The sequence below is a fragment of the Tenrec ecaudatus genome, chromosome 6 (genome assembly GCF_050624435.1).
Source record: "Tenrec ecaudatus isolate mTenEca1 chromosome 6, mTenEca1.hap1, whole genome shotgun sequence".
In the NCBI taxonomy this organism is placed as follows: Eukaryota; Metazoa; Chordata; class Mammalia; order Afrosoricida; family Tenrecidae; genus Tenrec; species Tenrec ecaudatus.
Window position 1 is genome coordinate 112,764,837 of NC_134535.1, and position 115,094 is coordinate 112,879,930.

Sequence of the window (115,094 nt, forward strand, 5' to 3'; positions counted from 1 at the left end):
GCTTTAACATAATGCTTTCTGAACATGCAGATGGATGAGCAGGAAGGTGACGCACTTGAGGCTTTAATTCACTAACAATCCAAGAAGGAATAATACATACTTCAAATATGCTGGGCTTTTCATATCTTCTCACTAATGAAAATTTAATTAACTATAGAACCAATTATAAGATTTTGTATAAACGCTTCAAGATTAATTTCTTAAAATGGAAATTAAAGCACTCAAGCAGGTTTTCTAGTGGGTTTTAGGTTTTCTTTGGAAAGAATTAAAAAAAAAAGTTTCTTCACATTTTCATCATTAGAAATATACCAGATACATAAGTATTTAGAAAGCCAAGTTCCTTTATTTTTATTTATATATTTCATATACATATAATATAAAGAGAGAGATAAATATATATTATCTGCAGGAAATTCTCACAGGAAGAGATACTTTGAAGTCTCATAAAGATTAACAGTCATTGAATCCCCACAGGGGCAATTCTACTCTGTCTCACAGGGTCACTGGGTTGGAATTACCTCGGTGGCAGTAAGGTAATATATACACTCTATATGTATATACAATATATACACACTATATATGCACACTGTATACTGTACAGTGACACACATGCACGTATAGTGCAGTTGGGGGTTATGCCAATTTGACCGGGCCAGAATTCTCAGTGGTTTGCCAGTTGAGTGATTGTAGTCCCCCATACTGCTGAACATAATACAGCCCATGCTGTGGTGGGATCTGGTGTAAGCAGCCAAGCAGATACAAGAAGAGCAGGACGGAGTTTAAACCCCTTACATGGGTCACAATGCAGGTGAATTGAAAGAATGGTTCCTGGGGGGTGTGGTCTCCTTACCTAAGTAGAGTGTGGAAAAGCCTGCTAACTTTTGCCTGGGTCCTGATCCTGCTTCAGGGTTGTGGACATCTGCTTCTTTGGACTTGAGTCAAAGGCCTGCCATAGTGTCTGCCTGTCCTGGTAACCAAGCTTGATTTATTCATCTCCTCAGTCACAAGTCTGACTTGAAGGCCTCAAACTAATTTCCCTGCGGGACTGACGACAGGACGTGTCTGCTTCTACAACTGTGGGAGTCATTTTCTCAACAGAGTGCTTTCTTCCTTCTTTCCTTTCTATATGTATCTGATTTTGCTTCTCTAGAGAACCCAGAATAACACACTTGCATACACACACATACACACACTTTACTGTAAGTATAAAGTATTATTACCAAATCAGAAAATTGATATTGAACAGAAGTATCAAAACAGGAAACTCTTGCTCCTCCACAGATTCCTTATCTCTTGTTGGCAATGCTCTGAACCTTCCCCAGGGAATGATGCCCTCTTCAATTTACACCATATCTAAAATGTAGGCTGGGCATCCTTGTAGGACTCACATCATGTTCATTTTAAATGTCCTTTGAGTATTGGGGAACAAAGAAAAGTCTAAAGAAGCAAGATTAGGGTTGTAGAGTGGGGAAAAGTTTCCCAATTTTTTTTCAAAGGGAAACTACCATTGATTAATGAATGAGCAGGTTTGCTGTAATTGGGAGGGTGCGGGATTCTTACATTTTTCCTGGACTTTTCCTCACCTATGAAATTTTAAATTTTCTGAAAACTTCTTCATAATAGTCCCCATGACCATTCTTTATCCTTTTAAAAAATGTTATCAGGATTACTCCCCCAAAACGTTACCAGCCAACCTTCTCCAAAGCACTATTTTGATAGGTCCTTGCACTCTGAAGTGCATGGGTAAGTTGACTTGTCCTCAGTTAGATTCATTCCATAAAGTACATTCATTAGCTATGATCTTGCTTAAAATATTGAAGGGAAGACCAATTCTTTGAGCTGGGTGATCTTCATGTAACCTTTCAGCATCCAGCAAGTGGAAAACTTGCTTAGGCAAAAATGTTTGCCTAAAATTGAAAATGCCAAACAAATTGAGATTCCTAACTGAAATAGCAATCACATCAGTGGCTCTTCTGCTGTACTCTGCCACTGGCACCTTCCCTCCCTTTGTTAATCTTTGAAATCTTCTCGACTTTCTCAACATGCTTCAACTATCGAAACACTGGCTTCATGTGTGGCAGCAGCCCCATCAAACTGTGGGGAATTTCTAGTAGTTTGGGGAGATACCCACTTGAGTTTTGTTAAAATTTTATGAAACCTCATATCAAAATCATTTTTTACTTTGGCACAAAAGAATACTTTTTTAAGGCACTCAACAGGTGTATTACTTTGCTTCCAACCATCCACTAATCACATCTGTGATTTTAATACATCTGTGCATGTATGAACAGAACTCTAGTAGAAACACTTTTGACTTACCCTTGTGTGTATATGCACATGTGTGTGTGTGTGTGTGTGTTTATGGGTGTGATGAGGCTTCAAAAGATTATGGAAACATTCCATTATTTTTCAATTACATTTTCCCATGATATTTTTGAAACATCCATTTGTCTGTGTGTATATAAGCAAACCTATTGCCATTAAGTCTATGTTGACTCATAGCAACCAGGAGAGAACAGGACTGATCCTACGCCGGGTTCCCAAGGTGCTAAATATTTATGGGATTTTTATGCAGAGTGACTGGTGGGTTTGAACCACCGACCACGTGTTTAGCAGGCCATGTGCTTATCCCTCTCTATCACCAGAGATCAACATAGATATACTTAGTTACTAGTGCTGCTATCATGCAAATAGCACAGGTGGATGACTTTAGCAATCCAGTTTCTGTTCTCACAGGTTAGGCAGCTAGAAGTCTGATGTCAGGGGGCTGCCTCTACCGGAAGCCTCTCTCTGTTGGCTTTAGAACAAGGTCCTCATTTCTATTGCTTCTGTTTCTTGCTTCCTTGGGTATTTCCATGTGTCTTAATAGCTACCTCAATTTATTTCTTTTCCGCTCAATTATTTAACCTCATATCTCAAAAGGAATTATCGCAAGACACGTCCTACACGATCCTATACAAGTTTTATTTTCAAGCTATGAAACGTTATGTTTTTAGTTCCCTATGAGTGTTTTCTCATTAAATGTGAAAGCACAGCAACTCTTCCTCACTAACATAATAAAGATACCCCATTCCTAAATGGAATTAAGACCACAGCCCAGGAGGTCTGGATTTACAAAACATTTTGGAAGTGTATAATGTGAGCTATAACGTCTGTGTGTGTGGTGTGTACGGGAGGTGGGGAGTTTTTTAAACATAGAATTAATTTTTAATTTAGATAAATTGTTAGTCAAAGAAAAACTCTCTTGCATTTCATAGGCTTTAAATATATAATGGGCCTGTTTATATGGTCATCACCTTCCTGTCAGTTTGTCTTACTGGGGACACCTAGGGTAGTCAGGTAGTCAGGGTTTCTCAGTTCTTGCAGACTGAAGAAAAAGCCTGGAGACCATGTCTGAGTTCCTGTGGTCATGTAAGGGGGAAGAAAAATCCCAAGGCAAAGATCAGACGTGTCTCAATCCTCCATCCTTAGTTCTCCTTGCTCTGGCACCAATTGCTCCTCTTACACCACTCCTCTTCTCTGCTGGGTTTGATATTTATCACAGTGGCCATGCAGGGAAACAAAAAAGCTCACATGGAAGAAGCTCACCAACCCATGTGATCACAAGGTGTCAACTGGATCAGGCATCAGAAGATCAAAACCAAACCATTCTGTAAATCTGAAGGAGAGTGGTCAGAGTGAAGGCCCAAAGCCCATCTCTAGATAATTGATATCCCCTCACTGAAGGGCCACACAGAAGGGATAATTCAGCCAGGGTGCAGTATAGCACCGATGAAACACACAACATTCCTCTGGTTCTTTAATGCTCCTCCAGCCCCCACTATCACGACCCCAGTTTTACCTCACAGATCCTGCTAGACCAGAGTATATACATCAGTACAGATAGGAGCTTTCGACACATGAAAGTCAGGACAGATGAATCCCTCAGGAATAGTAATGGGAATATCAATACCCTGAGGGGGTGGGGGGGAGGGAGAAAGAGGGAACCAAATACAATGACGGATGTATAACCGCCCCCCCCCACTCCCCCAGGGAGACTTACAGCACATGGGTGAAGGTCTTCAGTGGACAGTGTAGGATTTGAAGAAATATATATAATTTATGAAGTATTTATGAGGGGGGGGAGGGTAGAGGAGGGAGGGGAAAACAGGAGCTCATTAATAAGGGCTCAAGTAGAAAGACAATGCTTTGAAATCAACAATGGCTACATATGTACAAATTTTCTTGATATAATTGATTTATGAATTGCTACAATATCTGTACGAACCCCCAATAAAAGGATTAAAAAAGACTGTACAACTCCTTTTGATATGATTGAACTATTGTATTGTCTGATATGTGGATGAAGTGCTAATAAAACTGCTTTTTTAATATAAAACACTTGGAGTGGGATCTAGCATATCATTTAAAAAATGAAAAGGACATTTCACTTCACCACACAGACCAAGACAGAATAGGAAGAAAAGCTCATTGATGCTTAATAAAGATCATCTAGGGAACACGTATGGACCACAGCAATGCATGATCTCACCTCTTGCTGTGGATGCGTCTTCAGGGAAGTCCATCATTCAAGAAGGATGTTCTGTTTGCTAAAGTAGAGGGCCAGCAAAGGGGAAGGAGAGCCTCAGTGAGAGGGGCTGCCACAATTGTAGCTCAGCTGACAACGATAGGATGACTTAAGAATTGGAAATGTTTCATCCTGTTTTATAGAAGGTTGTCATTAATCCAAGTCAACTTTACGGTATCTATCTATCATCTATCTTAAAATAGCATTCAGTGTAATAATCAGAAATCTCAGAAAGCAGATATCAACCCAAAGAGTTGTTCATTACAATTCTTTTTATTTTCTTGTGAACATATAAAGTAATTAAAAAATGTACCTGTATGTTTTCTCAGCTGAAGGATAGATACATTTTCTCTCTTTGAGTCATTTTAAAGGATCAAAGAGTAAAAATGTTCCTGTGACTGGACCTCAGAAGTGGTCTCCCATCCCGCCCATGCCTACGGAGACCAGCTTCATGCACCACATTGTCAGTGCTGACCTGAGGGTGAGGTGACCTTCTTACTTTTTACACTTGCCGTGATTGGGAGGAATGCCCCTCTTACAATAGTTCCCTTTTGTTTGCGACATAAGTGGATTAATCCTATCATGATATAATCCACTAATAATAAGTGGATTAATCCTATCCTTCAGTAGAACAGCCTACTTTGCAAGTGTGAAAAATCTTGTGATACAGAGTAAATTTTTCCAGCTAGCTCATGTTTTTGTTTGTTTCCTTGTTAGTTTTCTTTTGAGAATTAACGCGGCGCCCTGGTGCTGGGTGGTTTGGAGCGGGGCTGTGATAGACATAGTGGGTGCTGGAAACCAGCAGCAGCTCTGTGGGGTACAGACGGGCTTGCTGCTCCTTTAAACAGTGTCAGTCTCAGAAACCCTGAGGGGCAGGAAGGGTCACCACCAGTCAGCATTGGTTCCACGGCAGTGAGTTTGGTTTTGGCTTTGTTGGGAGTCAGTAGACTTCTCAAGCCTTATGGTACAATCGTCAAACTGGACTATGAGTACCTTTGGAAAATTGCAAAGAAATTAAGTGGATTATTTCATACACCCTCTGCTTCTGTATACACTTAAAAATGGATCTGCCTAAATAAGGCCTCTCCTACAGAGGCCTTAAGCATGCTGTGATCCTTTGAACCCCCAGCGGATCCGTGGGAGAAAGACCGGGCTTTCTACTCCTGGAGAGAGCTCCAGTCTCAGAAACCCAGAGGCGCTTCTTCTCTGTCATGTAGGGTCACTGAGTGGGCACCACTTGATGGACGTGAATTTGGTTTGGAAGAACTCTCCTGCACATTTAAACAGATTCTCTTTGATCACGTCCCTGTTCATAATTGCTTTCTTTCCACTCTGAAAGAAAGGTACACCCCGACTTACTCAAACAGTATATTACTATTGAGGATTTCCCCAATCTGTAAAAACCCCAGTCTGCTTAATTCACAAGGTGTTTAACTAACAAACTGGTTGAGTGTTGTCAAGTCCTGAGCATCTTGTAGCGTGCAGTAATGGCATCGACTTTGACTGGCTATTGTCTTGAATGCTGTTGATAGATACGTCATTCTTAACACATCTTAGAGTGTTTTCAGAACAAGATTTTCCTTTCACAGAGCCATAAAAATTGCTATTTAAAGATAACCGTCCTTTTGACTGTTTCCAATTGTCACACTCAAATTGTGTTAGCCGTCTGAAAGAAAAGCATCTTTGAGGAGCCAACAAAGAAAAATTAAGCTGCATTTACATATACCTGAAAAGTATTTTGAGACTATCACATTTTAAAAGTATTAGATGAAAATAGTAAATGAACATTTTACATGATTGCTTTCAGAAGAGTTAAACATTTGCTTAATCAACTAGATTTTTCCTCAAATAATTTAATAAAATATTTATTACAATACTGGTTAAGCTAACTTTTTGTCTCTAAAATATTTAAAATTTTCTACTATCTATTAACAACTCAGGAATTGGGAGGATGGAGCAGGACTGGGCAGTGTTACCTTCTACTGTACTTCAGAGTTACTATGAACTGGAGCCAACTATATAGCACCTAACAACATTAATAAAATATACACTTATATGCTATATACCTGCTAGCCTAAGTAATTTTTAGTAGCACATACAATATCTTTCATAAAATAAATAGGATGTTTTGACCATGTATTTTTATTATATTTTATACATAATTTTTAAAAGTCCCAAAGTTGAAAAAAATGTTTAATATATGTATGCACACACATTTACCAAAGGAATATTCTGTCTGATTTTACATTCCTCATTTCACGAATAACTCATAATTTTAGTTCCATATAGCATTTTATCTATTAAGAAATAGAACAATTTCATCATATTTTTAACTTGTTAGAAAATGATGATGTTATATTATATTATATATACAATATTTTAGTCTTAATGATTTCTGTTAGTATAATATCTGATTACTAACTTAATTCACAATGATTTACTTATATATTTCTAATAACATACATTAATACTTTTATTAGAAGTGAAAACTTGAAGTCTAATTTTTTTTTAAACCTAGTCTGGATGATTGGTTTGAGAATGAAGATTGGTTTTACTTATTAGGTATATGATGAAATTTTTTACTAATTGGATGAGTTAATTTTTAAGTTCCATGATTTTGTTAAGGAAAATATATATTGTCTTAGTTATTTTCATTACTGTCTTAGGTGAGGTTCTCCAGAGAAGCAAAAATAGTGATATCTATCTATCTATCTATCTATCTATCTATCTATCTATCTATCTATCTATCATCTCTCTAAGAACTTTATCTCAAAGACATGACTAACACATTTGTGTAAGTGAGCAAGTTCCAAGTCCATTGGTCAGTTGATTTCAGGGACTATAAACCAAAGATTAAGAAGGTAGACAAGAGGCATTTGGCTGCAGAGGCGAATGAATCCAAAATCACTGGACTGCTGACAACTTCCAGGAGCGTCAACAATTCAACAGGCTTCTGGCTTAATTCCAAAGAACTGGAGATTCACAAGCAAGAGGCAAGATCCAGATCCAGAAAATGAAAAGAAGCATTTCCACAACCTCCACTTCTATAGGAAGCAGGCTGCCTGCTCCAGGGGATTTCATCATATGGGATTACTAGGTCATCACTGCCAAGCCACTGAGAGTCCTGGCCAAGATGGCACTCTAAACTCCACACTATCACAATCACCTAGTGTTCCCATAACAGAAGTCCTCCTGCAGGTGAGTGGCTGAAAAGAAGGTAAATTTGTTTTCTCGTAGTTCTGGAGGCTGAAAGTCCAAATCAGGGTCTTGGCTGTGAGAATTCACTTTGTGAGCTCAGCTCCTACATTCTGGTGTTGCCTGTGAACCCTGGTGTTGCTTAGTGTTCTTTGATTTTTTCCCTTTTTTTGTGTATTAATTTCTATTTTGATCTTTCTGTAACGAAGATGTGATTAACTTTAGGATCTACCCTATGCTGATAATATCAAAAATAAAGTGCCTATTTCCAAACAGGATCATATTTGCAGATATAAGGGCTATAATTTCAATATCTGGTTTTGGGGGAATGACATTTTTCAATCCATAACACAATCAAAATATTATTGCATTAAGAAGTGTATTGAATTCAATATTTTAATTTGCCTCAGCCTGTTTGAGCACATTCTATTAACTAAAATGCCTCCTGGTGCAAGAGTCATAAGCATAAAATGGATGATAAACTGTGCTCTTCCTCTCAGAAACAGACAATGTTAATGAATTTAATGATAGGATAGTAAAGCCCTTTGAAAATTAGTTTACTTATAATTATTTACTTTCAATGCAATAAAATTTGGAGGATAAGTTACTGTGTGATTTTTGTCATAAAATTCAGGAAGACTTAAGGAACTGAGAGTTACACTTTTAAGAATTTCACTCAGATTATTTTAATTATTTGATAAAGGTTGTTCAGTGCACATGTCTATAATTAAAAGAGAAGAAATGGAAATAGATTTGAAGCTGAATTCTATTTCTAGCAAAATGTTATATTCACTTATTGATACATATACTAATTGGAAAAAAGTGACATTAGGAGGTATAGTTTCAATAAATTTTATTATATGCATGCTGATTGGAATAATTATATATAGATGTTTAGGTCCTACTTACTACTTTTAAAAAAATCATTTTATTGGGGGTGCATACAACTCATCACAATCCATACATTTGTTACCCTCATCATTGTTACCCTCATCATTGTCAAAACATTTGCTCTCCACTTAAGACCCTGGCATCAGCTCCTCATTTTTACCTCCTCCCTCCCTGCTTCCTCCTCCCTTATGAACCCTTGATAATTTATAAATTATTATTTTGTCATATCTTACGCTGTCTGATGTCTCCCTTCACCTACTTTTCTGTTGTTCGTTCCCCGGGGAGGAGGTTATATGTAGATCCCTGTGATCAGCTTCCCCTTTCCACCCCACCTTCCCTCCACCCTCCCTGTAACGCCACTGGTCAAGAGCTTGATATAAATATTTTGTTTTAAAAGGCCAATATTTATAATATGTCTGAAATTATATGAAATGACTTAAACTCCTCATAGAAGCAACAGTCATCTCTAAGAAATTATGCTTGCTTTCTTGGCAACAACTTTTATAGTCCTTTCTCCAATTCAGAAACTCTTCTCCACTGGCAAGCGGTCACACCTTTGCCTCCAAGAGGGGACTAGTCGTGTAAGGGCCTTCAGGAATACCATCATCATATGAAGATCACTTTGTTTAATATACAAGGCCCCTTAATCTGCCCCACCTATGGCTCCATATTTGTCTACTGCTGCATACCCTGATTTCCAAGTAGACTATCTTCTCATCATTTTTTTCACAATACCAGAAGTTTTATGCTTGGTTGTTTTTGTAAAATAGGTCTTAATTAGCTAGTGATGCTGTAACAGAAATACTCAGTTATTAGGAGTCACAAAGTGGGCTCCGCACTCTAGTTACCCGTGCACAGCAGAATGAAACTACACTCAGGCCGCCACCATCCTCACCATTGTTCTTGGGCTTGTGCCCACCTTTGCTGCCCCTGTCACTAGGTGACTTTAACAAATAAAGTCATCTTCTCATAGTGTGGAAGGCAGACGCTTGAATTAAGGCCACTGGCTCTCAAGGGAGGCTTTCTCTCCCTGTCTGCCTTGGCAGAAGTCCTCACTTCTTCTCAACTTGAGAATACTCATGTCGAACTGAATCTAACTCCCCCCAGTGCTACTCCCTTGTTTCTCTGCCTAATCAGTTTCTTTGTATGTGAAAAGTGACTACTTTAAACATTTCCTACATGGATATGGCCTCATCAATATAAAAGAGAAAATTCTATTTGTAATCGGATTACATCCACCAGCAAAAGACAAACTCATTGCTCTATTCTGATTCAAAGCAATCCTATAAGATAGAGTAGAACTACGCCTGTTCTCCACAGGAGGAGAAAACCTCTTCTTTTGGCCTCTCGTGGTTCAAACTGCTGACTCTGTGGGTAGCAGCTCAATGTGTAACCCATGAAATCCCTGTGTTAGTTACATCGACTGTTGTCAATTTAAGAGGATTAAGGGTGAAGGGGTGTAACAAACAAACAAACAAAAAGAGTGAAGGGGTGGAGTTTAGCCTGTCAATCAGGTCACAGATTGATGACCTCATTTGGAGGTGCTAAAGAAATAAATAGCTCACTGGAAGAGGGACACACTCTCACTCCCTCAGAGACATTGCAGATGGCAAGACACATGGAGCTTTGCCAGTGCCCTGAACTGGAGGAGCCACATGGAGACCCCTGCCAGTGCTGAGATGCTTATACCACCGCTGGATCCACAAGACTTTCCACCCTCTGGCCCATGATCTTCCTGCATTAGGGTGTCATTGCATGTGTTTCATGAGTCTGATGAGGAATTTGTAGATTGGTATTGGACCCATGGGCTAATATCAGACTTATGGACTTGATCTGGACTGGGCTGGGATGTTTTCTTAATGTAGAATTATTCTTTGATATAAAACTCTCTCTTATATACATATGGATGTTTATGAATTTGTTTCTCTAGTCTACCTGGACTAACACAATCCCTAACTCCTTCTATCTACAGGTATAGGGGTTAGGATTTATAATATAGATTTTGGGTACATACAGTTCATGTAGAACTGTGTTTCTTGTGCCAGCAATCATCTTATTATGGTTGAAGGCAAAAGATAAAACAATTAATTCAAATGTAAAAAACATAAATGTAAGGGGATTGATTTTATATAGGTCATTACAATAGTGGCAGCGCTACAGAGCCAAAGGTCAGATTGTCTCACCATTGCGGTTCTGCCTGAGATTTTTTAGGGAAAAGTACACAAGTTATAGGTGATGTGATTTACATGTGGGATTCTATATAACCAGGCGAAATCTCAATAACTCAGCTGAATGAGAAATGCTTGTCTGTGTTCTAGTTGGTTTTGGGGTGGAAAATTTAGCTAATAATCCTTTTAAGAGTCTTATCAGCTCTTGTCACAGGTAAGTATGGGAGTCATTGCTGAGATTGATGAGAGTCTAGAAAAAGAGTGGACAGTAAGTCTTAATGAAATCTAGTGTTCATAGAGTTGATTCCAAGTCCAGCTGTGTACCAGAGTGCTTCAGATGGTCTTCCAGGGCTGATCTGGGGTTGTGGAGCCACAGGCTTTCCACCCCCAAGTCATCTCTAGGTAGACTGGAACTGCCTACCTTTGGTTTATCAGTCAGCACATTTACTGCGTTCATCTCCCAGAGACTCCTTTAAGAGTACAGATTTAAGATACATTTCAACATCACCACCATACTCCTCTGTGTGTATGTGTGTAGGCAACTGTGGAAGTTACATGATCAGTCAACTTGAGTGAAGAGGTGGAGTCTAGCTTGTCAATCAGGCCATAGCCAATGATGTTTCTGTGTGGGCATGGCCTTCACCTGAGGATTCTGGTAACTCCCGTCTTCCTCCTTGGAGGCAGGCCACACACTCTGAGTTTCACATTCCTATTGACAAGTAACATGGAGCTATGCTGGTGGCAGTCAGAACCTTAAAGCTAAGGAGCCATGTGGAGACCCTGCCTGCCCTGAGATGCTGCCACACTACTGGATCCACAGACTTTCCACCCACTGGCATGTGATCTTCCTGGATTCGGCATCCCTTGTATATGCTGCGTGAGTCTGAAGAGCAATTGATAGACTGCTATCAGACATGTGGGCTAATATCAGACTTAAGGACTTGATCTGGACTGGGCTGGGATATTTTCTTAATATATAATTATTCTTTGATATAAAACTCTTACATACACGAGTGTTTCCTAATTTGCTTCTCTAGTTTACTGGTCTAACACAGAAACTCTTGCAAAACTTTTTAGTTCATTGTTCTTTTTAAACATTTTTGCTAAGATATCATAGTCAGGTTCCCCAGGATGCAGATTCTTGTTGGACATTTATTGAGGTGCTCATAGAACCAACATCTATGGGGTGTCAGTGACAAAAGTAGTGTTAGAGTGGGGAATTCAGCAAATGAAATTAGAACCATGTCATGTTTTAATATGGCGTAGAGCTAAGAATGGTTCTTATATTTTTAAAAGGTTATGCATTTATATGAACAAATAATATATCAATATATTTGTGAATATATATAAATATATAATATATATATATATATATCTGTGTTGTGTTTCAAGGTAGATCTTATGTCCCTTTTATTTTTTAATTGTTTTATTAGAGGCTCATACAACTCTTGTCAAAATCCACACATACGTCAATTGTGTAAAGCACATTTGTACATTCATTGCCCTCATCATTCTCAAAACATTTGCTCTCCACTTAAGCCACTGGCATCAGCTCCTCATTTTCCCCTCCCTCCCTGCTCCCCCTTCCCTCATGAACCCTTGATAATTTATAAATTATTATTTTGTCATATCTTGCCTTGTCTGATGTCTCCCTTCACCCACTTTTCCATTGTCCATCCCCCAGAGAGGAGGTCACATGTAGATCCTTGTAATTGGTTCCCCCTTTCCAACCCACCCTCCGTCTACCCTTCCAGTATCACCACTCATACCACTGGTCCTGAAGGGATCATCCGCCCTGGATTCCCTGCATTTCCAGTTCCTATCTGTACCAGTGTACATCCTCTGATCTTGTCAGACTTTCAAGGTAAAATTGGGATCATGATAGTGGGAAGTGGAAGAAGCATTTAGGAACTAGAGGACAGTTGTATTTTTCATTGTTCTTACATCACACCCTGACTGGCTCGTCTCCTCCCCAAGACCCTTCTGTAAAGGGATATCCAATGGCCTACAAATGGGTGTTGAGTCTCCACTCCACACTACCCACCCCATTCACATTGACATGATATTTTTGTTTTGATGATGCCTGATACCTGATCCCTTTGACACCCGGTGATCGCACAGGCTGGTGTACTTCTACCATGTGGGCTTTGTTGCTTCTGAGCTAAATGGCTGCTTGTTTTCCTTCAAGCTTTTAAGACCCCAGACGCTACATCTTTTTATCAGCTTTCTTCACCACATTTGCTTATTCACCCACTTTGTCTTCAGCAGTTGTGTCGGGAAGGTGAGCATCATAGAATGCCCATTTAATAGAAGTATTCTTGCATTGAGGGAGTACTTGAGTGGAGGCTCAACGTCCTTCTGCTACCTTAATACTAAGCCTATAAATATATGCACATAGATCTATTTCCCCATCCTGATGTATAAATATATTTGCATATATTCATGTCTTTATTTAGACCTCTATAAATTCTCTTTGCCTCACAGCTCTTTCCTCTATTTCCTTTGACCTTCCTCCCATCCCACTATCATGATCAGTCTCCACCTAGGTGTCAGCAATTCCTCTTGGTTACATTACCCTTGATTATGCCCTACCAGGCTTTCCACACCCTCCTCACCACTGTTTTGGATCACTTGTTGTTCCTTTGTCTCTGGGTTTGTTAACACCACTACCTTTCCCACCACCTCTCCCTCTCCCATGTTCCTCCGGAACTGTCTGTCCTGTTATTTTCTCCTCCAGATTGTTCATCCAGCCTATCTTATTTAGACAGACCTGAGGAGATAATAATATGCACAAAAATAAGACAGAGCAAAACCAAGCAACAATATACAACAAAACAACAACAAACCAATACAAAAACACAAGAAAGATCATAGTTAGTTCAAGGATTGTTTGGTGGCCTTTAGGAGTGTTTTGCAGTCCAGTCTGTTGGGGCACTACGCTCTGGCCCCAAAGTCTGCCTTCAGCATTCCCTGGGGACCTCACCACTCCATTCCCTTGCTATTCTGTTGCACCTCCTCAGTGTTTTGCCTCGGTGTGGCGGGATCAGATCGGGTGCAATTCCCACACTGTGTCTCTGGTGTTGTCCCCTATAGGGCTATGGGTCAGTGAGGGGCATCATGTCTCATAGTGGGGCCAGCCATGTGGTCCTCTCTATGGACTGGCTGCTCTAATTGGGAACATTGACCTCCTGGCCTGGTGGGACATGATGTGCTCCACTCTCTCCTTCTCCCCCTTCATCTGCTCCCATGTGCTCTGATCAGATATGTCACTCTCTCGGAACTGTAGATTCAATGCTGTCCTTTGAAATAAATTCTTCTGGGGGAGGTGTCCACGTAGTAGTTAGGATTGGGACCTTCCCCCCAGACCTCTCCACTGGTTCCCTACTCCAGGTCAGCATGTTGCATTCAAATCGTGGAGCACTGAGTTGAAGTCTGTTCCCTCTTTCCTTGTGGAAATATAGACAATACCCTCCCCTTGGGTGGGTTAGTGCCCTGTGCCCCCGCTATGAATATATATGAGTCTTTGTGGTATAGTAGGTACACATTGGGCTACTAACCTTTTAGTCAACAGTTTGAACCCACCAGCTGCTCCATTAGAGAAAGATGAGGCTTTACTCTTGTAACAAGTTACAGACTAAGAAACTCACAGAGGCAGCTCTACCCTGCAGATAGGGTTTTAATTATGAGTCAGAAGTGACTCAATGGCTGTGAGTTTGGTTTAAGTTTTGGATAAATAAACACACATATATGACAGAAACCAATATTATGAGCCCTATAAAGAATAAAATAATTAGTACTGGCTTTTCTTTTTAACTGACTACTCTTGGGTTAGATGGAGCAGTTGAAATCACAATAATGTTTTATGGTCAGTACTAAAAGGGGCTTCGCTGCTGGGATGATGCCGGAGTTGTTCTAATTTGGTGAAAGGGAACTGGGGCTTCCAGCATCTGTCAGGCAGCTGCTAGCTGACTGTGTGCTGCTCCTGGGTAGAAGATGTGATCTTGCGTGAGACAGTTTGTATTAGGCGAGCACAATTAGTAGCAATGGCAGGAAGAAATGCTCCAGTTTGGGGGGAATAAACATGAAGAAAAAAGGAATCTGGACAGGATTCACTACCAAGGCTTTTATGAAGGTTTGTTTCTCTTTTCTCCTGCAGAGCAGTTTCTTATTGGTTGCTAGTTCTTTGCCTGCTACTATCTTCTTCTCAGCCTCGTGGTGGTGCAAAGTTTAAACATCTCACTTACTGGTGTGTGAACCCATTCAGAGGCACCGTGGACGACAGGCATGGGCATCTGTTTCTGAAAGGCCATAACCCTGAACGACCCTTTGGAGCATCGTTCGGCTTTGCATATATGAGGTTTTTATGAATTTGAATAGTCTCTACAGCAAGTCATAACAAGAACAACTGGGGCATACTCAGAAGCAGGCAGTATAGTTTATTTATTTTTGTGCTCCTAGTGTCTAAAGCAGGGACTAGGATAAATAATAGTCTCAACCAATATTTCCCAAGGAAAGGAATGAGGCACTGAGTGGTTCAGATGTAGAATCCTCACATTCCAGGCAGGAGATCTGAATTGAATTGCCAGCCAAAGCAGCTCATGTGCAACCACCACCTTGTCAGTGCAGACACCGAACAGATTTCAGCAAAGGGTTCAGCGGAACCCAGACTAGAAAGAAAGGGCAGGACATCCACTTTTTAAAATCACCCAATGAGAACCGTATGGATCACAATAGTCTGATATATAACCAATCATGTGTTTGCTGTGAGTCAGAGACTGACTTTCTAACAACTACCAAGGACAACAATAGATGAAAAAACTATTCTAGGTTTTCCTAAGACTGAGAACTAGAAAACCTTTGCAGAAGTTATTAAAAGAAGTCAATGCAGGAGATATTTAAAATTCAGAATTCTTACAAATCAGACCTAAGCTTATTATTGTAGAATGGATGTGAGGGGATTCATAATATTTGAATGCAAGAACAATCTGCCTTCAATTGCATTGTTCAGATTGAAGATAATTTCCTTTTTGCTGAATAAACCACGCTTATCTGTGTCCCTGACATTTCCTAACACATGGTAGGAAATGTGTGCATACATACCTCTGTCAACTATGGAAACATCTCCACTCCTTGCCACTTTCAGGAATCTGACTTTAATTAGTCCCATTCATCTCTACCTTCATAACCCGAAACCCACCATTTCTTGTCTCTCTGGGCCAAGTCAATTTAATTAACCTCTTCTGGAAAAAGCTTTTAAATTAATTATAGAAAAAGGGATTCCAGAACTTGATACTCTGCTTCTTACTCTTTTGTTCTTTTGGAAGCAAACAGCAAAACTACTAATTTTTCCACAACTCATTCTGTTAAAAATGTTATGTTCAAATGGCAGGAAATGTAACACTGAAAGATGAATAAATCCAGCGCCATGGCCACCATTCTCTTTAAGGACACGGACCTCTTCCTCTTTCTTTCTTTCTTTCTTTCTTTCTTTCTTTCTTTCTTTTTCTTTTTTTTTAAACATGCAGTCAGTCTTTTATCTCTTTATGCCTCTGAAGAGGTTTCTTTGGATTGTTGGTAGGACAATGACTTTTGGAATAAATGGAATGAATTAAATTCAAGTTTCATTTAGTGTTATAAAACAGTATATGGGAGGCTAAAAATAAGTAAAATTTTCTCTACTTAGTTAGAAACTGAAGTTAAAGCCCCCAAGCATGAATTGAAACAATGCCCACAATATATGCTTTGTGCAGATCTTTCCACATTCTGTAAAATTTGAGCCAGGATCCCATGCACACTTACCTAGGAGAAAGCTTATAGGGAGGGAATGCAGAAGGGGAAGACAGTTTCATTTTATATAGGATACATGGCAAAAGTAAACTTCCAACTGTGGATTTAGATGTGGCGAGGAAGATGAAAACAGAAGGGTTAGGAGGAAATATCTTGCACAATATATTTGCTTGCTCTAACCACCCCAAACACCATTTGACTTTGGTGTATAAGAACTGATGTGCCTTAAAAGACAAAGGGTAGCAAACTGGATTCGGCAACAAAACCCATCAATCTGCTGCCTTCAAGAGACACATCTCAAACTCACTGACAAAAATAGTCAGAGAGTCAAAGGATGGGGAAAATTGCAATTAAAAAAAAAAGCAGGAATGGCAATACTAATCTCAGACAAATAGAACTCAAGGAGCATGACATAATGAGGGATAGGAATGGACATTTCATAATGCTCAAGGGATCAATAGACAATGAACTCATAAACATAATAAGCATACATGTACCCAATGAAAGACCCTTTAAATTCACCAACCAAATTTTAAAGGAGATGAAAAGAGAAATCACTGGATCAACAATTATAGTAGCTGATTTCAATACACTTTCAAAGAAAGATAGATCCACAGATAAGAAACTCAAAAAAGAAACTGAAAAGCTGAACAGCACAATCAAACAAATGGATCTAATAGACATTTTCAGAGCTCTCCAACCAACATCAAACAAACAAAAAATATATTCTTCTCCAGTGCACACAGCTCACACAGGCAAGCTTGAGAAATTCAAACATAGATGTCATCCAGACTACCTTCTCTGGACAGTTTAACAATAGAAAGAATACAAAACAAACAAACAAAAACAAACACTTGGAGACCTGATAATATGCTTCCCCCAAACCAATGGGTAATAGACCAAATGAGAGAGGAAATTAAGACATTCCTAGAAACCAATGGGAATGACAGCAATTTCCACCAAACAAGGGAACCCAACAAGGATGCCTCTTATCCTCACTTCTATTCAACATTGTGCTGGAGTCCTAGCCAATGCCATGTGACAATGGGAAGATATCAAAGGTGTACAATTGGGTAAAGAAGAAGTAAACCTTTTGCTATTTGCCGACAATATGATTTTGCTTATTGAGAATTCTAAGGGGTCCACAATAGGACTGCTGGACACAGTAGAGGAGTTTGGTAGACTAGCAGGATACAAGATTAATAAGAAGAAATCAATTGGATTCCTATATACCAGTGATAGGAATACAGAAAAAATATATAAAGCAATCAGTACTACTCACAATAGCCATGCAAAAGCTGAAGTACCTAGGAATAAACCTAACCCAAACAACTAAAGACTTTTACGAAGAGAAATACAGGGCATTACCACAAGGGACCACAAGGAATCTACATAAATGGAAAAATATTCAATGTTCATGGATTGGAAGAATTAATACATTGAAAATGCCAATACTACCTAAAGCAATCTACAAATTTAATGCAATCTTGGTCCAAATTTCAGCATCATTCTTCAAAGAAATGGAGAAAACAGAATACCAACTTCATATGGAAAGGGAAGACACCCAGGATAGGCAAAGAACTCCTTTAGAAGAAGAACAAAGTAGGGGGCCTTGCACTACTTTACCTCAAAACCCACTTTATAGCCACAGTTGTCAAACAGCCTGGCATTGGTATAATGATAGATACACGGACCAATGGATCAGGACAGAAATCCCAGAAATAAAAACATCCACATACAGACAACTGATTTTTGACAAAGGCCCAAAATAAAAAAAAAAAAAACATTAAATGGGAAGCAGATGCCCTCTTCCATAAATGGTGTTGGAAAATCTGGATATCCACGTGCAGAAGAATGAAACAAGACTCATATCTTACTCCATGAACTAAAACAAACTCAAGGTGGATTAAAGAGCTATATTTAAAACCCAACGCTATCAAGCTCATCAGTGAGGACTCTGGGACAAAGCTTGCATCCTTGAGGCAGGGAATACACAGGCTTTGAGAATTAACACACAAAACACACTCCATGAAAGATAAAATAGATGAATGGATCTATTAAAAATAAAACAGTTGTGTACAGTGAAATATTTCATTAAAAGAGTAAAAAGAACCCACAGATTGGTAAAAATGATTTTCATAAAAATATAACAAAGGTTTAATTACTAAAATCTACAGTCTCACAGCTTACAACAAGTAAAAAACTAATAGCCTTCTGAGAAGGCAGGCAAGAAACCTGCCTAGATGACTCACAAAGGAGCACACTCAAATGACTAATAAACACACAAGGAAATGCTCCAGGTCATTAGCCACTGGGAAATGCAAGCCAAAAAAATGAGATAACATTACTGTAGCCCACTTTAGGTAAAACTGAGAAGAACAACCATTGGAGAGGGTGTGGTGAGATAGGCGTTCTTATCCACTGCTAGCAGGCTTGTAACACGTATAGCCCCTACAGGAGGCGATATGGCGTGATACCTAAAACAGATGGAAATGGAAATACCAGATGACCCAGCAATAGCATGAATGGGCATATGCCCCAAATAAATAAGAAACAGGTCACGAACAGATGTTTTCTTTTCCATGTCATCTGAGCACAGTTCACAAAACAAGAAGAAGCTGGAAAAAGCCTAAATTTCCAGCAACAGGAGAGTGGATAAAAACAAACAAACACTGATACATACGATGGAATATTATACATTCCTGAAAAGCAGCAACAAGCCATCAAACACCTCAACTCAAAGAGGGCTGTGGAAGACATCATGCTTGAGTGAAGTTAGTCAAGTACAAAAGGACAGATATGGTACAAGCTCAAGCTTGTAGGCCATCAGTCTTATGGGGAGAAACCAGTGCCAATGAGCCACACAGCATTTGCTCCAGGAAAGTATAGTGTAAGTCACTTGGCCAGAGGGCACTTCATAATAGCTGGGATCAAATGGTCTGGAAGAGAGGAGGGATGCTGGTAGCCATATGGATCTGGGGTGGGGTCCCTGGGATGGGGACATGGCCCTGTCAGAGGGATGAGGCTTATTGATGGGAGGCTTACACAGGAGAAGGGATAGGGAAAGGTCACGTTTGGTTGAATAAAGATGCATGTCTGTTGTGGGAAGGGGAGCGAGGGCTCACCGCTAGATGGAGGGGAAGGAGAGACTGGGGATGTTCTAGGGATCATTAGGTAGGGAGGGTCTTTAGTGGGGTGCTGTGGGAGGACAGAATTTACCTAGGGCATCTGGGGGGTACCGAGGCTGGCTGCTGGAGATCACTGTGACACTGAATATTGGATCTCCGGGGTACACATCATGCTCAAGAGGCTGCATCGGTGAGACCCCAAATAGGAACTCCACTTAGTGAACTGGACTCTACCCGAGACACCCTTGTTACCCAAGGACATAAGTCAGAAACACACAGTGTCTGAGGTAGAAGAAGATGGCTGTACCTAGAGCAGCGCACTATTGTTTGGTGAACAAACGAGCTCTTAGTACATCAACAGCCTGTGTGCCGTATTGAGTTATGCCTTATCCTGGCAGTCCTGTGACAGCCGTTCTGTCACATTCTGCTGGTGCTCATTTATGCTAGGCCATCAGTGGCCCATCACTATTGGGGTTCACCCTCTTGTGTTATTTATTTCTTTATTTCCCAGTAAATTAAACCCAGGGATGTTGAGCCCACAGGGAAAAACATACATAAAACATGGGTTTGGGAGAAGGGGAATCTAGAGGGGTGGGGAAGATGAGTGAGATGGTGTCAAGAAGTCCAGGAAGGAAAGTATGTTTTGTGAAACACTGATTATGAAAGAAATTATACAATTATGTGTGACATGATTGAATTATGTAATAATATGACATGCATTGGATTCCAAGTTACAGCAGATTAAAAAAAAAAAAGAGAGAGAGAGAAAAGACATAGGCCAAGGAATGTGTTCTGGACTCACACTAAATCATAGCTCCAACTTAAGAACAATCGGTTCTTACATCCTGCTTAATACCTTCATGAAATGACCCCTGAAGATAAGAGTGGTATAGCATAATGTGGTGAAGAAAGCAAAACAGATGGTGTCTGGCTATCAATAGGAATAGTGTCTGGGGTCTTAAAGCCTTGTATTCAGTCAGCCATGTAAGCAAGGAGTCAGTTGAATCTACCAGGAAGAAGCACACCAGTTTGTATAATCCAAAGATGAAAATTACAAAATTTGAATATGGTAAAGAAGAAAAGCAATCCAAAGATGATGCTGGATTAAACTCAATATTTGGCTAGTTGACCAACCTATAAACGTGACCTGAATTTGTTTTTGGGTGCAAGTATCTCTTACTGGTTCCACAATAGGAATTTCTTCCCTGTATTTTTGAAAGTAGTTGGGGGTCTTCACCTTCTTACAGGTTATTTGTATTTTCATCTGTGTACTTTTATGTTTTTAACGTTACCACCATAGTGTGATGTTGCTTTTTATTGTTCACTTTTGGGTCTCCCAGTGGTGAAGCACAGGAGGAGTGGATGTATAATAATAATAATAACTAATACAAGGGGCTATAGGGGATTCAGAGTGGGATGTGGATGATAGGGAGGGAAGGGGGATTTGGGGAGTAAATAATGGAGATGGGGGGAGGGAGCCCTAGAATGGATTGTTGAATGTATAACTCATCTCAGAGGTGGTTTAACCATGGGGGAGGGGAATGATCTATAAATGGATGTTGGGGTACTCATTCAATTAATTCTCCTTGAGAATGAATGATCGAACTATTGAATAATATGATATGTAAATTACAATAAAACTGTTGTCACAAAACGAAACCAACCCTAACTATAAATTTGATTATGGTGATGACTGCACAACCTTTTAAAATATATGTAAGCCAGTGAATAATAATAATAATAAAGAACTGATATGCATAAAATATATACCATGCATTTTGAATTTGACTATAATTATGCCCACAATATTTTCTATTGCTGCAGTACTAAGGGTAAAAGTGATCTATAGTCCACAGAATTCACATATCTTAGGGTAGATATAAATTGCCTCTCTAATAGCAAGTCTTGTGCTGTCTGGTTTTTGTATGTATCAGAAAGCGCAGGGCATGCTGAGTATGTACAATTGTATGTCAAGGTCACCAAAGCATCTCCAAGACCTATTTGAAAAGTGTCAACGTATTTTCTGAAATACTGTCATTTCACAGAAAAATATCACTGATAGTTTTACAGCTAAATTCATTCTAACATGGATATGGTTTAAAGATAAATGGATTCATAGCTTTGTACTTTAGCTTTTTCTGATACATGCCCTGAATTATAATTATTAAAAAATTTTTGGATGAATAGTTCAGTACTTATTTCTGCTAATATCTTTGCCATCTGGAAGCAAGATGAGGCACCATGATGAAGATTAACAAAGTTGAGGATTAGAATGAGGGAAACTGGAGAAGTAGATAATTTATATATTCCATCGTGTTTATGGAAGCAGCAGTCAAGATATCAAATTATGTATTGTGTTGGGGCTAAATTTGCTTCCTAATTCATCTTTAAAATACTAAAGAACAAGAGTGTCACTTTGCAGACTAAAGCGTATCTGATTCTAGTCATTGTATTTTCAGTCACTTCATATTATATGAAAGTTTGAAAATGAATAAGGAAGACTGAAGAAGCATTGATGAATTTGAATTATGATTCGGGCAAAGAGCATTTAAAGACCACGGTCTTCCAGAAGATTAAACAAATTTGTCCCAGAAGAAGTAAAGCCAGAATGTTCCTTAGAGGAGAGGATGACCAGCCTTCATCTGACATGCTTTAGGCACATCGTCACATGATACCAGGTCCTGGAAACGGATATCATGCTCAATAAAGGAGAGGGTCAGCAAAAGAGAGGCAGACCGTCAGCAAGATGGACTGACGCAGTGGTTCCAGTAAGTGACTGCAACTTCAGAACCTTGTAGGATGATGCAGGACTGGGAAGTATTTTGTTCATTTGCACGTAGGGTTGCTATGAGTGGATGGCATCAAACAATAAAAAAGCTTGACAGCAGTTACCATAGCAACAATGATAATATGAATCAGTTGTATAAAAAGGAAATCATTACAGTTTTGTGTGAATCATAGTAAAGCTTTGTTACATCTTAATAGGTTTTCATATTCGACTAACCTGGTTAAAAATACACTAACTTTCCATTAAACCAATTACAATTCTACCACATCCCCAACCCCTTACAAGTTTGGTCTCTGTTGAGCTCTATTCGGCATGTTGGTACCAGTGGCAACCTACAAAGACAAATCACTTTTCTAATCATTACCTAGACAAAAACAAAGATAATTTTTTCTTTACAATTCCAGTTTGAACTTACTTTGGGGACTTCAACCTCAGACCAATGAGTGGCACTTCTAAGAGCACAATCTACCAGCTCTTAACCTGAATTTCACTACTGAAGATCATCATTATCAGAACCGGAGAGAGGGTGTGTTGCTTTCTGCCTCCAGTGTAAAGGAAGAAGAGAGGAATGGGAGAGGAGGACTTTAGTTTAGCTAGAGACCCCTGGTGGTGGAGGGGTTAGGAGTTGGGCTGCAATCCTCAGTCAGCAGTTGAAACCCAACCAGACTGGCAGCTCTGGATGGACAGCAGACCGCGGGGGTTTCCATTCCTGTTAAACAGGTATGTCTTGGAAACCGCAGGGGTCCCTATGAGTCAGCTTTGACTTGATGGCAATAGTTTGCTTTTTTGATTTGGGATCTTTAAGTACACGCTACTTTTTGGATAAGTAAAACAATTTTTCATCTGTTTCCCACTCCACCCCTACACTTCAGTTCCTTCCCTCCTGCCTTTCATTCCTTCCTTAATTTGTGATAGCTGCTATCTGATTTGCTTGTTTGGCTTTCTCGGCTTAATTTATTTATTCAGGAATCTATTCTATTTTACTCTTTTTTTCTATTCCTCATCAGGTCACAATTCTAATAGATAAAATATGTATCTTGTAAAATTACACATTTTTGTAAAACTGAAAATTATTTGTGCCATTAAAGTTTACTGCCTGCATTTGTTATTGTGATATGAATGCCATTGCTTCTTACTGTTTGTTAACCAACAGTGTGTTTTTAAGATTCGCTCATATTATGCTATAAACAACTGTCCCGTTACTTTCAACTGTCCATGATACTCCTTGTTGTGAAACTTTCAACTCCTTCTTCACTCACCTATGGTGGACTTCTAAATCTGACTGAGTTCCTACCACCACAAACAACCCTGAAATGAGCATATTTGCTGATATTTTCATACAAGTGCGAGAATTTTGGAAGGAAATACATTCAATAGTGAAATTGCCTAGTCATAGGGTATACACATATTTAATATGACTAAATAGTGCCTGATTGCTCTTCAAAATGGGAGTCATCCACCTTTCCCTTAGAAATATGTCCTAAATACTCCCCACAAATACCTAGCCTCTACCCCTATGAACACCCCCTTTCCATGAATTACCTGTGTTAGTCTGGTTAAACTAGGGAAACAAATCCACAGAAACTCATATGTATAAGAGAGAGTTTTTTTTTTATAAATGCTAAGTGTACATTAAGAAAGCATCCCAACTCAGTGCTGTCCAAGCCCTTAAGTCCAACATTAGCCAATATGTCTGACACCAATCTACAAAATCCCCCTCAATCTCATAAAAAATATGCAATGACGCCTACTGGGAGAAAAGCCAAATCAATGAACATGTAAGCATCTCACCACTGGCAGTGGTCTCCACGCAGCTGCTCCAGCACCCAGGGCTGCATCGGGGTAGCTCCATGTGGCTTCTCCTCCGGGATATCTCGCAGAAAGTGAGCCTTGTCAACTGAAGCAGGGAACTGGCTAAGGCAGCTGCACTCTGGTCCGACCATCAGCAAGAGACCTGAGAACACTAAAGGTGAGGCTCACCAAGCCATTTATCTCTCAGCCCTTCAATTAGTCCCACATGTGTTTATCAGCCAGGTTGACACAATAAACCTTAACTATCTCACCTAAACCACCCTCTAAATTTTACTCACTTTGTAAATACAACATAAAATTCAGTTGTTTTAAATTATTTTTTCTGATGCTGATTAAAGAATGATCTATAATCTCTGATATTCTTTTAATAGTACTTTGGGGTTTCCAGATTTATAAATTATATATTTATAAACATTGTCCATAGTTCCATTAGAGTATTTTTCTTCTGATTGATTTGAGCAGTTTCTTAGGTCATACTGTGTGTACATTTACAAAAGAAAAGAATAATCTATTTTTTATAGCTTCCTACTCTAGATCGATGTAACTTTAACAATCTGTCTCAAAACCAATCTCCTAGTCCTTGAGTCAATTCTAACTCATAGCAGCAAGCCTACAGGACGCGTTAGAAGTGCCCTTGTGCATTTCTGAGACTGCAACTCTTTACGTCTTTCTCCCACACAGAGGCTGGTGGTATTGAACTGCTGACCTTTAGTTTAGCAGCCTAACATGAAACCAGTCTACCATTAGGGATCATTTGAGTACACAAAAATAAGGTGTGGTGGTCTGTTGCAAGGTTCAAGGACATTAGAATTAACTCGATTAGCTCCTTTTTTTTCCTTTGTAGGTAACATGGCAAATTGTGTGTGAATATTGCTAGGAAACCATTCTTTGTTAGGAGAAGTACTTCTGATTATTAGAATATCAAGAGGAAATCCACCATTCCTTTATCAGCTTGTTTTACTGTGGTTTTTTTTTTTCTCACATATTACTGAGATGCCGGGACCCATACCACCAGGTTCACTTCTGGTAGAGCTTCCAGACTCAGAGAGACAAAGAAGAGGGACTGTGCTGTGACGTCGGAAGGACTAGCCACTGAGAACTGTCCGTAGAGCAGTGGAACATAATCAGACACATAATCAGACACGGCGCCAGAAGATGGGCCCATCAGGTAAGAGGGCATTCAAAATGACCAGGGGAGAATTGCCTCTTCAGAGTTGCCCTTAATTACATTAATGGAGTAATATATTTGGTACCATTATTTAATAGCATGGCATGACTCAAAATGAGAAGAAAAAACCGCTTACTTAGTATTCATCATAATTATTATTAATCAGAATAATCCATTATTAAAAATGTTTGCCTATTATTAATCAGAACACAGAATGTACAAAGAATGGCTGTAGGGAAATGAAAAGCTTTCAAAAATGAAATGGAATGCATAAGGATCAATATCCTAAGTATTGAAGTATTGATGGACTGCAATGAACAGGTTTGGACTATTTTTGACTCAGATAATCATATGGTCTGCTATGCCAGCAATGTTAAATTGAAGAGGACTTGTGTTACATTCACCATCAAAATAATATTTCAGGATATAATGCAAAGTACGCTATCCATGATAATATACAGACATCTACAATGAACAGCACTTAATACAATTGTTCAAATTTATGTGCAAATCACTATTGCTAAAGATGAGAAAACTGAAGTTTTTACCATTCGCTACAGTTGGAAATTGGTGAAACATGCATTTGGGAAGCACTAAATAATTGCTGGTGATTAGAATGCGAAAATTGGATTCAAAGAAGATGGACCAGTAGCTGAAACATATGACCTTCGTGATAGACACAATGCTGGAGATTGCATGATAAAATTCTACAAGAAGAATGATGTTTCAGAACAAATACATTTTTAAGCAACATAAATGGTGACTTGTGATTGAAGTGACTTATATGCTGACTTCCAAATCTGTGAAGAGATGATGGCAGTGATTGACTCCAAAACAGATGAACAATTGTTCACATGCAACTTCTGTTGAAGTTGCAGACATTGAAACAATTCCATTCCCAGGACCTACATCGGATCTTGAGTATATCCCACTTATATTTAGAAAGCATTTCAAGGATAGATTTGACAAATTGAATACAGGTGACTAAAAACCAGATAAGTGGTGGGGTGACATCAAGGACATAATACATAAAGAGAGCAAAAGGTCATTAAAATAGAGAGAGGAGAGATCAAAATATATATCAGAGGAGACTTTGAAATTTGCTTGGAAACATTATGTAGCTAAAGTGAATGGATGAGATGTTGAAGTGAAAGAGCTGAGCAGATTTTAATAGTAGCTTAAAAAGACACAGTAAAATATCCTAATAAAATGTAGAAAGACTGGAAACCAAAAGAAAAAACATGCTCAGCATTTCTTCAGCTGAAAGAACTGAAGAAAATATCAAGGCTGAGTATTGAAGTATTTTATAGGCAAGACACTGAATGATACAGGAAACACTACAGGGTGGAAATAGTACACAGAGCCACTGTACCCAAAATAATTGATGTTCGGGAGGTTATGTATGATCAAAAAGTGATAGTATTGAAGGAAGCTGTGCAGAATCAACTGGAGAAAAAAAAAAAGAAAGTTCAGGCGTTGATAGATTTTGACAAATCTGAACAAGTGATTGTAATGCCGAAGCACTCACTGCTTATCAATGCCAGGAAATCCGAAAGATGGCTACGTGGCCAGCTCACCGAAGGAGATGCATGCGTAGTTTTGCTTAGTCCAAAGAAAGATGATCCCCCATGACGCAGAATTACCAAACAAATCTTTGATATCATTTACAAGTAAAATTTTGCTAAAGATAATTTAAAACCTGTTTTAGAAAAAAAAAAGTGAAGGGAAAAGGTACATGGATTAAGGCTCTGAGAAAACCCCATCACCGTAGACCAGGGGTGTGAATGACCTTGCTGTAATGTGCTGAGTACATTGGAATGTGGACTATTGCAGATGCAGCTAGCCTAAAACTGAACACCTTATCATTTCATCTCACTTTTGACCCATTTAAAATTTGTCCTAGCTTTAATATTTTCTGATTTCTTTTTTATTGTGTTTTCACTGTCTTTGTTACTGTCCTTTTGCATTTTTTTCCCAGAAGGCGGGGCATGTTTATTTTTCTGTTTACAAAATCCTGGATAAGTAAAACTAAAGAAATTCAATTCAAAAGTAATACGGAAAGAGATTAATTAGGCTATATAATGGTTATAACCTCCGTCAAAAATATCAAATATCTTATATAAAACTCTCCAACTATTTCCAAGTTATAAATGAATTGTTAATAGAAGGTTTGCATATTGTTTTTCAAGGCAAGGTTGGAGCCACTCATGAAAAAATATTCAAAGAAAAATACATGTATTTTTAAAAGCAGGTAATGGCTATAATAACAGGATATCCTTTACTTAGGACCCTTGATATATAATGGGCTTTAACCCTGGACCTCTTATATAAGGGGTATGTAGTCCCTAGGGAAGGACGAGGCTGGAAAACTTTCAGCAAGTCAAAAGGTATTGCAACAAAATCATAGAAACATTTAGTAAACACAACTGTAAAGGTTCTTGATACAGCCTCCATCTAGAATTTAGATTCTAGATTTATATACTTCTTAAATGAGTGTCTTGTCTCTTAAACTCTTCCTTTTAGAATATTGCACTATTCAATTTACACCATGTTAAAATTACAGTGTCATTGAACTTGGGATCTCAAATCATGTTTCTTTTGAATGGTCTTTGAGATTTGGGAACAAACAGAAGATTGAAGGGCCAAGATCAAGGATGCATGGTGGATAGGGTAAGGTTTCCCAAAGAAATTCTCAAACCACAGCCCTAGCTAACCTTGTAAATGAGCAAGTAAGTGTATTGTTGTAATGCAAAAACATCCCTCAGCAAAAAATTTTGGTAGTTTTTTCCTCAACACAGTTTTAAATCTTCTTAATAATAAGCTCCCATGATCACCCTTTGTCTTTGACAAATCTATATCCATATCATCTATATCTCTATCTATATAATCTATATCTATATCTACATCTATATATGTCTATGTTTATAGACCATAGCCTTCTAAGTTGAGTTACTAGCTTAAATTTAACTGGCCTAGCAGATGCTTCAGATGCCACTGTTTTGATTGGATTTTTTAAAACAATAAATCATTTTATTGGGGGCTCGTACAACTTTTATCATAATCCATCCATCCATCCATCCATTGTATCAAGCACATCTGTACATTTGTTTTCATCAGTATTCTCAAAACATTTCCCTTCTACTTGAGCCCTTGGTATCACCTCCACATTTTCCTCTCCCTCTCCTCCCTTCTCTCCCTCATGAACCTTGATAATTTATAAATTATTATCTTTTCATGTCTTGCACTGACCAATGTCTCCCTTTACACACTTATCTGTTGTCCATCCCCCTGGGAGGGGCTTATAGGGAGATCATTGTGATTGGCTCCCCCTTTCTCCCCCACCTTCCCCTTCTCCTTGCATGGCTACTCTCAATATTGGTCCTGATTAGTTTATCTGTCCTGTATTCCCTGTGTTTCTAGCTCTTATCTGTACCAACCATGTACATTCTCTGGTCTAACCAGATTTGTCAGGTAGAATTAGGGTCATGATAGTAGGTGTGTCGGGGAGGAACCATTAAAGAACCAGACAAAAGCTCTGTGTTTCATCGATGCTATACTGCACGCTGACTGGCCTGTCTCCTCCCCACAACCCTTCTGTAAGGGGATGTCCAATTGCCTAAAGATTGGCTTTGGGTTTCCACTCAGCACTCCCCACCCCATTCACATTGACGTGATTTTTTGTTCTGGGTCTTTGATGTCTGATATCTGATCCCATCAACACCTTGTGATCACACAGGCTGGTGCACTTTTTCCATGTGCGTTTTGTTGCTTCTCAGCTAGATGGCCGCTTGTTTATCTTCAAGCCTCTAAGAATCTAGGTGCTCTATCTTTTGATAGCTGGGCACCATCAGTTTGCTTCACCACATTTGCTTATGCACCCATTTGTCCTGAGTCATCGTGTCAGGAAGGTGAGCATTTCAGAATGCCGGATTATTAGAACAAAGTGTTCTTGTGTTAAGGGAGTATTTGTTTAGAGGCCCAATGCCCATCTACTTCCTTAATACTAAACCTATAAATATATGTACATAGATCTATTTTCCCATCCTCATATAAACATATTTGCATATGTACATGCTTTTACTTAGACCTCTATAAATGCCCTTGGCCTCCTAGTTCTTTCTTCTATTTCCTTTAACTTTCCTCATCCCACTGTCGTGTTCAGTCTTCATTTGAGTTTCAATAATTCCTCTTGGTGCCATTGTCCATAATCAAGCCCCACTAGACCTCCTACACCCTCCTCGCCATTGATTTAGGGTCACTTGTTCCCTTGTCCCTGGGTTTGTTAACACCCACTTCCTTTCCCCGCCTCACCCTCTTCCATGTACCACCTGAACTGTTGTCCCGTTGTTTTCTCCTCCAGTTTGTTTATCCTGCCTATCTTATCTAGACAATAATATGTACAAACACAAGACAGAGCAAAACTAGAAAATAAAACAATAACTCCAACAACAACAATAAAAGCCAATGACAAAAAAGAAAAGCCTATAAATAGTTCAAGGTCTATTTGTTGACCTCTATGAGTGTTTTCCAGTTGAATCTGATGGGGTGCCACACCCTGGGCCCACAGTCTATTTTTGTTGTTCCCTGAGGACTTCATTGCTCTGCTACCCTTGCTGTTCTGTTGCACACCCTTAGTATTTCGCCTCGGTTTGGTGTGGTCAGATCGGGCGGAGTTCCCACAGTGTCTCCAGTGTTGGATTGGATATTCTTTAAGGCAACCTAATGGTAATAAGACAAGTGCATCATTGAGAGAACACTGACAACAGAGACGTATTCACACATTTTTGTCTGGCAAAACCTATCATGTGTGAACCAGAACCCCATAGTAATACATTTTGATGTATCCTTGTATATGGAAGAATTCGTGTAGATAAGTCACATTACTCTGCACTGTACTGAAGGTCTTTACTACGAAGTTATTATGGGTGACACACAGGTCATGGATGTTGGTAAAGAGTTCGAAGTACTTTCCTGGTGAAGCTGTCAATGGATGCAGTTTAATTCAACTCTTCCATAGACAAAGTCCCTGTAAATAGGTATGTGCTGGAGTCGATGATTCTAGCAAAATGCACTGAGTGGTCCACTGTGGCTATAAAGACTAGGCAGGAGCTACTTTTATCAGGGTTTCCTTTGCTATTTCTTGAGTTCTTGTGATTAGAGATGATCATACTCTACCAGGCTTTCTTGAAATCCTAAAAAGACCACATGAATGCTAGGACTAGTAATGTTTCATTAAATTTTGAAAAGATTGTATAGCTTCTTTTTAAACTTTACGCATTAGCCATGTTAATAGTTTTGGAAAACTAATTTCCTTTAGTGTTTTTATAAATCCAGAATAATTTGAGTTGTTGGATAGTAGATGATTTATATAAGAATGACTAATGGAAAGAAATGCTGAAGTGAGTTCAGGAAATGCTCATTAAGAAATGGAGAGATACTCTTCAAAGATTGCTGTTAAAATATGTATACTGTGTATTTCGTCCACAGCCCTACCTTGCAGTACTTCCTAGCCACCGTGTTAGCAAATTGCAGAGGTGAGATCACCTCGCCCCAAGCCTTTTAGGTTGTCCAGTTGAGTGATTCTCTTAGGTCTGATAAGGGAGCAGTGCTACAGGCCAATTAATTAAATCATGCTTTCTCAAGCCACAAATGCTTCTGAATTGTGGACTCCATTTACATGCTATTAATGGTCAGAGATCACATTCCTAGAGAATGAAAAATAAATCTGTCCAATTAGCAAGTCCTATTTACGCCATCAATTCTTCTTAATTTCTAAGAGTTTGGAGCAAAAATGTGGTGTTTGCAAATGTTATACATTTTAAAGGAAGAAAAAGTCATGGAGAACATAAGAATGGTATGATAAGTGCTATATTTATGTTACACAGCTATTTTAGAAAAGTTGTTGGATTTATTACCTAAGAGATTATTCTTTGCAAGGGATTTCAAGTGGGCTAAAACACACAGAATTGTTACTAAAAATCTTTTAAAACATGTCTTTTATGTAGTGCTACAATATATTCTATATTTGAAGTTATGCCATTTTAAAGATACCCAAAGGATAAAATTCACTTAGTGGGTGCCCGAGGATCATTTAGAAACTTCAGAGAGTACTTCTGGTGAAGAGTAAAGTTCGTGCCACTCCAGTGTGGCAGCTGCACCTACAAGGACAGGTAAGGGCGCTCAGGTCCAAGAGGACCTCCACATGCTAATCAAAGGGATTTGAAACTTCTCTCTCAGCCACTTGTATCTTCTGAATGTGCTTAATCAAGATTTAGAGTGACAACAGGGAGTAATGAGTTGAGGTTTATTAAATTAATTGGGCAGCATTATATAGAATAGATTGATTTTTTTTAATTTTAAAGAAATGAAGTCAGGAGATCAATTAGAAAACTTGGTAAGTGAGAAACAATAACGATTAGAAACAAAGTAGTAGTAAGGGTAATGAATTAAAAAAAACTTGTAGTGACAGATATGAAAGCTCTGAATAACTATTAGATTTTTAAAAATAGGGAAAGACATCAGGGATGCCAGACATTTTTACCTTTAGCTAATGGATAGTGTTTTAAGATTTTTCTTGAGAAAGAGAAGAACAGAAAATATTATAAGCCAAGTGATGGCAATGTTGAATTTTATAGCTTGTTATTTAGATGAGTAGATATGACAAATGCATAAGAGACGCTCAAATGCTAGGTTGCGCTGGAGCATCTCCAAGACTGGTTTCTGCCTCTAGAAACGAAGACACATGAAGCCCTAAAAGGAGCAACGCCGAGTTAGGGTGTTCTTGGAGGTGTTTATGCAAAGTGCTCTAGCAGTGTGATCAAGGCTGTGTCTTAGAATACAGTGCTTTGTGACAAGATCAAAAAGCAAAGATCGGAATCTAACAGGAAGAGAAAAGGATGCTTTGTGATATTTAAAAAAAGGAAGAGCTACTTTGTAACAGATTAAAATTAGCAAGTAAGTACTAAAGTTGTCCTTTGATGCTGCCTATGGTGAATGTTGTAGAGAATGGTGGTTGTTGCTTTGAGGATCTGAGTAAATGCAGAGGAGAATGGAGAACTAAAGTTCTAGGGAAGATGGTGCTGGGGTGTGGAATGTAGTGAAAAGCAGGAACTAAGCAAATTAGACAAGGAGGTGACTAAGATGGAGGTACCTACTCACTGCCATTAAGGTGATTCCAACACATAGCCACTCTTTAGGACAGAGTAGGACTCCTCCTTAGGTTTTCCAGGATCATCAATATTGATGGGAGCCTCCAAGGTCATCTTTCCCCTGTAGTGTGGCTGATGGGTTTCAACCTCTGATCTTGCACTTGGCAGTCCAGCACACGACACATGGTGCCACTCAGACTTCTTAGCTGCAATTACAGCTGAGGAAAGATGGTTGTAGGATAAAGAAGTAATCCAATTCCCATGTTATAAAAATGCTTAAGACAAAGATAACTGAAAGAAGGTCATTGGAATGAACAATAATGATATTAAACTTTTTTCTTTTTTCCAAACCATTTAATTAGGACCTAATTCATACATCATAGCATTCAATAGTTCAGTCATATCAAGAAGTGCTGTACAATCACCACCACAATCCATCTCAAAACATTTCTTCCTTCTTGTACTTTTTGATATCAGTTCCACCATACCTTCCCACCTCCCCCCTCAGCCTCCCAGGAAATCTTAATCTAAGTATTGTCTCTACAGATTCACCCGTCCTGGGTTTCATATATTGGAAAACATAGAAAAATACGTAACAGAGAGTCAAGAGGATGACCAACAATAATAAAATACAGCAGAGATAACCTTAGTTTGGGGAAAAAAAACCCCAGAAAATATTAAAAGCCAGATTAAAGCTCAAAGTGTTTCAAAAGGTGTATCAAATGGTGAGGTTTTAAATATTTGGTCAGATTTGTCATTTTAATCTACAGAAGCATCTCTACAATACTGTCTGATAACTAGGGGATTCCCATCCTTTAATAATGGCTAGAGGAAACCATGAGAGGCTTATTATCTGAAAATGCAGATCTTGAACATTTATTTTGTGTAGATCCTCAGCATGTATTTTAGGCTCCCATTGTCATCCGTAGGCTTTGCCAAACCAGAACGTCCCCATTTAAGCTCTGGTACTCGTCCCTCCTTTGAATTTTGGTTATATTTTTTACAACCTTGAATCACACAGACTAGTGTGCCTCCTCAATGTGGGTTTTGTTGATGTCCCATTTAAATGGCTGCTTCTTTGAAACCAAACCTTTAAGATCAGAGACACTATTCTTTCTGGTAGCTTGGCACCATCTAGTTTCTTCACCACACTTTGCCGTAGCACCCATATTTTCCTTAATGAGGGTGAGCATTTAGCCAAGTAAGTACTAATTACTCTTAGATTGTAGCTAATTATAGTAAGTACTAATTGTAGTAAGTACTAATTACTCTTAGATTGCAGCTAATTATAGTAAGTACTAATTATAGTAAGTACTAATTACTCTTAGATTGTTGCTAAGATTAAGGTGAGCCCCAAATCCACTCCTATATCTGTGCTTTATATATAGCTCCTATATCTGTATGTTATATATGGCTCCTATATCTGTATGTTATATATGGCTCCTATATCTCTATGTTATATATGGCTCCTATATCTGTGTTTTATATATGTCACATATCATAGTGACATCTTTGTTATTTTATGTTAGAGAACCTTATTAATCATCTCACTAGGACATAAGATCCTTCTGTTTATAGTGTCATTGATTTAGCCTATAGTAATATGTTTAAAAAACAATTGAGAAAAGGAGATTAAACAATGTAGGCTAACTACAAATGGCAATACATGAAATATTGACTTGTGCAGATTAAGTCCTTCCATGACTAGACACTATTTACACAAACAATGGGAGTTGGCAGTCAGCAAAACTTACAATAATATTCACTTACAAAGGCAGACCTATGTCTGCCAGGGTGCTATCTCTCTTAATAAAGCACACTGGGCACTGAAGTAGTAAATAAAGTAAGCGTGGCCATGGACAGTTCAATAATCTTGGTATGGCTGTCTTCTGGTTCTGCACACACCATCTAGATTTGTCCCTAAGTCCTCAGGCTACAGGAGTGATGGATCTAGCGTGGTTTTCACATCATATCCCTCTGGTATTGCCTTTTGGAGTACTCCGACCAATGTGCTCTTTTAGAAGAGGACCAGCCATAAGTACTGTTAGTCATTTGTTCCTTGCTGGGAAATTGATACTCCCCTTACTAACAGAAATGCACGTGTGATCTCTGAGCTGTGTCTGCTTCCTTCTCCGCCTCTTGCCTTCCCATTAGTATTGCTTATCACTTTGGTAGCATGTCTGTTAGTTTGGGGGGTCTCATCACATTTTTGCACGGCATTCACTAAATAGTCTTCATCCTTCCCCCTACTCCTGATGATCTGATCTCTGTTAAAGTAAGGCCTCCGCTGTCAGAGTGGTTTCGAAACTACACACATAGGAAGCATGGTGCATTGTTCATGGGCACGGTTACATTGCTTGGCAGACTTGGTTAGCAGATTGCATTGCCTGAAGGATGAGTTGGCCTTCGTCTTGGCATTTATCCTTACAGCAGTGGACTCATGCACTAGCTGTCCTTTGGTGGTTAACTAGCTTCACTCAGTATAATGATTTCCAGATCCCTCCAGGTCATGAGGTAGTTCATGGTTTCATTGCTGTTTTTTTTTTGGGGGGGATGCATATTGCTTTCCACAGGGGTTGTATGTATTTACAAAGCCAGCAGTAGTGAGCAAGTGTTCCAAACTTTCCACAACATCTATAGCATTTGCTATTCTGTTTTTTTTAAATTGTGCCATGGTTGTGGGTGTAAGGTGGTAGCTCATTGTTTTGATTTGTATTTCCTCGATGGCCCATGAAAGATAAATTTCCTCACGTGTTTGTTAGTCATTCCAGTGTTGTCTGTTGTGAATTGTCTATTTGGGTTCCATGCCCACATTTTAAGCTATTATTTTTTCTTATTGTTTCAGAAGTCTGCAGATTTTGGTAATTAGTCTTTTGCCCGTTATGTCATTGCTAAATATATGTTGCCCCCAATCTGTGGGCTCTCATTTTACTCTTTTGATGGAATCTTTTCATGTACTGAAGTGCTTTATTTTTTAACAGTTCCCAGTGATCGTTTGTGTGTGGTGCTTCCTTTGTTATATCTAGGAGTCTATGTATTCCCTGCACTAACGCCTGAAGGTTTGTCCCAAGATTTTTGTTGATCCAGATAGCTTTGGGTTTTACATTTAGATTTTGATCCATCTTGAGTTAGGTCTTGTGCACGGGATGAGATATGAGTCCTGTTTCTTTCTTCCGCAGATCGATATCCAGTTTTTCCACCACCATTTGTTGAACAGTGAATTCCCTTCCCATTTAATGTTTCTTAATTCCTTGTAAAATATGGTATCCCTTCCCACTTAATTTTTCTTTTCATTTTTTTAAAAAGATAATTTTATTCGGGGGGGCTCTAACAGCTCTTATAGCAATCTAGACATCAATTGTATTAAACATACTTGTACATATGTTGCCATCATTATTTTGTAAACACTTTCTGTATAAGCCTTTGCTATAAACTCCTCTTTTGTCTCTCCTTGCCCCCTCCCACCTTCATGACCCCCTGATTAATTATAAATTATTGCTATTTTCATATCTTACATCAGTGCTGTCTCCCTTCACCCATGGTTTCTGCTGTTCATCCCCTTGGGGGTTGTGTGTGGTTATGTGTCTGTAATTGTGATCAGTTCCCCTTCCTCTCCTCCTCTTTACACCTTCCCCTAATCCTCTTGGTATCACTACTTTCATTTCTGTTCCTGAGGTGTTTATCTAACTTGGAGTCCATGTGTTGTGAGCTCTTATCTGTAGCTGTGCATATGCTCTGGTCTAGCCCACAGTGAAAGGCAGGACTGGTGTCATTATAGTGGGGCATGAGGAAACCTCAAGGCACCAGAGGAATATTGTGTGGTTCATTGATGCTATATTGCACCCTAGTTGACTCATCCAATAATGGACCAACACAAAAAGAAAACAAAGAATTGAATAGAAGAGATGAAAAATCTAGTAAAACAAACAAACAAACAAACCAAAAAAAGCATACATAACTTCAGGTCCATCCACTGACATTTATGACTATCTCCCCACTGGTCCTGGGGGATACAGGGAACTGCCCCTCCTAGCCTGAAGTCTATATTTGGGGCTCCTTAGGGGTGTGGTGGCTTTGCTTTGTGTCTGTTGCTGTTCTGTTATGCACCCTTCTTGGTTCACAATGCTGTAGGGGGTTCGGACCAGACTAACTCCCCGCTGTGTGACATCAGTATTGTCTTTTGTTGCAGCATGCTCCAGCAAGGGGACATCGTGTCTCAAGCTGTCTGGGCCCTACAGTCCTCTCTCTACCTAGCAGCTTGGTGCAGGGACGTTGTCCTCAGGGCTTGGTGTGCCAATGTGGGGTATAGACCCTCACTCTCTCCTTTTTGGTTGCTTCTGTGTGGGCATTGCAGGCTGGCCCCTCTCCCCAACCTGTAGATTTAGTGTTGTCCTCTGTAGGACAGACTTCTAGGGAAGGGGTCAGTTTGCTGATTGGAGCTGGCCCTGGAGCCCACTCTGTTCATGAGTTTGTCCATGTGATTATGTTGCCCTCAAGCTTTGGTCTTCCATGGTGGGGTCTGCATGCACACTCCCAATTATGTGGCGACATAAACAATACTCTCCCCCTGGGTAGGTTAGTGCCCTGCTTCCCCAGTGCCATCATTTCCCTCCCCTTGCCACCCCTTCCCCACTTTCCCTTTGTTTGCATTGGAATAACATGTGCGTCCTTGGGTTTGGTCTCTTGTCCACTGCTCCAGGGGGTTAACTGTTGTCTTGGTTTTGCAGGCTAGGAGACTATTGTCGATTTTTGTCATAAGCCCTTTGTTGGTTGTTGTGCCATTGCTAAAAATCCTCTCCCAATCAGCATAGAGAGAACGGATCCTCAACAAGCATCAAGTGGGAGGTGGATGCCCTCTTTAACAAGTAGTGCTGGAAACAATGGATATCCACCCGTAGAAAAGTGAGACAAGATCCTTATTTCACCCCACTTAATTTTTCTTGGTCTGTGATAAGAAAACAGTTGTTTGTAGGCAGATGCTTTTGTGTTTGCACTTTCGGTCCTAGTCCATTGGCATACCAGTAACAGGCTGTTTGGACAACTGTGGCTTAGTAATAGGTTCTGAGGTCAAGTAGTGCAAGGCCACCTACTTTGGACATTGAACATTTTAAACGATGGATTTTAACTAGATTTTTTGATTGGAAGCCGAGATACAGAAATGAGGCAGCATGATATACTGTAAAGAAGATGAACATGAAGGTGGGACAGATCTGACTTGGAATAATAATTTTTCCATTTATCAGCAGTTAATGGAGCCAACATATTTGAGAATATTCTTAACTTCCTAAGCTGGGAAAAAAAAGAATCATTCCCAATTTTATGTTTCTTATAAGGATTAGACATGGGAGGAGATTTGTGTTTAGTAGAGTATCTATAACATAGAAAAGTCTTACTTAATTGAATTCCTCTGAGAAAAATATTGTGAGAAGGAAGCTGGCTATGAGAAGCCCTGAGAAATTTGGAGGGAGGAATCTTTTGAGAGTGAAAACTGTTGTTTTCTGATAGAGAAATGAACCAAGATACAATAAAATCTAGTGTCAAGAATGAAGGCAGACAAGTTATGGATGAAGAATCTGAATAATAAAATAATTTAGCATCTAGGTCACAGAGGAAGATTGTTTTAGAAAGGGACAGACACTTCTTTTAAGACCATTTGGAAGGAGAAGGGAATGGATGCATTCTTAAGTGAAAAGGATGGAAGCACAAGGAACTCTTTTCGAAAGCATTTATTATCTTAGTGAAGAGATTGTTATTTAAAGATGAAAGAATAATGTAGAACTTAAATAAATTGAAAACAGTTGGACGAATGCCAAAAATAAGAATTATGAGCTCACAGGGAAGGATAAATCATTTATCAGAAGTGTGAAATGAATGAAGGAAACAGAGTGGAGATAGATTTCAAGAATTTAGAAATCGTTAGACTTGGAAATCATGCTTAGAATTCTAAAAAACTTCTGAAATTATTTTAAAAAGGGCTAGAAACTAAGAAGTGTGCCAAAGTATGTACAGATTGGTGATGGGGTGATATTAAATAAATGAAATGACTAAAGCTGGCTGAGTCATAGTCACTACTTGGAAGTACTTTTTATACTGTTACTAATTATAATGAAAATTTAGTTAATGGTGGAATGGGCCATTTATAAGCATTAGAATATCTAAATAGACCAAAAGGAACTAGATGATATGTAGACAGGAAAATTAAGGTGCTATACACAGTGATAAAGGTTCAAATGAAGAAGAAAAGATGAAAGCCATTTGGACTCAAGGCAAGGCTATCAGAGATACACAGAATTTCCAGACTCACCTTGACATCATTCTCTCCGGGACCTCTGCTTGAGCAGCACCGTTCGTAGTCATTCAAATAGCTGTGTAGGTTCAGTCGACAAGTGGACCCTTAGAAAATCTTTGATGACTATCTCATAAACTTCCAAAATACATATTCATCTTGACTAACTTGGTTTTCTTAAACTTGCTGAAGGAGAAATGTCTCCTCCTTTGGAGTAGGAAAATTGCAAATGTAGTCCCCAGATGAGGGGTAGGCAAGGACAGTTCCAAAATGCTATCAATCAATCACCTGCTGTGGAATGAGGACTCTCACTAGCCACGCTGTGAAGCTGCAGTGGAAGTCGTGGTGCCTTTTGGTACAGCAGGATTGATGTCCTTACAAAACCTCAGTAGGTCAGTTAACTCTACATTGCTTTGTCTTGGTTTTCTGTGTGCACTGATTTTATATTAAGTACTTCTTATATTACAGGTAACAATGTATTAGGTACTGATGGAGGACAGGGTCCCCACTTTGATGTTGGAGAAAATAGGGAGGGGAGAATACTAGCATATTCAAGAAAGCTTATCTTTCTGGTATACTATATTGAGATCTCAGGGTCTAAAATATGTGTGTGTGTGTGTATGCATGTCCATCCATAATCTTGGCCAAAGAGTAGGTGGGTGTGTGCTTACAAATGCATCTGTGCATGTGGACAGATAGGCATGACAAAGATCATGATGGATGCTGGAACTGCCAGTCCTGTGGCACTGTGGGCTTGGTGCTGGGCTGCAAACTGGTTCTTTCCAGGGAGGGAGCGGAGACTCTCACTTCTGTAGAGATTTGCAGTCTTGGAAACCCTATATGGGTCAGCATCACCTTGATGGCCATGAACTTGGTTTGGTTTGGGCTCATATCAGTCTCCAAGTAAAGAAAATAATTACAAATACTATCATGTCAAAGATAACTCTGGTAGAGTGTGGTAGGAATGAACGCAATAGTGTCTTGTTTGTTTTGTATTGCTTTGACTGCCTGCTTTGCTTGTCGTATAGCAAAGGGGACCAACGCAAGCTGTGAACGTCAATATAATTGTGGTGAACTAAATGCTGGCTTATGGTAATCATGGAAGTATGAACTGTTAATGTATTTATGGAAATGAGTTTGATGATCTGTACTATGGGTATTAGTATGATCATATCCTTACAACATATGATTTTAGGAAATCTATCTTAAAGGCTACAAGCCAAAATGTGGGCAAAATTTTACGCATAAAGAGGCGCACTATTGCATCTTTATCAGCAGAAATAAAGTGTTAAAGTTTTAAACCATAAAAGGATGTCTTTTAAATAAATTAAATAATAAAATATAAATAATTGAAATGATGTGTTCAAGGATTTTTTTAATGTGATGGCTAATATTATATGTCAACTTGGCTGGGTCGTGATTCTCAATGCTCAGCAGATGTTATGTGCTCATTCTCCATTTTGTGATCTGTGTGAGAAGCCAATGGGCTGAAAGGGAGATCAGTGGGAGTGTAACCTGCCTTCAATATACAGGCCTACTTGGCTTTACCGTGCTTCACAGGTGCTGAGGTTATTGTTGTAATAATCAAGTAAGTGTCTGTTGACACCATTATTTTCCAAAAGCCTATGCTCACCTCATGTCTTTGTGTCACATTTTGGTAATTCTCACAATATTTAAAACTAAAAAAAAAGCTATTGCACACTGAATAGACTACAGTATAGTGTAAGCGTACATTTTATATGCACTAGGAAATGAAAAAAAATTGTGACTCAGTTTATTATTCACTTTATTGCTTTGGTATGGAACCCAAACCACAACATGTCTGAGTGATGCTAATGTATTGTTCCTACAAAACTCACCTTCTCTCTGTCCAACCCGCCATCCTGTGGCCACTGGTCCTTGGAACACGAGTAAGAAACCTTTTGTTTGATCTGCAGATTTTGAGTTTTTCAGCCTCTGCAACCAAGTGAGTCAGGAGAAGCCTCCAGCCTGATATCTGTCCCATGAATTTGGGATTTGCCAAATTTTTCCACAAGTTTGTGAGCCATTTCCTTTAAATCTCCTCTCTCTCTCTCTCTCTCTCTCTCTCTCTCTCTCTCCACACACACACACACACACCATTTGTTTTATATAAATAAAACAGACTGAAATTTTGTACCAAAAGTGGTTTTAAAGGAACAAAATCTCAAGGAATTTTTTCTGAATTATTTCTCAATCCTTGTTAGATTTTAAAGCATGGATACCCTGCCTCCAGTAGTGTAGGGGGTCCTGATATTCCCTGGCATGAAGTGGCTATAGAATGGCAGAATGTCACCACCAATGTCTCAATTATTTGTGATGCATGGTTTATATGTTTAATTTTTTTCTACCAACATCAGAAAGAGAAGTGTAAGGGAGCTGATTGCCGGTCCTACTTTCACTAGACAACGTGATAAAATACAGGGATGAACTCAAAGCTTCAGAGTTCCATCGTAAGTGCTGCAAATGCGACCTCGATGTTGCCCTATGCTCCCTGAAAGAAAACATTGCTGAAAACTCAAACCGAGTGCTTTATCATTAAGGTTGGATGAGTTACAATACCAACTCAATACCGAATTTGTAACTTGTAATGGTATATAATGTCAAAGTGAGGGCATTTATTTAGAAGAAATGGGATGATGAAACTTGTGATATGCACATACGGGTTGTGATCAGGAAGCTGGGGACAAGGCGCCCCTAAATTCGGTTGTATCACTCCTACCCTCAGGACCAGCCCTTTTGCTTCCATCTGAAGTCACCTGAAGAAATTCCTCCATCTCTGTCTGCTAAGCCACCCTCCTCAGGACAACCAGTATTCTTTCATCCTCATCTGATAAGATTAATCCAGCTATTCCTGAAGAAGCTCTGAATATATATATATATATATATATATATATATATATATATATATATATATATATATATATATATATATATATATATATATATCCCGGGTAGTGCCTGGGACTTTGCTGTGAAAGCCATTCTGTCACTTGTACCATATTATACAGTTGATCTAGTAGAGATTGTGGTTGGAGTCTTTGGCAGACCTCTCTTGGTGTATCACAAAACAGATCCTTAGGATTTTGTAGCAAAGCCATGCCAATTTTACATAACCTTTCTAAAGGGTTCCAGGACCCACTCCACCACTTATTTTTTGCTTCTAGACCTTTACCTAGATTAAGTTCAAGGAAGTCCCCCAAAGTGACATATTCCAAAGAACTTCTTGACTTTTCTAATATGCATAAATAGAAATGTTGAAAATATAAATGGGAATGACTATTAAGGCTATGGGATAATGATGCAAGAACATTTAAGTTGAATCAGTCTGAATTTTTTTATATGGGTCCCTACACAAAGATTTTGCATTCAATATTTTAGATTCAGAGGTTACAAAATGATCTATTAGTATCCTTTATTGGTTCAAAGAAGCATGGTGTGAGCAATGGACTACACTAAATCAAGTTTAATGCCAGAAATATTTTGGCACACTATAGGAGAAAGTATCTAAGCTTTAGGTAAATTGACATGTTAGAGTTGATTAGATTGAAGCCACGGATCCATCCATGCAGTGCCCAGAGGACAAGCCCTTCACCATACAATGAAGAATAAAGGTGTGAAGGAATCCTCAGCATCTTTGAAGACTGTTGTGCTTGTTATTATATATGAGGGGCTGCTCCCCCTAACTCAGAATTATTTTCAAAGCTATGTATTTAAACTTTTTACCAAACAACTTTATCACCTTTATGGTACGCTTCATTCTACTTAATACATTTGTCAAATCTGTGATTCCATTCTTGGAAACACTTTTCAAACTCATGTTTGGATAGCTGACATCACTCCCCTCTATTTTTCTTCTTCACCTCTTCTACATCATCAAATCACTGTCCTTTCATGTCCCTCTTCATTCGTGGAAATAAAAAGAAGTACACGGAGTGGGGTCAGGTGGATAAGGTGCGAGGGACGAGAGACATTTTAGCCAAAAATCTGGTGCACTGAGAACTGTGTGAGCAGGTGCATTGTCATGGTGGCAAAACCAGTCCCCGTCTGCCACAAATCTTGGCTTTTTTTTTTTGGTTGGACACTGGTTTGCAATCTTTTCAGAACTTCTTAATTATTTTCCCTGCATGCATTACTTCTGCCCATATTGCCATCCACAGACTCACAGAATGCCTTATATGACCTCATCGTCTTGCAGAGAATCGGAATTGCCTCAGATAAAGAACTCACTTCACAAAAGGAACTGTGACAATGAGCCCAAGCTCATGGAATTCACTGGATTTATCATATTCCTCATAACCATGATGCGGCTTGATCGAATGGCCATCAAAAAACACGATGACAGGGTCAGTTACGTGCCAATACCTTGAAGAGTTGGAGAACTATATATGTTCTGAACTGGCATCCAGTCAGTGCATGATCATTTCTCTCATAGCAGGGATTCATGGGTCCAAGAATCAACTGGTGGCAATGAAGAGTGGGACCACTTGCTATGACCCCTAGTGTCACTTGAAATAATTTTGCTTTCTGTCCTCGAGAGACTAGAGGGTTCAGTTCCAAAGAGAAGGATGCTCCTGTCAGGGGAAACATTACTGGCTCCATGGAACTGGATGTGATACGTGCTGTCCATCCATTTCATACCCCTCAGGTCTCTCGGTCAATAGGCAAAGCGGGGAGTTACTAGATTGGGTTGTGTAACTGATCCTGGTTACCCAGGGGAAATTGGATATTACATAATGAAGATAAAGACGAGTGTGTCTGGAATACAGGAAATCCCTTAGGATATCTCAAAGTGCTACCCTACTCGGTGATTCAAGCCCATGGAAAACTACAACAACCCCATTCCTACGTGACTGCTAAAGAATGAAAGCTTGGGCCAAAGAATCATAACCAGCTGAGGTCATTGAAAAGGGTAGAGAGAACACAGAATTCATGGCAGAAGAAATCAGTTCTTGGCCTGCTTCCAATATATATAGATGTTTAGTGAACTCACTTCTCCTGATCGATTATCATCCTCATCACCCTCTGACCTCTGGCTTTTTGTAATGTGCCCCAACTCTGCGAGGTACTGATGCTCAAGTGGCACTGTAATTGTGTCCTTAGATGGCTATTCTATCCTTCTATCAAAACAATTACTTCACTGCTATGGAGGAGATGATAAAATCAGTGAATTCCATGAGAATAGGACTATTGTCACAGATCTTTGGTTGTGAAGTGAATTCCTTTATCTGAGGCAATTCTGTTTGGTATACCATGAGAATGGATAGATCATTCTATGAGTCTATGGATGGTAGATTTGGCAGAAGCAATGCGTGAAGGGAAAGCAAATCTATATCCAGAGTAAATCTACCATCTGACCTGGAGATTTTGAGATTCATCCACTACCCCAGCCTCATGAGTTAGCATCTTACTGTCTGACTTACTGATTTGGGGTGCATCCTCCTGTGCAACCATGTGAGTCCAGAGAAGCCTCCAGTTTGATACCTGACTCACTTGGATTTGGGATGCTTGACCTAATCCTCACAACTGCTTGAACTATTTCCTTGAAATATATCTTTCTATATTTATATATGTACACTTCACTGGTTTTGTTCTTCTCGAGAACCTAGTCTAAGACACAAGGGAAATGTTTTTGATACATGATGTTAAGAAAAAAATGAGGAGCTGATAACAAGGGCTCAAGTAGAAAGCAAATGTTTTGAGAATGAAGATGGCAACATATGTACAAGTGATGTACAAGTGTGTTTGACACAATGGATGGATGTATGGGTTGTGATGGGAGTTTTACAAGCCCCAAAATTATTTTTTAAAAGATCAAAGTATAAAATTTTATATGCTTCATATTCACATTTAAAATTATTCCACAAAATGGGATGGTAAGAAACAAGGAAATGCTTTATGCTTTAACTATTCTCTGAAATTTGTTTGAGGGGGCTTCAAAAATCTGGTGGGAAAATCGATTTTCTTTTAATTTCTATTTTCCATGACCTTTGTGACGATCCCTTGTATATGCAACTTCTACATTGAGAAATAGAAATAAATAGTATCTTTAAAACCCTGTTCTATCTATCAGGAGGTAAATGCCTCTGTAATTGTTTCATAAATCACTGAGTCTTATTGTTGGATCTTCTGGAGAATTAAGACACATAATTAAAAGACACCTAGCTTTCACTTGGGCCACCACAATTTCTGTGGTGCCATATTTTAAATGTTCTCTTAAATTCTAATAAATGTTTCTGTATCTTAATCACTGTCGTGTAACCCATTTGCTTTACTCTTTCCTCCCTGATAAGTAAATATTCCTTAAGTAAAATGACACACTACACATTTACCTGTTAATTTTGCATTTGTTTATCCCTAGATATCCTTTGGGGCCTGTCCACCTTAGAAAAACAAACGACTCTTTCCCAGACATACAATCAAACCAGTTCCAGACAATTACCAGGAGCAATTCTTTATATTATCCAGTTGCATAACACGCTTCTTGAATAAATGACATACCCTAATTTCGGATACATCACCAGGTTCAAGTCTGAGAGTATTCTCTGCCAGTCGATTAGAGTGCGGGTCACTGGAAGATCTCTTCGCAGAATTTTCCTCAGGGCTTCATTTGATAAATCCTGTAATTCTTCTAAGACTGCAGCCTGAAATTTATTCTCCTGTTCTTCCACCAGCCTCGCGAAATTTAGAGCCAGCTGAGCTTGGTTAACTACTTCCAAACTCTCTTTGAGGTCCTTGGAGATTTCCACATGAAGGTTGACGCTCCTGAAGTAGTGAGCTTGCACAAAAATTCTTCCTGTTACTTGGGTCAGAAATGGATTTATTTGAAATATCCATTTAGATTTCCAAAGGCCATTCCAGCAATCTCCTGATTGGTAACTGTGATTTTCAATGCATGCTATCAAGAACTCCTTATACTTCACGGTTTTTCTCAGCACATTGCAATTCCCAGCTGGAAAGTGTTCATTCACGTACAATTTCAAGGCACACAGAACAACATTTCTTAGGTATTCTGACTCATTCCGAATGATACCGTGGCTTTGGATGTCTTTTAACTGATTTTGAAGAAGGTCAAATCTGAAAGAAAGTTTGCTTTGACAGTCAAAAAATCGAAAGTCCCCCACCACGTTGTGATGAGACAAGAGCACGGGATTGCCATCGATACAGAGCGGTACAGAATATTTTTGGCAGTGTTGGTGACCCGCACACTCACCTTGATGGTGCATCAGTTTTTCATCCCGGATAAGCAGACAGAGATCATCAAACGCGTTTACAAACTCCCCTGGAGGAGCCTGTATCAGCAGTCTGCGAATTGCTTTTTCCTTCTCTTTCCTACTTAGCACACTAAGTGCCATACTTGGTTGCTGCAGAAGCCAAGCTTCTGAAGTTGAGAGTGTTCAAAGGAAGGAGGAAACATTCCCTGAGACACCTTTCCCATCCAGGTGTTAAACAGTCAAGGTTAAGATCATTCTGCACAACCACCAAAGCAGGCACTTTGGCAGGCTCTGGGTCTCCTGATTATGTCATAAAAAGCTCTCTGTATGAAGGCTAGAACTTTGCATGATGTCACAATGGGTGTTCCAACCCCAAGGGGGACAAACAACAACAAACATTGCCGTCACCTGACAGCACACTCCCAGCCAGCCAGCTAAGCATGTTTTGAAGATGTTAAAAGCTAAGCTTCCTGAACAGGCTTCTTCAAAAGTGGTGTGACTCTGAGTGTGATATCAGGTATCGAGAAAATCAGCGGTCGGATTCCTAGAGAGAAGCTGGCAGAGTTACACCTTCAGGGGTGATAAGGGGGCTATTACTCAGACCCTCACAACAGCTGTCTCACACTCACTGGAAGCGCATTTTTGATGAGAGATTTGAGGGAATTAAACAAAACTAGTAAAAATAAAATGAGATACAATGACAGGTCATGGGGGGGAGGGCGAGGAAAGTCAGCAGGATGCTACATCTATGAATATTTTGGATTTGGAGGTGGTCAGAATAGAAACAAAAAGCCAGAAAGTGTGAGGGCAGGGCATCGAGAATCCACACCTCTTGTAGTGTTTTGGGGGGACTTGCGGTGACCTATATCCAAAGCACAAAGGCAACAGACTTCAGTGTTCTCTGCTTTCATCCTAGAAAAGAGGTGGCAGTGGCAACAGCCTCAATCAAGGAGTTCCATTTCTGCAAGGGGACAGAGTCAATTCTATTTGGAGCCTGTGACCACCCCCAATGGGGAGAGAATTCACTCTGAGCAGTGCTGTAACAACACGTCATGAATATGTGGTGAACAAATATCCGCTCCAAAGTCCTTTCTGTTGCCCTGCTCTCTCTCACTCTCTAGGTTTGAACTTCCTCACTTGAGTTTCCTCTCATGCTTTCTGGAGCATTCTGGACTTAGGTTCCTCTCATTTAAGTCTAAACCATTCACTTCTACATCTGTCCCAAGCTTTTCTGAGATTTCTCAGGCTTCCTATATCTTTCTCTCTGAGAAACACAAGTTTTGCCATGTTAAGTCATAGCTATTAACTTTAATGGCTCTCATTACTTCTAACAATCTCAAATTAGGTGGATTTTAAGACAAATTTTGGGGCCTACATTTTCCATGGCTTTATAGATTTCCGTATTATTTATTGTAGTCTTAGTCTTTCAAATTGAAGAGTCCTAATATTTGTAATTTATATTAAATAGCGAATAAGTCTGATTATTTTGGTTTTATTTGTCACACCAAATGTAAACTTACCATATATTTTTAGTAACTCCTTTTTGATGGACTTAAAATATTTGAGTTTTTGGTTCTGTGTGTGTGTGTGTGTGTGTGCGCGTATCACTAGAATGGTGCATCTATTAATGCAATAGCAGTAATTTATATGAAAGCAATAAAAATTCTATCAGCAATAGTTACTAATTATTGAACATTCAGTAATATAAACTGTTACATGACATGTTAATGATTCATTTAATGTCCTATCTTTTCTATGATTAGGTTTTAATGTACTCAGTTTTCAGTTGAAAGAGGCCTGTGACCTCTGCTGTCTCCCAAGACCATGTCTTCAAAAAAATAAACTGCAATAATGTTTTACTATGTTCTCCAAGTTATAACTTTATTTCTCAATTTAAAAATATTCTAGTCTTATTGTGAATTGTTGTTTATTGTAGAAGAGTAACTAGCTAAATTTGCTTCTTAAATATCTTGTCACTTAATTTGCACACAAAGTAGAAACCTTTAAAAAATACAAATAAATGCATTTTAAAAATTAGAGAGAAATTAAATGCAACTTTAAGGCTTTTAAATACTTAATCACTTACTGTGTTAATTTCCTTAACTTCTTTTTTGTGCATCATACGTGGTTTCTATCAAAGATTCAGGATGAATTTAGAGGTGGAAAAATTAATCTAGATAAAACTGTGAAATTACTTGGAAAATTAGATATCCAGTGCGATATTTCTCATGTGAAATATATTTTTAAGGTGAGATGATATCTGCTCTTACCCCCAACCTAAGTCAGACTTATTCCACTCTAAGTAAATGTTAAAATATAGTTACATTTTGTCTGATCTCTATAGAAGATACAAAAATTAGTTTTTCAAGAATTGTAGCATTTAATCATGGCAATTATATTTGGATATGGAAATAACTTAGCTAGGAGGGAAAACAATTGTTGATTAAATTTCAAAGGAAAAAAAAGGATCAGTTTAGAACAATCTCCTGACTATATAGGAATATACAAGGGACATCAATGCTCCGAAAAGCAGATGGTCATCAGAAGGAGGAAGATTCTCCACCAGATGGCTTCACATAGTGACTGCAACAGTGGGCTCAAACTTAACAACTGTGAGTATGGGGCGAGAAGGGCAATGCTTTGCTTCTGTTGCGCGTAGGGTCCCTATGCTCAGAGCCAAAGGTCTAGCCCCTCACAGCAGCAGCAACAGACACCGCAGGCCACCTCAGAACACAAGCGAGCAGATATTCTTCATTACCCACTTCCACATCGCAGTCCGTTTGCTCCCCATCGCCATTCTCCTGAGAATCGAGGAAACTGTCCAAAGGTTCCATCATAATGGGGAGAACCTGGGGTTCCAACTAGAGAACATCTTACAGTACAAAGCAGACTGTAGCATCCATCAACTGGAACACCATTGCTAAAAGGCTGCCTGTCCCTCCGGCTTTCGGGTGCTGCTATGCCAAGGCTTGATGGAAAGGTCAATACAGAGGCTTCCTGTGGGTCACGGGAGGTGACGTGTGGGTATTCACCAGAGCAGCAGAGACAACACAGAGGCAAAGGGCTGTGGTGTGGTGCATCACAAGGGTCTGTTGCACTTTCCAATAGTGACTATGTAAACATTATTTTTAATACTCTTTAAGGAAACTAAAAATTTTGACAAATTTTGTTTTAAATAAGGGAATTTTAAAATGAACTTTAGAAGCCTCCTCATATAGTGCATATAGCAATATCTTAGATGACATCAGACTCCGGGTTCATTGGATATTAGAAGAAAATAACAGAAGGGATAAAAGTGGTAGTGGGTTAGATTTTAGTGACTTATGGGTAAACATGAGACAATGCTTTACTCTGAAGAAGAAAAAAAGCCCAAAGATCTAGGCCTAGTAGGAGGAGACCTGGCTCATGAATACTATGAGAAAAAGACAAGGGTTGTCATTTTAGAGCAGAAAAGTGCTAATTTCTTGGGAATCAGGAAAGAATGCAAAACTGAGCCATCTAGATAGTTAGGCAGAGAGACACCCTGACTGTAATTTTGGCTTTTGAGGACCGAGTAGCTATATTCCGAATCTATGTTCAAGTAGTTTACCTCCATTATTATCTATAACATAGTTGACAGCAAACACGACCTTTACTCTGGAAGAAGACTATTCTTTCCAACCCTATAGGTTATACAAATATTCTTGAAGAGACAGTTCTGAAGAGAGACAGTGTGTTCAGAGATGTGAAGAAACACGACTGAGGTTATTTAAGTTTACTAATAACTAAGAGGACATGGGAAAAAAGGGAAAACCGTATTCCTCAAGAGGCTGCATGGCCAATCTAGAGGTTCAGGAACATACTCTTATGAATATAAGCAGTGTGTGCAGCTAAAAGGTAGCAGAACTTTGACCAATTCACCACAATCCTGCATTTGAAGTACAGGGCTATGTGTCCCGTCCATCCATGACAAAGTTAGCCCAATGCCTTTGAGTTTATTCTGTCTCACAGCAACTCTATGGGACAGAAAGGACCTGCTCCACAGTGTTTCCTTAGCTCCCTTTCTGGGAGAAGATGGTCTCATCTTTTTTTTTTTTTTTTAAAGGAGAGGCTGGAGGGGTTGAAATGCTGACCTTTCAGTTTGCAAACCAAGACAATCCAAAATTTTTCTCTCAGTGCCCCCAAGACTCCTTTCAACTCAAAAACTCACTGCTATCGAGTTGATTCTGAACCATAGTGACTCTTAAGGACAGGGCAGACCTTTCCTTGGGGGTTTCTAATATTGTAACTCTTTATTGGACTAGAAAGCCTCCCCTTTCTTCTTCTGTGGAATGGTAGGGAAGTTGACCTTGAGGTCAGCAGTCCAGTACTAACACTATAGCACCAGAGCTCTCTTCAAAATAGAGAGATTGTTTGAAATGCATTTGAATGAGATATACGCCAGATTTAAATGTGCTTGCTAGAATGCTTAATGGAACAAGTACACACATTAATTGGAATTTAGGCGTATTTGGACATTGGCAGGCCTGAAGTTTAATTTGTTTAGCAAACATTTTTTGGCGTGGCTGTTTTTTGTTTTTTGTCTTTGATAAATTACAAAATTTAGAGGGGCAGAGATGGTTTACATTACTTCAAAAACCTCTTTAAAAAGACTTCAAGTGCTTTAGAAGTATTATTTACATTCAGGCACAGCAGACATTCATGACAAATCATTCTTAATAGTAAGACAATTGTTCTAATCCTTATAACGGAGAGCACCATGTCACAACGGGTAAGTTCTCAGCTGCCAACCAAAGGGTGATTTCTCCAGTAATGACTTCAGCCGCAGGGCTTCTGGGAGGCCTCTGTCACAGGGACCAGTTATGAGCTGGAAGTGACTCCCTGGCACCTAAAGCAACAACAGTGAGTTTTATAATAGAGAATATTTTGTTCCTTTAGGGAAAGCTCCTGTACATGCTTCAAAACCTTGGTTAAATGGAATGTTTACGGGAACTATGTAGACTGACTAAGCTTGCTAGGAAGCTTCTTTAACATTCTGTTGTTTTGCTTTAACTTCTGTTGCTAATCTTTTCACCCTTCATCAATATGCTTTTCTGCTGCATTAAATAAAGTGAACCATAATCAATCTTACTTTGATGACCAAAATAGTTCCATTTCAGGGGTTATTATTATTGGCAAGATAAATGAGCTTGGAGAGTTTTGGCTCTCTGAGATCATAGCTGATTAGTACTTGGCAAGCCAAAAAATCTCTCTGGTCATATTTCTTAACCTGCAAACTTGGGGTATTAATATAGTTATCTCAGTCTTCTTTTAAATGCTACATAAAATATAATGTGTGAAAGTACCTCAAACCACTAAGAAATCATAAATATTACCTGGAACTAGATCAATCATGATTGTTTAAAATATATATGAGACTGATTTACATTTATTAATTTCCTAAGAATCTGGTTGGTTTTTTTTCCAGCAAATCTGTAACATGAATTTATTTGGTTACAAGGTGGCATTTTCTTATAAATTTTCAGTAAAAATATATCACTTTAAGGCCTTGGCAATAAAGGTTTATACTCTATAAACATCTTTCTATAAAATTAATTATTGAGTCAAGCTTTATGCACTATAAGCTTTTTATGAAATTAATGATTGAGTCATGACGTTGCCTCTTAATTCAGTTGTGAGGATTTGAGTCTTCTTTACATAGAGCTGTAATCCATAGTGAAGTTGCAGTCCTTGATCTTCATCAGCAAGGGCCTCAAGTCCTCCTCATGTGCCACCTGCATATTGCAGATTGTTAATTATCCACCCTTCAAGCCTCATGCTGCGTTCTTCTTCATACAAACCAGGTTTTCTGATTCTTTTTTCAGTATACAGGTTGAATAAGTATGGCAAGAGAAAACCACCCTGACACACGCCCTTCCAGAATGTGCAATATTCCCTTGTTCTCCTTGAACAAATGCCTCTTGATCCATGAACAAGTTCTTTGTGAGCACAATTAGGTGTTCTGGAATTTCTGATTTTTTTCAAGCCTATCCATAGTCTCCTATGAGCCACACTGTCAAATGCATTGGCCTAGTCAATAAAGCACAAGTACACATCTTTCTGTTATTTTCTGCTTTCAGCCAAGATTCATCTGCCATCAGCAATGATGTTCCTGTTCCATGTCTTCTTCTGCATCCAACCCAACCCTCTGGCATCTCCCTGCCAGGGTACTGCTGCAACTGTTGTTGGATGATGTTCAGAACAAAAATTCACTTCCATGGGCTATCTATCAATGTGCTACAGTTTGAGCGTTCTATTGGGTCATCTTTCTTTGGAATGTGCACAAATATGGATCTCTTCTCGTCAAGTAGCTGTCTTCCAAAAAGCCTGGCATAGAGAAGAAAGGGCTTCCAGTGCTCCATCAGCTTGTTGAAACATTTTAATTAGGATCCCATCAATTCCTTGAGCCTGGTTTTTGGCTACGCTTTCAGTGCAGCGAGAACCTCTTCCTTCAGTACCAAGGGTTCTTGTTCATATGCTACCTCCTGAAAGAGAGGAATGTCAACTAGTTAATTTTGTACAGTGACTCTGTTTATTCCTTCCACCTTCTTTAGATGCTTTCTACCTCATTCAATATTTTGCCTATAGAATCTCAGCATTACAACTTAAGGCCTTAGTTTTTCCTCGAGTTTTTAAGTTTCAGATATACTGAGTGTGATTTTGTTTTTCTAATTCTAGGTCTTTGCACATTTTGTTATAATATGTGGTTTTTTCTTCTTGAGCTTCCCTTTGACATTTTCTGTTCAGCTCTTTTCTGTCATCATTTGTTCCATTGACTTTGTTTGGTTTGTTTTGGTATGTTCCATTGACTTTAGCTACTCTATGATTAAGAGCAAGTTCCAGAGTCCCTTCTGACATCCAAATTTAAAAAAATTAATAAATAATTTTATTGGGGGTTCTTACAGCTCTTATTACAATCTAGACATTAATTATAGCAAGCACATTTGTACATATGTTGCCATCATCATTTCCAAAATAGTTTCTTTCTACTTGAGCCCTTGGTATCAGCTCCTCTTCCTGCCCCTATTCTCTCTTCCACCCTCCCACCCTTGTAAACCCTTGATAATTTATCAATTATTTTTCTTTTCATATTTTATACTGTCCACTGTCTCCCTTTACCCACATTTCTGTTATTCATCCCCTTGGGGGTGGGGTGTGTGCTGTACAGCCATCATTGAGATAGTTTCCCTTCACCTTCCCCCCTCCCCCTCTTCTCCCCTTCTTTTGCTACTCTCATTATTGGTCCTGAGGGGCTTATCTGTCCTGGATGTTGTGTGCTGAGAGCTCTTATCTATATCCAGTGTATGTGCTCTGGTCTAGCCAGATTTGTAAGATAGAACTGGGGTCATGATAGTTGTGAGGAAGAAGCATTGAAGAACTAGAGAAATGTGTGTTTTGTCGGTGCTGTACTGCACCCTGGCTGTCTTGTCCCTTCCTAGTGACCCTTCTGTGAGGGGATGCCCGATTGTCTACAGATGGGATTTGGGTCTCCAATTCCGACCCACCTTATTTGCATTGAAATGATTGTTTGTTTGGGGTCTTCTGATGCCTGATACTGGATCCCGTGGATGTCTCATGATCACATGGGTTGGTGTACTTCTTCTCTATGGGCTTTGTTGCTTCCCTGATAGATGGCCACTCACTTGTTTATCTTCAATCATTTACGACTCCAGATGCTATATTTTGTAATAGCAGGACATCATCAGCTTTCTTCACCACATTTGCTTACGCACCCATTTTGTCTTCGGCAATCATGTTAGGAAGGGGAACATCACAGAATACCAGGTTATTAGAACAAAGTGTTCTTGCCTTGAGGAAGGACTTGAGTAGAGGCCCAATGACCATCTATCATTATTATTAATATGTTTGCATATGCACATGCCTATGCTTATACCTCTATAAATGTCTTTTGTCTCCTAGTTCTTTATTTTCTTTTACGTCCTTCCTGTCCCAGTATCATGTTCAACCTTCATTTGGCTCTCAGTAATTCCTCTCAGCTATATTGCACTCGATTGAACCCCACCAAGCATTCTATCGCCTCCTCATCATTGATTTTAGATCTCTTGCTATCTGGGTTTGTTGGCTCCCCTGGCCCTTTCTCTCACCTCCTCCTCTCCTGTGTCCCCCTGGAACCATATGTCCCATTGTTTCTCTTCGGGATGGTTTATCCTGCCTATCTTATAGAGATAGACATTGACATCCACCTTGATCTGTTCTATTTTCCTGTCTTTTTAACTGCAATAAGTTTTAAGAATAATAAGTTATATTTATATATCCATTTATATATAGTTTTAACTATCATAAGCTATATTTCATAAGCTGTAGTATACCTTAGGACAGAGCCTGTGCTTTTGCATATTTTCTGTAATGTATATTAATATTTTAACTCTCTCTAATGGAAAGAAATGAAGCTCCTGTGGTGTAGTGGTTAGGCATTGGGCTGTAGTCTGCCTGATTGAGAGCTCATTAACCCTCGCAGCTCTGTGGGAAAAAGACTGGGATTTCTACTCCCAGAAAATGCACAGGGGGTCTCTATGAGTCAGCATTGACTCAATAGCAGGGAGTTTTAGTCAGTGAAGAGAAGATTTAATTATTTTCTCCATTGATTTCATCAGAGTCACAAAATTGGGCATTAAATCACGCTCAGGATACCTTCGGTCAGGGACTCTTTTAAACACTGAGTCTGAAAGAAACAAGTTACAAGTTCTCGGAGGCAATTCTAGAAGGGGTACAGAAAATGTCTTTCCTTGCTGTATAATCAAGTCTATAATACAAGAAGGGGCGGCGTCCTGCAAGGATTCAGAGCAGGTGCATTGACTGGCTTACAGAGGAGATATTGCACTACCCAGTGAAGGCTTTAGAGGAGATGGCACTTTTTCAAGGATTCATACAAATTAGTGAAAGTATAGCATATTCCAGATTGCATTGTCAGCCTGTGTAAGAGTAAGAGATAAGCTGAGGTTGACACTGTAAGTCACAGACTCAGAGCACCTGAAATTTGCATCTCTAAAAAGGAATAGGTCAGATCTAACATCACTTTGAATATTAGACAAGAGTTTCCGTTTTATCTCGAAGGCAAAGGGGAAGCACTGAGAATTTAAAAGGAGGTTGAAATGATCAAATTTGTTTTACATAATTGATTTCTGCTGTTAATATACTCCACAGCACATTGACTTTTCCTTCTATCTGTTGTGACTGTGGTTTTGGAGTTATTTCAAATTTTTTATGGGACTGGGGGAAATCTATGTGAGTTTTTTGAGCTTCCGTTTTCTCCAACCGAAGATAAGCTCCATAGGTACTTTGTAAGCTTGAATACTCTACTCTGTGCCTCAAAACGTTCAGTTTGACTTTCTGTTGTGGTTGTGTTTGTTGCTTTCCTTCTTCCCGCTTCCCTTTGTGTTTCTGTTTCAATTAGATTTTTTGACACGTAATTATTTTTAAAAATAAATTATAGTAATTATTTGGGTTTGTGAAATATTCTTTGAACTAATTTCTCCATTTTTTCTAGAATCCAGTGGCAATTTTGAACTCTTAAGGAAAAAAAAATTACCAGAGGACATCCCGGATAAAGCTTATATGTAGTTTGAAAGTGATAAAATGTCCACTATCAGGAGATAATGTATACTTTATGTCATACTGCTATTCAGTTGTTAGGTGCCATTGAATAGATTCTGAGCCATAGTGACCTTCTGCACACCAGAAGGAAACATCGTCCAGTCCCGCACCATCTTTCCAGTTGTTCCCATGCTTGAGCCCATTGTTGCGGCTCCTATGTCCGGCTGTCTCCTGGAGGGCCTTCCTCTCTTGCTGTACAACTCTTGACAGCATGTCCCAAACTTACCAAGTCTCTCCGGACAACATCTCCAAAGTTTATAAGTAGAGATGTACATGTTAGTAGTTTTATAGAAAACAACACTTTTAGGAATTATAGGCACACTTTGATTTTTTTTTATTTTCATAAAATTTTTCTATAGATAGGAGGGAGACAAAATAAAATAAACTAATTTAAATTTAAATTCTACACTATCCACTTCTGTCGCCCTCAATATCTAAGCTCCTTGAATAGGACTGCTCATTTAAGATGCCATGATTACCTTATCAATTCTTCAGATTGACATTTGATTTGGAAACAACAGATCCCAGGTTTTCCCCAAGCTTATCGACTTCTCATTCCTATTAGGGCTTCATTCCACCCCAGCATTTTTTCTAGCCTTTCTGTATAGTTTAGCGTTCTTCTTTCAAATGATGGGGTGCTCTCCATGTTTTGTTTCCAACTCAGTTTGCTTCTAGGGTCCATAGAAGCATTGCATATGGCTTTGCACTGCACATGCTACTGAGCTGTGCCCCCAGCTTCCAGGCAGTCTGAAGATTGCTGGGAATGAGAGATATACCCCCTCTGACATGGACCATTCTATGGATGCTACATTCATTTGTGGTCAAGTTGAACATATCAGGCACACTGTTGGCAAAGTGAAAGCTATTATTATGTGCAACAAGCATAAAGGGTAAACATTCGCTCATGTCCAAATTAACCATGTCTAGTCTTATGCTGCTAGGCAGATATGCCATGGCTTAGGTCAGATATGGGTTCATGTCTTTGCTACCTCCAACTGTCTTGGGAACACTGTCTGGTTCTACAGCTTCTTCCCTGCTGTGGAGCCTTGCTGACCTCTGATGCCAGCTCTCATCACACTACCAGGGGCTCCTGGGCTCTGTTGCTGTCATGTTAACTGAGCATCTGTTATTTTGTAGAAGGAGAGGTGCATGAGGGCAGTTGGGAGGCATGGAGTGACTGCAGCAGGCATATTTAGGCTTGCTTGCCCTGCATAAACAAGTATTACATTTTATTAAGCTCTTCTGACAAGCCTCTTACTGAGAGGCCTCTGACCCAGGGCTGCTTTAAGAAGATTGCTGCAGAGACTCTTTCGAGGCAGTCGGAACCAGGGTCACCCGCAGGCCTCTCCCTGCATGAGCAAGTGTCAGAGGAGCTTTAACGCTGGGAGCAAGCCTCCTGCCTGAAAATGCTCGGCTTTTGCGCTGTGGGTGGGAAAACACACCCTAGCTGCCTTGTTCTATGGACCATCGAGTCCAATCACTGATGTATCTTGTCATCTTAGGCTGTGTCCTTTCTGGGTCTAGGAGATTATAAACACAGAGAATCTTTGCTTCAGACTTTTCTTGGCGATTGTGACATCCCACTTAATTTATGTGGAATTGGCTCTTATATAAACCTAGACCAACCAAACCCACGTCTGTTGAATTAAATCTGATTCATAGTTACCCTAAAACACAGAGTAGAACTGCTCTATGGGGTTCCACAAACTACATATTTTTATGATGGTAGACTGCTATATCTTTCTTCTGTTGACAGCTTGGTGGGTGGAAACTGCCAAACTTTTAGCCCAATGCTTATAGGACTACTTCTAAATTTCAAGAGAACCCAAGCCACATACTGGTCAATCCCCTTGAACAGATAAATCTATTCAATTTCGGCAATCCCCTGGTTGGCTGTAGCCCAGCTAATCATTTTGGGGGAATGAGAAGACAATGGCTAGGAAGGTTATATAATAGCAATTCACTGTCCCACAACCCACACATGGAACACTCCGGGCTTTAAAACAAAGGAATCCTGACTAGCATACTCATTTCCACTTGTGGGCTCTTACTTAAAGAGGCATGGATACTTTATCAGAAAAGTGAAAGGTGAAACATTGGCCAGATGTGTGAGGGCAACAGACATTGGAATCTTTACCTGTCACTTATTGTGTGGCCTCAGAGTAGTGTAATGATATAATCACTGTATTTGTGCTATCTACAATATTGGAAAAGAGATAAGATGTGGACAAATTGCTTTCTTGCCATTGAATTTTCTTCTAAACTTCACTTCCTTCTCCCAGGTGTGTTTGTTATTTTTGGTCCACGATTCTATAATTTTACCAGTATTGCTCACTCTTCTATGGTCTAGGCATTCCTGACTCATTCCTCTTATGATTCTAAATGTACAATTAGTGAGGAACCCCTCTGGCTCCTAGATTCATAATTTCATGAGCATCTGCTCTTTACTTTCCACCCGGCGAGACCCTCTTTGCTTCAGTACAAGCCAGCGTCTTTCACTGAAAGTTGTCGGCATCTTCAAGCTGGCAATGCTCCACTTATCAAAAAGCTTCTGCTTTGGCTAATCATTTTCAACACACAACCTCTGTCATTTTAAATGACCTGACCCCGTCTACTTTCTACTTTCTTATCTCGTTGATTAATTTTCCATTTACCTCCAGATGAATCCAATCTTTCTTATTAGTCCTCATTTTTTAGTCTTTACCCTAAATCTGTCAAGGATAATTCAGATCCCCTTTCCTCCAGGTATTTGATGACTACCTGCCTCTGTACTTTAAAGCGATCTATAATTCTCTGAGTGCAGCCTGGGTTTTGTTCAGGTTTTACACTGCCTGTCGCAGTTTGCACACTGCCTGGCACACCAGCAGGAGGGGAGAGAGATAGAGCAGAACTTAAAAGAATGGAAAGGATGGAAAGACACCCTTCCGCTCCTCCAAAGGCCAAAGGGCTTGACGTGGTGACAATCTCGCACTCCTTGCCCTAGTCTGACCTCTGTTCGTGTAATTTCCCATATTTTATCAGAAATAAGAATCTAACATGAAATATTTTACTTTAGTATATTTTGCATATCTATTACCTGAATACTCTACCAACTTAATAATGTATATATTTTTATAATCATGATGTGAGCCAATCAATCTTTTTTTTTTTTAGTAGGATGCTGACAGGGAGAAGCAAGGAAAAATCACCATAGAAGAATTTAGGGCAATTTATAGAACTATCGCACACAGGGAAGAAATCATGGAGATTTTCTATACATATTCTCCAAATCGGAAAATTCTTTTTGAAAAAAATCTCGTTGAATTTCTAAGGCAAGAGCAGTATATAAATGAGATGACCAAAACGATTGCTTATGAGATCATTCAAAAATATGAGCCCATTGATGAAGGTATGTTTGAATTGCTATGTTTTATCAGAATATTTATATGTAATGCATCCTTGTAATGGATTAAAATGATCAAATTTAATTTGGGCATGGATCAAATTTATTAAAAACATGAAATACTGAAGGTTTTACTTTTGTAGTTCACAGAATGTACGTAAACTTTTTAGAGAGTTACATAATGTAACAATGGCATTCTTTCTTACTGTACCATTCAGCTTTTTCTTCACCATTTCTGTATATCCATCAAATTTTCAGAAACACTCTTACATTTCAAAGCAAGGCCCAACTCCTATATCTGGAAGTTGGTTTTTGGCTCTCAGTGTTTAACCTATGCAATATGGGTTCTAGCAAGACCAAATATTTTCCTTCATTTCATCATGCAATTATAATTCACTCAAATATTTATTCCTGAAAATCCAGTTCTATTGAAGGGGCTGGGAATATTAGATCTTATGTGAAGGCAAATAAAGTTGCTGCTACAAAACCACAGAGACCAACCAGGAACCATCCTCTCTACGGGTCTAACTTGAAGGCCGCACTGGGGTGGGGGGTGGGGTCGTTATATCAGCTCAGAGCAGATTTGTGAGAGCGAGGGAGGGGAGGGTGACCGCTTGTGGCTGCCATGCAAAGGTCTGACAGACATTCCTTCCAGAGTGATGAGGGATAGTGATGGGCAAATCAATCAGGAGAGAGGAAAGAGACCAGAAAAATACATGTCTGTTTGGAGATAAAGGGGGAGGCCAAAGGGGGTGGGACAGTGACTAAAAATACTTCTAAGAACCGCAGGTTGGCAGAGTGGGGGTGGTATGCCTGGAACTATGCTCCTAATAAGCCACATTGGTCTGAGTTCCTGTACACACTCTGGGCACCGAGGCCTTGTGATATAGAACACTGAGACATTGAACCTGGATCTTCAAGGTGCGCAATGACCACGCCAGAGGGACACGAAGTGGACTGGCTCTACCTCAAACACACTTATAACCTGAGAACTTGAGACTGAAACTACACGGTATGTGAAGAACAGAAGACAGCTATACCAAGAATATTGAACTGTCTGTTGGTCAGCAGACTAACATTTACTCATGACTTCCAAATTCTATTTGCAGTCTTAATATATGTGTTATTCTGGCAGACCTGGGTCTGCAAGTGTCAGTGAATATTAGTGTAATTTTCTCCTGACATCCAATTTCCCTTGGTGGTGCCAATAGTGTCCAGTCCAGTCACACAGGATTTAGTCTGTGCAAGTGAATAACCCATGTTTTGCAAAATGTAGTCAGCCCACACTTGCTCAGTCTCCCTCTTTCAATAGTGTTTTAAAAACTATGACTATGGGCTAATCCATGACACTATCAACAGAAGGTCCTTATGCTCCAGGGAGACAAGGAGAAAGATTCTCTGTCATAAACTCATATGGATGCCTCTAGTATGAACCAGAGCTAGATAGAAAACAGCTTCAGCAATGGATTTGGGGTTCACATTCAATCCTAGCTCCAATCTAAGAAGAATTAGTTCATATGATCCTGCTTGATACTCCCCCCTCATAAAGGAGGGGAACACAAGATATTGGTACTATAGCAACGTGTGATGATGAAATTAGCTCGTGACTAGCTATCAGAAAGAATAGGGTCTGGGGTTTTAAAGGCTTGTTTTCAAACCAAATGAGACATCAACTAAGCCCACATGGAAGAAGCACACCAACATCTGTGACTAAGAGATTGTCTTTAATATAATCCAAATCCAAAGGAAGAAATCGTATCAGAATTTACATTGTGAGATTCTGGTTTGCAGTGGAAACCCAAGATACATTAGTGAGATCTACACAAGAAATAAGCCTCTGGTGATTTCTCTTTCCATAACTGAGGAATGGGAATCAACTGATTACAAAACAGAGATTATTAGAGAGATGACTGTAGGAAATCAAAATGATAAAACCTGTCACTTGATTCCCCCGCTGATACACTTTGGGCCTGATATGGTTTTCACTACTTTGTGTGTGTGTGTTTTCCATATTGGCATTTATCTCAAATGTATTTTGTCATTGTAGGTAGCCCTCTTGAGGTCTTATTATATGTTTTTTGGTATATGGAATCCAGGATTGATGAGCCTATGGAGATATCAAGTAGAATAAGGGTTACTAGGGGAGACTGAGAATAAGGCGACGCTGATATCAAGGAATTCAGGAAGGAAGAAATGTTTTGAAACTGATGGTAGTAGCAATTGTGCAATGCTGACTGATGTGACTGAAACAGAGTGGTATATCTGTAAGAGCTCCCGACAAAATGGAGAAAACAGAACCCCCAGAAACCTTTAATAAATAAAAATATCAAAATGTGAAGCTATTGTTTTGGCCATATCCTCCATATATGTCTATATTTTTTAGAAAGTGGTATTTCCATCTCTCTAAACCTCCCCAGAATAATTTCACACTTTTCTATTTGTACTACATTGAAGCATCAGGGACTCAAATATCACTTTTTGAAATAAAATATGATCTGAATTTGGGGAACAAAATTCTTTGTTCAGGGACTTGTGATGGCGATGATGCACTTTCTGACTTGAGTTCTTGTCGGGAAGCCCGTTCTACAGCAAAGAAGGAACACATGCATTGTCATGATGGGGAAAAATTGGCTCAATTTTCCTGGTGTTTTTCTTACCAATGAATTCTTCAGTTTTTCAAAACTTCTTCCTAATAAGCCCAGTGTCTTTTTCTATTCTCATATCTTTATTTTCTGTAGGAATCATAACACTATTAATGAAGAAATTCATATTGAAAATAGAGTTTCAGATAAAGGACAGAATCTTTGGTGTTTCATTAATAGCAAGAAATAGTGAGTTTTTTCATTAGAGGCTTTTTTATTGTATCTTTTGAAAAAAATTAAGATTACATCTTTGGGAATCAAAAAGGTACTTGCTGTAACTTTCTGAGCTGACTTATTAGCTTGAGTTTAATTGGCCCAAGAAATTCTGTTGGAAGCCACTGTTTTGAGTAGACCTCACTCTCTGTATCATATTGATGAATTCACAACTCAGATTTTAACAACTCAAGTTGTAACAACTGAGTTATAATTTGTATCATAAAATCATATTTATTAACCTTGATTTTGCTTAAAAACTGATGGAAATATCAGATCTTCCCATAATACTTTTGGCATCCACTTTTTTGGGGAAGGTATTCTAACAAGAGGAAATAACAAGACCCAACTTACTGCCATCAAGTCGATAGATTCGGAATCATAGTGACCCTGTGGGTTAGGGTCAAACTGCCCCTGTGGGTTTGGAGGAGTGTAACTTTCTATAGGAGTAGAAAGCCTGGACTTTCTCCCACAGAGTGACTGGTGCTTTTGAACTGCACACTTTGCGCTCAGCAGCCCATTGAGCAAGTGCTGCGCCACAAGACTAAGACAAGTGCAATCTTGAGAGAATGTGTCTTCAGCCATTCAGTGATGACAGAGACTTATCAAACCATGTTTCCTTTGGTATAAACATACGAATCTGTGAACTGAAATCATAGTAGAAATACTTTTTGACTTATCTCCTTATTTGTGATGTGGGTTGGTGGGAGTTAGACAATAAACAGAAAAGGAAAAACTAAGTAATTTCAGGTACCTGAGGAGTTGAGATGACAGTTTTTCTTTTATATTAACTGAATTACCATCATCATTATCATCCATTTTAGCAGCTAATATTTATAGAGTGTTTATAATGCTTAAAAATAATCATCTGACTTAGTCCTGACAACACCAAAGTAAATTCCATGATTATTTCCATTTCCAAGATGGAGCTCCATTAACCAACATGATTAGGTTCAGATAATAAGTACACCTACTTATCAAAAATACATAGTTGGATTTCAAAGACTAGGCCAATATAAAGCTTATTGCTACACGAAAATGGAGAATGGTCAAATCAGATAAGAAAATGGAAGATGACTACATCATTACATAACTACTAAAGGAGTTAAAATCAAGCTGATACAGAACATTAACTATCACAGCCAGAATTAATCTTGCCTAGCGCCTTGGGGGTGATTGCTGTACCTGGGCATTTGTTACTACTCAATGTATGTAGCTGGATGCTTTCACTCTTGGGAACTGTGGAATGCCAGCAAATGAGATAGTTGCTGCATAAGGAGTACCTGAATATGTATTTGAATACAGACTGGTTTGGAGTGAATGTTCTGCTTAAATTTAACTTGAGAATACATTACACTGAGTGCAAAAGTACAAGCGTAATTTATGTAACACAAATGTATAAGTTTAAATTCCTTTTTTTGGCATATGCCCAACAGAAATGTGTATGTATTTACACACAAAATGACATGTGCTGGTTAGTTAGATATTTGTAACAGTTCCACACCAGAAATGATAGAATTGGACACCAAGAACCGAATGGAAAATAAATTCTGGAATATTTACTTTATACAGTAATGGGAAAGAAGGCTATATAACTACATGCAAGGCCAGGAATGAATCTTAGGAACATTATGACAAGTAAAATAAGCCAGACAAACAAAAGAATACATAGTGTATGTGTGTAATCATGTAGAGTGCAAACACCAGAGAAAATTAATGTATGCTGTTAAAAGCCAGAAAGGGGGATCCACTTAGGAGGAGTGGGTATTTGTAAAGTTAACAGTAAGCTGGTTTATGGGGAGCTACGATATACTTTGCAGTGTTCTGTTTTTTGTCCTGGGTCTAGTTGCTCAGGTGTTTAGATTGTAGAGATTTATGGATTTTTAATATGTTTGCTTTTTTGTGTATTTTTAAGCCATGAAAAACTAGAGATAATTTATATTCCTTCAGTGTTGATATGAAACAGTATTCACTAGAAAATTGTTCTAAATATTTAAAATAATATTAATTTTAAATAAACATTTTAATATACTCTACTGCTTAATATATTTACAACTGAAGTACAATACTAGTAATATTTTGCATTCTTTTTACTTCTCTTTAATAGTTAAGAAGCACAAACAGATGTCAGTTGAAGGTTTTACAAGATACATGGATTCATCTGAATGCTTTGTGTTTAAAAATGAGTGTAGAGGTGTTTATCAAGATATGACTTATCCATTATGCGATTATTTTATCTCAAGCTCACATAACACATACTTGGTATCTGATCAATTAATGGGACGAAGTGACCTTTGGGGATACATAAGGTATTTATTTTTATTTTTAAATGTATTATATTTTGGAGGGGACATTTTAGTGTGGTTTAGGTGAATTTTTACAAATCAAATTAATTTCCTACTCAGTAACTTATGCATAACATATTTAGTAACGCTTTTGCAAACCCCTCTTTGGATTACTGGCTCCCCACTGCTCGCCTGCTTTTCTGCTGTCTGAATTGTGGTTCTGAGCAAATGCTACTCCTTTGGTCTCATAGAGTTGACTGTTTGGAGGAACAGTTCCCTACAGTGTTACTGCCCTCTTCATAGAGTTGCCCAATCCTTGGCGATAAAACAACTTCAGGATTGGATTCATTTCTAAATTTAAGGGGTGTCTACAAGTTATTGTTTTGGTGGGTTCTCCCTGTCTCTATCAGACCAGTAAATATGATTTTTAGAATGCATTTGAATTTTGTTCTACACATTTTCACTCACACTGCCTATGACCTTCGAGTGTGACCCTGATGAGAGTGCTCAGGAGTGGCATCTGGGTACCATCGAGTTTTCTCCTTGCATCCGAATGGAGAATGTGGTTCATGTGGTCTATTTTCTTGTTTTTAAAAAGGGAAAATCAATTTCACCTGTCTCATACATAAGAAATTCAAGAAGGCCTCCTTAAAGTCATTATCAATGCCAGTTCAACCAGAAAAAAATTGACTTCCACAATTTAAAGATGTTATAACAAAATTATGATATTTTAGTCTTATTTATTGGAAGGATTTGAGGGGTAGTAACCATAACTAAATAACATAGCATATTAAATATTTCATACAAAAATTTTCTGTATAATTAATAGAATGAAACCAGAAATTCACCGTTAAGCTTACTAATAGCCAAACTCAAGAGAGAGATGATTAGTTACAAGATTTATAGTCACCATATAACGCAAAATAGTTCCGCAGAAGTGGAGGGTTTCGTAACAGAGAACTTTCTCTTATTTCATGTAAAATGGTTGGCAGTGACCTCAATGGCACTATCAGAATAGACTGCTAACTTTTACAAGGCTTTGGATATAAGTAATTTGCATAAAGACCTACCATCTACTTATTTCTGAAAACAAAACCAGGTAGTTTGAATACGCAGTTTGAAAAGTTTCTCAAGATTGGCTTGATCTTTTAAGAATAAACTGAAGTAACTATAGAAGTAGCAAGACTCAGTATTATACATTTTTTTCCAGCAGAGAGTTCAAGATTTTTATCTAGGAGCATTCTAGAATATGGATAGTGTTTATTGATTATATGGAATTCTATTTATACAATTAACTGCATAGGGTGAAACATTCTTTCATGGCAATTAAATTTTACAACTAAATATTGAATCCCCTCCAATTAAAATCTAAATATAAAACATTCATACACAAAAATTCTATATTCTTTTTTAATTTGATAAAGCGAGTATAACTCTAGATAGAACCTATGCCTAAAACTAAGTCTCTACCTTCTTTTCTTACAAAATATTAATGAGTCAGAGAGATTTTCCTGGAAAAGTATATTTAAGTCTATTACTCCAATAGATGCGAGTAAAACTGGCCAAAGGCTCAAATTTAATATACATAACTTACAGCACATGATTACAGTGCTTGAGTAAAAAGCTTGCATTTAAAAACAAAAATTGATCTTTCAAAAGAACCAAATTTACTGCCACACCATCGGTTTTGACTCATGCTGACCCTGTAGGGCAGGGTGCAAGTACCCCCGGGAGTTTCTGAGACTGTAACTGTGGGAATGGGAGTAGAAAGAACTGTCTTTCTCCTGCAGGGCAGCTGGTAGTGCCAATGGCTGACAGTGAGGGTTTCCATCCATTGCCTAGCCACTACATTCTTAGAGTTCAAAAATGATCTTAGCAAATGAAAAATCGGTGGGGGGGGGGAGATCTGAAAAATGATTTCTTAATCATTGAATTGTGTGATCTCTGTTGTGCCTCTAAGGTGGACGAGATTTGCCAATTCCTTTCCTCCTAATTCTTATCTGCAGATTCCTTCCCTCTTTCATGAACGCTGTTAGCTTCAATCCTTGGCGCCGCTGTGGCGACAATCAGTCTTGTCGAAGGTCTTCTTTTCCATAGCCCTTCTGCGTTACCAGTCCTGATGCCTCCTCCAGGGACTAGTCTCGCCCCGAACATGCCCACAGCATGTAAGACGATGTCTCACCAGCCTTATTTCTATGGAACTTTCTGGATGTACTTCTGCCAGTGAGATTTGTTTGTTCTTTTGGCAGCATGGTACTTTCAAGATTCTTTGCCAAGACCACAATCCAAACGCACTGATTCTTCTTCTGTCTTCTTTATTCAATGTCCAAACTTCATATGCTTTTGAGGCAGTCAAAATACCATGGCTCGGATCAAGTACATCTTCATTCTCAAAGGGACACCCTTGCTCTTCAATACTTCAAAGAGATCTTGTGCAGCAGATTTAACCAATGCAATTCATCGTTTGTGTCCTTGAATGCTTGTGCCATGAGTATTGATTATAATGAAACCTAAGCTCCCTTCTGAATTCAGTACTTTGACTTGATGTCATAATGATCATTTCTAAGTTACATTGTGACCTAAGTATTACCTGAGTGATTTCTTTGGAAACTTAGAAAATTGACTACATATTATCTCAAAAGGAATACTGAGTCTGATCACTCTTTTTTCCCAAGGCTCCATTTTGTACTTTTTTTGCACTTCCTTTTTGGAAAGCTGCCAATTCTTTATCAATTACTTATTACCGAGATCACATTTTCTCTAAGGTGTCATTGGGCACGGGTGATGGAGTGATTATGCATTGGACTGCAATCCACATGGTCAGCAGTTTGAAACCACCAGCAGCTCTTGGAGAGAAAAAACTGGGCTTTCAACCCTCATAAAGAGTTATAGTCTCGGAAAACCATAGGAGGTTGCTATGAGTCTGCTTTGATGTCGTGGCAGTGAGCTGGGTTTTTGCTTTAATCACTGTGCAGGGAAGAGCTCTTAAATTCTTGATATTTTGGCCAGCTAATTCATTGTGGGGGGATCATTTGCATAAGTGTTCAGCAGCATCCCAGGTACCTACTCAATAGATGCCTCCCAGGGCCAGTTAACATTGTCAGTAGGCATTTTGGTTCTCTTTAGTAGGAATTGTGCTACAGGCATTGACTGAGATGAAAACCGTAGTCTTAGGGATAGTGGACTAATTTAATATATCTGTTGGGAACAAGAAGGGTTGATTTGGTTTTCTATGGGAAAATATCTCTATAAAAAATCCAACCACGGAGTCTATTCTGACTCAGCAGCGCTGGGACAGACGAGTACTGCTTTGTAGGGTTTGTAAGACTGTCAATCAATTCTTAGGAAAGCAAATGGTAGGTTTGAATCACCCCCTTTTTTTGGGATCAGCAGCCCAACACTTAGGCGACTCCTCCACTTTTCTACCTAACTCATGAGAGGAGACCTGGTGACACAATTATTGTAGTGCTTGGCTCTGAACCAAAAGAATGGTTGACTGAAACATCCCAGGGGCTTCAAGGGAGAAAGACCTGGTGATCTTCCTTCCTTCCTTCCTTCCTTCCTTCCTTCCTTCCTTCCTTCCTTCCTTCCTTCCTTCCTTCCTCCCTTCCATTAATGCTGTTACTGACTAGACAAAATTCCCAGACTAGATTTTCTTATGGATTCATATATTCACTTATTGAAAAATTACAAAGAGTCTTTGAAATAATTTGACACGATGGTACACCTTTTAATGGTTTACTAGCGACTATTTTTGTTGAATTTTCCTAGTGCCCTTTTGAAAGGATGCCGATGTCTAGAAATTGACTGCTGGGATGGGTCCCAAAATGAGCCCATTGTCTACCATGGTTATACACTTACCAGCAAGATTCTATTTAAAACAGTGATCCAAGTGATACAGAAATATGCATTTTTGGTATGTGCATAGCTTTCTTCAATTGTAGCTATTTAAGCAGAAACAGTCATATTGCCTTAAAAATCCTAGAATGCCTGGCTTCAGTTTTGATTAGTAGTATTTCAGATTGTGGGTATGACCCATTTTTATGTAGCAAACTAAATGTAGTGTACGGTGAAAAGATTCATTAGTTAACTTTATGTAGCAGAGGTGCATGCTGTTTTACACAGTTTTTTTGCTTTAATGTGAATTTTTATCATGTATTATGATAAAAAGTCTTAGAAATAATGGTCAACACAATAGTTCATCTCTTATTAATATTTAACTATTTCATTTCTAAGGTGTAAATTTTTAAATAATTAATAAGCATATTTGTGGATGTAAAATAAAATTTATAGTTTTTCTGTTTGACAACATCTTTTCCATCATAAAACAACACCATGGATAACTATCTAGAGCAATAATTACAGCTGTATCTTTTTTAATGGGCTTATAGTAATCTTTATATGCATATACATAATTTGTTTAAATGGTAGCCACTGCTGACTGCCTCAGATATTTCCTATATCTCTAGTGCAACAACAGTTTTCTTTTTAGAATAAATTCAATGCTCCCTGCTCTGTCACATGGGAACACATTTACAATGTAAAGAATATGTATTAATTGTGCAAAAGCACTGCTGATTAGAAGTTTTAAAGTAAGGAAGTGTGTATATTAACTGAAATCAAATTATTTCGATGCTCTGATCAATAACCTTTAGCAATGGTTCCTCTTTTAGACATCTGACTACCCAGTGGTGCTCTCTTTAGAAAATCACTGCTCCCCCGCCCAGCAGGAAGTGATGGCAGATGATTTGCAGACAATTTTGGGAGATACTCTGCTTTCTGATATGCTTGATGATTTTCCAGACAAACTGCCATCACCAGAGGTAGTTCTTTTCCCCTGAGAAACTCAATGTTTTTTAAAAGTTACTATTTTATTATTCCATGAAACTGAGTTAAAGATGAATAAAAATCTTACTTTGACTATTTCTTCAGATACAGTTTAAAATGTGTTCCTATGAATATTTAGGTGAATTTATATGTACTGGGTAATGGTAGACTCTGGGTTGTGAAAGTGGTTAATGCACTGGGCTGGGCTGCTACATGTTGGAGGATGGAAATTCAAATCCACCCATAGACCCCTCATAAGAAAGACTCAAAATCTACTTCTGAAAATTCAGCCCCAGAACACTCAAGGACGGTTCCACTCTGACACACGTAGGGTTAGCATGGCTTGATATAAACCAGACAGCAACAGGTTTTATGGTTATTTGATAAAAGATGATATAGATATATGTACAAACATTTATCTTTTACGTTTTTATTTCACCCTTTTTTCCCTGTCAGTTTGTCATACTGTAGTGACTGTGATGCCAGAAGCTAAGTCACTGCTATTTCAAATACCAGCAGGGTCACCCAAGGTGGACGGGTTTCAGCTGAGCTTCCAGCCTAAGATGAGACTACAAAGAAAGACTCGGGTGTCTACCCCTGAGGAACTCTCCTCTTAAAACCTGATTAATATCAGTGGAACATTGTCAGATAAAGGGTCAGGAGACTGGTCCCTCAGGTCAGAAGGTGACTGAGAAAGAGCTGTCTTCTCAAAGTAGCATCACCCATAGTGATGTGGATGGAGTAAGGCTTCGGAGAAATTCACTTACTGATGGGACATGATTCAAACTGGAAAAAAAACTCTCCTACAAACATCTATTATTAATAAGAATTAGGAATGAAGTATGAATCTAGGAAAATCAGAAGTCTTTACAAGTTAAATGGAACACATAAAGATCAATATCCTAGACTTTAGTGACCTGAAATGGACTGATATTGGCCCTTATGAATCAGACAATCATTTGGTTTATTATTCTGGAAAATACATATTGAAGAGGAATGCACCGCATTCATCAACAAAAGGCACGCATCAAGATCCGTCTTGCAGTATAATTCTGTCTACGCCAGCATAATATTTACATGCATATAAGGAAATCCAGCCAACATAACTATTACACAAATTTATGCGCAAACCACTAAAGCTAGTGATGAAGAAATTGAAACATTCTACCTACCATGTCTTCAGTCTGAAACTGATCAAACATGCAGTAAAGATGCATTGATAATCATTGGTATTTGGAATGAGAAAGAACAAAGAGCATGGGAGAGTAGTTGGAAATTTTGGTTTGGCAATAGAAACAAAATTTGAGATAGCATAATAGAATTCTGCAAAAACAATGACTTCACTGCAAATATCTTTTTCAACAATATTAACAGCAACTATACACACGGACGTGGCCAGATGAAATCCACAGGAATCAAGTGAACTATATCCATGCGAAACAATGGTGGGGAAACTCCATGGCGGCAGCTAAACCAAGAACAGAGGCTAGGTGTGGAACAGACTTCCAACTGCTCATATTTCATTTCAGGTTGAAGTTGCAAATGAAAACAACTGCACAAGAGCCAACATATGACCTTAGGTATGTGTCTCTCCTGAATTTAAGACCATCTCCGGAAAAAACCTAAACGTTGAACGCTAAGGACTGAAGAGTTGATGAGCTGTGAGGCGACATCAGGAACATTTACAGGAAAAAATGCAAACCATCATCAAAAAGACCCAGAAGAAATAGGAGATCCAAGAGGATGTCAGAGTAGGCGCTGATATTTGCTATAGATTGTAGAGTAGCTAAAACAAATGGAAGAAATAAAATACGAGTGGTAATCAAATGTGCAGCGATTTGGAGTTAGGAAAACTGAAGATATTATTCAAAAGCAAGTCTCCAGTAGTTGATAAAATACCAACTGAAATATTTCAACAAGTTCAGGAGCATTCACTTGTCTATTCCAAGGAATTTGGAAGGAAGCTGCTTGACCAATTGATTAGAAGAAACCCAGGTTTGTGCCCATTCCAGAGAAAAGCGACTCACTGGAATGCAGAAGTTATAGAAAAATATCATCAATTCAAGTAAGTTTTGCGAAAGATCATTCAATAACGGTTGCAGGAAAACATAAATAGGCAGCTGTGAGAAATGCAAGCTAGATACAGGAGAGGATATGACATGAGGAGCATCATTGCTGATAACAGATGGATGTTGGCCCAAAGCGGAGAATACCAGAAAGGTGGTTACTTGTGTTTTATTGACTAAGCAAATGCATTCGACTAATCCCACTTCATTGTGCTCAGGTGGAACCTGTCCATGGACCAAAAGTCAGTCTTTTTAACGGAACAATGGAATACTGCGTGGTTTAATAGTAGAACATGTGTGCTTGAAGGATGTATCTTTTCATCATATTTACTCAATTTGTCTGCTGAGAAGCTGGGCTATATGAAGACGAGAGTGACATCACGAGTGGAGGGCTGTTTGTGAACCATCTGCAGCACACAGGGGCACAGCCTTGCTTACTGCAAACAAGGAGGGCTAGAATCACTTGTTGCTAAAAACCAAGAACCGCAAACTTCAATATTGATTGCAATTCAGTATTAAGAAAATCAAAGGTACTCATAACTGAACCAAAGGTCATATCATGACAAATGGAGAAAAGATTGAAGTTATTAAGGATTTAATCTTGTTTGGATCCACAATCAATACTCATGGAAAGCCAAACAGCAGTCAGGAAATCCAGTGATGTATTAGAATGGGAAAACCTGCCCCACAAAACCTTTGTCAAAGTGTCAACGAACAAGAATTTCATGTTACGGAATATGGTGTCTGACTCAAACCGTGATATCTTCAGTCAACTCATTGATGTGAAAGTTGGGAAATGATGAAGGAATACTGAGGAAGAATTGATGAATTATCATGACTTTTGGTGCAATTGAGGAATATGCTAAGTACCTTGGATTTCCAGATTAATAATAATAATGTAGTCTTGGAAGAGCCAAGCTTCCTCTTTAGAAGAGATGGTGGTAAGACTTCCTCTCATGTACTTCGGACATGTTATTAGCACAGATCAGTCCCTGGAATAGGACTCAACAATGGGCTCAGAAGGAGTCATTGTGAAGCCAGTGCAGGATCAGGCAGTGATTTGTTCTTTCATACATAGGGGTGCTATGAGTCGGAACCAACTTGATAGCACCTAACAGCAATAGTTTTATTGTGCTTAATAATTTAAGGGTCTAACATTGCAAGTCAATAAATATTTGGTTTTAGTAATTTGCTTTAATGTTTGATACACAAAGGTCTGAGAAACAGGCCCTGATCTACGATGGAACTAGCTGAGCGTCCACTACCTCGTCCTCCGCACTTGGGAACACAAATCTCTCTCTTCTGCTCTTTGTTCTCAATTTTCCTGTCTCTACTGGTCTTTCTCCCTTCATTTAAGCGTACAAATTTATTTGATTTAAAGAGTACTGTAATTCGACTCTCAGATTTTCACTTCCCTTTCCAGTCACCTCTGCTTTTTATTCTTACTCTTAAAGCGTATTTTCCATTTTGGCATCAAGTCAAAAACGGCCCACTCAAGTCTTCTGACGGCTCCACAGTAATTTGTTTCCTTGTGGCTCCTCAAGACTTCTGTAAAAGACACATTCTTTGAGCTTGCCTCTTTTTTTTCCGGGGCACTTCTTTTGACTTAAACATTTTTATTTTTCATGGCCTTACCTCCCTTACCTCAAATTTTATCAGATTATAAATGAACATTTTGAGTTTTACAGAATAGTCTTTACTGAACAGTTGTGCTGAATAGTCTAACAATTAATAGTTTAGGTTCCACATGTCATCATTTTGGTAAGCTAGATATATTTTTATAATGCTTGAATTATAAAAATAATCTTTGCTTGTTATTTTATTGATATGAGTGTAAAAATCTCATGCAACCTTTTGGGACATTAATTTAAAGAAGTGTAGGACTCCTGATATAATTGTGGGGGGGAATTCATTATTAGATCAATGGCAAAATTATTTATTTCATCTTTAAGAATGTTCACAGTACTTTCACTAACCTTCGCTAACCACAGCCTTCACCAAGCACACATCAGAAGATCTAGTTAGCGCCAGGCTCTCATGACTACACTGCTCCGAACAGGCTCACAACTGAAGGCCCAGGACAGAGTGAGAGAAAAAGGAAATGTAGAAGAAAACAGAAAATCACAGTGGAAGAAGCACGTCACCCCGTGTGATCCAGGGACTGAAAATTACAAAACCCAAGTCCGAAGGAAGGAATTGGAACAGAGCTTAAATTGTGAACATCAGGTTTACAAAAAGCTATGGATGTCAGTGGAAGCTGAAAATCCATTTCCAGGATTCACACCTGGGTTAGCCCTCGGGTGACGCCCCTCTGATCTTAATGAATCATCTTGTTATCAGGCAGAGAGCACTGTAAGGTCAATTATGGAAGCTTAAGTTAGATTAAAATCTAACATCTTATCAGGTGACCTCCACTTTGACCCGTTTTAAAGTTGCTTAGATTAGAAAAAAAAAAAGTGAAGGGAAAAGACACATAGATGAAGCTTCTGGTGCCTCCCCTTCTGACCACAGACCAGGGCTGTGAATATCCGTGCTGCCAGTCAGAGTGCTTTAGAAAGTGGATTATTACAGATGCAGTTAGGTGAATATTTAACATCATATCATTTATCTCCTCTTTGACCCATTTTAAATTTGTTCTACCTTTTAATATTATCTACTTTCTTTTCAAGTGAGGCTTTTCTCTGTTTTATGTGGCTATTGTTTTTAGTTTTTTGCTTTTTGGGCGGGAGTATGTTTGTCTGTATATGAATCCTAGGATAGGTATATCTATACAGGCAATAACTGGATTCTCGTTTCTTGGGGGTATATATGGTCAAGGAGGTTGGGGGAATTGGTGAGCTAATAACAATGAGTACAACAAGAAGAGACTGTTGTAAAATTGATTGTGGCGATGATTGCACAACTCTTCTTAATGTGATCGAACTGTTGTGTAATGTGACTTAAAATATTCAAAATCCTAAAAAGACCAAATGTACTGGTTTGGTAAAAGCTGGTGAAATTCCAAGACTGTGGCCCTTAGACACCCTTCAAACCTGGCAGAAAAGGGGAAAATAAAAGCGAATATTCAGAGTGCAAGTGTGTCGTTCCATAATCCAGAATTCAGCACTTTCTGCCTTACTCCGGCCACTTGATAAACATATTTGTTAAATTACTTTCAAAAGGACAGGAATAACTAATTGAAATAAGGGAACCAGAATGCTTTGTATTTGAAATGAGCAACAAATTAAAAATAATCAAACCTGTTGGTGTTGAGTCAATGTCAACTCATGGTAACCTTATAGGACAGAGTAGAAGTACTGACTAGGGTTTTTAAGTTGGTAATCTCTATGGGAGCAGACCGCCAAATCTTCTTTCCATGGGCAGAGAGTGGGTTGGACCCACCAAAGTTTTTGGTTAGCAGCTGATCATTGAGTCTCTGCTCCGACAGGCACAGGCTGAATGATGCTGATAATAAATTTTGCTATGTTTCTAGTTTGGGTTGTCAAGAGATACTTCCGCTGTTATTCTGTTCTCATTGTTTTACTCCCATCTGCTTAGTCTCACTATCCCTTAAACTTTTCACCCATGATTGAGGGTAACTATTGTCCATTTGATCTCACATAGATGATTTTTGAAAAAGATCTCAGTACTCAAAGGTGGTGTTCTTTACATTCCAGGTAATCTATTTAGTACAAAGGTGATCTCGGTGTATAGTTTAGCTTCAAAATTTAGACTGTATAAGGATAATAGTCTTGGTGATTATTTAAGTTAATACGGTTTGTTTAAGAATTTGGAGTTCCTTATTTCCCCCTTTCGATTAGCATTCATTTATTGTGCTCCTGATCAGAGCATGTTGTTGTTGCCACTATTTCTTTGGGGCTTGAGGTAGACTAGACAGTGGTTTCTGGTGACAGCTAGTCCTGTAGTCCAATTCCTCCTCCAGGTATTGGATTTCTTTCTTTTTCTTAAGCTTCAAATGAATAGAGACCAATGATTTAATTTTAAATGGGCATTTGTCATCTTTACAGACTACAGACACTAGGAGATAGATTATAACTTTAAAACTATATTATGCCAATGTTCTTAATTGTCCCATGAGACCATGGCACTGACGCTTCAGACCAAAAGAAGTTAATTCAGTGAGATTATTGGTTATGCCTAAGAATCATCAGTTTCTGTAGTTCCCAATTTGTTATTTTTCAGTCTCATTTTTCTGGGACTTTTTGAGGCCCTGGGTGTGTGTAGGCCTGCTGTTATTATTGCCAAATTATATAGTATAAAAGCAAAACCATAAAACAAACACATTGCCATCAAGTTGATCCCAACATTTGTCAATTCATTATTTTTCTTGTGTACAAAGTACTGGCATCAATTGCATTAATCGATCTGGGCAAATTCACCTGCAGACCTTGCAATTTTCCGTCACTGACAACAAAGTGACTCTCTCTGTAGAGTGAACCCTTCTCACTCCTTCTCCTACAGCTGGTAACCAGCAGGGAATAATATGTTCACCTCTGTCATTTCACAAAAGTGGGATCCCATATTTGTCCTTCTGTGATTGATTTAGTTCATTAAAGAAAATGTCCTCTAGGTTCATCCACATAGCAAGATGATTCAGGAACGCATTCATTTTTTATGGTTGAATTTCATTGTATGAAATTCCCTGGATGGGCAAATAAATGGTTTCCATTTTTTATTTTTTGCTATTGTAATAGCAATGAACGTGGATGTGCATATGTCTGTCTCACTTCTGCTAGATCCCTAGGTTATACCCCTAAAATGGAATTTCTGGATCATTTATTAATTCTATTTTTAATATTTTGAGGATTCCCCAGTGGTTGTATCATTTTCTATTTCTACTAGCAGGGGATTCTAATCTCTCCACAAGCTCACGAACATTTGCTATTTTCTGCCTTGTGTGTGTGATCAATGTCCTTTTAGTAGGGAAAGGTGGTGTCTCACTGAAGTTATGCTTTGCATGACCCTCTTAACTAATGAAAACAACAACCAAAACAAACAAACACCTGTTCATGTTTTTCTTGGCTGCTTGGATATCCTCTTTGGTGAAGTGTCTTCATGTCCTTTACCCATTTCTTATTGTGGTATTCATGTTTTCTTTTGTTGTTGTTGTTAAATTGTAATACTCTTTAATGTTGGAAAGAAAGCGATACCTGAAGTAAGTACCAGAGACTATAAAATTCTAATTCCACCTAAATGGCAAGTATTGTAAGATACATTTATTTTTCATGAAATATTGAATGGAAATTTGTGAAATGTAAAAGAAATCAAGGAAAATAAGACTCAGTCATAGTAGGACTGTTTTTGTAATTTTTTTCAGTAATACAGAACATTACTGGTTTCTATATGAATAAAAGTATGGAAAAATGATATTCTTAAGAAAATCATACATAAGTTAATACTGCAGGCTGATTGACAATGTGAAACATTTTCTCATGAATGTTACCATGAAAATTTATCTGTAGTGCATGATTATATCTCTCTTTCAAATTGTCTTTGTAGGCATTGAAATTCAAAATATTGGTCAAAAACAAGAAAATAGGAACCTTAGGGCAAACACGAGAGAGGCGAGGGTCTAATAAGCATGGTCAGGTAGAGGTATTAGAAGAAGAAGAAATAGATCAAGAAGATGAGGAAGATTCTGTATTTGATGATGATAATCCCGAAAAAGAAATTGATTTTAAAAAGAAAAATCAAGAAAAAGAAGCAGAATTAATGGAATTAGCACCTTACCAAAAAAAGGTGAGTTGCTACTTTGTGAAAATCCTGTGATTGAAAGCTTTCTAATTCCCTTCTTATTGTTGGGGATTTTAAAGATTTGGAGGGGGAATCCTGTTTTCTCCCCTTAAAAGAGCTCGAATCAATTTTTAAAATTTTCTTAAAATCAACAAATAAACTGGCAGTACAGATGGTATTTTAAACCTGGACAGATGGAAACGCGAGGACAGTAACAGGATTGACGATAATCTAGGGACACAGGAATGCGAGTGACAGAAATGGGGAGACATCAATGTGTAAAAGAAAGGAAAAAAAACTTCCAAAGTTGATTGTGATGTTGATTACACAGTCTTTTTCGATATATTTGAACTATCTAATTATATATGTTCATTGTAGCTCAAGAAAAAAGATCATAGCAGAAGTAGTTACCTCATTTCCTGTTTCTTCTTTTCACATATTTTACACTTTATAATACACACTTAATATGTCCTCTGTGTACTAAGCATTGTGCAGTGTAAAGTACTATATACATAGGTATGTATAATGAAAACATGTCTCTATACTCAAGATCATACTTGAAGAGACATATGAGGAAACTCATGTTTATAATTTATAAAATCGGTAATATTATAGGCGGTGGAGTTGACTCAGAGTAATCTTAACTATACCAGAACATAATATACTAATTTATTGATCTGTGGGTGTATAAATCAACACGACAAAAGTGTGGTAGGTTGCATAGGACACCAAACTAATCCAGCCGGCTTCAATGACGTCAGAATTTTCTAACTCATATAAATAAAAATGTTAAGGAACGATATCTCAAACAACACCTTTACTTCTCTCTCTAACTTTTGGTATCACTTTCTTAGTATTTATTGGTGGCAAGATTGTTTCTAAAGCGTTAACAAATATATCCTATCAGGTGCAAAACCAGTGGAATGCCTACCTAACTCCCAGTAGACCCAACACATTTTATAATCCACTGACTACCAATGGGTTAGGCGCCCATTGACTTTACTGCTGCAGTGCTCTACAGAGCCAAGTTCACCATGCAGGACTCATCCTTCAACACATTATTTGAGTATGAAAAAGGTGTAGTTCTCTTTAAAAAAATTTGGGAAGTGATTAACATAAGTGTAGTGGAAATAGTTGCTGAGTTTTAGAAGAGAAGATATCTACTCTGTAGTAGAAACTAAACCAAATGTTAGATAAAATATGCTTACTGATGATTAAAATACTTAAATTTATATAATTCACAAGGATAAACAGAACTCTAGGGTAAGGAAGTAGGAATAATTGTCATCTTCATTTTTAATAAGTTATTTTGGGTTTCAGATTTATACTGTCTCACATTAACATCAAATATTATAGTTATAAAAATCACAATTTAGTTGATCACATTAGTTTTTGAAGAATAAGAGATAAGCATGGCTTCTTTTTTTGGATAAATAATTTTTCAAACTATATGTGTCTAAATGTAAATGTACCATATTACATTGTAGATCGCTAAGATGAAAATAGCTTTGGCTCTCTCAGATCTCGTCATTTATACAAAAGCTGAGAAGTTCAAAAACTTTGAGCATTCAAGAGTATACGGGCAATTCAATGAAACGAATTCTATCGGAGAGTTAAGAGCTCGAAAACTTTCAAAGCTGAGAGGTAAATTTTGATGATTCAAGTAGATGAAGTTTTTAACAAGCTATATAGTCATAAGGTGCTAAGAGTGGTCATTGATATGGTCAATGGTCATTCATCTCATAAAATTTTAAATTATTTAACATAATTTAAGAAGGTGCTATATGCCTCATGTTACATTTTGTTCTAGTACAAAGAACTTACTCATGGACTTCGTTAAGCATGACATTTTTGACACTCGATACACATTGTCGAGATTTTGATGGGGCTGTGGTTTATAGGGGAGAGCAGGGAGTGGCCAGCCTGCAGGGGCAAGAAAAAGTTCATGGCCATCACATCTTTTCTGATTCAATGACTCAATGAGACATAGTATAACTAGCTTGATGGCTTCCCGAGGCTCTAAATTCTCAGAGGGTTAAAAATTTCATCTTTATTCTTCGGAGCAGAGATGCTCATAGCTTCAGTGATAACCTTGTAGTTAGCAACCTACATAGTAATACACTATACCACCTGGGGTAGGCAAGAGTCGAAGTAATGAGGAATTATTTGCTGTTGAATTGATTCCAATTCATGACAATGACATGTATGTAAGAGCAGAAGTGTGCCCCATAAGATTTTCAAAGACTTTTTTTTTTCTCTTCCTGGAGTAGATAGACAGGTCTTTCTTTGAAGCTCCTCTCTGTGAATTCGAACCTCCAATTCTTTTGCCAGCTGTCGGCGCATCCAACAATTTACGCCACACTGCAGCATAAGGGGGGAGACTGCAGAGAGGGAGAAGATGGTATGGACTGAGCAGGCAGGTTATGACGGAGAGTTCATCGGTCTTGTTATTGCATGCTGTCGAATTATTTCTGACTCATATTGACCCTAGGTGATTGAATCAAATGGCCTCATTGAGTTTTCTCAGGAACTCTTGTAGGGCAGTGGCTTGAACTCACTGGCCAGGCATGGGAGTCTGCTTCTGTAAAGATTATGGTCTTGGGCATCCTCTGCCATTCTATTCTGTCCTTTAGGGTGGCTAAGTGCCAGAACACAACCTTACAACACTACTTGTGGTTTTTCAATATTTGTGTGAGATTGACAAGTCTGTCTTCTGCAGACCCTCCTGTTGATTTGAAAAGCCTAACCTCTCAGCTACCAGCTGAATGTTTAACTGTTGTTCTGCCAGGGCTGCTGTCATGAGTCCCAGAGGTGACAGATCTAAGGCAATGGGAGGAAATGGCATGTCCTCCAGGTCACCAGATGACTGTGAAGCATATGTACTGCCCATCTCCCCAGGGTAGTGTTTTACCTCTGACTCTTCATTCTCTCCTGATTCTAAATTTGAGAGGGGGAGCAAGCAAGGTCTAAAGAGAAGGGAAAAGATTCTGCCCTCTTCTCAGACTCACATGGTGAAGAATACTGTACACATGATTAGAGATGGGCAACTAACTTAACAGCCCTCTTAACAATTTTGTCATCTATCGTTAGTAGTGATTTGGTGTTGAAATAGCATAAACAAGCAATTACAACGGACTTCAGAAAACTCTTGGTTGTCTGGAAGTGTAGATTTTGAAAAATTTGTTGGTAAACCTTATTTACTGTCCACTTTGTCCAAGGGTTTTGAGGTAGACTTCAGCTCATCTCCTCAAGCTATCTCAGGTATCCTGTGTATTTTAAGGCACCTCCTTCCCTTTAGAAGAATTAAACTATGGATAGTGGTCAAAAGCCAGTTCAGTAATGCACCACAATTAAAATAATAAAGTAGTATGACATAGAGTGTAGTGTTTGCATTAGGAATAAGTACTATTTTATGAAATATGTGTTTATGTTGTGTTGTGATGTAAAATATATTTCTTATTGTGGGATGTGATCAAGAGAGATTGAGTGACCTACTTACAGGCCTCTATCTCTAGAAAATAATAAAATATTTTGTTCATGTGGACAGGACCTTTGGGCACAGTAAAAATAGCTATATTTCTTTTACTCTTAATTTTATGAAACATTTTCACCGAACTTGAAAGAGAATTAGGTAGTCCTAAGTAGAATCATAATGGGTAGCATCTCTATCTCTTGGAAAGTGTGTAGAATTAATTTCCCCCAAAGTCAAGGCAATTTGCATGCCACTGAGTGGATTTTAAGTCTTCATGATGAGAACACAGGTTTCACTGCAAGGGTGCTTAGCTTATTACAAACATAATAAGAATCATCATGCTCATAACAGTGACAGATAAAACATGATTTCCCATACATGTGAACACTTGTCAGTCATTTAAAAATAACATACTAGTGAATATCATTCAAAAGGAAAGATTTTCATTTATTTTAGTTGTAAAAGGGAGTCCATAGCATGCTGTAATTTATAAAAAATGAGTATACACAGTACATATACATGGACACACACGCACAAAAACACAAGAGAAGAAGGGAAAATGCTTGAAGATAAGTCCAAGACTTGTGAATGGGGTTATCGTCCACACATGCGTGCATTTATTGCAAACAAAACGTGTTCAAACATGTCTCTACAGTTTGTGGATGGCTGCAGATGACCTCTCCCAGTAATACATGTAGTCTCAGGGTCCTTTCAAAAAGCAAGTCCAAACAAACACTAATTTCTGAAGGGGTCTCTCAAACCAATGACATTCAAGGCAGAGAGGCTAGAGCTGCAAGGGTCCCAATAAAATGATTTACTTAAAAAAAGAAAATAAAAGCATGAAAGGGCAATCTTGAGAAATGGTCTCAGAAGACACACGACAAAGAGGAGCCTCATTGGGAGAAGGCTCTAGAACTGAAAACTGCATGAGTGACAAAAAGGTCAGAGCAGTTGTGTCTGGGAATGTTTTGTTTTCCCAGTCAAGAAAATGCACCCATTCTTCAAGGGTAGGAAGCCTGTCCCAAAAGAATTTCATGGAGAAACCTTACGCTCTTGCTTTGTGGTTCAGACCTTGTCCCTTCACACCTCTTTTTGCTGCCTAAACTCAATGGACATTTCAAGCAAATGGCATTAAGACCCAAAGCATTCCTTGACAGAATTGTGACATGACTTCGCCAGTACAATCCTGAAGAGTGATTACTGTCAAAGCAATGACTGTCAAGAGGTGGAATTGGCCCAGTCAAGACAAAGGTCATCGCAACGTTCCCCCTCCTCCCCCTCCCTTGGTATGCTCAAGGCATTTTGCTTGTTGACTTTCTGGAAGATCACATAATGATAACACATGCTTATTATGAAAGAGTTTTAAGTTTTAAGAAAGTTAGCCAAAGTTTCAGCAGAAAAACACCCAGGAAAACATTGAGAGTTCTTTTCTACCATCTCAATGCTCCTGCTCAATCACCGCAAACAAGGGCTATTTGGGAAGAGTTTCTCTGAGAAATCATGAGGCAATCACAGTCCCAGGATGGCTTCTTCTGACATTTTTTTTTTCCTATTCTTGAACCATCAAATGGCACCAGTTTACCTCCCCCTTGTAATTCAGTAAAAGACTGAATTGACAAAGTTAAATTACCACGACCTCAGGTCTTTGGAAATGGTCTAAATGGACTATCTTGCCTACAGTATATCTTGATCTTGATGGAACTTATGTGAAGAAATAAAGTTTATATCTTTTACTTTTACCATATAATTCCAATTTTTCATGATGCCCCCTTGTGTATAGACCTAGTCTCAGTAAGGAAGACATTTAAAATAATTAGGAGTTAGTTTTCTTTCAACTGAAGCTTACAAAAAGAGATGGACTTCTTGAGGAAGATGTTAGGGTGGGAACTGGGAATCAAACTGGAGCAACTTCAGGTTCCTTTAAAGAGAGCAGCAGTGAAGTGTTCAACCTGAAAAGTTTGGATAAAATTACACCCAAAGCTTTCTGTCACTTCATGTGCTTGTGCGCACATGTGAAAATCGAAGTAAACAAAAAATAAAGTGGAGGAATCTTGTCATTTTTGTTTGGAGGCAACAAAAGGAGCTTGTGTCTTTTGGACTTTTATATATTATATCACAATAAAATTTATTTGGCTGTGTAAAACAGAAAAAGATTTTTTATTATTGTAGGAGAATCATCAGCATATGTAAATTCTGCATTGAAATGACTAACTCTTCACTTTTGTGGATGGCACTGCCAATATAATGACATGAATTTATTTTGATTTACATGAATTATGGATTTGTAGCTAAAATAATAGATGGAAATTATTGGGAAATACCTTATATATAGAAATAGTAAATAGTAATCTATTTAATTTTTATCTGAACTCTTTCCCCAAATTTTCTTTTCTTCTTTAGCACAAGACTTTATTTTACACACCAGGAGGTTCATTACACGAATATATCCCAAAGCAACAAGAACGAACTCTTCTAACTATAATCCTCAGGAATTTTGGAATGTAGGTTGCCAAATGGGTATGTAACATAAAATATTTAGCTGTTTTCTATAGGAAGATAACACGTATTTGCTAGCACATGTGTGTGCATATAGAAAGATAATAGATAAATCAAAGATAGATGATAGATAGATATGCACCATTTGCTGTCGGTTTGTCATGCTACAGTGACTTGGGAGTTGCTGTGATGCTGGAACCTTTGTCACTGACATTTCAAATGGCAGTAAAGTCCCCCAAGTGGACAGGCTTCAGTAGAGTTTCCAGTCTAAGACCAAACTGCGAAGAGGGAATAGATTGTTTACTGCAGAGAAACTAGCCATTGAAAATTTCCTGAATAGTATCAAAGTATTGTCAGATATGGACAACCTCATGAATAGTAGCAAAACATTGTCAAGGATAGTACCAGAGGATGAACCCTTTAGGACAGACTGGAGGCACTCAAAATATGGCTGACCAAGGGTTGCCTTCTCAAAGTTACGTGAGCCATAATGATGTTGACAGAGTAAATCCCATGGGAAAAAAGCTTTTCAGACCTTCATTTGCTGATGGTCATGACTTAAATGAGAAGAAACAGCTACCAACATCTATTGACAATTGGACTTGGAATGTACGTACGAAGTACATCCTTTGGACCTTGATGTGACACTAATTCCCGGAGGAGGACATCACACTTGGTAAAGCAGAAGGGCAATGGAAAAGAAGGAAACGCTCAACGCGAATGGCACAGTGACTGCACCATGGGCTCAAACGTAGGAACAATTGAGAGGTTGGTGCCCGACCAAGAGGTCTTTCATTCTGTTGTATGTAGGATTGCTGAGTCGGAACTGATTCAATGAAAACTAACAAAAACAGACACCCCACAGCTCCACTTCGTAGGGACCCTACATACAACATACAGAAACACTGCCTAGTCCCTTGCCATCCTCACAATTGCTCTTACGTGGCGTCCAGACCGCAAGCTCTGTGTCAATCCAGCCTTTTCAAAGCCTTCCTCTTTTTCAATGCACAGATGCTGTATGAAGCACAATCTTTCCTCCAGGGACCGGTCTCTCCTGACGTGTTCAAAGTACCTAAAACTAAGTCTCACTAGTAGAGCACTCTGGCTCTACTTCTTCCAAGACAGATTAACTTGTTGTTTGGCAGTTCATAGTACTTTCAATCTTCTTGGTCAGCACTATATTTCAAATGCATCAATTCTTTTTCAGTCTTCCTTATTCAATGCCCAACTTTCATATGCAGTTGAGGCAATTGAAAACACCCTGGCTTGGGTCAAGGAGACCAAAGTCCTCCAAGGAACATCTTTGCTTTTCAACACATTACAGAGGTCTTGTGTCACAGATTTGCCCAACGCAATGTCTTGTTTGATCTCTTGACTGCTACTGCTATGAGCAACGAGTGTAGATCCAAGCAAGGTGACATTGTTGACAGCTTCAATCTGTTCTCTGTTTATCATGATGCTAACTATTGGTCCAGTTGTGAAGATTTGGGTGTTCTTTACTTTTGAAATTCAATGCATACTGAAGGCTGCAATTCTTGATCTTCATCCGCAAGTGCCTAAAGTCCTCTTTACTTCCAGAAGGAAAGTTGTGCCACCTGCATATTGCAGGTTGTTAGTAAACCTCACTCAAGCCCCGATGCTGCATTCTTCCTTCTTCGCTGATATTTGCTCAGCATACAGATAAAATGGATGATGAGAGGATTCAACTGACGCACACCGTACTGGATTTAAAGCCATGCCATTTTGTCTTGTTCTGTTTGCACAGCTGCATCTTTATTCATGTACAGTTTTCACATGAGCACAAAGCAGAGTGATGAGGTTCCCATTCTTCTCAAGGCTAGCCAGAGTTTGTTATGATCCACACAGTCAAATCCATTAACATAGTCAATAAAACACAGCGAAATCTCTTTGTTATTCTTTATTTTCTGCGAAGATCCATTTGATACCAGGAATGATAACCCTTGTTCTACATCATCCTCTGCATCCAGACCGGACCTCTGGCATTCCCCTTTCAATTGCCCTGCTGCAAGAGTTGTTGGATGGTTTTCAGAAACCTTTTACTTGCAGGTGACATCAACGATGTTGTTCTATGATTAGTGTATACTATTAGGTCAACTTTATTTGGAATGGGTACAAATATAAATGTCTCACAGCCATGGGCCAAGTAGCTTTCCTTTGAATTTCCTAGCATATAGGAGTGAGTGCTTCATCAACTTATTAAAAACCCAAACCAAACTTGCTGCCCTTGAGTCTATGCTGACTCATAGCGACTCCCTGTGGGTTTCCAACCCTATAACCGCTTAAGGGAGTAGAAAGCCCACTCTTTCTCCCATGGAGCTACTATTGGTTTTGAACTGCCTTCCATTGGAATTGCAGTCCAACACGTCACCACTACACCACCAAGGATCCTTTGTTGAAACATTTCAATTCGTGTCCCATTAATTCCTGACACCTTGTCTTTGCCCAATGTTTTCATTGCAGTTTGGACTTCTTTCTTTGGTACCATTGGTTCTTAAGAAGACACTACCTCTCGAAGTGGTGGAATGTTGGCGAGTTCTTTTTGGTACGGTGACTCTGGGTGACTCCATCTTCTTTTGACGCTTCCTGCCCCCTTCAATATTTTGCCCTGTAGTTGTTGTGAGTGCCATCATGCTGGCTCTGACCCATAGAGACCCTCTGCACAACAGAATGAAGCACTGTGCGCTCCTGTGCAACCTTCCCAATTGTTCCTCCCTCTGAGCCCCTTCATGCAGCTACTGCCTCCACCCATCCCCTTGAGGCTGCTCTCGTTCACATCCCCAGGGAATCTGGCAAGATCGAAGTCAAGCTTTGAATTTTTCCCTGAGTTCTTTCCATTTAAGATGTGCTGAGCATGTGCTCCCTTTTTAAATTTTCTAACTCGTAAGTCTCTGCGCATCTCATTATAATTGTTAACTTTTTCTTTTTGAGCTGTCTTTTGAAATTTTCTGTTCAGTTCTGCAACACTTCTTTTTCTAATAAAAAGCTTCTACATGTATAATTCAGGGCATTGATTATACTCGGCGTGCTGTACAGCCTTTATTGCTATCCTTTTCCAAATTATGCCTCCAACATTAACATAAACTCAGTGCCTCCTAAGCAAACACTCTTAGTGTTGTACCCATGGTAAGCATAGGTCTACAACAAATTTTCCATGTGATGTAGCTCCTTTGAGTTTACACCAACTTTCAGAGTTTCTCCTTACATTCACTCTGACCTTTTCTTTTTTTTGCTTTTTAAAAAAATTGTGTTTATGATATTTTAATGGCCTGTTGCTTTCTTCATATAAGGTTTTTCGATGTCATTCCACTGCACACCAGGTCGTCTGTCATTGGTGTTCAATGTGTGTCACAACTGTTCTTGAAATGCCCTCTAAATTCATGTGGGACATATTTAAGATTTGATTTTGCCTCTATATTTATTTTGGATATATTTTAATTTCTTCAGCTTTATCCTGAACTTATGTATGAGCAATTAATGGTGTGTACACTCTGCTCCTGGTCTGGTTTTAGAGCGAACATTGAGCTTCTCCAGCGTCTTTCCTCACAGAAGCTGTCAATTTGATTTCTGTGTATTCTATCTAGAGAAGTTCAAGTGTATGATAGCCATTTGTGTTGGTGAAAAAAGGTGTTTGTGATGAAATTGCTGGTCCTGCAAGATTTTACCATGTAGATTTATGGCTTCATTTCTATTACTATGGTTATATTTTCAATTACTGCTCCTCTTTTTTCCCCCAATTTTGCACTCCAATTTCCAAAAATTATAAAAGATCTTGATTGTCTACTTGATAAATTTTAGACTAAAGATCATGGTAGAATTCTTCAACTTCTTCATCACTAGTTTTGTTGGCTGATACATAAATTTGAATAATAGTTGCATTGATTGGATTTCCTTGATGGTGAATATATATAATATTACAGTCAGTACTGTGTTTCAAGATCTTCAAATGTCCTTTTTGATAATGAATGCAATATCACTCCTCTTGTTTTATTCCCAGCATAGTAAACTACATACTTTTCTGATTCAAAATGGCCAATTCCAATCTATTTCAGATCACTAATGATGATTATGTCTAAAATATTGGGTTTATGTGTTCCTTTTCATTTTGAAAGTTTTGTTGTCCCATCAGCAAATGAAGGTCCTGAAGGCTCTGTTTTCACGGGCTTTACGCTGTCCACACCCTTCGCTGAGAAGGCAGCTCTTTCTCCATCCTTTCTTCTTTTTTTTTTTCCACAAAAGAAAAGCTTGTAGTTCGTTCAAGGATCGTTTGCTGGCCCTTAGGAGAGTTTTCCAGTCCAGTCTGTTGGGGCACCATGCCCTGGCCCCAAAGTCCACTTTCAGCATTCCCTGGGGACCTTGCCACTCCATTCCCTTGCTGTTCCGCCGCACTCCCCCAGTGCTTTGCCTTGGTGTGGTGGGATCAGGTCAGGTGCAATTCCCACACTGTGTCTCCGGTGCTGTCCCCTGTAGCGCCCTTAGTCTCCATCCTTTCTTGAGTGACTTCCAATCTGAGGGGTCAATCTTCTGGCACTCTATCTGACAATGTTCTGCTTCTTTCCATGATATTTTCATTCTCTGACAATGTTTCAGATTCAGATTTTTGGTTGACTGTTTCCTGTTTTGTAATCTGTTCACTCTGTGTGAACCTGCTGGCATTTAAAATACCACTCACATGGCTTCAAGCATCACAGCAGTATCCAAGCCACCGCAGTGTGACAAACTGAGAGGCAGACTGCGCGCGCGCACACACACACACACACACACACACACACACATTTCCTATGTGTTTTTTTTTTTTTCTGGTCCTGAGACTACTGGGGCCAGGTATCAGATTCAAAAGTAAACCTTAAACCAAACCAACTGCCATCAAGCCAATTCCAAATCATAGGTTTTCTGAGGCTGTAAATCTTTCAAGGAGAAGTAGCTTTCTATCTCTCCTGAGATGTGGCTAGTGAAACTGTGGTTAGTTCAAGAATTACTGCCATTTCTAAATGCCATGGATATTTAAATATAGATAAAGATGAAGGATGTGGAGCTTAAGTTCCTGATGGATTCCTATGAGATAAGTCTAGTTAAATGGATAAGGAACGTAACAATTAATGCAAACATTAACGGTTAAGTTCCTTTGCTTGAAGGATTTTCTGAAATACTCTCCAAATCATGTACCATACCTTTTATACATTGTACTAGCTTCTACACATTCATGCATTCTACAAGAGAGATGCACCCTGAAAATATTAAGCTGAGTGAAATAAGTCAATCACTCCCAAGAACTCCAAACACACTGCCACTGAGTTGTTTATATCTCATAACAACACTGTATGAGTGGGTAGAACTGCCCCTGTGGGTTTCTAAGAGTAGAAAGCTTCGTCTTTCTCCTGAGGAGTGGCTGGTGATTACAAACTACTGACCTTCTGCTTAACAGTCCAATACAGAACTCACTTCACCAGCAAGACTCCAACAGAGGCCAAATATTATATGATCCCAATTATATGAACAATTGAGCTCTTGTGGTGTAGTGGTTAAGCATTGGGTGTGATGGGCATGGTCAGCAGTTCAAACCACCAGCAGCGCCTTGGGAGCTTTCCACTCCCATAAACAGTTATAGTCTTGGAAAGATACAAGGGGTCTCTATGAGTCAGCATTGACTTGATGACTGAGTATGAAATATCAAGAAATGCCATTTTTTTTAACTAATGGTTAACAGGGTCAGGAGCGAGACAGAAAGAAAGGAAGATTCTATTCAACACTTAGGAACAGTGACATTCTGTTAAAAGAGATGGAAATATTTGGAGACTGATAGTGGTTCTGGCCAAACAATAAGATGAACCCAATTTATGGTATTGCAATGAGTATAGACCAGTCAAACGTTTTGTTACGTACCTCTGTACTACATGCACACAAAGAGTGACTGAGATTACATAATTTATTCGCTAGACTTGTGAGACTCTTATTTCAAATTGAACAGCTTGTAGAGTACTGTGCTAACCAGTCAACATGCTCGGTCTTGACTCCTGTGCTACGGAATTGTACTAAGACCCATGACTTTGAGGAAAGAGGTGACATGGGACTAGGGCTATTTACCAGCCAATACAGAGGCACTGATTTATTTTAGCAGCTATTATTGCTCTGCCCGCGTCTCATTTTCTCCTCAAGTGACAGCAGTACCTCTTTGGACCTGAAAGAACAAGAGGTTGCTGTTATCTTCTTTTTGCTCCACTTAATATACTTTCTCACATTCTTAGTTCATCTGACACTTATATTGCTGGGTCATAGTCTGTACTGGGTGCCATTGTGAGCTTTTATGCAAAGCTATGAAGCAATTATCGTTTGAGAATTAAATTCTGAAACTCACTTTCATATGTTGATAAAGACCTGGCTTTAGGAAAATGTATATAACTTGTGAATAATTAAGCTAAGAACATTTTTATAGCACATATAGAAAATCCATGGTTATATTTTAATGAATTACTTACTTGTATGCTTCTCTAACTGTACTCTTTATTTCTGAAAATATCAAAATAATTTTTCTACAGTGGCCTTAAATTTCCAGACCCCTGGTCTGTCAATGGACCTACAAAATGGAAAATTTTTGGACAATGGTGGTTCGGGATATATTTTGAAACCACATTTTTTAAGAGAAAGTGAAACAGACTTTAATCCAAATGACTTATTTAGAGACAGTAAGCCACTTACACTTACAATCAGGGTAAGTTTACTATCTTTTTCTAGGACTTTTATTGGATTATGTAAGTTAGATCACATACATTAATATTTTGAGTTCCATTGATTTCTAAACTTAAAAAAGAATTTCAAGTACTATAGGTGGGTAGTGTTTTAGCATCCTTACATATCTGAAAATGTTTTTCTGTTGCCTTTTTGCATGAATAACTACTTGCTAGTGAACAGGGATATTGGTGAAGACCTCGTCTTATAAAATAGTCATATTATTCCATTGTTGTCATCAATTAAATTTTATAACAGAGAAACCTGAATTCAGTCCAATAAGTATTTTGTGAGTATCCAATTTTTCCATCTTGAATTTTAAAAAATGCAAATAAATTTGAAGAGTTGTTTCCAGAATTAACTTTTTAAAAAACTTTTGATATTGAATTGGGTATAGGTTTTCAGAGCAGACTATCAGTTTTGCTCTGAGTGATTCATATACATTTTACTTCATCTCATTGATTTCAATGACAACCCTTCCTGCCACTTCCCTGTGTTTTCTGTTTCCCTTCCTTTCTTTCCTAACTGTCCGGACTTTGTCCCTGGACTAAGGCTGCTGTTTCGATCCCAAATTATTCTAAGGTGTGTGCTCAGCAATTGCACCATTGTTTGCCTTACAGACCCAGCTATGGTTTGGCTGAAAATTGAGCCACAGGGACCTGAGTTCAGTTCTATCTGAAAGCAGACTCAGGGCCATAGTCTCAGGGGCACAACAAATGAGTAATGATTAGGAGTCCAACCCCGCCCCCATATGTTCCTTCCACGCTCTCTAGAACCTTCTGCTGGGATTCCTTCTAGAGGACTCGGCACTGGACCTTGTGGTCTAAGGGTTATGCAGAATTGAATTTTCCATAGTTTTTTCCCCCATTATGTCTCAATATAATTTTCTTGCTTCAAAATTGTCAGCCTTTGTGTTTTCTCTGGTATCTATCCTCCATACGTACCTTTTGGGGTCAATTTTATCACTCTTTATGTGCATACTGAGAGAGCTTTGAATTTTTTTTCAAGGTCTGCAATTTATTTTATTCTTCACAAATTTTAGTGTATATTTGAATTTTCCTTATATTATTAGTTTCCTCCTCAATTGTTATTAGCCTCGTATTACTTATTCCTTTAATATGTTTGTTTCATAGCCAACAACCCTTTTCTTCACAGTATTTTCTTATTTCATATTTTGTTTTATTGCATCTTTGTGCGTGTAGTTTCATTGAGAACAAAACAGTTGTCTAAAAGATTGCTTTCCAGTAGTAGACTCTTCAAAAGACTTCATATGATTCTATATCCTAAGTGACACACTTTTAAAATTTATTATTAAATATCATTGTTTCTCTACTTGTTTTGCTCGATATTTAATTATAAGCATACCTACTTAAGACTGTTATGTACCTGTTGTTTACAAATCTATAGAGTGCTTTTGTTCTCCATGTTCCTTTTTTCTTTTTGACAGTTTTATTATTGGCACATAGTTTACATATCATTCAAGTCAATAGTTCAGTGATATCAGGGAGAATTGTACAATCATGACCGCAGCAATTTTAGAGCGTTCTACTTTGTGACCACATGTATAAATCCTGTCAGACCCTCTACTGGATTTGGGTACATACATTGATACCCTTGGTCAGATGTATTATGTCTCATGTTACTCTCAAGTGCAACTCTATCTGTTCTGCTGACTGGTGAGAGCTCTGCACCCATTATCTGATTGTGTGTGTGTGTGTGTGTGTGTGCGTGTGTGTATGTAAAGCTAGAATTTTTCTTCCACCTGTCCTCACCCAAGTATGGCTCTCACATGGGAACTGCTATGCCAATGTCTTCCATCACAGAATACGAGGGACCACTCATATCCATGTCAACAGGACTGGACATTTTACCCCAAGAAAAACAAAAGAGGTTGAGAACGATTGTCGAGAAGTCGATGTGGAAAGAGTATAAGGCTCTCTTTCCATGGGACTGAAATAAATCCAAGGTGACTTTTCTCCAAGCTGTTAAAGATATTGTGACCCCAAAGAAGGAGCAGATATTTGATAGAAAGTTCCTATAGCATTAGATCTAGACAAAAATTTATTAGTTGGCACACACTGTAAGATCTGGCAAAGTATTGACTATCAAGCTTACATTACTATGTTATTATAATGTTGGCATCCTTTTTGTACTTTTTAACAGTTGCTCTAATGAGAAGATTTATTCAGCTCCTCAGTAATATCTCTGTCTATTCTATACAAATCTCCTTGCTGTGCTTCTGTGATTGTACATTCTTTATTTAAATCTACCAGCTAAGTAACTATTTCTGTTTCTATAGCTCCTCTTTCTTTACCTGCCCCCTGAAGGATTTATGCTGCCAGGGAATATACAACTTCATTTATACCCAGGGGAGTTACTAGTGGGTTTTTCTGAATGATCTTGCTGTACACTACCAGGTCTTCTTGATGGACTAGAACCTCTTGCATGTGGGGAGGGGGGTGTTAGGTGGGGAAGACACCTAGGAAAGCCACTCAGGACATTTTCACGTTTTACCTTCAGGAGCATCATCAAGTTTTGATGGTGACAACTGGAGAAAAAAATCTCTTCCTATTTTTGGCACAGCCCTGATTGGCAGAAATTTGACACCACTCAACATTCCCTGGAAGAAAGATGTGGTTTTCTGCTCTCATAAAGATTCACAACCTCACAAACTCAAAGGGACCCTTCAACTCTGCCCTAAAGGGTCACTAGGAGTCAGAATTGTGTGGATGGTAGTCTGTTTGTTTGTTGTTGTTGGTTGGTTTTGGGAAAAGGAGCCTTAGCTTTATTAAAAACAAAATATCCATTCTTAGTAAAACTTTCTGCTACTGTTTTGTTTATGTCCCAATGAAGGATACTACTTAATCAACTCAATGAACACGGACTAGAATGATGAGAAAAATGAATTCCTTAGACATCTCTTTCACTTCTCCCATACAATTGATTTCTAAATTCTGCCGATCTTATTCTTAAATTATTTTATTATATATTCCCTTCTCTCTTATTTTCTGCTTCTTGTTTCAGGAACTTTTGACTTGTCATTGGGTCCAGCTATAGGCTTCTAACTGGGTTTTTGCCACTGTGTTTTAGTCCTCATAACCCACCTCCCAAAATCAATCGGTAGGTTTTTACCGCTGTTGCAATGATAATCTTATGAACCTTCGCTTTTCTTAATGTTTTCCTACTTTGAACTTCTCCTCTAGCCTACCCCTCACTGCTCTCCATTTCTCATAGCATTCTGTTACCATAGGGAGACAGATCACTTCTCTCCATGGAGCCATAGCCTTACAATGCACACAGTAATTTTTCTGAGTGGACTCTTCTTCATCTAACTGTTGCATCCTGGCTCATGTTGCATGACTCGAGAGTTATTTCCTTTTAGAAACATTTTTTCAGAGGCAGATTTAGTTGTTCAAATTTTATACTCTTTTTTTCCACAGCACCCACTGCATGGATATTTAAAGCACTTATTGTAGATGAACTTGTATTTATTCCTCCCCTACTTGCTTGGCAGCTCTTTAAGGGTGTTAGCTGTTTTGTTTAACTCATGTTCACATTGTCTGACACCAAGTACATACTGTAAAAAAAAAACCCAGATATTGCCAACAAGCCAATTGTGATGCATGGTGACCTCATGGGATTCAGTGGAGAACCACAGGATTATTTTGTCATTTCGTTTGCTTTTGTTTTTCAGCTGTAACCCTGCTGTCGCAGATCATTAGATTTCATTCCCATAGTGCCTCTGGGTAGGTTTGGCTCGCTAAACTTACAGTTAGGTTTGTCATTTGCAGATTACAAATCAATTGCTTAATAAGGATGTCTTAGTTGATTAAATAATTTGCTTATCTAAAAGAAAGTTGTACCAGTCCCTTGAGTATTATATAATTTTCATCCTTATCTCTTTTTGGTTTGCACTTTGGGTCAATTTTATCCAAGATTAGGATTGTAACCCCTGCTTTTTTTGAATTGTTGTTTGCTTGATAAGTCTCCAGCCTTTGATTCTCAGCCTATTTTTGTCTGTAGCTTTGAGATGTGTCTCCTGTAGGCAGCAGATTGCTGGGTTGTGTTTTCTAAGCCAGTCTGCAAGTCTCAGTCTTTTAATGCCTGATTTCAGGATATTGATATTCAGGGTTATTATCTCCATCTGCGGAATCTGTGATGTCATCTTATACCTTTTGTGTTGGGTGTTTTACTACATTCTTTTCTCATTAGTGTGTTGTGCATGTGTGTTTGTGTGTGTGTATCATTCTTGACTTCTTTACATCCTTAAGCCAATGTTATCTTGGGGTCTGTATTCTCTTTATTTCCCTCAGGATGAGGTTGTTCTATGTGGCGGTCCCTTATTTATGCTTGGTGAATGTTATGTTTCTGCCCAACCGGGCCAGCAAGGATCTTTCACAGGGCTGGGTTTCTTCTAACGTATTCTTCCACAAAGGAAGACGAAGAAAACAAGAGCAAACAATTGGAGGACGAATAACTCTCTACTGCAAAAGGAGTGCATACTGGCACAGATCAGAGATGAAATTAGGAAATTTCTATAAACTAACGAGAATGAGCATACGATGTACCAAAACTTGTGGGACACATCAAAGGCAGTAATCAGAGGAAGTTTCATAGCAATACATGCAAACCTGAGACTCATGATGCATATGCTGGCACAGAATTTACAACAACTAGAGCAGAGTCAGGAGGACAATCCTACCAATAGCAAAAGAAAATAAATTATAAAAATCAGGGCTGGTATTCAGGAGAGGGAAATAAAACTATGGAAAATATTAATGCTGCTAAAAGTTTGTTCTTTGAAAGGATAAACAGAATCGATAGGCTGCTGGAAAAAACTAACCAAAGAAAGGAGGGAACAAATTTCAATAGCAAGAATAAGGGATGAAAGAGGGGACATTACAACAGACCCTGATGAAATCAAAAGGATAATTACACAGTACTATGAAGGATTGTACTCCAATGAATTCAACAACTTGGAAGACATGAACAAATTCTTGGAAGAATAATCCCTCCCTAGACTATCCTCGATGGATGTCAAGAACCTCAACAGACCCATAGAAATAGAAGAAACAGACAAGGTAATCAAGGGATAAACAACAAAACAATCCCCTGGACCAGATAGCTTCATGGGAGAATTCCACCAAGCACTTAGGGAAGAAATAATACCAATCCTACACAAACTCTTCCAGAACATAGAAAAAGACAGAAAACTCCCGAAACCCTTCTATGAAGCTAGTATAACTCTGATACTAAACCCTGGCAAGGATCCCACAAGAATCAAGAACTACAGACCAATATCCCTAATGAACATTGATGCAAAAATCCTTAACAAAATACTAGCACATACTATAGAGTCACTGTTCTCAAAACCGCATGGTATTGGTACAATGACAGATACTCAGACACATGGAAAAGAACTGAAGACCAAGAAATAAAATCATCAGCATACAGACAACTGATCTTTGATAAGAGCCCCAAAAATATCCAATGGGAAGCAGATGTCCTCTTTAACAAGTGGTGCTGGGAAAAGTGGATATTTACTTGCAGACAAATGAAGCAAGACCTTATCTCACCCCATACACAAGAATAAACTCAAGATGGATCACAGACTTTGAAGGTAAACCCCAAACCATTAGGGTCATCAATGAGGGATTGGGACCAACTTGAGAACTTTGGCAAAGGGAATACACAGGCTATCAGAAATAGGGAAGGACACAAACATAGAGGAGGCACAAATGACAAATGTGATATGCTGAAGATGAAACACCTGTGTACATCGAAATAATTCACCAAGAGAGTAATAAGAGAATCCACGGACTGGAAACACATCTTTAGCAATGACATATCAGACAAAGGCCTTATTACTAAAATCTACAATACTCTGCTAGCTTCCAAAAAGAAAAAAAAATAAAACTAATTGCCCACTGAGGAGGTGGGCAAAGGATCTGAAGTTTCACAAGGGCAGAAATCCGAATGGCCAACAACCATATAAGAAAACGTTTCTTGACCTTTAGCCATACGAGAAATGCAAATTAAAGCAACAGTGAGGTACTACCTAATACCCTCAAAGGTAGCCTAATTAAAAAAATCAGAAAGCAACAAGTGTTGGAGAGGCTGTGGGGAGACAGGAACTCTCATCCACTGCTGGTGAACCTGCAAGTATGTACATTCACTGTGGAAATTGATCTGGGGATATCTAAAACAGATGGAAATGAAGTTACCATATGACCCAGTGGTTCCCTACTGGGCATATACCCAGAAGAGGCAAGATACAAACCAAGGCCAGACATCTGTGCCTCAATGTTCATTGCGACACAGTTCACAATTACAAGGAGTTGGAAACAACCCAAATTTCCATCAACTGATGAATGGATTAAAAAGCTGTGGTACACACATACAGTGGAGTAGTATGCATCATTAAAGAGCAGTGATGAATGTATAAAGCAAATCGCTGCATGGGGAGCTGGGGAAAGGAAAGAAAATAATAAAAAAGAAATGGGTAGCAGGGCACAGGGCACTAACCCACCCAAGGAGAAGGTACTGTTTCTATCTCCACAGGGAAAGGAGGACCAGATTTCAATCTAGTGCTTCAAGATGGGAATGCAACATGCCGGCATGGAGTGAGAAACCAGTGGAGCGGTGTGAGGGGCTGTCCCCAATCCCAACTATTAAGTGGACACCTGCTGCTTCTCCCCAGAATTCGTTTCAAAGGACAGCGTTGCATCTGCAGCTCCAGGAAAGGGACATATCTGATCAGAGCACATGAGAGCAGATGAAGGGGGAGGAGGAGAGAGTAGAGCAGATGCTGGCCCACCAGGCCGGGAGGATGATGTTCCCAATTAGAGCAGCCAGTCCACAGAGAGGACCACATGGCTGGCCCAACTATGAGACATGGCACCCCTCACTGACCCATAGCCCTACAGGGGACAACAACGGAGACACAGTGTGGGAATTGCCCCCGATCTGATCCTACAACACCGAGGCAAAACACTGAGGGGGTGCAGCAGAACAGAAAGGGAATGGAGCAGCGTGGTCTTCATGGTATGCTGTGGATGGACTTTGAGGCCACGGCATGGTGCCCCAACAGAATGGACTGGAAAAATAATCCTTGAACTAACTACAACCTTTTCTTTCTTGTTGTTGTCATTGTTTTGTTGTTGTTTTGTTGTATATTGTTGCTTGGTTTTGCTCTGTCTTGTTTTTGTGCATGTTATTATCTCTGCAGGTCTGTCTAAATAAGATAGGCTGGATGAACAATCTGGAGGAGAAAACAACGGGACTGACAGTAACGGGGGGACATGGGAGAGGGGGAGGTGGTGGAAAAGGTAATGGTGTTAACAAACCCAGGGACAAAGGAACAACAAGTGAACCAAATCAGTGGTGAGGAGGCTGTGGGAGGGCTGGTAGGGCATGACCAAGGGTAATATAACCAAGAGGAATAGTTGAAACCCTGGTGGGGACTGAACATGATAGTGGGACAGGAGGAATGTCAAAGGAAATAGAGGAAAGAGCTGGGAGTCAAAGGGCATTTATAGAGGTCTAGATAAAGACATGTACATATGCAAATATATTTATATATGAGGATGGGTAAATAGATCTATGTGCATACATTTGTAGGTTTAATATTAAGGTAGCAGAAGGACGTTGGGACTCCACTCAAATACTCCCTCAATGCAAGAATACTTTCTTCTAGTAAATTGGCTTTCTATGATGCTCACCTTCCAGACAGAACTGTTGAAGACGAAGTGTGTGAATAAGCAAATGTGGTTAAGAAAACTGAGTGTGTCCAGCTATCAAAAGATATAGTGTCAGGGGTCTGAAAGGCTTGAAGGTAAACAAGTGGCTATCTAGCTCAGAAGCAACAAAGCTCACATGGAAGAAGCACACCAGCCTATGTGATTATGAGGTTCTGAAGCGATCAGTTATCAGACATCAAAGCACAAAAAACCATATCATTGTGTGCTTACCTCCGTGATATGATCGCTGAAGACAAATGGGTGTATAAGCAAATGTGGTGAAGAAAGCTGATGGTGCCGAGCTATCAAAAGATATAGTGTCTGGGATCTTAGAGGCTCAGAAACAACAAAGCCCACATGGATGAAGCACACCAGCCTGTGGGATCATGAGGTGTCGAAGGGATCAGGTATCAGGCATCATCAGAACAAAAAATCTTACCATAGTGAATGAGATGGGGAGTGCGGATTGGAGACCCAATGCCCATTTTTAGGCCACTGGACATCCCCTTACAGAAGATGTGCTCCACTCTCGTGGAGGACACAAGCCAGTCAGGGTGCGATGTAGCAAGGTGAAAAATACAACTTTCCTGTAGTTCCTAAATGCTTCCTCTCCCTCCCCTGCCCCCCCACTATCATGATCCCAATTCTACCTTGAAAGTCTGGATAGACCAGAGGATGTACATTGGTACAGATAGGAACTGGAAACACAGGGAATCCAGGGCGGATGATCCCTTCAGGAGCAGTGGTGTAAGTGGCGATACTGGGAGGGTGTAGGGAGGGTGGGTTTGAAAGGGGGAACCAATTCCAAGGATCTACATGTGACCTTCTCCCTGGGGGGCAGACAACAGAAAAGAGGGTGAACAGAGACATCAGACAGGGCAAGATATGACAAAACAATTTATAAATTACCAAGGGTTCATGAGGGAGGGGGGAGCAGGGAAGGAGGGAAAAATGAGGAGCGCATGCCAAGGCAAGTGGAGAGCAAATGTTTTGAGAATGATGAGGCAATGAATGTACAAATGTGCTTGACACAATTGATTTATTTATGGATTGTGATAAGAGTTGCACAAGACCCTATTAAAGGAATTGAAACAAACAAATAAACAAAAAGTAGTATAGTGAACATATGAGTTCATTTACTGAGAAAGTGAAGGTGAAAAATAATATGAACAGATGCTTACAAATACTACACGTGTATATTGTGAGCAGACTCTCATCTTGAGGTTCTAGTGGCCTGGAAAAAATAGGCAATATCACTGATTTTCTGAGGACACTGGTGTCATGGCCATATGAGTTATTAGCTCCCATTTTGATCATTTTAAGGAGAATTGTGATTATCCTTTGGTTTGCATATAACTGTAAAGACTTGGTTTCAGAAGCAAGAGGCATGGTGTTACTATTCCACCATTTTACCATTGGTATGGATTACACTTCAACAAGTAAAAAACAAAAAAAAATCCTTACACTAGACCAATAAATTGCATAATGATTAAAGGAGAAAAGGTTGAAGTTGTCAAGGATTTAATTAATTTATTTGTACCTATAATCAATGCTCATAGAAACAGAGACCAAGAAATCAGATGATAAATTGCATTGGACAAATTTGCTACTAAAAATATTTTTAAGGTTTTAGAAAATAAAGATGTCACCCTGGGGGTCAAGAAGAACTGGACCTGAGCCATAGTATTTTTAACCACCCTTTTGCATGCAATATCTGGACAACGAATAAGGAAGACCCAAGGAGAAGTGGTGTCTTTGAATTGTGCTGTTGTCAAAGAATACTGATGGTAACATGTGTGGCGAACAGATGGACAAATGTGTCTTGGAAGACGTACAACCAGAATGCTCCTTAGAAGTGAGAGTGGTGAGACGTTGTCCCACATCCTTTGGGCATCTTCCCTAGGAACACCAGTCCTTAGAAAAAGAGCATCACACTCAGGAAAGAAGGTCAGCGAAACAGAGGAAGCCCCTCAGTGAGGGGGCTTGTCTCAATGCCTGCAACAATGGGCTCGCGGATGACGGCAACAGTAAAGATGACACAGACCTGCCAGCATTTCATTCCTTCCCCACAGACTGACTAGGAGTCGAAACGGAGTTGACAGCATAACCGCCTAAATGTCATTTTTAGCCTCAGCTCTCTTATGCTTCTGATCAACCCATACGAATCATTGTCATTTGGAAACAGAGTTTGGAATAGGCAGTTATCTTCAGACTTTTAAAAACTAATTCAAAGTAAAGTCTTATGCACGAAGCCAATGCAGAGAAGCAAACTATTCTCACTGAATAACAAATGTTTCCTGTTTGAAATTCCTTCCTTCACAGTGGTCCCAGTAAGGACCTTATGAATCAAAATTTACAGATGATTTGACCTAATAATCTCTAAGTTTTCTTTTGATTTACATATTTGATATTTTTAACTAGACAGAATTAGCATGGGTGCGCCAAAACTGAAAAGTTCCTATATTGGTAAGTTTTGTTGCCTACGGATCTGATATTTAGCTGGTGTGTGCTGGGAGGTACACCTACAGATGTGCCTGGCCAGTGTCCTTGGTACTTAAATGATGTTTGTTTTATTTCATCAGTGCTCATGCCCTATTGATTGCTAATTATTTGTGCCATAATTTTGGTTCTTAGATAATGACATAATGAAGGGATATAGGAAAGAAAAAGTTACATTTTAGTTATTTTCTATTTTTTCCTCAGCCTTTATTTTTTTTTTCCTCTCTTCCTTTCACTTCTGTCCTACCTTCCTTCTGTCCTCTTTTACAAACTTACCTACTTATTCTTGTTATTAAAGTCTTACAAAATTAAAATTGTGCCTTTGGTTTTACAACTGCATTCTTAGGCAGAGATATGCCTTTCAAATACATGTACATTTTTTGTGGGTTTGTGCTTGCTTGGTTCATCGAAGTAAAAGAAATCTTTACTAGATGAAACTACCATTAATTACTGTTTTAATCATTTTCCAGATGTTCAGACTTGCTTGGAAATATGAAAGAATTGATTGGATCAATTCTGATTACTTTTCAAGACAATATGAAAACAAATTGGATAGTGTAACATTTCTTGAAAAACAATTCAAATATAAATTCTATCAGAAAATGCTCTCAAGAATTATGTTTCATTTTTAACATTTCAAAATTCATATTCTTATATTTCTTCTGAAGACACATAAGATGAACTTACAGATAACATACTATTGAATTCATCCTGAATTATAGCAAAAGTTCATCATAACAAATGCTTTAAAAAGTCTATATGTTAATTTATCATTAATAATCTATGTGTATTTCACTATATTTACATAGAAAGAAAATTGGAATAATTTATAAGTGATCTTGGTATTTGTGTACTGAAACTTAATGAAAAAAGAGATTTGTTTTTAAATTTGCAATTTTTCCAGCTTCGATATTTGTGGGACTTGCCTTAGTCTATCAGATTTTTTTGAATGGTTCTTTTAATTTTCAATTTAAGTGGTGATGCAGGTCAATATTTTGCTAAGTTCTTTTATTGAAAATTTATTTATGCAGCTCATCAGTGGTATCCAGCTTCCTTTTTATTCATCATCAAGCAAAACCGACACACTAGTAATAATAGAGATATTTGGTGTTCCAGCTGATCAAATGAAAGAACAGAGTCGTATAATTAAAAAGAATGGTGAGTCTTTAATGTGTTTTATTAAATTTCTATTAGATTTCTTGTTGGAAAACATTGACATTTCATGTTGACATAAATCTTGTACATGTTTAGTATTTAGAATGTTAAGGTTTTGTGTAATGCACAAGATTACTGGAGTGTTAGCTTCATGTTGTAGTGATCTAGAGCAGCTGTCAGAGGAAGACCATGAATTGATAGCTTTAGGAAACAGAAATTAATTTTCTGACCGTGTAGAAGACTAATGTTTGCATTCAAGATACCAGCTCTAGTCGAAGTTTCTCTTTCTCTGTATCAGATCTAAAGCAAGGCCTTTGTCCTTTCTGTACTTCTGCTCCTGGACAATCTTCATAGGGGTTGACGTCTCTTTTCCTCTGTCTCTGGGATGTCTAATAAATTCATATCTCAAAAGAGATTGATTTAAAACACACCCAGTATCTTCTGGTCTAGCCAGATTTGTAAGGTAGAATTGGGAGCATGATAGTGGGGGAAGAAGCATTTAAGAAACAGAAGGAAGTTATATGTTTCATCGTTGATACCCTTCACTCTGACTGACTCATCTCCTCGCCACGACCCTTCAGTAAGGGGGTGTCCAGTTGCCTACAGATGGGCTTTGGGTCTCCACTCTATACTCACACTCATTTACAATGATATGATGTTTCATTCTTTGATGCCTGATACCTCATCCCTTCAATACCTCATGATCACACAGGCTGGTGTGCTTCGCCCATGTGGGCTTTGTTGCTTCTCAGCTAGATGGCCACTTGTTTATCTTCAAGCCTTTAAGACCCCAGACTCTATATCTTTTGATAGTCTGGCACCATCAGCATTCTTCACGACATTTGCTTATGCACACATTTGTCTTCAGTGTTCATATCTGGAAGGTGGGCACCCACAGATATTAATTTTTGTTCTTTGATGCCTGATATCTGGTCCCTTCTACACCTTGTGGTAACACAGGCTGGTGTGCTTCTTCCATGAGAGATTTGTTGCTTCTGAGCTAAATGGCTGCTTGGTTACCTGGCTAGACCAGAGGATGTATATTGGTACAGATAGGAACTAGAAACACAGGGAATCCAGGACAGATGACCCCTTCAGGACCAGTGGTGAGAGTGGCGATACCTGGAGGGAGGGTGGAGGGAAAGTGGAATAGAAAGGGGGAGCTGATTACAAGGATCTACCTATAACCTCCTCCTGGGGGATGAACAACAGAAAAGTGGGTGAAGGGAGACTTCGGACAGTGTAAGATATGAAAAAAATAATAATTTATATATGATCAAGGGTCATGAGGGAGGGGACAATGGGGAGGGAAGAGGAAAATGAGGAGCTGATATCAAGGGCTCAAGTAGAAAGAAAATGTTTTGAGAATGATGATGGCAACAAATGTATAAATGTACTTGACACAATGGATGTATGTATGAATCGTGATAAGAATTGTACGAGCCCCCAATAAAATGATTAAACAAAGAAATAAAACACACACCCAACACTAATCTTGTCTCATCTGCACAACAGTGACAATCCATACCCAAATGGAATTATAATCACAGGCATAGAGGTTAGGATTTATAACACATATTGCTGGGGCACATAATTCAGTCCAGTACTATGTGGTAAGATTAATTTTTCAATGTTTTAAAACTTTGTTTAGGTATATTTTTAGAATATGCACACACATTTTTATGAATTATTTAAATTACTTATTACATTTGGCCCTTTTATCTTTTCCCCTACATCATGAACCAAGGGAAACATTTTAGCTTCTGAAAAATCTGCCTAGATTTTAATCTTTGAATACAATTTTCAAAGTGACATCATTCTGACACAGCATATTACACATTTTTACCTTAATGCTTGAGTTATTTTAGATCAAGGGTCTGTGGCTTCTTATTCAGAAAGGATGCCATAGAAACCTAGTCAGACAGTGTGTGGATTCAAAATTCAGTCATTTTTCCCAGAAGGGAAATGTAGGAAAGGAATAAATGACATTGGTTAGGTTTCCAAGGGTCCGGCGTCCCAGGATATTTTATATAATAGAGCGGTAGCATTGTCATTTTCTCTCTGATGCTGAAATAGCTAAAGGAGTCAGAAAAGGAGAGCTTGCTGAGATTGACCTTTTTTCATCAGAATCAGCTTGGAGGAGGCCTGAGACTGATTTGAGTATGGCATATTCTGTATGTGGGTATTTCAGAAATATAGTAGGCTTCCTATCAAAGTCTGAAATTATGCTTCAGGGCTAAATAACACTGGAAAAGGAGCAGGGAGAGTTTTACTTGGCCTTTCTCTGTGTGTGCAGTACTCCCCAGCAATGTCAGAGATTTGTCTTTCTGTTCCCGGTCTACTCTTCCAGAATGACCTTTTGTGCTAACATGGTGGCAAAGAGGTGGGGGATTGTTTCTGTCTCACTTGGTGTTATCAGCGCAAAGGCACACTGGCAATGGCTTTCTGACTTCCCTGGTAGCCCTCAGGGTTGAAGGAAGGAACTCTGGTGCACCATGGGGAAGCCACGAGTTGTTAAATGACCAAATGTTGGCAGTTTGAATCCACTCAGTGGCTTTCTGGGAGAAAAGACCTGGTGATGTGTTCCCATAAATATTACAACCTAGGAGCAACCCTATGGGGGCCCTTCTATACCGTCACATAGGTTTGCTATGTGTCAAAATGTACTCGCAGGCAAACAACAACACAATTGAAGCAAAGAACAGGAGAGTTGAAAGTACACGACAAAGGCTGTATCAAGAAACACTAAGTGCTGCTGGTTTTAAATGTACAGAAGCCTAACTCTTTTGTTCATTTCATCTTTGCTTTAATCTTTGGGGCAATATAAATAGAGCCTTTATTTATTCAATGCACCCCTTATCATACCATGATTCCAGCTCCCACTAGACTTTTGATTACATACTGAGTTTTATGTCTTATCCCAGCAGAAATTCAATTAAGTGCATCAAACATTATTACACCTCTGTAATGCTAAAAACATGGTGATAAATGTCAGGATATTTTAAAATTTCTTCTTTCTTATTGATTTACTATAGTGTATGCTTCAACTAAATACATTTCAGATAGTTTGTGTTTCAAAATGGAAGAAGAGATGCAAATAAAATTATTAGAATATAGGGTCCAATTAATACTCTCCGGAGAGTACAAAGAATTTTGTAAAAGGGAAAATTTGGAGGTGGTCCTTGAAGAATGAATAACATTTTAACAGAGATTAGCGATAAAAAAAAAAGAAATAATGTAAGTACGATAATATGATGAAGAAAAAATTAAAACATGATTGGAAAAATCAGGTTCAAAATGAGGAGCCCTGGTCAAGTAGTGGGTTCCAGGATTTGTTTATTAACTCCAAGGCAAGTAGTTCACACTTGCCACCTGCTCCATGAGACAAAGACGAAGCTGTCTCCTTCCATAAATACTTAGAGTCTTAGAAGTTCTATGGAGAACTTCTCAGCTCTTATAAGGCTGCCATGGGTTAGACTTAAATATATGATAATGTTTTTTGTTGTTCCTTAAAGGAAAAATGTATGGAATAAAAAGAGAAAGTTATGTCGAGAATGGTTAGGATAGCCATGTTAAGATGTTAGGAAATTTCTGAAGAAAGTTAATAAATTATGGCCTTGAAGCTAGGAGATAACAACGGAGTAGAACTGTAAAGAAAATATTCCTCAGATTAGGTAGGTAGGCATGTTTGATGGGAAAATGAAAAATACAAAGTTGAGTCAAGATATGATTTCGATAGGCAATGTAAATATAGGTTATGTAGAAGGGGGTGTCACTAGCAAAGGAAGAAGTGATATATGTGGAAACACTTTGTAAGAGTAAATGTACAAATGGCTGGACAAGACAGATGGCTTAGATAGCTAGTGGTTAGACTCCTAGGTTATGTTGGTGTAATGCAATATATGAGTGGCGGGACAAGAAGGATCACATATGCATAAGATTTAGAAGTAATTGTTTCCTTTTGGTAAGACTAGAAAATGCTATACTCTAACCCATCAGGGTCTGGTCTTTTGGTTTGTGTATTTTATTTTTCCCCTCAATTTTATTATTTTGTGGTTGCTTCTGATCATATACACAACAAAGCACAAAGCACACAATTTAACAGGTTCTATATGTTCAATTATGCATAGTTTTGAAACACTGTCAGCTACTGAAGGCCTTGTATATGGAAATTGAATGTTGTCAGAGAGAGTGCCAGAACCTGGGCCCCTCAGATCGGAGGGCACTCAAAATGTGCCTGCAGAGGAGTGACTTCCTTCGAGTGGAGTCGACCACAGTGACTTGAGTTGGGTCAAGGCTATGAAAGTGGAGCCTTCTGCTCTACATTTGCTGAGGCGGCAGGACTCAAGGTAAGAAGATATGGCAGCAAAAATCGGAGCTTGGGAGGTGCCATGTATGAAGCTAGGAAAGTTGGAAGTGTTCAAAAATGAAGTGGAACGCATAAAGATCCATCTCCTATGCATAGCGAGCTGAATGGACTGGTATTGGCCATTTGAATCTGAAGATGAATAATTATTATGCCAGGAATTATACAATCAAGAGGAATGGCTTTGCATTTATTATCCAAAAGAATATTTAAAGATCTACCGTGAAGTACAAGCTGTGTGTGGTGTCTGCCTTCACAGTAATCTAATCAATACAACTATTAGTTACATTTACCAAGGAAGCTAGGGATGAAGACATTGACGAATTCAACCGAGGTCTTCAGTTGGAAATTGATCAAACATGCCATCAAAATGCATTGATGACTTTCATTGATTGGAATGTAAAAGTTGGAAACAAAGAGGAAGCAACCGCATCTGGCAAAGATAATCTTGAATGATAGAGACAACGCTAGAGACTTCATGATAGAATTTTGCATGAACCATGATTTGTTCATAACAGATCCCTTTTTCAACCACACAAATGGCAGCTAGACACCTGGATTTCTCTAGGTGGAATACGCTGAAATCAAACTGACTGTATCTGTTGGAAGAGACAATAAAGAAGTTCAACACCAGCTATAACCAGACCAGAGGCTGATGGTGGAGCAGACTATACATTGCTCCTATATAACTCCAAGTGGAAGCTGAAAAAAAGTAAAACCATCCAGGAGAGCCAAAATATGACTTAAAGTACATCCCACCTGAATTTTGAAATGATCTCGTGAACATATTGGCTGCATGGGAGCCTAATGACAGAGGATCTGATGAGCTGTGGGAGGACATCAAGAACATTATTCACGAAGCAAGATACAGGTCATTAAGAAGACAGGAAAGAAATAAAAGATCAAAGTGGGTGTCCGAGAGACTGAAACTCGCTGTTAATGGTAGAGTAGATAAGGCAAATGAGAGAAGTGATAAAGTCTAAGAGCTGAATAGAAAATTTAAAGGGCAGCTTGAGAAGACCAAATAAAATATTATAATGAACTGTGATAAAAACCTCAAGTTGGAAAAACCAAAAGGAAGAACATGTTCAGCATATCTTAAACTGGAATCACTCCAGGAAAACTTTAAGCCTCTAGTTGCAATATTGAAAGATTTTACAGGCAACACATTCATTTTAGGAAGCATGAAAGGAAGATGGAAAGAATTCATAGTCACTGTACCAAAAAAACTCGTGGACAGTCCACCATTTCAGGAGGTAGCGTATGAGCAAGAACCAATGGTGCTGAAGGAAGAAGTTCAAGCTTCACTGAAAGCATTAGCCAAATATAAGATTCCGGGAATTTATGAGACAGCAATTGAAGCATTTTAACAAGCAGACAAAGTACTGGAAGCACTTATGTGTCTGTGCCAGGAAATTTGGAAGATAGCTACTTGGCTAACTGACTTAAAGAAATTCATATATGCACCCATTCTGAAGAAAGCTGACCCAATAAAATGAACATATTATAGAACAATATTATTGATATCATATACACATAAATATTTTTTTCTGAAGATCACCCATCAACAGTTACAGCAGGATGCTGACAGGGAGCGGCCAGAAGTTCAGGCCAGATTCAAAAGAGGATGTGGGGCAAAGGACACCATTGCTGCTGCCAGATGGATGTTGGCTCAAAGCAGAGAGTACCAGAACGATGTTGATTGGTGTTTTATAGACTCTGCCGAGGCTTTTGACTGTGTGGCTTATATCAAACTGTGGATAGCACTGAGAAGAATGGTAATTACAGAAAAAAGCAGTATGCTCATTCAGAACTTGTACATGGATCCAGAAGCTGTTGTGTAAACAGAACCAGGGGGTGGTGCCTGGTTTAAAACCAAGAAAGGTGCACATGGGGATTGTACCCTCTCACCATACTTCTTCAGTCGAGAGCCAGAGAAAATCATTAGAGAAGCTTGATTAAATGAAGAATGTGGCATCAAGATTGGAGGAAGGCTTATTAAGAACCTGAGATAGGCATTTGGCACAACCTTACTTGCTTAAAGTGAGGAAGACTTGTAGCAATTGCTGATGAAGGTAAGGATTGCAGCCTGCACATGGATTTCTACTCAATGTAAAGAAAACAAACATCCCCACAATTGGACAAATAGATTTATTCAGGATAAATGGGGTAGAGATTGAATTTACCAACCATTTGTCTTGCTTGCAGTGCAGTTGTGAAGAGGTCAAAAGATGCAGTGCATTGGGTAAATCTACTGCACGAGGCCCCTTTAGAGTATTGAAAAACAGCAATGTTACTTTGAGGACTAAGGTGCTCCTGACCCAAGTCATGGTATTTTCAAATGCCTCATGTGCAGGTGAACGTTGGGCATTGAATATGAAGAGTGAAGAAGAATCTGTGCACTTGAACTATGATGCTGGTGAAGAATGCTGAAAGGACCATGAACTGCTAGAAAGACACATTTGTCTGGGAAGAAGTACGGCCAGAGTGCTCCTGAGAGGCAAGGATGGTGCGGCTATATTAGGACATGCTGTCAGGAGAGATCAGTCCCTGGAGAAGGACATCGTGCTTGGTAAAGTAGGGGGGCAGAGAAAAGAGGAAGGCGCTCAAAGAGATGGACTGACTTACTGGCCACGTCCCTGGGCTCCAGCAGGAACAATTATGAATGGTGTCGGATCTAGCAGTGTCTTTTGTTTCTGCATGGGGGTCAGAGCCATCTGGGTGGCACCTAACGACAAACAAGAACAACAATAATGTTGTGTCGATTTTAAAATACTATTGAGAAAAGAAAAATATACATGTGCAAGAAAGCGTTTTAGGCTAAAATACATGGATGTTCACTTACACAGGTTCTAAATTTAACTCTCCTGTTGGAGTCACTGTGGGCCATCTTTGCCTTGGTGAAATATATTGATAGTCACAAAATTTTAAGTTTTGGAAGTTTCATTTTTAAATTTCACTGGTTTGTGTTTGTATTAGATTATCCACTGATAAAACTAAGCATGAGAGCATTGCCCTTGATAGTCTTCCTTGAATTTTGTGGTTTTAGTTTATATTGTATATTTGTCTTTAATTCTTTTTGGATTTGTTTTTGAGTGTGGTGTGAGGTAAGGATCCTGCTTCTTCTTTTGCATGTGGAAAGCCTATTTTTTATATTTATTGAAGATATTTTTCTTTCCCCATCAGATGTATGTAGCACCCTTTTTAGAAATTAGTTGACTTTGGAAATGTGGGTTTCTTTCTCGACTTTTAATCCTATCTCATGGGTCTATGTGTTTATTGTTATACCAGTACAAGGCTTTTATGATTTTAAAACTGCATGGTTTATGTTTGAAAATCAGAAAGTGTGAGGTGCCCTACTTTGTTCTTCTCTTCCAATAATGCTTTAGCTAATTGGGGCCTTTAGCCATTCCATATAAAATTGAAGATTTGTTTTTGTATTTCTATTTAAAGAATGCTGTTGAAATTTTGATTGGAATGGCTGTGTTAGTCTGGGTAGACTAGAGAAACAAATCCATGGCCACACATATGTGTATAAGAAATAACATGAGCAATTGAACATGGAGAAAAAAATCCCAGCCAGTCCAGATCAAGTCCATAAGTCCGATATTAGCCCATATGTCCTCTTCAGACTCATGAAACATATGCAATGAAGCCAAATGCAGGATGATCACAAGCCACAGGGTAGAAAGTCTTTGGGTCCAGTGGCGTTGTAAGCATCTCAGCTGTGGCAGGGGTCTCTCTGTGGCTTCTCTGGCTTCAGATGTCTGGTTGTATCCATGTGGTTTATCTTCTGCAATGTGTCCCAGGAAGTTATCTTCTCAGTAGAGTCTCCAAGGGAGTGAACATAGAGAGAGAGGTGTCTCCTGCCTCCAAGAAGGAAGTACCAGATTTCCCAGAATTCTCAGAAGGCCAGGCCAAACAGAAGTCTCATTGGTTATCTCCAGATTGACAACCTAGACTCCACCCCTACACTCTTAATCCTTAAATTGACACTAGAGTAGGTGACTACCACAGACTCCATAGATTGTCTGGGGTGGTATTGAAAACTTAACAATATTAAGACTTCTAATTTATGAACATGGAGCATTTTTTCAACTTATTTGTCTTTGCTAATCTCTCTTAGTAGTGTTTTATCACTTCAATTGCAAAATTTGATCATGCTTATTATTTTACTTTTATCACTAAAAATTAGGCTCTCGTTTATCATCATCGTTGCGTGTGTGCAAGCTTTCATGTGTGTAAGAAAGAAAGTAGGAAAATTGAGGATAGAAGAAAGAACTAGCTTAGGAATTTCTGCATAAATTTTGTTGTATATAAAGAATTGACTCTTAAACCTGTTCTATCACTTAAAGTCTATCTATCTGAAACACTTAAGACAAAATGGAGATAATTATAACTCTGATGGGATTGTTGTGAAATTAAATTACATCATTTATATAAAATTCTTAGCATATTACCCAGCAATAGTAAACACCTAATAAATATGGTTATTTCCTTGGTTATTCCCCTTTCATTTAATATATTGGCATTTTAAATCGATAAAACACAACTATTATTACTAATAGCAAAATGTTGGAAAAATGGAGAAAAAATTTACTTAAGAGATAGTGTCTATGATTTGTTGTATGCGTTCTTTTGCATTTCAGCCTTTAGTCCACAATGGAATGAAACATTCACGTTTATTATGAATGTACCAGAATTGGCATTGATACGGTTTGTTGTTGAAAATCGAGGTCTAATAGGTGGAAATGAATTTCTCGGGCAATTCACTTTACCAGTTTTATGCTTGAATAAAGGTAATATTCATTAATGTAAGATTATTACATTAGCATTTAATATGATGTGTGTGTCATAGGCATACTTTGATATACCAATTAACTCTATCCAGAATAGCTGGATATAATGGAAATGCTACGTATGGACCTAAGTTTTCGCTCACTAGAATTAAAGAAACTTGCTCTCATGTGGAAGATGGAGCAGAGATTGGGGATTTCCACGAAGACTCATTTGGCATGTTTGAGCCGTTAGGCAAATTTGGCACATCTAAGCCTTTCTTTACAGAGGTCTTCTATCTTTGGGTTCAGTGGAGTGTAGACATGGTGTTAAAAAGCAACAAAGGACGGGGATCATCCACAAGAGAGGAGCAGGGGCTCATTGTTTTCTGCTGAAGGACAGACTATGACCCTGAACGATCCTTTGTGGACCCTTTGAAGCATGTCACTTCATGTTGCAGAGCCGCCATGCCTGGATGGGTCCTCTGCGTCCCCAATATGCTTACACTTTGGACACCAGCTGAGATGCATCCAGGCTGCAGAGTCTTCCTGAGATTGACGGGTGGTAGTTGATTTTGGAATGCTGTATACTTGGAGAGAGGCAAGTGTGAGTGAGTGAGTAAGGCAATAGGAAGCTAGGAGAGAAACAGCAAGTGGTTTAATTTGTGGAAAGCTTAACATACAAGATAGAAACATGTGTACCCAGTTAGGGTTCTTCATGGATGCTTATTAAATCTGTCTACATTCTCAATAGTAGTGACACCTCTGCTTAATTTATTTTAATTCTTCTAATTAGATAAATTCCCTTTGCAGGGTACCGTCGTGTTCCTCTGTTTGGCAAGTCAGGTGACAGTCTGGAGCCGGCTTCGCTGTTTATCTACGTTTGGTACGTCAGATAGCATCTAACAGTCTCATCTACCTTGCTGGGTGTGTACCGCAATAAAATACCCACAATGGTGTCCACATCTTTTCCCATCTCTCTTTATTTCTCTTTTTAAATGGAAAACAAGGCAATTAGTTACAAAAACAGAAACATTGAATCAATTCACTTTTAAATACACCAGAGGATGCTTTATGGATAAAAAGAAAATACACTTCAGAGGCTCCTGATCAGTGTGGCCTTTTTGTCCGTTGACATCTATTGATCCTCTGCTATGGTGGCTGCTCTTTCAACTTGTGTCTGTTGTAATTAGTAGCATTTTAGTAGAATTTAAAGGCTTTAAAAATGTCTCATTCTATACAATATGTTGACAAACATTTAGCAGTTTAAATGAAATGTGAAATTTAAGGTTGTTTTAACTTCTAGACTCACACTACTGAACATGTCAGGGGAACAAATTTGATTCCTGGGTTCTTTTTTGCCATTTCATATCCTAGATGGTAATTAGCCCCTGCATTTTCAGGCTAGTTCTTAGATACCGCACACTGCATTTGGTACTCTGTAATTACACAGACATTTTTATGAGTGCCTGTGAAATTGATTTGCATGCAAACTATATTCAGACACCATATCCATTAAAGGGCTCTGCTATACACATTTATATGCTTTGAGGTCTAAATTAACAATTTTTAGTATTTCTGAATCTCCAGTAAATACACACTTTGGAGAGTCTCTCTTGGTCTGAGAAGAGATTGTGCAATTTTGGATGGTAGGCTTCTCACTATTAGCAGGACTTTGCTTTCCAAAATGTCATATGTGGAACAATATATATTCCTAATGGTTCTTCCCCCAAACAGGGATATTAATATTTGTACCAACACAGTGTTACACAGTGGTCATGGGAGAGCAACCAGCACCAGATTTCACGAAGTAAAGCACTTGCAAGAAGTACTTGATGATATTGAATTAGAATTCTATTTAAGAAAACAAGATTACTTTTTCAGCTGTGTTTCAATGTAATACCTCTTTCTTCATGGTCAGTAGAAAATAACCTGATAAGCATATTTTACTCTAAGTATCAAGTGTTTAAAATAAGCATTTCATTGGACATCCAAATTTCCAAACCATATAGTTAGATATGGTCTAGGTTATTCATTGCAGATTATTCCTCATGAAGATAATGAGAAGTTAAGAGTGACATATATTTTTTGCAAGCAGGTATTCATAGCCAATTTTCAGAGGACTTGATGGCAGTCGGTTTGTTTTATATTCCACCCCTCCTTTCCTACCCGCTAACCCCGTTAATTGTGGAATGTTCTTTAAATCTTTCATTGTTCAGCCCATTAGGAAGTGGGATGTCCAAAACATTAACCAAAGCGAGGCCTGGGGGTGTCATGGAGTACACACTGGGCTGCTCAATGCAGAATCAGCAGTTTGAAACCAGCAGCTGCTCCGTGAGGGAAAGATGAGACTTTCTGCTCTCATAATGATTTACAGCCTCGGTAACCCAGAGAGATCTGCTGTCAATTGGGATTGGCTTGATGTCTGTGAATGAACTACTTCAGCCCCTTTGAGGAATTGTATGTGTTTTGTGAGTTTGAAGAGGGCTTTATAGATTGGTATCAGACATATGGGACTTGATCTAGACTGGGATGGGATGTTTTCTTAATGTACTCTTTATACACATATGTGTGTCTATGAATTTGTTTATTTAGTCTACCCAGGCTAACACAATCATTATTTGTCATTATATTATTGTCTAACAATTGCTCTTTAATATATACTATTCATAGTCACTCCACAGCCAGGGGCTGCTTTTGTACAAAACAAAGTTAAAAATGGTACAAGAAGTTGACTCTGATCTTGTGCTTTTTAGGAATATCTCTCTTGAAAGGTAAAATACGCTGGCGGGTAAAACTATGCTGAGGAAAGGGATAAATAAATCCACATGCCTGTTGCAATAAAGGACCTCTTAGCTCTTAAACCTTTAATTTAAACATTAGTTCCTCATGGAAGTAATCCATAATCTCCTAGGCTAGCTCATGCCCCTTTCTTCTGATAAAAATGAAAGCTAGTAGCTGATCTGCTACTATCTTCTAGGCCCTGGTGCTTCTGGGAACGAGCCTGAACTCACTACTAGACCTCGGTATTCTCCTATAACCAAACGTAAGGAGCATCAGAGACAGATCCGAAAATTCCGGGACCGGTATGCATAGATTAACTTCCATAGTTCAACTGTTGCTCTCATTCTTCTCTCAGGGTAGTCACATTGCTAATGTGATAACCACAGTTATCTGCAATGTGAGCAGAGAACTCATGTAGGCCTACTACTAAACAAAAATTAGCTTTCCCTGCTCACCCCTACATAGTATTAAGGACACAGGATCAGAGACATGCAGAGGATCCCGAGGTCTCCGTCCATGACAGAATCAAGGTTGTGAGCAGGCCAGTCTGGCTATCCACAGCGGATGACACGGCCTTCAAATAGTCATTATCCAAACGCCAGCCCCGCTCATAGTTCAGCCTCAAGAACTCTTTTAATTATACCTTCTGTATGAAACAATAAAGATTAGCTGCTTTATAAAGGAAAATCCTCCAACATTTTAACTAAGTGCAACAGAGTGGTTATCCCTTTCAACTCATTCTGAGTTATGGCCTTTTAGAACGACCAAGATTTATGCAGAGGGATAAATTCGTAGTCTGCTCTGGGGAAGCAGTACAGCCTAAACCATTCTCACTCAGAAAAGGTTGAAAATCTCTGGATAATTGGGGCTTTCTCAACTGGGAGCAGGAATGGCTACATAATTTTCAAGACAAACATTCCCGTAAAAGAAAAAAAATGTGTTTTAAACATCGGGATTAAAATATAGTTCATTTCTGTTTCTTTGTTGTTGTTGTTTTTCTCAATAGTTTTATTGGCATATACTTCACATATTATACAATGTAATCAAATCATATTAAGATTTGTGCAGTCACCACCATAATCAATTTCAGAATCTTTTCTTCTCAAGCTCATTGTTTATTGTTGCTAGCTCCACCCCCCACCCCCAAAATTTTCCCCTGCCATGTGCCTATGAAATTATCAATCTAGCTACTTTATCTATAGATCTACCTATTCTGGATTTCATATAGAGAAAATATTACAAAACACTTGTGATATTGGGTTAATCTCTATTTAATGCCATTATAAATAAATAAAATTCAAATTAATAATATTAATTTACATATGTCTTTTAATTGTGCCATATAAGTTTCTTTGATTGAACATGGAAGAACCTTTAACTTACATACAGTATCACTGACATGATAGAATTTCTACTTCAGAACTTGTATATGCATGTGTATTTTGTTCTTATAGGAACCATTGAAACATTACCCCAAACTAGTTTAACTGCTTTGATTTCACGTGTTGGTGTGTACAAGTCTTATCAATACTCTCTGCCCTCAGCTTACTGATGATTAAGGAACTACTAAAAGGAAAAGGAATTATGGTCCTATCTTTTTCTTTCCTTCCATGTCATCATTTTCAATATAATGATCCTGGCAAATAATGAGCAGGAAAAATATGATAGGGTTCTTTGGTTGTTCACACTTTTTCAGATGCCACTGCCCTGTTTTTATTGCTGGTAAAGCAAATGATCACTTACTTATTCAGAGATGAACATATTTACATTTCATTCCCTCCGACTCTTATTCCATTCTTACCCATTGCAAATCGACTGAAATTCGGTGTTTAGAGGCATCACAAATGCTGTATGTGAGTGGGGTGTGCACTCAGGGCTCAACAATATGAAGCAGCCACTCAGAGTTCTCATAAATCCTCTGCTCACTTGCTCCATTTCCTCATCAGACCCCGTTTACAAAGCACAGGTCCGAAGATAAAATTATCAAGAAATTTAGCAATGGCAGCACAGTGTTGCAGCAAAAGCAGCTCCCTTCTGAGTGCAAAGCCCTGTGTGACTACACGTTACATGCCCATGATTGCTAAGCACATTTTTATACGTACTGAACTCAACA

General features: G+C 38.7%; 2 protein-coding genes across 2 annotated transcripts; one reads left to right on the forward strand and one right to left on the reverse strand.

Moving 5' to 3' along the window:
* Positions 1 to 45,411: 45,411 nt before the first annotated feature.
* Positions 45,412 to 46,311, reverse strand: CAPZA3 (capping actin protein of muscle Z-line subunit alpha 3). Its single transcript, XM_075553068.1, has one exon. It carries the CDS (start codon positions 46,309 to 46,311, stop codon positions 45,412 to 45,414), a length of 900 nt encoding a protein of 299 aa, XP_075409183.1.
* Positions 46,312 to 48,289: 1,978 nt separating this feature from the next.
* PLCZ1 (phospholipase C zeta 1) lies at positions 48,290 to 111,096 on the forward strand. Its single transcript, XM_075553069.1, has 12 exons — positions 48,290 to 48,418; positions 58,960 to 59,191; positions 64,148 to 64,349; positions 68,097 to 68,241; positions 68,999 to 69,148; positions 76,718 to 76,957; positions 78,439 to 78,595; positions 82,824 to 82,940; positions 89,474 to 89,646; positions 100,933 to 101,059; positions 110,072 to 110,221; positions 111,011 to 111,096. Exons 2-12 carry the CDS (start codon positions 59,044 to 59,046, stop codon positions 111,094 to 111,096), a joined length of 1,695 nt encoding a protein of 564 aa, XP_075409184.1. The 5' UTR covers positions 48,290 to 48,418; positions 58,960 to 59,043.
* Positions 111,097 to 115,094: the final 3,998 nt, after the last annotated feature.

Coding starts and splice junctions, on each gene's coding strand:
- CAPZA3 (XM_075553068.1), bottom strand. CDS start 46,311: ATGGCACTTAGTGTGCTAAGTAGGAAAGAGAAGGAAAAAGCAATTCGC.
- PLCZ1 (XM_075553069.1), top strand. CDS start 59,044: ATGGAGATTTTCTATACATATTCTCCAAATCGGAAAATTCTTTTTGAA. Junction 89,647..100,932: donor CACTTACACTTACAATCAGG/GTAAGTTTACTA, acceptor TTATTTATGCAG/CTCATCAGTGGTATCCAGCT. Junction 101,060..110,071: donor TCGTATAATTAAAAAGAATG/GTGAGTCTTTAA, acceptor TTTGCATTTCAG/CCTTTAGTCCACAATGGAAT.